We start from the raw sequence: 142,097 nt of genomic DNA on the forward strand, positions 1-142,097 counted from the left end.
GGAATCGGAAGTAATCCAGAGACAACGATACAATAGTTGTTGTCCGTTGTGGAGCAATGCTGATAGCCACAAATTTGTGTTCGTACTAGCTAGATAGATGATCGATCACCATGAATGATTGGAATGAAAATGAGATTTTGCTTAGAAAAAAAGCAGGAAACTTAAAAAAAAGATGTTCTGGAAAACGATATTGGACGTAAGTTGAACGGATTCAAATTTAAGAAACTAAAAATAAAGTCATCAACGTCAGTCAAAAAAAAAAAGAAAAAAAAATACACAACATCTCAACGTCAAATATGTCTTAATTAATTAGTAGGAGTTCAGGCCAATTATTACATCTAATCTTTTAACTCCCGGTTAATACATCTATATCAATATAAATTGTGGGAGGATCGGACCTAGTATACACTGTTCCAAGCGTCTTTTAATTTTAAGAAAATTATTTAAGTATTCATGAGATACATATACGTAGTACTTGTACGTGGTTCTCTTATTTTATCACAATATAATCGAAATTTAATTAATTATTTATAAATAAAATAATAATATCATGTCGTAGCTAATAATCACACTTTCTTCCGAGAGATGTGGATCCAAAAAAGAGAAAAAAATTAAAGGAGATCGTTGATGATCGGCCGGTGGAGAAAGCGAGAGAGGACAAAAGGGTGTCAAATCAGAGTGGCTAAAGCTTGAAATTTGGTGGGTACATGTTACGTATCCTACAGTACTGTTTGAAATTTTAATAGCAAGAGATATTGATTGAAAGACAGGGCATTAACCAAAGCGTGGCCCTCTCCTCCGACCAAATATTATCCTCCAATTCGTACCACAGCAACTCCTCCATCATTACAGATCATCGAGCATGCAATATTGCTGCAGCATGCATCATGTGAAATGTGAGGCTCTCTCTGATCTGTTTGGTGAACCCTGCAGATTTTTACTAACATGCTTTTGCAGTTGTTCATGATCATGTTATTGGGGGTGCCAGGGTGGTGTGTGTATATATATATATATATATATAATTAGTGGAATGGCTTTGTAGTTCTTTGCTTTCGTGTTTTTGATGAAGAGGTACTGGGTCTGACGTGAAGAAAATAATGGGTATGTACGTAGCTAGGGGGATCCTATATATATATGTCTCCTTTAACGATATATTGATGAAAAAATAATAATTTCCTTTTCGATCGATCTTAATTCGTTTTTCAAGTGTATATATGAGCAAGCTGGACGTACGACGTTTGCTTTGAATAGAACGAAAGGAAAGAGATCATTCAATGTGTTTAAAATTGGTCATGTTGGGCCAATTATATATTACTGATTCAAAAAATAATAAAAAAAAAAAGCTTCTTTAATATATATTGGAGTACTTTTTCTATATATATATATATATTTCACTTCATTTGTCCGATTCAATTCAACTGATCATGACCATCAGGAGTACTACAAGCAGAAGAAGCTGCAGTTCCAAAACTAATTAATTTTTCTATCTTTGACGCGACTAAGTTCATGCATATGTAGGTACTTGTCAACCTTTTAATTTGAACCAAGGTGTCTGTATATATTAATAGCCACATTACGCACGAATCTCGATCGGGAGAGAACAAAGCGAAGGACAAACTACTACACCAAACAAATATATATATTATCAAGTTTTAAAAAGGAACCTGTTGTCATATTTGATACTGATCTGTTTTCATTTCTTTAACCATTAGAAAGCTTGTGCCCGGGGAAGACCTCTTGCATGCATACATGCCCTAGCTCTAGCTATAGTTTTGGTAATCATAATAATGGGAAAATCGTGAGGACATGAATCTCTTATGGGTCCAAGAATGGGGATATTGTCGTACGGTCCAATGCTCAATTATATTCCTCTCTCTCTCTCTCTCTCTCTCTATATATATATATATATATATATATATATGTTCAATCCTTTTACACGACGATATTGGAGTACTCCTATTAGAGCTAACTAGCAGCTAGGGTACGTTTAACATGCACATGATATATTTGGCCTACTGATCAACGTGTTCATTTAAATATTAACTCGATCTCTTGATGAATTTCTTTTAGATGAGGGAATTGTACGTGTACTATTATAGAATGTAATTATCTCTTTGGATCTTTAAGTACTGATCAATGGTCAAGCTTAGGATTAGTATTTATAAGATATAGATCAAATTAGCATGTTGGGCGCGGACGAATGTGTCAATTCACACATTGCACGTTTGGTTTGTGAGTTGACAAGCATTAATAGACCTAATTATATATATATATATATATATATATATATTTCTTGCAGCTAGTGGGGCATATATATATATAAGCCTTTGGAGTTTCTCATTGTTTTGATCCCTATTAAGGCGATGCGATCTTTTTGTTTCTTTCCCATAGTCATGCACATAAATAACACTACAAAAAAAAAATATATATTTGTGACAGATTATTTGTGATTATAACAACTATTTGCAATAAAAATAAACTCATTTTGATAAGAAATAATCATTTTCACTGAAAATAACTGCTCATAAACAATTAGTTTTCTTATAATGTAAGCTGGTAATAATTCTTCAAGAAATATGTTAGAAGTACATATATACATAGATTAATACTTTAGACACAAATGAATTACAAAAAAATAAATTTATAAAGTGATGTGTTAATTTAATCTGCTACATTAGATTGTATTGTTATTTTTATTATAAAGTAGATCTAACGGATCACATAAAGTTACATCAATTTATAAATTTATTTTTATGTAATCTCTTTATGTTTATATATAGCCGCACTTCTCATACACAGATCTCAATTCCAAACGCGCGCATGCATATATATAATTCCTTAAAAATTCATAAATTGTATGCTTTCATATACATACATACATACATATAGAACAACTAATTGTAAACTGCCATATATATATATATATATATAACTAAGTTTGTTTACTTTTTGTTTTAATGATTTTCATTAATGGGTAATATTTATCATGATTTGTTGGCAGGCTGCATGCATGTTTAATTAATTGGAATTGAGTTGGGGAACCCACACAAACATAACGAACATGGCATGCCAGAATAGTCTGTACTCATGATCATGCATGCATGATCATGCATATATGTATCATGATCATGCATGCATGCCTTTTGCGGGGCAAACGACAATGAACATAATAATCTCGACCCACGTGCATCATGTTTCCCGCCTGGCCTGATGCATTATATTCTAACGTACAAAACTCAATGAAACATGATCCTTTTGATTTGAATCCAAAACCCCAGCCTTTCCCATTTTTCCGTTATATATCTTGCATGAATCTATCTATATATATATATGATGTTTGGGGTCAGAATTATATATAAATGGAAAGGAAAGACGACGATCATCATGATAGATCTTGATCTTCTTGTGCTACTATCGTTCAGACAGCTTAATTTGGTCTACACATATTAAAGGGAAAGAGACATGGACCCTCTCAAAGGGTGGTGGTTGGCCGCTTCATCCAAACAGAATATCCCACGTGCCTTTCGTTGCCATTTTGAGCTCATGAGTTCCAGGTTTCTGCAAATGGTTTTGAACCAACGGGCAGGATCGCTGAAAACCACCTGAACTTTTATTAAAGAAACTCATGTACCCCTCCCTATCACATCAATTTCTAATTTTTTTATTTTTTATTTTTTTTATAATTCTCCTCATTATATATAACTTAATATATATTTCTAGCTCTATTGTATTAAGTGAACCCTCATTGCTCTTTTAAAGAAACAAACGTCCAGGATTCCCAAATTTCACATGTGAACTGTATCTCTTTATATTAATCAGATTGTTGCCGACTTGATTTCTTAGAATTCTAATTAGGATACTTCAAAGAGCGACCATTGTTAATTTTCAGATTCAATGGTATATATGGATTGTATTTCCATATCAAGATTTGTCACTTTTAGATACAAATATTTGATTACCATCTTAGGGTTTCCCATCTTTTGCACATTTAGTTTTTTAATTTAAAAGTGATATTGTAATACTATGAAAATTTGCAAAAATTAGGTGATCAATTGTTATAAACCAACCTAAATATTTTCAAAAGATAAATGTTTGGTCTACATAAGGATGTTTACAAACTGACGTAGATTAATATGCTCTATCAGATTGTAAAACTCTTTTTATTGTAAAGCATATAGATGGATTAATGGCTTGTTTTGATAGTGAGATGAGATGAGATGCGATAGTTTTAGATGAGTTGAATAAAATATTGTTAGAATATTATTTTTTTAATATTATTATTATTTTAAGATTTGAAAAGGTTGAATTATTTATTATATTTTGTGTGGGAATTTGAGAAAGTTGTAATGATGAGATGAAATTGTTTCTCTATCCAAACAAGCCCTAAATTAAACCATACCAATTTGTAAGTTTTTTTTGTATAAAATTTCATTGTAGACCTAACACTTCTATCTTTATAAAAAGTAATATTACTCATCATCTCTTTTATCATAATCTTTTTATCATTCTATGATGTGCTATTAAATGATTGAAGATTATTTATTTTATTTTACTTATGGGTCTATCATTTAATATCATAGTAAAAAATGTTGAGAGAATGATAATAAAAATGATGATAAATAAGTTTTTTTTTTTTTTTTTTAAAAAGGACTCGTTTTGTGCCAAGATAATGGAAGCTTACAATTTTGGTGGAATGGGCTTGCTGCCAATCAAGACGCTAGGCTCCTATTTTAGATGAGTAGCAAAAAGGAGTGGTCAATTTTTCCTCGTGCCCGAGATATCCCCAAATAGAGTTTGGGCCTGAGTAAACTGTGTTGACAAGTGAACGGGGCTTATTGGGCTAAAACCCTATAACTAGACAGGAGGCTTGGAAGGGCTCTAAAACCCTCTGCGTCTTGTTCTTCCAGTAAATCTTTAGATCGGTTCATGCTGGACTGCTTCATTTAGTTGTTAAATCAATCTCAACTCATCTTAAATTATTATTATAATTTTTTTAAATTTCATCACAAAATATAATAAATAATTTAATTTTTTTAATTTTAAAATAATAATAATATTAAAAAATAATATTCTAACAATATTTTATCATCTCAACTCAATTCAGTTCAATATCCAAACGCAACCTTAAAATCTCTAATGAAAAATGCTACATATACTTATAAAAAATTTACAAAAAATCTATTTCTGTACATATCAGTTATTGATATGATGAAAATCATAAAATTTAAAATTAACAAAATAATTAATAAAATAAGTCTTATAAATAAAATTAAAAATAAAAATATAAGTACATGTAATACTACTCATCTCTAAAACCACTTGTGAATGTTTTTAACTGTATACCATGCAAGCGTAAAATTCAAATTTTAAAATTTATGTCAAGTAAATGGTTTGTGGTATAAATGGTTCAAATAAAATTATTTTAAAAAATAAATAGCATTGTACAAAAAAAAAAGGAAAAAGAAGATCGTTATGTTTACGCAAATTATCTTTTATAAAAGATAAGGTATTTAGTAATAACAACGTCAGTTTTATCTTCGTAAAAAGTAAACCAAAAATATAAAATAAAGTTGATCGACACATTAACATTAAAATCACTTTTGTAGAATTCTTCTTATTTAGAACAAATAATACTATTAGTTAACTTAAAATCGAATAAATTTATTAGAAAGTCTGTTTATTGAAATAAATGAAAATTTTCGATTTTAGTTTATATAAGAAAACTAAAATTTAAATTTATTTTATAAAAAGTAATGAATTTTAGGATAAGAAGTGTGTCAGTTATCTAAGGAAAATTCTATTTGCTGGGGTTACGGATGGATTTTTTATTTATTTAATGATTAAATAAGTATTTTTTAATAATATTATGATTTTTTTTAAAAATATATTTAAAAGTATTAAAAAAATATAAGTAAAAAAGAAAAAAAAAAAAACTGGCGGGAGCCTCGTGGGAGCTGTAGAGCCACGACTAGCAAATAGCTTGAGTTTTTGAAACCAGGCCTTTTTTCTTTTGTTTTTTGGCTAAAATGAAACCAGGCTTCTTGCTCACGAAAGCAGGACCCCAATCCCAATCGGATTCGGTTAGATCGTCCAACAATCGGATTCCAATCGTCCAACAAAAGCAGGAACCCGATCGGATTCGGTTGCTAGAAGTTCAAGAAAAGCTCGGGAGTTTCATGTTTTGCGACATAAGCAAGGAACAAATTCTATCGAGTCTGAGACGATGTCGACTGCGACGACTGCCAAAATCCAACCCACACCGTGTTCGTTCTCATCGACCGTTAGACACGTCGGCTTCTTCAATCTCCGGCTTTCCCGAAGCGCCCATGTATCATCCAACAGCTCCAACAACCAAGTTGGACGCCACGGTATCAGAAGAGCCCTCACGGTCTCCATGTCTTCTGCTCCGTCTTCCAACCCTCTTGAAATCTGCGTTAAAGCTTCCGTCACTACCCCCAACAAGCTCGGTGACTGTAAGATCTCTCTACCCCCTTACTCGGTTTGGTTACTGAGAAAATGCTGAAAAACGAAGAAAAGAAAAGAAGAATGAGCTTCTTAGAAGCCTTGTTGTATGTTTGCTTGCCGTATTTAATAAGATGTTGTATTACGTTGGAAATATTTATCTGTTTAACTTTTTTCAGTACAATCTGTACTACTTTAGTTAACTTAATAAATAAATAAATAAATAATTCACTTTTAATTTCTGATAAATTTTAATGGATGCGTGTGTTAGGTATTTTATACTTTGATAATGCATTACTGTTTTTATTTTTTTATTTATTTTTCTTTGGTTTTGTTACGTTTATGGACCTTCTGTAAAATCTATGAAGCGTGAATTCTTTTTTATTTATTACTGAAGCCCATTGGTGATAATTTTTAGATGGGGGAAATTTGATATATTTTTTTTCTCTCGCGTTTATGGTGGCTGTACTTTTCCTTTATAATTTAGAAAGAGAAAAAATTCTAGTTCAGGGAACCTATCTGGCTATAATTACACTAGGCTGCTTTTCAGATCGATTTATGAAGATCAAGTTGATTAGCATTCATTTTTCATCCACTCATTAAAATTTATCTTTTAGATTCCTTTAATTTTGCATGTTAATTTGAGCGTTCAATGTGAAGTATCTTGCCAGGATAAACATTGATTTTAAAAACAAGCAATAGTATCATGAATTTTAAATAACATCTTATACTTGATGATTCAAATCTACATGGTAATAAGGGTTAAATACAGCCACGAATTTCACAGCAGAAAAATATTGTTTTTTCTCATCCATTACTCAAGCCATTTCAACTGAAATTGAGATCGATCCAGCAGAAAAATGAGAAGACAAAGTGCATAAATGGGCCAAATTACACCAAAAGGTGAGCTTAGACTTAGAGAATTTTCCTGTTAGGTTATGTAGGGATCCAAAATGCAAGCCTGTTTTGGCTGCCTACAACCAAAACAGTCCCGCATATCTATCTACCATAATCCCAGGCCACTTAGTTAAAACATGGTGCATGGGATGATATTCCTTACTTTTCTTCCCAGGTCCATTTTGCCAAAGGGTATTGCTGACTTTGGAGGAAAAGCATCTCCCTTATGATCTCAAGTTTGTAGATTTGGCTCACAAGCCGGCATGGTAATGACCTGATTTTATCTCTTTGCATTATATCAACCTTTTTTTTCCAAAAAAAAAAATGTTCATATAGAGGATGGACCATCTCTTTGGTAAAAAAACCGGTCGTATAAATTACATATACACATGCACCCATAAGCCCATAATCTAGTAGCGCTTTGATATAACATCAAATGCTTTTGTCTTGTGATTTTTCTTTACCTTTAATAACTTGTCAATTTGTTTTTCTCTTATCTAGGTTCTTAAAAATTAATCCAGGAGGTAAAGTTCCTGTAATTAAACTTGATGAGAAGTGGATGCCAGATTCAGATGTGATCACACAAGCACTAGAAGAAAAGTACCCTAATCCACCACTGGGAACCCCTCCCGAGAAGGCTTCAGTGTATGCTTTTATATTCAGTGGTTTATGCTTTAAGCTTATGATCAGACATGCTCATCATTAGAAACTACTTCAAACCTTCAGTGCTTTTCACCCATCAAAGTGCATAATGGCAATTTTTTATATATATTTATATATATATATATATATATCGTGTAAGTGCATCATAGCAATTTTATGAAACCTGCGTTTGACTTCCTGGCTCCAAAAAGTTAACGAGTAAAAGTCTCCAAATTGATCACCAATACCTTTTTGGTTCAGACTATAGGGGTTGTTGTAGTAGCAAAACGGGCATGCTCTCTCTCTCTCTCTTGCTCTCTCCAAAGGGGTATTATAAATAATGGTTGCAGTACGTGGCCTAGAGAAACATTGGACACCTACAGGGATGCTTTATTACCAAATTCATCTTACTCTTTATCATCCATGAGCATGTGATTGAAGGTGAGGATGAACTACCCCAACTACAGTTTGCATAGTTTTTTTTTCCAATAAAAAAAAAAAAGTTTCGATGCGATGCTAGATCTTACCGCTAAGGTGCTGAAAATGGAATTTTGAAATAATTCAAAATGACTCTTTATCTTTACCTATAAAAAAATGTAATTTTGAAATAAAACATAGCTAAGCTTTTTATTTATATTTTTTTTTTTATACTGGATTTATGGAAATGTAATTGGAGGTCAGCATCATTGAAGCATTTCTTAAGGTCGTAGGGTACAGTTTCCACGATCCTTTTGAAACCTTGTGGGTGATAACTCTAAGACTCTTTACTCAATGATGTTTCTTTGTTATTCATCTCCCAGCAACCCTGGTGTCGAGTTGCCATCGATAATTCAATGAAAACATGTGATCTGCTCCTTTAATCGTCATATTTTTCCTTTAACATTTGTGATCTTCAGTAAAACTGTTGGTACTTTAATAGAGATTTATTACTAATTCGAATTGGAAGCCATTGTGGAGTATATTAATTCTAAATTTCGCCAATTAGCTTATATAGAGGCATTATTTTTTAAGTAAAGATGTTCAGCTGTATCCTAGTACAACTCCGAAGATGTTTCTATTATAACTATGTGATGCTGAACACTGTATTAGTTCGCCTTTTATTATATTATTTTATTGTGACATTTGAAAATATGATCACCATTTCCACATGCTGTTCAGTGAGAGCTCCAGTTTCTTTCAGTTTGTAACATTACACTTTTATATGTGTGTGAGCAATGCATGTGTAGGTGCGATTGCGATATTTACAAAATGTAACTTGATTAAATCAGTCCATTCTTGTTAGGTGTTAGATGTCTTTAAGATGGTTTAATTTTAAGTGTTATGTCTTGTCATGTTTCTAAATTGTTTGGAGTTACGAAGTGAGGGGGATAAAGAAGAGTTACTTTAAATGCTGTCTTGTAGTGGGTCGAAGATCTTCTCCACATTTATTGGTTTTCTCAAAAGCAAAGACCCCAGTGACGGAACGGAGAAAGCGTTGCTCAACGAACTCACTTCTTTTAACAACTATATTAAAGAAAATGTGAGTGCTCTAAACTCATTTTCAATTTTTTCTCTGTCTAGCTAGTCATATTTCTTTCTTTTAGGACAACATTTTCAATGAATTTTTATGAAAATAAATGTTGCATTACGTTTGGATCAGCTTCCATTTACAGAACTTTGTTGTCCATTATATATGATGTCTTGTGATTTTTAAAATATATGTTTGTACAGCCCTTGGGGCTATGGAACATGCGGAATGCTTGTCAAACGCTGATAACGGTCTATTCAGTTGTGTCAGTGTGGTATCTTCAATTTTGATTTTGTGAGAAGGAAAAGTCCTCTTGCAAGTGAGTTCACGCACCAAACTGAGCACCGATACTGATATGTAAGACATCCGTTTAATAATACGGTGTGAATTGAGACGGAAATGATTTTTGTGGGACATAAGACATTCTTCTTCTCTTAAAATTTTAATTCTTTTATTTTTCTTTTCAATAAAAAAAGTCATGTCTGCATTGGTACGCAGTTTGGAGCGCCAAACTGCTTGTACCTAGCAAGGCTCGAGTGAGAAACATGTTATCTGGCCATCAAGATTCGCATATGAAAATGCAATGAGAGGGGTATATTTATAAGGAAATTAAGTTATTTATAAACAGTAATTTTCTAGTCACTACAATAATTTTTTTCTCAAGACATAATGGCCAGAAGATATCACGAGAACTTTTTTTCATCATCCAGGCTCTGTCTGCTAGAGTGCAAACTTCAAAGACCGAGTATTTGCAAGGGAAAATTCTACTCATAACACCCTAGGTGCAACACTAACGTAATACCATTGATGTGGTAGCCAGTGAAGCCAATCAATTAAAGTTTAAACCAAAGTAAATCGTAAGCGGCTGATGATTTGGGGGTTGATGATTCTAATCATCTAGAGTTTTTTCTTTTTCTTTTTTTATTATCTATACCCCACCACCCGCTATCTCTGCTACTGAATTTATGTCTATTATGAAACTTGATCTTGATTTAGGGGCATGTGTACATAAACCAAATTTTTAACTGATAAATGTTATCTCCTTACACTTCAATGTAATTGGTTGTTACCCCTGAAGGGTCCTTTTGTCAATGGGAAAGAAGTTTCTGCTGTAGACTTGTCACTTGGACCCAAGCTGCATCATCTAGAGATTGCTTTGGGGCATTACAAGAACTGGTCAGTTCCAGATTCTCTTCCCTATGCGAAGTCTTACATGAAGGTATGCTCAATATGAGCAAAATTGCAGATGCTATCTATCTCTCTCTAGCAGTGTTGTTTCATAGTATCTATTAGTTCACATATAAATTCTCTAATCCTAATAATGCTGAGTTCGTGCCATGCAGGCTATCTTCTCAAGGGATTCATTTATTAAAACACGTGCACTGCCAGACGATGTAATTGCGGTTGGCGTCCCAAAGCATTGGGTTAAATTGTCTGTAGCTTGTGTATTAGACTGCGCAGCTCTAAACCCATAACCCTCTTTACATGTATGAATATGTGCGTATATATTGGGTTAAATTGTCTGTAGCTTGTGTGTTGGACCGCGCAGGTATAAACCCGTAAACTTCTTTACATGTATCATGGAAATGTTGAAAAATAATCATATATTACTTGTGGATAAAGTCTTGAATATATTCATAAAAAATAATAATTTTATCTTGTAGAATTGATTTTATGAGATGAGTTAAGTCATGAATTTTTTCAGAAAACACTTCTTTATTATTATTTTTTTTATAAGTAAATGCCTTTATTACCTATTGATCATGCGTATAAAAGTTGAGGAGTATTATTTTCTATTAAAAAAAGGTAGTGATAGAGTTGCTATTTATTTATTATCTATTTACTACTTATAGTGTATTTAAAATTTTTTATTATTTTCTTTGAAGTATTTTTTTTACTCTTCTTAATCATTAAGAAAAAATTAAAAAAATATATAATTTTACTAATAATCACTTCTTTAATTATTAAATAAAATTAAAATTAAAAAAATTAAATATAAAAATAATAGTAAATAGATAGTAAGAAAGTAGTAACTTAAAAAAATAAAAAATAAAATAAAGAGAGACGTGGAAGAGTACTTCAGAGTTCAGGTTCAAGCCTTGTAAATTCTGAGACTGCGCATTCCCTAGTCATTGGTGCAAAGAATTGTGATGGAATTTGGAAAGAGAGAGGTCCGCATCCACGTGGGTTTCCAAAATCCTATTCTTTTTAGATACACATTTGGGGAGCCACCGAAAGCCATTATCGGGTCAGAGCTGACCCACATCTTCTCTCGATCATTGATTACTGTTTGGGTGGCTGATCTGGTTCGTACAGCAATGGAGTTAGGTATTTTCTACCTTGAAGGAAGAGAGAGAGAGAAGGCAAATAGGAGTATAACTTCGATTATATCCAACATAAAGAAAAAATTTATTTATCTAACATAGATTTGAAGTACCATATGGGCTTTAACCAATATATACATTACATCCCAAGACTTATGCACAATAAGTGCTAAAAAATCTCAAGGCTCGAGCAACCTGCAATTTTGTGACATAAAAATCTAAAGCAGCCATGAAAGTAGGCCACCTAATTCTTCCGATTGGCAATGTAGTCAGCTAAATAGCACAAGGGGGCAGCTTTTGTGGGTTCGAAGTAGGCAAGCTCTTGCATTGCTTGATCCGCCAGTATGCGGGCAAACTTGTTGGCCTTGTCGATGCCCATTAGCTTAGGATATGTAGCCTTGTCGCTTGCCAAATCCTTCCCGGCTGTCTTTCCCAGCTCCTCCGACGACTTTGTCACATCCAAAATATCATCCACCACCTGAAATAACAGCCCTACACACCTCGCATAATTCCTCACCCTCTCTATCTCAATCACGTTCCCACCTGCCATTATCACCCCACACACAGCTGAAGCCTCCAGGAGCTTCGCTGTTTTATGGACATGAATGTACTCCAACTCACTCAAATTCACCTCTGTTCCCTCGCTACAAAGGTCCATTACTTGGCCCGCCACAAGCCCTTCTGAGCCGACGGCTGAACCAAGCTCTGCAATGGCTTGGATGACGCGGTCGGGAGAAACTTTTGTGGTCTGGGCTGCTACGTGTTCGAAGGCAAGGGAGAGGAGTGCATCACCGGCTAAGACAGCAGTTTCTTCGCCGAAAACCTTGTGGTTTGTGGCCTTGCCGCGCCGAAGATCATCGTTGTCCATGCAAGGAAGATCATCGTGGATTAGTGACATGGTGTGGATCATCTCGGCAGCACAAGCAACCGGCATCGCTAAGGACTCATCCCCTCCCACCAATTCACACGAAGCAATGCATAAAATCGGACGGACACGCTTTCCACCGGCAAGAAGCGAGTATCTCATAGCCTCATGGATTTTCAAGGGATGTTGCAGAGGCACGGCCTCACCCAATGCTTTGTTCACCTTTTTTGCCTTCGTGGCCATGTATTCTTCGAATTGGGATGTGCGTAAAGGGGTTTGTTGCAGGGACATGGTCATTACTTCTTCAGTAAGTAGTGGTTGGAACAGAGATGATTTTACAATATGGGTGGCTCTAGTTTTCATGGGAACACGTTTGAGGTGCACAAATGGGATTCTAGTGGGGTTTTCTAGGACATTGCTGGGGTTGTTGAGAAAGGGTGAAGTCTGGCAACTTGAGATGGTTGCAGAGAAGGCCATTGGAACGAGGTTTGGGGAAGAATTATTTAGGCTGATGCTGGTAGCTAGACCTTGTTTCTGGTAGTGATAAAGGTGACGGGAGATGCTATGTTGGGTGTCCAAACCTGTAGCTTATGGTGATTCCTTTCCCTGCTACTTGGACACTAGTGCTTCATTTGGCATTTTCATGCGTATTTATCCCTCATGCCAACCTTCCTCCGATTTGAGTACCTATGTCTTTGACAGGTCTGTATAATTAAATGTGGATGATTTTATTCCTGTGTGGACAGCTCACTGCCACCTCAAAAATTTAAGGAGGATTTGAGAGTTTTAGATTACTGTACTACATAAAAAAGGATTGAAATCACTATTCTATCCTGTTATTGGACCAAGGCAACCATAAAAAAATCTCTCTTGATTTTTTAAATTATGGGTAAATGACTTTCTTATTTTGTTAGTTGATATTTGAAATCTTGGATGATATTTGTTTGAGTTTAAGATTTCTAAATTGTGCTTTGAGATAAGTTGAGTTGAATTGTAAATAGTAATATTTTGTAAACTCCATTATGATAGATTTTACCTTTTTAGATTGAGATGAGTTTAACTTTTTCGATTGAAATGTATAAAGTGAGTTGAGATAAGTTTAATTTTTTTTATGAGAAGTTAAAAAGATAATAGATTCTATCAATAATTAGTTTGAGATGAGTTAGATTTGATTCAAGAAGCAAACACAACCTTAGGTTCAAAATTGGAAATCTATGCCATCTTTGGGAATTGATCTTGGACCTTCAAGGTTAGTCCCTTTAATTAGGATAGGCATCAATATGTCTCTTTAAAAGGTAGACGTTTGTAGCATACTAATTGATAATGGGTTATGCTAATTACCATCTCATTTTACAATATTTTTTTTATCACCATCAACAAAAGTTATTTTTTCCATTTTTTTCAATTATATTTAAAAAAAATATCATTTAAAAGTCATTTTATTTTTTTTAAAAATAGACATATAACAATTGATGTAATATATTAAATATATTTTACATGCAATGTTCCAAATGGCAGCACAAACAGTCTCAGGGTTGAGCCTTTTGGCATCGCAAAGGCACAGACCAACACCTTACAGGTCGGAGCCATGGACTCCACCCCGAGTACTCCCCAACCCCATGATCCTTCCCCCATCTCCATCAAATCCTCTCCCCACAAGCTCCCTATCAAACGCAAAACCCCCGATTCCTTTTCTAACCCTAATCTTAATCTTCATTTCGCGTCCACTAAACTCGAATCCACCCTCGATGAAAACCACGTCGACGCGAAGCCACCGCCATTCAAGTTCCACCGGTTATGGACCGAGCCCGACGAGATTCGGTTCCTCCGAGGCCTCCTAGACTGCGCTCCTCAGGGCCTCTCCTTCCCCAGAGACCTCCACATCTTCTACGACCGCTTCTCCAATACCATGTCGCAGCCCTACACCAAGTCCCAACTCTCCGAGAAGCTCCGCAGGCTGCGGAAGAAGTTTCGGATCCTATCGTCCCGCCTCGCCCGCGGGCTCAATCCCTCGATGCTCTCGCCGCACGATCGGGCGCTCTACGACCTCACCGAGAAGCTTTGGAGCCCCGAATTCTCGTCCACATCACCGTTCGGTAACAATTCGAGCGGTTTTGGTAGCAAGGAGAAAGAGGAGAAGAATAAGAGCGAGAACAATTTAATTGGAGTTAAGGCTAGCTTCTTGCCGACCCTGCCTACTTTTTGTTCTCACTCTAATCAAAACGTTCATGTCAACGAATTCGCTAATGTGGATTATGAGAATCATAATCTCGACGATGATGGTCACGGCCATCATGGCCAGGCGAATGTTGGGTATTGCGAGGAAGTGATATTTGGTCATCAGAGTAGTAGTTTGGGCAGTGGTGGGATCGGTAGGGTGGCGGCCGAGACCGTGTTGGATGTGTTTGATCAGTGTTTGAAGGAAATTCGGACGGTTCTTGTTCGGCAGGGGTTTCTTTATCTTGATGGTAATAAATCTTCCAAGGTGCCGGATTTCGACAAGCGGTGGCAGCTGCAACGTGTTGCGGAGTTGGACATCTTGGCTCGGCGCTTGAGGTTGGTTCTCGAAAACTCTCTTCGTGGGCAACGAGTATGATTTACGCCTAAAGCAAAATGCTACACTAAATTCAACTTATTTTCTTTTCTTTTTCCCTTTTGTCGTTTGGTTTTGCTAAATTGTACATCCCGCTAGGCGTTATAGATATTGTTTAGGTTGGAACAAACTTTTTTATGATGTGAATATACTGTTTATTGATTTTATCGAAGTGCTTATTTACAGTACCTATGTTTGCTTAATGAATTATCTGCTCCTGCTGATGAAGGCAAATCTTGAGAAGTTTGTGTCGGGGCTGGTTTTAGTAGTAGCAGTAGGAGTAGTATGTAACCCTGAGGAGTAGTATGCTCCCCAATGGTCACCAGCTCGAGTCCCCATTAGGGCCACTGGAGGTTTACCTGGTCGTTAACTTCAGGGCCCTGTGGGATTAGTCGAGGTGCGCGCAAGCTGGCCCGGACACCCTCGATTATAAAAAAAAGAAAAAAAGCAGTAGGAGTAGTATGTAAATTTTATAGATTGAAAATGAAAATGAACGAAGTCCAGACCGATGATTGTCCATCGTTCGTGATTTCTTCTTCATTTTCAATCTTACAAATTATGGTGCAATGCATAAATTAGTTGTGTTTGTTATCGAGCTTGCAATTGACTGGTTTTCTCTCAAATGTTGCTGTCTCTGTTGGTTCACTTCTCAAATGGTTCTGTAGGAAAGTACTAACCCACTGAACTATTTTCTTCGTCGAAGTGCTCCATAGTCTGAGGTTCCTTAGGAGGTGCGCCTGGTTGGTCTGGGAAATTTTAAGTGAATTCTAATGGAAATGCCATGAATGTTTTAGATGCTGAGATAAGTTCTAGAAAAAGGAAGAAAAGAATCAAGCCTATAATATAGGGAATAGAATTACTCGATTTAATTTGCTTCCAATTTTTTAGGTTTGACTGCAATGTGAGAAGTGGCAATAGATACTCGGGCTATCCTTTGGCAAAATAGAAGGGCTACCGAAGTAAGCCGTTGAGTAAAGAATCTGGGATAGTTCTAGTTTTTTTATAAGGGTGACAAGGCATCTCTGATGCAGTTGGACCTTCGGGCTTTGGCTAAATATTGGTTTTCCTTGTTTCCTTCAAATTTGAGCTGATGGGGGGGACAAGTATTGGCTTATTCCAAGAGAAATGGGGAAAACGAAGGCTGACATGATTTTTGTTTTTGCTAGTGGTAGAAGTATTTGGGTGAGAGGCAGCGAAACCCAGTTCTGTTGTTTTTTCCCCCTATGATATTATTTTTTTTGATAAGTAAAAATAAGACTTTATTAAATCATCAAAGTAACACGATACAAAGAAAATGCCCTGTTTATGTAGGCATGTTGGAAACTAGGAATTCGTGAAAGTCCATGCCATTTAAGTCTACAACTATGGCCCAAGTACAACTAAGTCCCCCTATGATATTATTGAGACAAGTGAATCGCTTTTGGGCACAGGTAGCCCTCTGCCATCCATCCCATTGCATTCCATCTTCTCGCATTGTGTACTGTACTGTATCAGACTAGATACACCTATTGAGTGAGAGAAAGGGAGAATATATTTTCTCAATTTTTTATTGATAGGGATCCCCATTCATTCCTAGATTCCAGTCACTACAGATTAATTGTCCCTATGTAACTACATGGTAGTGGTCTAGGGAGTGCAATTGCTAGAGCCCGGGAGAATGAAGAGTAACGATTTTAGCTGAAGCAGCGGATTGCTGTTATTGTCATCTTAGTTATCAAAATGGCAGAATGCCATAGCGTGGAGAAACACCAGGGTTAGCACTTGGATGCTTGGACAGGAAAGTAGGCACAATTTATCTGGCTTTCACACGAGAGATATGATTGTCCTAATAACAAATAATGATGCGGTTAGGCCCCTCCCTTTCCTTCCCAGTTCCTACCCATTCTACCAACCTAACAGTAATTTGCTCAAAACAAAAAAGGTTATCACCAACCTAACACTTGAAAAAAGGTGATGCTCGAATGTAGAATGGATTCATCCCGACCTACTTTGTTAAGACACTTTGCTTCTAAAAGAAAACTAAAGAACTTTGATACTCTTTTTTTAGAGGGAAAGGGTTAGCACTTAATGAAAAAGGGGTTTGAGAGTAGAGTTTTTAAGAGTAGGGGTCATTCTCTTATACCCGAATTGTTGGGCTAACTGAAATTGGAGTATGTTTAGACTTTAATTTAGTATCGTTGTGCACTTTGTCAAGGAAAAAAAAAAATGTTAATATAATTTTGTTATTTGAGAGGTAGGAGCTATTATTTTCTAGGGAGGGAACCAGAAGCTCCGAGCACTCATGGCGCCTACATACAACAGTGAATGTCGACCCTTCTTCCATATTGCGCGTTTCCGACCATATCAATATCTTTCTATTGGAAAGCAAGTTTCATGAAAATCCTACTGATTGTATTTTCCTCTAAATCTTCATGAAAAACATTGAAAATAATATATCTCTAATGGTATAATCTCACCCTCACTTTAGGATGCATAACATTTACATAAGAAAAATTCTATACACCATACTACCATCCCAGTTTCATCCCACTATGTATGATGTGGCACATTTATTACCATTAAATAATCATTTATTGCATGCTTCTTTATCGTTTAATGGTGATGAATGTACGACATACCACTTACTATGATCAAAATAGAATGAAAGTGTGGTGTATAGCATTATGGGTATTTTTTTGGGACCATGTATTCTAGATATTGTTAGATATTCTTAAATATTTCATTTCTAAATATCACTCAAATACAAAATATTTTTTAATTTTCAATTTTCAATCTTTTCATTTAATCATTATCTAATTATTATAATTTTTCCAAACTTTCTAACAAAACACAAAAAATAATAAATTTTAAAATAAAAATTATATTTTAATTTTATAATATTTTTATTCAATTTTTTTTCTCTGCTTTACTAAAATTCAATAAACATGTTAAGTAAAATAATTTCATTACTATTCATAAAAGATCTTATTATTATTCACAGATATACTAAAATATTTTAAATATTCAAACGGAGTCTAATGTTCACATAAACAATAAAAAATTTCGTTGTTGGAAAATGCTGGCATACTAATGCTTTTTTTTCCATCATATATTCGATTTCCCACCAAGGTGATCTTGATGGGACTACAAATTATACAAATTCAAAATTCAAAATATATATTTTTCTAGAATGACTTACTTGGGATTAATTGAGGAAATTTGTTTGATTTTCATCAATAACTAACTCAACAATGGATATTCTTATTCAACCAATCTCCCTTCGTATTTTTATTTCCTTTTGTTTGCGTCTAATGGATTTTGGGATGTCTGGAGAATAATATGAAATAAAGTTTTTATAAATATTAATAAGATAGTTTATGAATAGTAGTGATATAGTTTGAGTTAAGTATTTATTTAGTTTTGGAAGAAGAGAGATTAAAAAATTGGATAAAAAAAATTATAAAATTAAAATATTATTAGAATATAATTTTCTTAATAAAATTTTTATTTTAAAATTTTAAAAAGTTAAATTATTATTTTTTTTTATTTATTTAAAAATTTTAAAAATTATAATGATTAGTTTAAAATTATTTTTATTTGAAAAATATTTAGAAAAAAAATGAGATGGAATGATATGAAAAAAAAAAAAAATCCAAACATTCCATCTCCGCCGTAAGAAACATCTCCGCCGCAAAAGACAAAATGAATACAAACACGAAAGCACAAAAAACAATTCTTGCAACTGTTTGACTTTTAAAAAGGTCTTCCTTAAGTTTACATTATGATTACGTGTCTTTGAGTGTACGGGAAATTGAAATCCTCCCCCTACCCCATCCACCCCCTCTTTTCCTTTTATATTTATATATTTAAAAAAATTATGTACATCACCTTTATATACTACACATAATTTTTTATTTTTTATTTTTTTCTCTTATCAAATATATCATATATAAATGATGAATAGAAGACTTTAATTAATTTAAGAAGGATAAAACAACAAAAAGTTATAAATTAAAGATAAATTAAAAAAATTAAAATAATATAATGTGTAGTGTGTAGAGATGATAAATAACAAAATCCATGTATTTATGATATTGTATTTCAAAAATTAGGACTCATTCTCGAATTTTATCAAGTCCGACTTATGTTATATTCAATTCTAATACGATGCATTTAATTAAATAGATTAGAGAATTTCCAATGAGTTATGTAAAACTCATATTTTTGTAAAATTTAAAAGAAATAGCTCAATATAACCCATCCAATAGATCATGTATTTTATAACTAATATCCGTTTGCTACAGTACCATCTCTACATCTATTGAACACTATTCACAATTGTATAAATATTTAATTCATTTCTCTCTCTATTTTTTACACTTTATTCATTTCTTTATCTATTTTCTACATTTTATTTTATTTGAAATGAATAAAATATATTAAAAATTATAATATTTAAATGATATAAAGAAAAAATAGATAGACTAATGTATAGTATATTATAAAAGTCAGTATATAAAATAGAAAAACTAAATTTTAGTGATATATTTTAAAAGATAAGAGATGAAGAATCTATTGAGAGTGCTATAAAATCTCTTAAATTTAATTGGTTTACTTTGTATTTTTTGAGAAAAACTATCAACTTTGAATAACGCGTGTTAGATTGAATCAAGTTTAGATCATATAGAAGTCCATACCCATTGATTTGTTTGATTAAATAAGTCAAACTACTAGATTTTCATTCATTAATTTAGTATTAAGATAATGTCAGTTTCAAGGGTAATGTTAATTGGCATTAGTCCTAACAGAAAAGTAGCTAAATTCAAACCACAAGATTTTTTTCCTAGATGGCAAACTTATCCTCCTCTGGATTTATTTTTATACATTTATTTATTTTTGTATATGCACTCTCATCAACCACTTGTCTCCATATTTCTTCCTTAATTTCATAAATTGACATCATCTCATATCTTAATGAGAAATGCTTGAATCATAACAAAATTTTATAAAAATAAATTTATAAATTAATGCGATTTAATATGATATATTAAATTATAAAATTATTTTTATTATAAAATAAATCTAACATATTATAAATTTATATGAAACCTCTCTAACTAAATTTATAGGTTTATCTAAAAAAAAAATGGTATTCTTATCTAACTCAATATTATATTGTAATAAACCATTGATTCAATGATTGATGATATCACATGACGTCTTGATTCGGAGATTGAAGAAGTGGTTGTGGGTCCCAAGTGGTTTTTGTGGAAGTAATCAAGAGGGCAGAGTCTGATCTCTGAGAGATAGTGAGTGACCACTCATTGGGGAAATCATCTTAACTGAAACTATAGATAGGAATAGGATTCCGATTCAATTCATTTGTTCATATTGTATTTGTTTTTATTCCAATTTTACCCTCCCAGCTGCTTCAATATTACAATGCAGAACTTACTGATTTTTATACATCTTATAAAAAAAAATTCAGTCAGATACTGTCATTTTTACATATTTCTTACACATTCTATTGATATGATTGATCAAAATAATTATTTACCGATCGTATTAATAAAATACATAAAAAAAATTACACAAAAATAATTACACATTGAGTTTTTATCTTAAAAAAAGCTTTCTTGGATCTCCACAAATTTGTTTTTTTTTTTTTTTTTTTTTTTTTATATCAATACGTTTTATAGAATAAAATATGCAATCATCGTGGAAAAGAAAAAAGAGGGTGTCCACGATTGCACTCAAAAGTTAGAGAAAGTTATTAGTGCTCTCAAAAGTATGGAATAGAAAGCCATTAAAATTATTTATATAAATACTTGCTTCTTAAATATATGACATCATGTAATGGAATGAAAAACACTATACATATTTATATTTTGACGCTATTAAATAATTATTAAAAATCAGAATAGGTTTAGATTACGATGGTTAGCAAAATAAGTGACCAAACTTTTTTTGCTATACATATTATAGATTGATTACTTGTGGGAAATAATAATGTAATATGTAATCCAAAAACAGGGTACCATATTTATATATATTCACAACATTTCTAAAAAAAAAAAAAATTAGAAGCAATAAGTGAACTTATTATTATTTTTGGGAAAAGCGACTACTAAAATAGGAGCTTTGTAGATTATGTTATGGTAATTCTTATCAAACATATTATAAAACACATTGAAATTGATATGAAAGGAAAATTCTTAATTTATGCTTCTTAGATATGTTTATAGATTTTTCTATTACCTCCTTCTTTGAAGATTTTACTCAAAAATTGAGGATTATTAAGAGGGATTTTTTTTTTAAAAATGTTTTATTTAAAAGCCCTTATTTTAAAAGAAAAGAGGTTAAAAAATAATTCCAAAACCTATAAATAATTTGCTTACCATACAATTTTCGTTCGTGGCTATGCCTATTTCATTCCTATTAATAAATTTACTCTTACTTACTCAAAAAAAAAAAAAAAAACAATTTTCGTTTGGTAAACATTAACCAAAGAAAAAATAATCCAATAATGGCATTTGTGTTATTTGTCTAAGACAATAAGGAGTGAAAAAACCGAGAAATAACACGTTCCCTTTCAGGGAAGTCCTTTTCCGTGTCCTATTCTTCAATACCCCCGACTCGCACCCAATAGACATTTCTCTCCGTGATCCCTCTCCCTCTCACTCCGTCGACGCAAGAACGAGAATCCCCCACCAAACTAAACAGGCTGTTTCGGAGCTTTCGCTCTTGTGTGTTTCGTTCGCCTTTGAAGCTATGGACGAGAATACAGCTGTCATTGAAGCGATTCTAAGAGAGCAAGAGGAGGAAGATCAAGCAGAGAGGAATAAGAACAACAACAATATCAAGGAGAGCCAAAACGACGACAAATTCGCCTGGCAAACGGTGTCCTATCATAAGCGCAATAGGAAGGCGTCCAAGTCTCGACTGGGGGAGAATTCGACCGATCTCCAGAGTCGCCGGCCCAACGTCCCCGCCTCCTCCGTCAATGTCTTCCGCTCCATCGAGCAGCACTCCGAGGATCGCCTCCGCCGCACGTTTGAGACCCAGATCGCAGACGAAGCTGTAGAGGGATCGAAGCGACATTCCGACGACGGTGAAGACAGCGACCCTGAGGTCTCCGCCGCAGTAGAGAATGGTGACGTGAAGCCTAAGAAGCCAAAAAAGCCGAAGAAACCCAAGGTGACAGTGGCTGAAGCTGCGTCTAAGATCGATGCCGCTGAGCTCAGCGCTTTCCTCATTGATATCACCGTAAGCGCTATCGTATCTTCAAATTTAACTTCTCAGCACCCTGATTGGTTCCTTTCTTCATAAGTTCCGGATTAAATTCTTGTGCATGATGCGGTAAAGAGTTTTTATTTAGCGTTTTTATTCCTTTGTTCGATATTCTGCTTAGGCATCGTACGAATCGCAACAAGATATACAGCTGATGCGATTCGCGGATTATTTCGGCAGCGCATTCGCGTTGGTGAGTGCGGCTCAATTTCCGTGGTTGAAGACATTGAAAGAGTCTAGTGTTGCAAAGACGGTTGATGTGAGTTTTCGCTTCAATTCTTAATTTATCTAATTCGCTCTGAATTTCTGAGTTAGGAGAAACGTTGAATATATGGATCTTTTGGCATGAAATTGATAGAGATATGTAGGTGGAAAAGAGAAAATAGAGGCAAAAGGACCCTGGAGAATGTGGCTTTTTGATGTGAGGTGTATAATGTGTGAAAAGTAAATCTACCTCGTTGTGAAAAGCATGACTTTTTTCGTGTACATGTTATGATGTATTTTGTGAATGCATGTGGTTATTAGGGTAGTCTGTGAAATTTACAATGCACTTCTGCTGAGTTTTCCATCAAAATCTTAAGCCTTCTCTTCAAATTGAGTTTTGAGTGCATGATGGCTGCTCCTTGAAATGTTTTGATATTTGGTAAGGTAATTTTACAATGATTGTAGTCTGTTTCTTGATCTCAAGTATGCAGTATGTTGTCTAATCATTGATTAGCCATTTGCTATGATTCTGTTTCCATAATCTCAAGTTTACTGATTGCTTATACTTTTGGACTGTAATGATATTATTTATATATATATTAATCTTTTGTTTAATTTGTAACTCAATTGTTATTTTTAGAGATTTTATTTTTCATTTTTAATCATTATTTGATACTCTTTACAGATTCCTCTTTCCAGTATACCTGAAGATGTTTATAAAACATCTGCTGACTGGATTGGAAAGCGGTCTTCTGACGCACTTGGGTCCTTTATGTTGTGGTCATTGGACAGCATTTTCACTGACCTTGCAAATCATCAAGCAGCTGCCAAGGGATCCAAAAAGGTGGTTCAGCAATTATCTTCAAAGTCTCAGGTAGCTTTCCAATCAGATCTTCCTTATGATTCCATTATGTTGGTTGTAGTATATGAGAACTTGGTGCTCTGTAGTTCATATCAGCTCTTGCATATTCAATGCTCTGTTCAAACAAAATTGTAGAAATAACGTTGTAGAGGTTAGAGTACAGTAGAAGATGGTTCAGCAATCCTCTTCAAATGCTCTGCTCTGTAGTGTCTGGTTTTTTTGCAGTTACCACTAAATCCTAAGTTAACTTTAATAACCATAGTCTCAAAATGCTACAATACAAGGGCATTCAAATGCTCTGCTCTGTAGTTTCTGGTCTTTTTGCAGTTAGCACTAAATCCTAAGTTAACTTTAATAACCACAGTCTCAAAATGCTACAATACAAGGGCACATCTCCCAAAGGAAAATTTTAACATGCTACTTGTTCAGCCACTCTGATGGTTTCCACCACTTGACTACTACTAAAAATTTAGAAAACAAGCACTATTCATTTCATAAGAGCACCCAATAGAACAGTAACATAAGGCCTCACAAATTGAAGTCCAACTGAGGCCCTGGGAAACATGTTATCAATGGTGCATCTAGTGGAACTGTCCCCAAGCTGGGGGATTTTCAGGTTCATTTGAATTCTATATTGACAGTGCTGTATTTTCATTTAAGTCTATAATGTCAACTTCTTGTGTGGCCACTAACAATTTGCATATCTTCTGTTCAGCTTAGTGAGTAGTGAAGTTGAAAATAATGTGTTGTTGGAACTGCAGGTTGCTATATTTGTTGTTTTAGCAATGGCACTACGAAGAAAACCTGATGTGTTGATCAGTTTATTGCCTATAATTAAGGAAAATCCCAAATATCAAGGACAGGATAAGCTTCCAGTCACTATTTGGGTGATTTCTCAGGTGAATGTCATTGATAGTATACTAATAATCTGATGTTCCCTGTATAGATCGTTGTTGTGATTGATAATATTTTTTAATTGGATCGGATTGTATAGGCAATGCAAGGAGATTTAGTAGTTGGGTTATACGCGTGGGTTTATTTACTCCTGCCTATACTGGGTAGCAAGTCAGGCTGTAATCCGCTTTCAAGAGACTTAATTTTACAGTTGGTGGAGAGGTTAGACATATTTTTAGATTGATCTAAACTTTTAATTTGTTATCTTTTACTTGTGCTCCTTTATTTATAGACCAAAACCATCTTCATTCCTAATTGCAGCTATCTTCTCCTCTTCCTCACTTTTGTTTATTTATTTATTTTTAAATTTATTTTCATCCCTTGAAACCAGAATTTTATCTACCCCAAAAGCTCGCACTATTCTGTTACATGGTGCTGTCAGAAAGGGAGAGCGCGTGGTGCCACCATCAGCTCTTGAGCTTTTGTTGTGGATTACTTATCCAGCATCATCAGATCGGCTAAAGGTGGGCATCACTGGGAGTATGCTTGCTGTATACTTATGATATTTACTCTTTTTGATGTATTTTTAATCTCTCTCTCTCTCTCTCCCCCCGCCCTCCCTTCTCTTAGGCAACTGAAAAGTTTGAAGCCATATATCCTATTTTAAAGGAGGTTGCCCTTGCTGGTTCCCCAGGAAGCAAAGCAATGAAGCAAGTTGCACAACAGATTTTAAACTTTGCAATCAAAGCTGCTGGAGAAGGTAGTCCCTCTATCCCCCCCCCCCCCCCCCCAAAAAAAAAAGAGACTATTTTGAAGTGCTGGAGTTTAGGTTTATGACTGTCAAAGCTTGACTTAAAAATGCATCTGCAGGCATCTCTGGCCTGGCAAAGGAAGCAAGTGACATTTTTATTTGGTGCTTGAGTCAAAACCCTGAATGTTACAAGCGATGGGTGAGCATTTTGAACTCAATATATTTATGGTTTTGCCTTGTTACTTGTCTCAATAAAATTTTTATTCATCAAAAAAAAAAAAAACAATATTTTATGGTTTTCTTTTCTAATTTAAGACCATTATCCCCACTTATTTGTCCGTCATTGAATTTTGTCTTCACTTTGGAAATAGGACATGCTTTATCTGGATAATCTTGAAGCAAGTGTTGTTATTCTGAGAAAGCTGTCTGATGAATGGAAGGAGCACTCTGTGAAACATCGTACTCTGGACACTTTGAGGGAAACTCTTCAGAGTTTCAAGCTAAAGGTAACTGTTTTTCAGATATTGTAAGCAAGATAATATGTCAGTTTGAGGACATCGAACTCTTTCAAATTGTCCCAGTTTTTTCTGCTCATAGAAAAAGTTGCAAACTGTTCAGAAGTATGGCCCTAGCACCGCTCTCCCACCCCTCTGGGATCTCTCTCCCCCCTCTTTATCCAAAGGGAGTGGGGGAAGTGAAAAGGCACACTCTAAGCTTTTGTCGACCCCTCTTGTGATTCTTATCTTAAGGATTGACATTTCCACGTCCAAAAGATTTCGTTATTGTACAATTTGTGACCTAAAAATCCACTGACTTTATGATGTATCTGATTTGAATTTTGAAAGTATAACTGCCGATCATTTTTGAGTCAAAAGCATACGATATTGTTGCTCACTTGTTTCATTTTCTGGTCATTTAGAATGACAAAGCATTGGCAAAGGGAGATGATGGTGCTAACCATTCATCATTGAAGGATGCAGACAAGTACTGCAAGTTGATTTTGAGGCAATTATCACGAGGCCGTGGATGCATGAAGAACATGGTCTTTGTGTCTGTTGCACTTGCTGTTGGTGCTGCAGTCATGTCCCAAAACGTGCAATCTTGGGATTATAGGAAGAAACTCTCAGAGATATTGAACTTTCCCTGAAACTTTCTCAGCTCAGACGCGTGCAGAGGTCCGCCAGCAGTAAACGGTGCACCCCATCGCCATATAGGATTAATTATGTCCGGCATAGGTCCAGAATGGCCTGTTAAAAACAAAATGGGCCATTGATGAGTAAAATTATTTCAGTATTATGACCAAACTATTGTTTTAGTGAAATGGAATAGGAGGAGCAGCAGCAGCAGCCCGTATCTGGTTTTCAGTAGTGGGTCAGATCAATGACTTGTTTTCATAACGACGACTTTATAGTCGTTTGTTTTTCTGTTAAGTTTTGGTCGTGCAAAATGGGTATACGATGGAAATGAATGATGAAATCAATATATGCCTTGAAAGGAGTTTCAGATGATTTCGCTCGCTCTTATTGTTGTTTGTTAAAACTTGATGTTCTAAAGCATATTTATTTCAGCTAATTTTGTTTAAATGTGAGTGTTAGTGTCATGTTTCGTACGTCTTTGGTCAAGTTTTTGATACTTAGGTCTTTAGAATTGAGCTTGCGAAAATAGGGAAGAAAGAAACTGGGAGAGTGTGACCTTGAGGTCAGAGAGTTTTCGATGCCAAAGTTAGTAGAATATTTTAGAAGTTTTTAAATAATGAAAGAGTTTAAGAATCAGAGAGTGTTTCTCGTATCTGGAAGTTGCTATTTATACCGGGAGTATGGGAGGGACAGATCGTGTTTGTCTCATGGAGTCTATGTCCTTTTACTGTTCCTTCTGTCAAAATCCTTTAATACGGTATCTCTGCGACGACGTCATTGATGTGACGTGTAGCTCGGGTAGTGATGTCATTAATATGGCGTGATTTCCCGATTTGCCTTACCCTACTGGTATCTTTAATGGTCCGTCAATGTCTCATTATTAGAGGATCGAGGGTCTCTCTTACTTTCTTTTCTGTTATGCAGATAGGTACTCAATGGTTGGACTCTGTTCGAGGGATCTCCAGGATGGCAAGTCTCATTCTCCTGCAATATGCTCTCTTATGAAGGTTGCATCCAAGGGAGCCTACTTATGTGTCGAGCTGAAGAGTCTATTCATTATAAAATGGGCCTTTATTTGTTATTCGCTTAGTTGTTCTTCTCATCCCCACTAAGAGAGAGGGGGGACTTCTTTAGTATAACGATAGTATTAGAAGCCTAGATGGTAGTGGGTCCCTAATCCAATCAGCACCACACTTTCCTCGAGTTTTGTCTCTCTCGATGAACAATTCTCATTTAGAGTAAGTGGACAAGTAGGCAATAATATATGGAAAAATCTTATTGTAAATAAGTTTGTGCACCAATTCGTGCACTAATATTGATATGTAATATATATGTTTAACGAAATAATGTGAATTAAAGATGAAAATAATTTTTATGATATAAGAGATTTTTTTCTTTTCTCAAATAATTTTTTTTCATTTTTTTAAATAAAAAAAATCATTGATACGCGATATGATGCACGAACGCGCTTGTATCTAGCAAAACACATAATATATTGTTGCATTTTTATTTCATTTTATCTTATTGACATTATTCATAGATCTTTGAATTTGTTATTTTTTAAAAAATAATGGTTGTTGAACAATATTAGTATTCTATACCTAAGTGGAATATTTGTTTTGGTATTTAATATTTTGATAAATGATATTTGCAGTCAAAAAATATCTAAGTGTGCGAATAACTTTTAAATAAAATAAGTAAATTTTAGATTATTTGAATAAAATATTATTTTTTAATATTATTATTGTTTTGAGATTTAAACAAATTTAATTATTTATTATATTTTATATAAAAATTTTAAAAAAATTATAATAATAAAATGATATAAAATGAGAGACTTTCTGTATTAAAATAAAATAAAATATTCCATGTTGCAGGTGATAGATGATGACACTCAGTAGCAAAAAGCACGAGGGTTGCACGTAATAAGACGTCTTTGTAGTTCCTTGATTTCCGGCCAAAGTGCCTCGAGGCCGCGAATGCCAACAAGCAAGAAATCTTCCAACAGCATTCTTTGAAAATTGCTGCCTCCTCACATGGCCTCTACCAACCAATATATTGCAACCTCAAAGTTGTTTTTTCAGGGCAAGAATTTCAACGACAACTTATTCATGGATCTTGTCTCGAGGGTTACGTCTAGTCGCCATTAAAAACATTTTGTTCCATCGAAAATCTTTTACCTCGAGATATTTGTATCCTTCCAGATACTTACTTTGCTTTTATCAGTTCTGAAGTTCTGGGTAATCAAAGTTTAATATAGTTTTAATGGATGTATAATTATAGGGGCTGATTTGGTTATACAAAATCAAAGTTCTGAAGTTGTTTGATTTGATTTTGTTTCTTGAATTTGAATTAGAGGCAAACCAAGAGATGGCCAATTGTTTTTTTCCTTGCAAGCGTTTTTTGTGACTTTTGGAAAAGCTGAATATTTTAGTTAGTAGCAAAAGTCAAAATTGAATCAGTCCACAGTCACCTAACTAATTCGCTTTTTTCTGCATCAATTCAAGCTTGTTTTAATACTGTGAATCTCTGATCTTGCTCATACGGGGAATGAAACTATGCATATTTGGGTTATAATCCTGCTATTATGTAAAATATTTTCGGTCCTTGTGAAACATTACATTAGATGTATCTAGATTTGGATTTTCTAGTGTTTCTGTCCGAATTTTAGGACCTACACTGAGAGAAAAATAAACACAAAGAGTATCCTTATAACGGGTGACATAAATGAAATCTTAAGGTTCTTGGGTTGCCATATATGATAGCCATTCTATTTGCCCCATTTTGCTCATAATTCATAGGATGCTTGCTCGCTTGCCATTTTAGCCCCCAGAGAATGACTCTAGTACGTGTGGATGAGAGGTGCTTACCTACTAATATATATATATATATATATATATATATATATATGCTAATCACGAGTTAACTTCTTTACATAAAGAAAAAAGAGAGAAAAAACTAATTAGTATGCTGCTGCAGCAATACTAGTTGCTAGTTGCTGCCTATCTAAAATAATGACCCGTGATTAGCATATGATTAACTTAAAAGTGTCTATCGTCCGATGAACAGTGAGATGAACAGTAATAAACAGTAATCTTATTTTATGCTTTCATTCTTCGTCCCTCTCTACCTCCTCACGGTACTACTCTTCACGATATCACTATAGATCACCACAATAAAATACCACAAAATCACAGCAAAATCACCATAAGATCATCACAAAAATCACACAAGATCATCACAAAAATACCACAAAATAAAAAAATCACCACACAAATCACGGTGGTGGAGGGGAAACTGGCTGTGTGTGAGAGGGAGAGATGCCGTGAGAGAGTGAGGGAAGGTGAGCATGCATGGTGGCTCGGCTGGACGTGGGGATGGCTACGAGAGGTGGTTGATGGCCAAAGGAGGTCCTGGTGGTGGTGCGGTGGCCAGAGGAGGTGGAGCTCCGTTGTGGGTGTGGAGAACCCGTGCAAGAGAGATGTGGACTTCGTGGGGGCAAACGGCAGGGAGATGGAGGCCGAGTTCGTTGGAGGAGGATGGCCGGTGGGAGGGGAGGCTACCGTGGAGGTGGTGGCACCGGAGGATGGCGCACAGCGGTGCAGCAACATCAAGCCCATTTGGGATGTGCACTGTCGAGAGAGAGGAAGAGAGAGTATGAGAGAGGGAGACCGGTGTGGGGAGACTCGCTGGAGTGAGGTGGTGCTGGTGGAAGGGGCGATGATGCTCACCGACGCATGGCGGTGTCGGGCTGGGTAGTGGAGGAATTGGGCATGGGGAGTACGCAGTACGCTGAAGGAGAGAGAGAGAGAGAGAGAGAGAGAGAGAGAGAGAGAGAGAGAGAGAGAGAGAGAGAGAAGTGAGGGAGAAAGAGAGAGGGGCAAGGGTTTTATTGTAAAATCTAATGTCTGGGATCTAAAATTTGTTTAAAGATATTGTGCAGATTTATACATTTTAAAATTATATAAATAATTTCTATTAAAATTTAGAGATACAATTATAAGACTGTAATATTTATCACTATAACAAATAATTTCTCTTGCTAAAATTTATATATAAATAATTTATCTTATTAAAACACTGATTTAAACTAATTTAAATATTTAATATATAAATAACATGTCATACATAAACTATCAAATTTAATTTATAAAATACTAATATTTCATCATTAAATAAATGATGAAATTTTATTAAATATTTTTAAGAAATTAATCTCAACCATTCATTTTAAGTTCTTAGATAAATATTTTAAGTCCTTATTAAATATTTTTTAGAAATTAAAACCATATAAATAATTAGAGTTTTAACATAATTTAAGTATGATAATATCCTTAATTAACTAAATAAATAGCATATGATACATAAACTATCAAATTTAATTTATAAAATACTAATCTTCCATCATTAAATAAATGATGAAATTTTAATAAATATTTTTAAGAAATTAAAACCATATAAATAATTAGAGTTTTAACATAATTTAAATATGATAATATTCTTAATTAACTAAATTAGGCAAATGTGTGTGGGGAAGGAGAGAGAGGGAGAAAGGAAAAGTGCGGGAAAATGTTGGTTTTTGGATTTTAAATCCCAACCCTTCATCTTGAATCTTCAGATTTAATCGAACAGTAGAAGTTTAAATATTGATTTAAACTAATATAAAATAGATAATTAAAATATAAATATTATATCATACACTTAAAATTAACTTAATTTATAAAATACAAATTTTTCATCATTAAATAAAAGATAAAGTTTTACTTGAATTAGGCAGACGTCCATTGGACGTCATTCTACTGCTAGTATACTTAAAAGCCGCTATACGTAAATGAATAGGGATGAACAATTTTTTTTTTTTGACACTTCGTTGTTCCACTTTCGTCCTTTTGTCTAGCCGAGTGTGTATATTTTTGTCTCATGAGTTCCTTATATTTTGTTCATCTGATTGAGGGCGTTTTGATCTTTTTAGTGAATGTGCATCAGAGGGTAGCCAGCTAATTTCCAATGCATCTTCTGTTTCCTCCTCTCTCTCAACTCAGACCCCTTTCTCTTTTGTTTCCTCTTTTGTTTAACGTGTTTAACGTCGAACAATAGTTCTTCTGCAAGGAGTAGGGGCTCTTCGTCCTTTCTTTTCCCTCCTGCTGAATACAGATAGCAAAACACGGACTGGTTGTTTAACGGACTTCATTTCTTCATTTTTTCCATGACAGCTCCGATGGTGAAGTTTATGAGGGAACATTTGGAGAAAGTTGGGTGTGTGGTTGGGGAAAACTTTATCGAGGTTGTCCATTGCGACAAGCAGATGAGTGGCGGCTACGTTCGTGGTGAAGGGGTATTTGTGGTATAGTAGAAGTTTTTGGGAACCGTTTACCAAGATTTAATTTTGTTTGAGAAAGTTGTTTGCTTTTGTTGGGAGGGTATAGTAGAGATTTGCTTTTAATATAACAAACAAAGCTTGCTGGGATTATTTCTGTGGAGGAAGTGGCGGGAAGGAAGGAGATGACTGCTATTTCGGACATGAGTTCATGGGGAGCAGTGAATGATGGTCGACCCCAATTTGGACCAAGTGATTTGCTTCTCCTGAGCCTTATTGACGACGTCGCATTAAATTGCCTTGCTCTAGCAAGTAGATCAGACTACACATTCTTATCTTGTATTAATACAAAGTTTAATGGTATAATTAAAAGTGTTTATATGGGTTGAGATAGCAGTTGGGGATTGTGGAGCATTGAGTATATTTAGTTTGGAATCCAAAAGGGTGGGAAGTGTTTGATCCTGTGAGAACAAAATGGATGGCGTTGCCTAGAATGCCTTACGAATCGCGATGAGTGTTTCAACCATGTCGATAAGGAGTCCTTGGCTGTGGGTAGTGAATTGTTGGCGTTTGGTCATGAGTTGTTGGATTTTCTCAGCTCTACCTCTTAGCTTTCTCTGTCTCAGTTTTTCTGCATGTCTCAATTTCTTTATTTTTCTCTCTTTTTTTTTCTACATCAATCATTGAAGAGCTAGGAAAATGCCAAGATTGATGGCATTTGGGTTAGATCCTAGAGGATTGAATATTGCGTTTTTGCCTGGTGGATGACTGATAAGCTTAAACCCAGTAAAGCATTATCTTCAATTTTTTAAGTATAGGAAAAGAACTTTACTTTATGGCTACTCGACGCTGGCTCCATACCCAAAGGTCCTAGGTATGAAAGGGGCTTTGAAAATCAATGTGTTCTTGAAACTTTGACGGGGGAATTTGTAGCTGCATAAAATCAATCGGATCGGAATAGGAAAGTCTAAGATGGTGAATGAGATAGATTTCTACGATGTGCTTCGAGTGAACCCCACAGCCACAGAGGCCAAAATCAAGAAAGCTTATTACATAAAGGTGAATCTAATATTCTAGGTTTCAGGTTTGATTATTTGTAACAAATTTGAGAAATGGAGATATCTTCAATGAATTCTTTTAGGTTTGATTATTTGCGATAAGTTTTAGAAATTTACGATGATTGTTAGTTTTCTTAATTTTTAGGGCATGCCTCAAATTTTATTGTCCTTTTCTTATGTTGTTCTAGCTAAAACTTCCTTGGTCGAACAGTGGATCTATTAACATTTGACTTCCAATAAATATTTGAGGAACATAAGAAGTTATTATGGACAATGATAAACTAGCTAATATTATGATTATTAAAAAAAATGAAATGTAAGGGATGTAACATGATTAAAAAAATGAATTTTAGGTACATGATGTTCAAATTAATATGTACTTGAGACGCGTTGTCTGATCACGATATATATGTATCTTTCACGACTTAATTTACACGATGAACATAAAGAGGTGTCATGCATTGCACGGTCTGTCACAAATCAGCCAACCAACATTTTGAACTAATATTTTTGTTAGACTTGTATTATACAAATTTAGCAAAATGATCAATTTGTAAAATTTGTATTAAACTATGACATATTTTGAATTAATCCTTTTGTTTTCTAATATATCTAAACATATAATTATTATACTTTACTCATATCATCATCCAAATATATTTATTAAATTTTGTTAAATAATTTATTAATTATTTTTCTTTTCTAAAAAATCATATAATTTTTGTAAAAAATCTAAGTCAGGGAAACGTCCCTTGGACGTTGCTCATTTACTAGTATATATATATATATATATATATATATATATATATCTATCAGTCTGTGAGGAGCCTAAGCAATCATGAGAAAGTGTGTTTTGTTCTCACCTATCAAAAAAAAGAAAAAGAAAAAAGTGTGTTCTGTTCACACTCACTTATCCAATAAAACGAAGACCATGTTCACTCACGTGTCACGGCAACCGTACCCATATCAGGACAGAAGAGATCACCTCACGTTCTATTAACATCTCGAGAAGAAACAATCTTGCAGACTTTTAAAAGAATATTTACTTTTTCTTACAAAATAAAGGGCACATGGAGATCAGAGACGCAATTTTCAAGCGTGTAAAAACTGGAAAGGACGTAAGTAAAAGTGTGGAAGTCGACAAGCAAACCAAACAAACGAAACGTCAGACACGCCTGTAACGCACACTTTTTTCACGACGCCCCACATAGATTTTTTTTTGCACAAACCATCCCCCAATTTAACGCCTCAAATGACGCATTCCATTTCTTTCCCTGATTGCAATTGATCGTCCCCATTAATCAATCCCATTATAAATAACACCTTGGATTCCTCCATAGCTGTAAACTCCATTGCTTGAAGAACTACTTGACCATCCCTTCCGTGCTTAATTCGCGAGAGACAGTTTTCACAGACATGGAAGGACGTGCGCATGCACACAGATCACTCTTGTTGGTGTTTTCCCTGCTTCTTTTAATCACTTTCTCTGGTGTAGCCGAGGTATAAGCTGTACTCACTAGTACTCATCAGTACTATGTAATTTCTCGTAGTATTTGCTCTGACTTAATTCGTTTCTCTTTGTATATGATTCTTGAACAGGCTTATGGTAACGCAAAGCTGCGTCCTTCAGGTACATATCTGTATAGTTCTCGTGCTCGTAACTTGTGAGGAATTGAAGGGATTTCAAGTTTTATTTTCATGTTAGCTAGGTTTCTATGTATGTGTACGTAATTTGTGGTGTACGCCTACGTGCAGATTGCAAACCCAAGTGCACGTATCGTTGCTCGGCGACATCACACAAGAAGCCGTGCATGTTCTTCTGCCTCAAGTGCTGCTCCAAGTGCCTGTGTGTTCCTCCCGGCACTTATGGCAACAAGCAAGTGTGCCCTTGCTACAATAGCTGGAAGACCAAGGAAGGAGGACCCAAATGCCCTTAATTTAATTACTTAATATTCTTTCCTAGCTCGTTAAATTGTACTAATAAGCCTGCCATACATGCTATGCTTCTGTAGCATTTCTGGCAGCAATTATATATCCCTTAATTAGGACTAGATCATAATATATACTATATATATATATGTGTGTGGGTGCCTGTACGCTAGCTGGTGCTGGTGCTGGTGCTGGTGCCATGTCTTTTGTATCCAGAAATTATGGTTAGTTATAAATAGAAATATTGCATCAATTATATTATGTTCATCTCCCTTGTTTGGATCCAGAAAATATATAGTAAATTTCTGATCTAAAATTCTGTGAACTTTTTTAATTTAGAATGTTTAAGAACTCAAATTTAAGTTTTAATATTTGTAAAGGAGAGCATTATCGTCCAAATTCTGCCAGTATTATTGATCTGTTGTTATCAATATCAAGGCAACTAATAACATAGCCACCAGTTTTTTATGTTCTATGCGATCATGACTCATATATGCAAGAGATCAATGATGATAAAAAAATTGCTAAATAGAATTAGAAATTTTCTTTTCAACCATTTGAAAAGGCATATACTACAAAAAAAATTGTTTATTTACGACCAGTTAATTCTAATAAAATGACTATTTGCAGCTAAAAATAGTTACAAATAGTCTTTTACTCACAAAAATTCATTTTCTTGTAGATATATATATATATGTATGAAAAATTATATTCTTAAGCCTCATACACTACACACCATCCTTTTTATGATTTTTTTAATTTTTTTCTCTTACCAAATATATGTTATATGGATGATGAGTAAAAGAATTCAATTGTTTTAAGAAGAATAAAATAAAAAAGAATTTAAAAAAAAACTTTTAAAATAAATAAATAAATTATGGTGTATAGTGTGTGGGGCTATAAATAGCAATGATCTATATGTACATATGAGGTTTGTTTGAAGAGCCATTTTACTCACCATCCTTACACCACACACCATACACCACACATAATTTTTTTTTTAAAATTAAATGAATTATTTTACTTATAATCCATATACTGCACATTTAATAAAGAAAAAAAATCATATATGGTATGCATAGTATAAAAATGATGAGTATAATTTTTTTTATTTTAAACTACCTAATGAATCCTACTCACGTCAAAGAACAAATAGTTTTCAAATTAGAAGTACGATCTAAACCGGAGCAAGCATGAACTTACATAGAAGCTGGTGATTTAGGGTAATCCACTTGCCAAATAGAATATTTATATAATGATAGACTTATTACTTTTTATTATTTATTTATTATTATTATTATTATTAATTAATAATTAAAAAAGTGACTGTAAGTAAATAACGGAGGACAGTAATGGATAGGCTTTTGTGGAAAACTTAGTTTAAAGACGCGTGGCAACTGTAATGCAGCGCAAATCTATAAACGCAGAGGAGCTGATTTATTTAAATATAATTTTTTATATCTCGGGATGGGTTGAGAAATCTCTGTTTTTAGTTTGGTAGCGTTGGCCTTCAAGGGGCCACAAGCTTAGCTTGTGGTTCAAAATCTCTTCCCAATTTTCTTGGCCTTGCGCCTCTGCTCTCAGTCCCGCTCTCTACAATTTTACCAGTTTCTTCCTACTACTTTTCCTCCTACCTCTCGCGCTCTCTCTGTCCTTCTGGAGACGGAGTGCTTCTTCACAGGTTAGTACCTCAGTCTCATTGCTTTTCTCGCCTCCCGGACTGAATTTTCCATTGCCTAATGGCATTATTATGCACTTTTACTTAAATAGGTATTCTTTATTTTCTTTTTTCAAGCTGTCGCTCGTGAGATTGAGTTGCGAAACTTTTCTTCTATGTGAGAACTCTGATGCGTCGAGGTTTTCTTTGCAGCAACTTTCTTTTTTCTATGCGAGTTTATTATCTTCATAGGTACATGGTTGTCTATTAGTTGTCACTTTAGAATTGTCAAAGGTTTTATTTTTGGACGAATGTGTCACCCAAAAGTGTAATCGCAACCGCTTAAAGCTCTTGATTACAAACACTTGTGCTTTTAACCTTGCCCTAAATGCGTTGAACAATATTACCTTCGGTTTTCTTCTTGTAAAACTGTAGAAACCATCTGTATCAGGCGTTAAACTTGGGTAAATACGATAACCTTTATCATCACTTCTGGTTATGAGGGTGAGGAGAGGTAATATTGCTCGAGGCTTCCAATGAAGTAATTTTGCTGTTTGGATTTGATGTATATTTTGGCCTTGTTGCTCCTTTGTAAACATAAAAGAGGCCTTCGATTTGGTGCTAAAGATTTTGCATTTACTAACAGCACCCAAATACAGATATAAGTTACGGGGTACCAATCTATACCTATGAACACTCATAAGAAAGAAAAAGAAAAAATTACAGGATACCGTCCTGTTTCTTCTAATAAAATAAAATATGAACAGCACCTTAAGACTTGCCGTAATAGGGGGGGTAAAACAAGAACTCGTGTGAGATATCGACAAGGTCGTATAGAATACTAGATTTGTAGGCTCTTTCCTATAGTTGCATTACTGAATTACTTTATCAATCTGTAGTCCTTTCACTGTGTCAGTAATAATTATCTCCTTTTTAAAAAACAAAAAAAAAAAAAATGTTTTATGTTCAATGCAAACACAACTGCGGTGTGAAAATGATATGGTAGCTAGGTATACATTTTCTTCCATACTCTTTACCTGAAAGCTCACAGAGAATATGTGACACTTACTGACGATTCCTTTTTGTTTTACTGTAGCTCTGAGCTTCTGTAAGGGAGATGCTGCTTGAGATCATTTCATCCTTGTCTTGATCCTTCCCATGGCATTTACTGCAAGCAAGGTTTCAAGTGATCCTGTAGCGAGTGATAGGAAAAATATCCTTAGATCACAGGGAGCTGCATATTCTTTTGCCCAGTCACCACAACATGATAAAATACATTTTCCTAGTCCCATAATCAAACGGCAACTGAGCCATGGACATCTCTTGACAGCAAAATCGAGTTTTTCAAATGGGGGTTTGTGGCATAGATGTCAAAAACCTCTTAGTTTCATTGTCTCTCGGGGTGCTTCTATAATATGCAGGTCCAAAGGAACACACAAAACCAAAGAAAAAGAATTTGTTAGGAGTTATGGTGATTGTGAAGATGTATTGAGGTAAAAATAAGGAAGTGCTGATTACCAATTCTAATTTACCTGATATTAAGAACTTAACATCGAGATTCTTACATATCTTATCAATATAGTTTTACGTTGTTTTATTCGACCTTTTCAGTCTTCTTTTCTTTTTAATTTCACCATGTGCATGCTTTGTTAAGTTGCCTGAAAAAGCTGTACCATTTACCATGATACATAAACACAGAAGAGGTCATTGTATTGGGCATTAATGCTTTCATTAGAGTTTTTGCTCTGGTTTGTATTCTAGCATTTACTGGAAGAAGCATGCTTCTCCGTCAAATGATTTTGCAATTCTATGTTTCTGACATTGACTTATGTTGAGTTTTAAAGTTAGTAGATGTTGCTTTTATTTATTTAAATTTCTAAAATTTTATGGTAAACCAGTGCACAAATTGGTGATGAAGAAGATAAGCATCGAGTCATGCCTGAGAGTTGTCGCTCCAGTCTGGGCTTAACTGAAGCTTGTAAATTTGTCCACAATGATGCCAAGTTCGTAAATGAAAGGGCTCGTAATGACATTGTCTTGCTTTCTCGGTAATTATTCAGTAATCTAATGTGGGCCTTATGATTTGTTTGAAAGATCTTGCAGTGATCATGATCCCATGCATTGTCAATTTAACAAGTAAGAAAGTTTGTGAATAACTTGAAAAACATAGCAAAGATATCCATTATCTATTGAATTAGATGCAAGGAGTTCAGATTGAGTAAGCTTTTATAGAAATTGTATTTATGTATAGAACTTATTTTTTTAAATCAGAGAAACAAGCCACAGTAGATCGTTTGGGTGGCATTAATCATTAGATATGGTTTTAGATATAGGCTTGCTTCCTTTGTTGGAAAAGAAAAATATATTGGCTTAGCTAGAAGTATTTATATATATCGTTCAGACACATGCCTTTCAACTGCTCATCGTGTGCCACTTTTTCTCAGTGGAATAATGAGGTTGGATGCCCGGGTTCGACAAGACGTAGCTATTCTTGGGTCAAAATTTCTTAAGCTTGATGGTAAATCATTATGTCTCTTTCCAGTGTCATGAGCTCTTTCTGTTTTGAGTGTTACATATCTACTTATATGTGTGTGTGTGTGTGTGTGTGTGTGTTATTTTCTAATGATATCATCTAACCTTGTGGAGTGAATCCAATTTGTTGTATCACATAAATGTCATTTTCTTGCATGTGTAGATGCTTAAATGTTCTGCTTTTGTTGTTGTAATGACATTTTCATCTTACATGATGCCTAAACATGCTATTTTTATTTATTTTTTGCATGTCAGATTTTTTGGTATCCTTATGCTGACCTTATATTGTGCAGCTCGGGCCAGAGAAGATACTGAGAAAATTGATCGCAGTGTGAAAGAAAAAGCTGAGCGCCTTCATCATATTGCTACTGTATGTTATGGCTAGATTTTTTAGTCTTGTTTTACTTGGGAATGAAGACATGAATTGCTTGATAGTTTCTTTGTGGTGAATTTTTGGTGATCTTTGTATCTTGCAGAGCTTGACATACAAAGCACAGTCTAGATTGAAAAAAGCTGCTGATAAGCATTGGAGTGATGGAGCCCTAGAGGTGCATCTACTATATAATCATTTCATGATCATTTGTTCACTTGGTACATGCCATGTAGTGTGGAAGTTGCACAAGTTTTAACCCTATTTGTGCTTGGTAAAGCTAGGTTATGCTAGCAGTTGCCTAGAAAAGGTGAAGTCAAACAGTATTACATGTAGAATTGTTCATGCATCTGATGAATATATAAATCATAACTCTTATCCTACTCTGGATTGTCTAAAATTGAGAGAGAACTTTTGATAATGTCAAGAAGGGGGTGTGTGAAAGTCTTACAAGTCACTAATGTTGTTACAAGGTGTCTTTAGAAGCATCCATGCGACGTAGGAAAAAGAAAAATGGGTCATAATAGGAAATGTACTCTGAAGTCAAAAGTTGGCAATGGAAGTTAGAGTTTTACAATGTGCAACATATAGAGAGAAGCTGCAATAAAAGGAAGACTTGTTTTGAATGAAAGGGAAAAGGTGAATGTGATACAGAGAAATAACTATGTCATGGCCAGAAAGGTAATGAAGGGTTGTACATATTATAAAATAATTTTTTTTATGTTCCACGCAGGCTTATTTTTTTAAGCATGCAGAATACTTGTATATCTGGGGGTTTCTTGCTCTCAAAATGCAACTGTTGTAGTCGATGCAGCTACATTCTGATCCAGCATTGAATTTGGAGTCATGTTGCAAGTGCCAAGTAATATGTGGTATATGATTTATACTCATGCTGGTTTATGAATGATTTTCAGGCTGATTTGCGCCTAGCTGACTTCCGTGCAAAACAACGTGCAATGGAAGATGCCCTAATGGCTTTGGAGGTCAAATTGATCTATCTCTGACACTTGTATCTACTCTTTATAATATTTATTTATTTATTTATCTATTTTAATGTATTATGCCTACTCTTATTTATTCTTCTTAGAATTTATTTTCTTTTCAATCTGTATGTATGCAGTTTGTGAGAAATATCCATGACATGATGGTTAGCAAGCTGTACAAATTGTAAGTTTATTCTTTCTTTAGCTAACCATCTGCCACCTGCCCCCAATGGAGGGGAAAAGTATACATCATTGAAACCCTCACTCTGATACATTGCAATTCAGTCCGCTCCGTACAGAAAATGGTTCTCTCACTACCAATGATGTGATGGGGCGCATAATGCTTGAAAAAAATGGGAAAACTCTTGATTTCTTCGCCAGTGAAGTGTCTACTGATCGCATAGCTGCTATTCAGGTCCTCTTTAGGTTGTTTAAAACCACTTACTCCATCAGGTGCTTCAGGAATCATAAGATTCATTCTGCTCCCCTTTGATTTTGCACAGGAAGCTTACTGGAGTATGGCATCTGCTCTTTCTGAAGCTGATGGGATTGACTATACTGATCCTGAAGAGGTTGGAATTTTTGTGGTTATTCATGCTCTGTATCATAGGGAGCCATCAATGTTATAATAGTTTTAATTTCTATTTATTCACCATTCATTACTTTCTGGAGCAGCTGGAGCTGTTGATTGCAACTCTTATAGATCTTGATGCAATGGATGGTAAAAGTAGTGTATCGTTATTGGCAGAATGTTCAAGTTCTCCCGACGTCAGTACCAGGCAAGCTATTTAAATTAGGTGCTTTAGCCTGTAAGAGCTTCATGTAAGACTGAGTACACGATCCTGCACCTAGATCAGCAACAGTGCCACAGGCGATCCCTTTTTGTGATTTTTGAACTTATGTTTGTTATCAATTTTGTCACAATGGATTATACCAATGCCCACAAAGTATTGCTAACATAGGCGCATGTGTAATCCATATTAATGATTGATATTGCGTTTATACAAATTCTGAAGGGAGAGGTTTTATTATATAGCAAGCAGTACTAACATTACTAACATTTACCTTGGTTGATATACAGTTTTGTATAATTTCTTTCATTGATGGATGACATATTCCTGTAATCATCTGTGGTATAGGCAAGCAGTAGCCAATGCATTGGCAGCAGCCCCATCCATGTGGACTCTTGGGAATGCGGGCATGGGGGCATTACAGGTAGCGGATTCTTAATTTGAAAGAAACACGTTTAAAACAGTCATAATTTATTGTCCTGAACGGCAGAAAATGATGCTTCTGCATGGTTTTCTTTTCAGAGACTAGCGGAAGATAGTAATCCGGCAATTTCTATTGCGGCATCCAAAGCTATTTTTGAACTGAAGAAACAGTGGGAGATAGAGGAAGGAGACAGCTGGAGGTTTACGATGAACCAACAGACTAATAAGGAAGATAGCCAATAAGCTGAAGATGATGCAGTTACAAGTTAAAATGCTTAGATAGTTGTAGATATTCACAGAAGGTCTCGAGTTTTTAGGATAAACCCTCTGATCACTAGAAAGTGATGTAAAGGAGAAGGCTGCCATATTATACATGAATTCTTTTTCTGTTTCCAACTTATTTTCCAAGATTTTCCCTTATCTAATTAGGACTGTTCATCCGGGCGAGTTTTTTCCCGGCCCGGTCCGGTCCAAAATCTAGGAAACTGGATTTCGGTTTCAGGTTTAAAATCCGGAATCCGGGTTTACAACCCGGTTTTTATTTATTTATTATTTTTTTTTGCCCGCTTGCTATCTTTAATATATTTTTTATCTTCAATACTAATGCTTCCAATTCTAAATAATCTTGTATTTAAATAATTAATTTATAAAACTATTTAATCAACTCTGGCCTTCAAGTTCAACCACAGACACTGGTCAGGTTACGGGAGTGATTGCCACGCTCATTCAGCTCAAACTTAGCCGATAGGCATGAAAGGACCAACCTGTCAGTTGAATGAATTGAAAAGAAGAAAGAACTCTGAACCGTAAAGATAGAAACGTTGAAAAGTGGCATACGTTCACACCTTAACTTTATTATTATTAGTTGTTCCAGGAACAAACTTGGCAACGAGTCAAGTGCCTGAAGCGGCTTTACATTTTCCCAAGGAAAAAGAAAACTCAACACTTAAAAGGAAGCAAAAAAACAAAAAACAAAAAAAAAAGGTTCCGGATTGTAAACCCGGATTCTGAATTTAAAATTTGGATTCATTCGGGTCTGATTAGCCCATTTGGGCTAATCTGGCCCAAATTTGAAACCTGAGTTCTCGGGCCGAAATCTGGATGAACAGTTTATATTAAAAAAAGGTGGAGATGTTGCATTCTAGGATTAGGATGGTTATGATCACTTGAATGACTCTTTTTTTTTATCAATTTAATCTCTTTCAAAATATAGTTTTCCTTGTTTATTTATTAGCGGAGTGACCGATTTATAAATTGAAGAACGCCCTTTAGACATTCTACTAGAAAAGTTCTACTCCAAATGAAGAATATTTCAGGGACCCAATCATCATACAGGGAACGGTATCAACTATCAAGAGTTCATAAGTTGCAGGTCTCATTCCAAAAATCCATCCGGCTCGGCATTTGCAATGCTTAGGCAGCACAAGTCCACATATAGCATGGGGGGATTTTGTCTAATATCTTTACAGCTGCCGCTGCATATTTTTCTGTCTGCTAAAATAGCCCTATTCTTTCTTTAAATGTATTATTATAACAGGCTTTGCAGTCCAAATTATTTTTGTCAATCGGCAGCGGATCTGAGGCAAGAATACATTAGCTTTGCTTTGGAACTTCTATATAGGCTGCACAAAGATCCAGCATGGGAATTAAGTCACCCCACCATCGTGGATGGTGGGCTCCATGTCATGTGGCAGGTGCTAATCACGTTTGGGTCGACAAAATTATGTGTTCCATGTCGCATGGTCAGGTTTAGGATGCCATTGCCACAAGGATGGAGGTCTCTACTGCACATAAGACCCCATAAAAGACTGCAACTCAAATTCTTGTAAAGATATAATCATATAAGGGTCCATTCTGGATAGGGAGCCAATAGAGCCAACCCGATCATAGTAGCAGATTTGAATGAGCCGTAGGCGTGTATGCGGTATTCCTTCGTCAAGAGTGAGGATTGATTAATAGAATTTAGGATATCAACCTCGAAAAAAAAAAGAACTGTAGGTGCATGTGGGACTACTAACTACTTCTCTGTCTGTGTCTAAAATCATCTACTCATAGTGATAGCCAACCTTCCGTGATTGTTTTCACTATCTCTTTCTTTCTTTCTTTAATTAAGGTTTAGTTTGGTAAGCTTTAGATAGATTCTTTGATTAATATTCAGTGTGTTTTCGTAAATCCGGGAATGTAACTTTTCAAAAGCCAAAGCTGAGCCTTGAAAAGCAAAAGCAAGAAGGGAGACCTTCATCCCCACAAAACATTATTATTAGCTTTATTCATGCAAAGGGGTCTCAAATCTCTCTCACAGGGCCCCAGTTTGATCCACTCCACTCTCCTTTTTCTGTTCACTTTTCCTTTCCTCTTAGCCTTTCCATCATGCCTTCCACTGTTTGCTGTTTGACAACCTTGTTTCATCATTCCCTGCAGCCACTTTTAATCTTTGATTAGTATTGTAAGTTTATATATAATTGATGTAGCTATACATTTATTAAACTAATCAAAACCATTGCAATTGTTCTGCAGACAATCAAGTATGAAAGGTCTGAGGACAGCAATTCAAAGTAGAAAATAAACTACATGAATCAATGGGTTAGAGCGTCTGTCTAATTCTGCAATTACAGGTGGGCCACAAATCGTTTATATAGAGAGGGTCGTGGGTCACTTGTTGCGCGTGGTGTAGCCCAAATCAAGTTGGGAGGACCACTGTGGCAATAGGGTATTTTTTGTTGCAAAAAGAACCTATTTTCATTTTTAGAGTTTTACTATTTTTTATTTTTTTTAAAAAATGACGATATCCCAATTTTATTGATAGCCCTCACTTTTAATAGAGAAAAATTATAGTTACAACCAGACATCTGGAAGTTACAAATAAACATAAAGACCAAAATCCAGATATTAAATATTTTCTTAGCAGGAAATCTCTCTCTCATAATTTTTGAGTTATTTTCTTTCCTACTCATATAATAATGGAAGTGCGGTATAACTACAGTCACAACCACGACTAACATATGAAATTAAAACATGCAAGTAGAGTAAGTAACACAGCATTCTGAGAGGCATCTCTGCTTCTCTTGCAACATCTCAGTTTTGTTCTGTCAAAACTTCAAAAACATTCTTCCATTCACCTCTCTCTCTCTCTCTCTCTCTCTCTCTCTCTCTCTCTCTCTCTCTCATATGTATTTGCTAGTGTGAAAATAACAAGAAAACCCAGCAAATTCATGGCTAGCAACAAGTTTGCAACTATGTTGCATAGAAACACTAACAAGATCATCGTCACTCTAGTCTATGCGATCCTTGAATGGGTCTTGATAATCCTCCTCCTCCTCAACTCTTTGTTCAGTTATTTGATCACAAAATTCTCCAATTGTTTTGGCCTTAAAGCACCATGCCTATGGTGTTCTAGGGTTGATCACATCTTGGAGCCTGGCAAGAACACAAACTCTTATAGAGACCTTATCTGTGACACCCATGCCACTGAAATTTCCAAATTGAGCTACTGTTCAACTCATCAAAAATTGGCTGAACCACAGAGTATGTGTGGTGACTGCTTGGCATCTCGACCAAGCTACGATGGAAGCTTCCTTGGAAGCACGCAGAGGATTGCTTTTGTTTCATGGGTGAGTGAGAACCATGGTGAAAATGGTACAAATATCTTCATGTGTTCATGCTGCAACAAGAACTTGAGCTGCAAACTGTGTCCTCCTTCTTGGCCTTCTTTGGGTGCTTTGAATCACAACCAGAAGGAGGTTTTGGTCATAGAAGAAGTGGATGATGACAACAATGAAGGAGAGTACAAAGAGCCAAGCAGATCTTATTCTTCTCCAAGTCACAGAGAAAAGGACAATGAGATCCATAAAAACAACTGGGAAGAAAATCAATGTGATGAAGGGATAGCAGATGAGCATCAGATACATTCTGATTTTGGAGGTTCAAGCTTCATAGAAGTGGCACAGGATGATGGTTCGATGGTATTGAAGGACTCCACCGAGCAGGACTCCGATGATACCAGTTTTGTTCATCAAGCTTGTGATAATTCTACCATACAATGTTTCCCTGAACAAGATAACTCTCTCGAAGTCATCAGTATGCATTGCGAGAACTATTTTGCTTATGAGTTAAATCGTTTAATACCAGTGGAGTTGATTGATTCTTCGACTACTGCAAACCTAGGATCATGCAACTTGAGAGAGGAAGATCTGAGAAAGCATGATCGACAGAATAAAGCTTCTGATTCTGAGGCACGAATTGAAACACAGTTCAATGTCACAACGGAGGCAGCATTTCTCATTATAAATGAGTGTCCAGATAGGGCAACTAAAGAAGAACTCGAAAGCTTGGAGATGGCTGAGGTTGATACCGACAATTATTTTACTGAAGAGGTGGTTGAAGGAAAACAAGATATGGTCTCTGAGGCATGTAGACAAGTTGATACTACTCAAGAACCTCTAACTTTATCCCTCGCTGAAGAAGTAGCTAGGAAAGAACCAGATGATCCACCAGGTACACAGAAATTCTTGTTATTTATAAATTATTCCATTATAATCTTTACTTTTCCTCGTCAAGGACATTCATGTCATGCGTTTCCGTTGATTGAAATAAAAAAGGAGCATGTGGAGCAGAGATAAACAGCATAAATCTCTTGTCGGACTATGCAGCTGAGCCTCAAGTTGAAGAGCCAGTTTCTTCACTGACATGCCAACCAGTAGATCAGGCTTTCACTAATGACGATGTTGCTGAAGTTTCCACTACCCCTGATGCATTCATGGCTCAGGATGACTTTGGTAAGCCTCACATCTTATGCCCAATTATCAGTTAATCAATTGTAAGAAATACATAAGTTAGTACAACATAGGTTCTAACGCGAGATTTGTTTTACAAGGTCTAAGTTCTATGGAGAAAACTACCCAGCACGAAAAAATAATTTTGGTTGAAAATGCTCAAGAAGGGACAAACAATCATGGATCCTTGCCTTCAGAGCCTAACGAAGCAGAGGATGAGAAATGTCCCGATACACCAAATTCCGTTGACAGCCTCCATTACTCGCAAAAGAAACTATTGCTGTTTGAAAAGAGAGAGTCAGGAGCTGAAGAGTCTTTAGATGGAAGTGTGATAAGTGAGATGGAAGGTGGTGATGCAGTTACCACCATTGACCGGCTGAAAGCAGCTCTAAAAGCTGAGCGAAGAAATTTAAGTGCTTTATATGCAGAACTAGAAGAAGAGAGGAGTGCATCTGCAATAGCTGCTAACCAGACTATGGCTATGATCACCAGGCTTCAAGAAGAGAAAGCAGCAATGCAGATGGAAGCGTTACAATACCAGAGGATGATGGAAGAACAAGCTGAATATGACCAGGAAGCGTTGCAACTTTTGAATGAGCTCATGATCAAGAGAGAGAAGGAGAAGCAAGAACTTGAGAAAGAATTGGAATTACATCGTAAGAAGGTCTTAGATTATGAGGCGAAAGAGAAGATAAGAAGGACAAGAACAATCAAACATGGAAGTTTAAGAAGCAGAAACTCTTCTGCTTCTTGCAGCAATGCAGACGAAAGTGATGAATTATCAATTGATCTAAATCTTGAAGCAAGGGATGAAGACAGTAGCTATTCCAGCCATCAAGCTACCAGTCGAAACAATAGTCCTGATAATGCAGTTTTGAATTTGGAGGAAATGGCCCTCGACTGTGTGAAGCATATGAGTGCTCTTGATGAATCATTGGTAGAATTTGAGGAAGAGAGGTTGTCCATTCTAGATCAGCTCAAAGCACTGGAGGAGAAGCTTATCACATTGGGTGATGAAGAAGGATATTTTGAAGATGGGAAATCAATCGAGCGGTCCTCGACATATGGTGCCAAGGAGTTTGACGATCATGTCTTAACTAGTCCAGAAGAAAATGGGGTTCCAGGGAAGCATTCCTCACTATATGTTGTCAAAGAGGTTGACAATCATGACTTTACTAGTCCTGAAGAAAATGGGATTTCATTTGGATATTCGAAGGATAAATTTTATCCAGAGAGAAAAACAATGGATTCAATGGCAAAGAGTCTCCTTCCTCTCCTAGATGCCACTAATAACAAAAATGAAGAAGGGTTGTTATATGAAGCAAAGGGTGAATCCGAATATGTTGAAATGCAAAACTCCTTTGAATCCAATTTCGAACTTGATGTAAAAAAACTAGCCATTGAAGATGAGGTGGATCATGTTTATGAGAGGCTGCAAGCACTTGAAGCAGACAGGGAGTTTCTAAAGCATTGTATGAGCTCCATAAAGAAGGGAGACAAGGGAGTGGATCTTCTTCAAGAAATCTTACAACATCTTCGCGATCTGAGGGCCGTTGAGATTCGTGTGAAGAACATGAATGATGATACTCTAGGGTGAAAGTGCATGCAGTAGCCTGCCAAAAATGAGAAGACAACAGGTACTATCTAATTTCTGCTTGCATCCACTAATTCTATCTTGACTTTTGTCTGCAATGAAATTATACTCCATATTACATCAGAACCTGAATTTGTATGTGGTAACTCCTAATTTTTTGAAAAATGCAGATACTTTTCTCAGAGATGATCAGTAGGCTGAGTCTGCAGATGTAAGTGGTTTGACACAACACTTCATACTGAGCACGAAAAAAAGCTCATCGAAATATATGCTTTCTAGTGCCAGGAAATCTCTTGATGGAGAAGGAGAGTCCTGGTATGGTTTGTTTGAATTGGTGCACGAGACTCAGATACCGAATTAAAGTCTGCCTCAAATTTCAAATTTCTTCTTTTGCTACAAGTTTGGTGCAAAGCGTAGAATTTTGTGGTACCTCCTCACTACGAGTTCTTCCCAAGCAACCGTGAAAGATGTACATTAAAAGGAGTGCATCTTCTTCTCTGCCTGACCTCATGATCGTGTAGGTCAGGGTATATGCACTTCAATTGTTTTTGAATAGTTTTATTCCTGTTTCTTTCTTACAGGATGTGAGAGAGGAGATCTTCTTCAAGGAGAAGGCTTGAATTTTCTTGGTCCTGATCTTTTGGTCTGTTAAATTTTGCATGGGTTTTCAGCATCCAGGGGCTGTAATTTATTTGTATAAACAAGCATCAGCTGTGTCTATATTTGTTAGTGAGGGTTGTCATTAATGTTCTAGCTCTTTTATCTTTCCATGGCATTAACTCCTTTGCATGGTGTGCAGTGAAAATCTTGTACTGCACGAAGTTTAATTGAGGAATGATACGTTCTTGAATATTTCATGTCATTTGACGGACTTTAATTAGTGTGGTATTTTTTTTTTTTTATTTTTTTTTTATTTTTTTTCATGATTTCCTCTAGACACCAGGAGGCCATAAACTGGATCCCAAGGACCCAAACCCAACAATCAGCACCTATGTGGAGGTTCATGCTCGGGTCAGACTTACTAAGGCCCAGTTTCGAACCGGTTTTACTAATAGGACTACCTGCGACCCACAGATGTTTTAAGATTTTTTGTTAAAAGAAATCTTTTGAAATCTTAACTGAAAGAAAAAATGCTACTCTTACGGACGACTGGGTCTCAATAATTATTTATTTATTTATTAATTAAGAAAGTATTTTTTAATAATGTTGTATTTTTTTTTTAATATTTAAGAGTATAAAAAAATCCCCTTATCGGACCGTCTCGTGCTACTTCTCTATCCGAAACGGGATGAGTGCATCCTGGTAAGTTTCTCAACTAATGAAAAGTGCCCCCCCGTCATCGATCATCGTGTGCCTCTCAGATCTACACTTATCCGTCTGATTATCATCCACTTCAGGATTTCAAGCCGTCCATTTAAATAAAAAAACGATTTTCTCATATATATATATATATATATATATATATATATATACTAGTTAAGGGCAACGTGCGCTGCACGTATGCCCAGTTGTCTACTATTAAATATTATAAAATATATAATAGGCAGTAAAATATGACCAATTTCAGATAGAATCATCGTGTAAAGCAAATCATCATATTATCACAAGCAGCATATGAATAAGGATTTTTAACTAAATCATTTCCCTTTTTATCTCATATTATAAACCCTAATATCAATGCTTATATCCAATAGTATTTTTACGAGTTCCAGATAAAATAATATATAATAAGAATCTTGGATCTTGTTAGGCAGCAAACTCAAGAATTGAATGCATTTAAATGAAATGTAACATCCATAAGCAAATTAAGATTATTTCTTTTACTAAAAATAAAATATTGTTTGGTTAACCTTACCAAAATCACTTGTTTAAATGACTAATGTTTCTATAATATTAAAAAATTACATTCTAACAATATTTTATTTAACTTTTAATTTTCATTTCAACTAATCTCATCTCAATTAGGATATAAGCTATAAAAAAAAAAACCTCAGTATCCAAACTCACCTAATCGGCAAAAGAGTAAAAACATAAGAGAACCGGATTTGATGAGAAAAAAGGAAAAAAGAGAGAGAGAAATTGATAAGAACACTGTTCATCCCTTACTTATTTTCAAATAAAAGTCTATTTGAAAATAGATTTTATTCCAAAATTTTCATATCATATCATATCTCCTTTTTAAACATAACTGAAATACAAAATTTTAAAAATAATCATTACAACTTTATCAAAATTTCAAATTTCAAATAAAATATAATTTATCTTTTTAAATTTTAAAATAAAAATAATATTATAAAATTATAATCTAAGTGTCTGATAATATTTTAATTTTATAATATTTTTTATTTAACTCTTTCTCTCTTTCAATTATTTTTTATAAAATTTCATCTCATCTAACTCTCTCCAACATTATATAAATTTTCAAAGAAGGAAAAAATTAAAAATGTTCTAATATATATTAACATATTCTAGACCATATTATTTAACACTACAAATAATGTTAAATTATTGTGTTAGTTCAAAGGTAATTTAGCTTTTAATTTAAAAATGCAAACCAGATCATCTTAATTTACTTCAAAAGTTTTCATAACTCTTTTTAATATTATTAAAACAGAAACACTATAAAAAATAATAACAATAAAAAGCATTAATTTATTTAACATTTTCACATTTGGGTAAATAAAATAGTAATAATGACATATTATATTTTTAAATTATTAAGAAATTATAATTTATTTCCTTATGAAAATTTGTAATTATACTAACCAATCTACTATTATTACTCTTAATAATTATAGTTGGATGCGCATGTTTTATATTTGTTATTTTCAAAATAAATATATAATGTGTCAGTTTTAAAATTCAAAACTACAGTGGTAAGTATTAAATAATTTAATCATATATTTTATAAAGTCTCATCCTTTACATTTAAAAAAATGTAATGATAGGGTTACTACCCTATTACTACCCAATTACTACTCATAGTTAATTTCAAGTTTTTTATTTTTTTATCATTTTCTTTGAAATATTTTTTTAACATCCTTAATCGAAAAAATTAAAAAAAAATATAATTTTATTAATAATCACTTCCTTAACCATTAAGTAAAATAAAATATTTTTAAAAAAATCAAATATAAAATGAGTAGTAAATGAGTAGTAGGAGAGTAATAATCCTATCATTTTCCTTTAAAAAAAATTTAACAAACTATAGTACATTAAAAATTATAGATCTACCTCAAATAGTGTAATTAATTTCAAGTTAATTAATAAACTATTCAATTTATCCAAAAATGAAAAAAAAAATTATTTAAGTTTATTTCTTAATAAATCATTAAACAAAAACCATTAATAAAATAAAAAAATTAGATTTATACTGTAACAATTCAATTCAATATTTACATAATTCAAAATTAAAGGAAATAAAACACAATAAAGACACAACGCTCCTATCAATAAAATTAAATTAAATTAAAAAAAAAAAAAAAACAGAGCCTCGGCGGCTTGGATTCGTCGTGGCGGTTAACGGCGGCACGATAGGAGCTGATATTGGAAGGGGAGGAACGCCGAACGGAGGGGAAGAGAATGGGTGGGGCAGTGTTGGCCACGCCGGCGTGCGGCGGAGCAATGGAGGCGACGAAGAATCGGACGGGCCGCGGCTTCGATTCGCTCGTGGCGGTCAACGGCAGCACAAGAGGGGCTGAGATTGGAAGGGAATGGACGCCGGTCGGAGGGGAAGAGAATGAGAGCGGCGGTATCGAGCACGACAGCGTGCGGCGGCGCACCGTAGCAGATGAAGAAACGAACGGGGGAGAGGGGAGGAGGGGCTCGCGCGCTGGAGAGACAGGGGCAAAATGGGAAAATTATCAGAGACAAAACCGTAATTTTGAAATAAAAGTAGGGATAAAATTAAAAAAAAAAAATATTAGACGAAAATACTGTTACAGACCTCTTCGCGCTTTATATATAAGTAGATAAATACATATATATATATATATATTAGACTAGCTTTAAATTCCGCTTTCAAATCAGTGCAAATGCTTTCAACCGCTGTTGGGGAGCTCTCTCTCTCTAGCTTCCTGCTTGCTTTTCCTTCAACAAAAGCGAAAACAAAACAAAAAGGAAAATGCTAGAGCTCCCGCTGGGGGCTCCCGCTGGGAGCTCCCGCTGGAGCTCTAGTGTATTTTTTTATGTGTATTTTTTATTTTTTTTTTTATGTAGATGTTTTTAATGATTTTAAATATTTTTAAAAAATAAAAAAATTTATAATATTATTAAATAATACTTACTTAATCACGAAGTAAAATATAAAATATTTTTATATGATTTTTTATTTTACTTCGTGATTAAGGAAGTATTTTTTAATAATTTTTTTTTTACTTCTTGATTAAAAAAGTGTTTTTAATAATGTTCTAAATTTATTTTATTTTTTAAAAAATATTAAAAAATATTTAAAAAAATTATATAAAAAATAACTTAAAAAAAAATACATACAAAAATACACTACAGCCCCAGCGGGAGCCCGCAGCGGGGGCTGTAGCACGATCCAAACAAAAAACCTCTCTCTCTCTCTCTCTCTCTCTCAGAGTCTATGGCGACTGAAGACGTTACTAGTAAACCGAAATCACTCCCTCCTTACCCAGAGGTACACCACTCTGTCCCTACAAATCTCCAAAAATGAAAAAAACTGGCCTTTTTTTTATCTAACTCTTATCTCTTCTTTCCCTCAGCGAGGTTCAACTCTGGTGGATCCTTTTTTTTTCGGTTTCCAATCATTTGGTTTTCGCTAATTTCCTGTGTTTTAATTAAGGAAAAGAAAGAGTTTCTGATGAAGTATATAACAATATAATAACTTTCCCTTTTGATCCTCATTTTTCACCTTCTTTGTTAAGTGTGAGCTCTAATTGATCTAAATTTCTTCCTTTTTTTTCATTGATTTGGATTTTGCTACTCGTGCTTGATATTTGAATTTTTTGTAATTAAGAAATGGGTTTCCGGAAGAATTAAAAAGGAATATTTTTTTTCAATTTCCTTTTAACTCTCATTTTCTGCTTCTTCTCATCACAATGTCCTCCCGTTGATCTGTATTTCTTGGTCTTTTATTTCTTTGGTTTGTGCCACTTCAAACTATTTTTGGGCATTGTTGAAAAAACGATAGAAAATTTAGAAAGAAGAAACCGTCCACTTTTCCTTCAGACCCTCACTCTACATTTTCCTACCCACAGTTGAGCCATAATTCTACAAAATTCTTTATCTTGAACTGCTTTTGTTCTTGATATTGCAGTTGATTTTTTCATTATTTAGAGCAGAATTTACCAATCCAATAAAACTTCACACTTTTTTCTTGTAACCGATCTGAGTTTTTATCGGTTTTTTAACCCTCAAATTAAAAGCACTACCTTTCTCAATTTCCCATCCTAAAGAATAAGAGAGAATAGCCATTTCTTTATGAAGTATGGGCTGTGGAATTTCAGATGATTTTGAAAATAATTGAACCAGTGAACGTTTTACTTTATTTTTTACACTAATCCAGAAGCTAACGGCTCTAAATTTTTCTTTCAACAGACGGACAAAAGATAAATAAAAGGAGTAAATAATAACCAGTTGTGATAATGCTTGAGCTTTGGAATTCCAGATGATTTTGAAAGCAATTGAAGCATTGAACGACAAGAATGGCTCGAACAAATCATCTATATCAAAGTACATTGAATCGATACATGGGGAGTTGCCTGCTGGGTACTCAGTACTCCTCACACACCACCTCAACAAAATGACAGAGAGTGGAGAGCTGGTCTTCTGGAAAAACAACTACACGAAGCGGGACCCCAATGCCCCTCCCAGGCGGGGCCGTGGCAGGCCGCCAAAGCCGAAGGTCCTACTGCCAACTGGCATGGATTTGGCTCCAGCGAGGCCTAGGGGCCGACCACCTAAGAACCCAAATGCACCTCCAAAGCCGCCCAAGATGAGGGTCTCAACGGGTAGTGGGAAGCCAAGAGGGCGGCCGAGGAAGATGGCAAGGCCCAGTGGAGGATTGGGAGGATCGGTAACAACAGTGCCGGCATCTACGGCTACTGGAAAGCCGAGAGGTCGGCCCCCAAAGGTGAAGGGTCCGGTGACGGAAGTGAGTGTTCGACAATAGACACTCTTTAATGGTGGCTGTGGTAATCAACGTCCTTGGCGTCTTCATTTGCAGGATTGGGTTGACCGTTGACGTTAGTTCTAGTTTATAGTTTCCCATGTAACTTCATGTACAATGTAATGTAGCTGTTATCGAGGCTTGCTTAGTTTCTAATTCTAATAGAGGATATGGCTAGTTCTAATGATGCTTTTAGGATTTGTTTATTTATTTGTTGTGTTTTTATAATTCTATTGCATGCATTTTCTTCATTTTATTGGGCTAGAATTTTGAGTATACTTGAAGGTGGGTTTCGTTGCTTGCTAATTGATATTTTGCTTGGTGCTTGTTTTGTTTTGGATGTAAGTTTTGCGGCACTCGATATGATTGGAGATTAGTTTGAAAATGGGTATTTACTATTTAGTGAGCTGATGGTGCTGTAAGAGTTTTCTTCTCTCTCTAAATAGGAGCAACATTTTCTTTCATAGGATCTTATCCACAGCCATAGGTGTGTCTTTGTCTTTGTAAAAGGCCCTTTGGCCCACACCGGCTTGACGTGCGGATAGGAGCTGGTTGACGGTGGCTTTTGTGGAGAGTGATGCACAAATTGTTTGTGTGCGCGCGATTGAAGAGATGGGCTAATGATATCATAGATAGAGAAATCGATGGTTCTGTTTAAAAAAAAAAAATCAAATTACAAATTGATTGATTCAAACTATCGGTAGCGGGACTCATCATAGATAAGAAAGATACCAAAAGCTTTCTTATGGTGCTTTTAATGGTGTTATGGACCCTGGTTTCAGCCATGAATTAACTCTGAATCAGCGGTGAGGTGACCCCCAACGTTATATGCACGGCTGTCTCGTCTACGTGACCCCATTGCTCTACACCCGATGGGCCATTGTCTGAAAGCTGATGGCATCGTTTGTTTGGACATAAATCTTGACTTGTTTACTGAAGTATTTGAGAGTATAGAAAATGAGAAATGCATGTCTCTTTTCACATCATGCTTTAAACTAAGAATATTAAAAAAGATTATAGTTTAGATGGTGCAATTCGTTCAGGCTGTTATGCACATCTTAAACCAAAAAAAAAAAAACTTTTTTTTGAGCCAAGACTATTAACATTTTTCGGGAGACATTTGTGCAATAGAGTACTGGTTTGTACAAATTCTAAATAAACAAGTAATATGCACTCTCTTTAATAAAAATGTAATAGAATCTAATTTTTATAAGAATAATTTTACATATAATTGTGAAGTGAATAAATATTAAATATTAATAACCGATTACTTAGAATGATTGCATGTTTTCTTTTAATGTGATTTGGAGCCAAGAGTGTCTGACCGTTTTGTCTTATGCCGTGTACACCGCAAATTTTGACGGTTCTGTACTAAACTTCTGTACACTTGCAGGAAGTTCCCAGTTGGGCCTTGGCCATTGAATCAGTATTAAATGGATGTACATAGATTTAATGCAATTCTTTTTAAGGCGCTGATGTAAAATCTACTTTGCATGTATAAAAAATTTCTACAGATGGGTGGGTCATGGGTGGCCCCAGGAAATTCAAGATAGATGCTACAATTCTTCCACTTGGACTGAAAATCCACAATGGCATCGCTTTATCAGCACCAAACTATCGTCATCAAAACTCTGGTTCTCTGTCAAGAATACATGTTCGTGGTCTTCAGACAGGGCAGCTGATGAAGCATCCAACTTAGCACGATGTGTACCTTCTTGTTGGCATACAAGAGATTGCCTATCCCCATCACATCCGCCAGCCTGTGCACATAATCTGCTATTGCGTTGGATGTCAGTGGAGGTTTGTGCCAATGAACTGTCACCATAACGGTTGTTCAACCTTTGCCGAGTTATGATTGAACAGAGAAGCTGATACCACCTAGAAATAGCTTGCATTTCGTTCCTTTTCTTCTCTTCGGCCTCTCTTCTCTCTTCTTCCTCTACATATGCCTAGAGAACAGGTAACCGAGAAATTCAGGGTTTGAAACTTGGAATTCAGGGACCATTTGAAAGGACCTCATGACAAGTTTTCAGACAATCCAGGAAGCAATCGGAGCAAAGAAAAAAAAAAAGGGAGAATATTAACAAGCCTTTTTTAGGTTTCCTTGTAAAATAATTTGTTTCAAGTCCAAAAAAGAAGAGGTTACTATCAAGCAGGATTCATAAATATTCAGCAATTGAATGCCAACAAATATGCAAACAAATCTGGATTGGTTTAGTTTATGAGAAAAGCTCATGCATGCTCAGTAATTCTATAAGAAGAAACAGAAAAGGAAAATAATATTAATCACAACATACCAAAAATCCTAAAGTTTAGTTTTAGGCCCTCTCAACGGCAGTAACCTGTACATAAAAGTGTGATATGTTTACCTCTAATATTGCATCCTTGAACTCAGCACACACCACAATACCATCAAAGATGGGATGTGAACGTCCATTTCTGAATTCAAAACCAACCATGGCAGGTGCATAATCAATCTCCAGTCTCTTGGCAACATAGAACACCCTCGGTAACCTCAAGTGCACTGTCCCAGGTGGGAGGCATTTCTGAGACCAAACTTCCACTTGACCACGTTCATTCTAGGTTCCCAATACAGAAATCAGATGTAAGTGATACAGAAAAAGCTGGAGAACCAAACAGAAATGGACCGGATTTATGAAACTAGTCCATGCACAAATAGCCGTTTTGCAAGTCAAAAACTTAGCTAACCGGATAAAGATAGTAGGGAAGATATCCTACTGCTAAATTCTCCATTCTATGAAACATAGCTTTAGTTTTGCCACATGCGAACTAGTTGATGGCAATACAACATAAAGTCGTTAGAACAAATCTACAGGTTTAGATATTGTTATTGCACCAAGAACATAGACAACATATAATTTTAATAAAAAATCAGATTTAAAACCGGTGCCTGGAAGGTAGGAAGAACATCTATCCTTGCCCAATAATGCCAAAATGCCAAGAGAGAAATACATGGCCAAAATAAGGCCTTGTTTGTTTTTGCATATGAGTTGAGATTAAAGTTAAAAATTGAATGGAATATTGTTAGAATATTTTTTTTTAATATTAATTTTGTTTCGGGATTTTAAAAAGTTGAATTGTTTATTTTATTTTGTATGAGAATTTGAAAAAGTTGTAATAATTAGATGAGTTGAGAAGAGTTGTGAAAACAAACGAGGCCTAAGAGGAGATTTGGCACTTTGCAGTAAGGATTCTAATACGAGAAAGCATCACCATCATATTTTCCCTAGATACTGATGGCAGTTAAACCTTACTCAAGGATTCTTATAAAGCTTTACTCCGAGAAAACCACAATTACAAAACAGAGACTGATCAATTCCCCAAAAGGCCATACTTCTGACATTAAAGTATTCTCTTCTTTCAAAACTAAAAGCCACCACCAGAGGTTCATACTCCAGTGCAGATGGTAGATAACTAAACAATAAACATTTAAAAAAAAAAAAAAAAGCCTAATAAAAGTAACATTTCTAAATACATCAACATTTATTGTCTTTGAGTAAATAGTTAATAGGTTTGAGTTCATGTTAAGAAAATGCACATCATCCAATCAGCTATTATAAAGGCATCGAATAACATTTTAACTCTGCTTTGATCAAATTATGCATGGCATGTCAAAACTTGCCTGCATGCAATTGTCACCCAATTCAAACTAAAGGCGAAAATAAACAGTAATGTTAAGAATTAGCGACTACCAATAAAACAACAAATTTTACTTCAATATTAACTAGAGGCCTTTTCCAGACCATCTAGACAATTCCATATGAACCAAGGTGGTAATAATTCACCTTTGGCACGATGCCATTAACAGCACGCGGCAGATGCAATGCTTCCAGCTGCCACTTCCCATAAAGTTGAATTGTTCCTTCGTAATTACCACCACCACATTCATCATCCTCAGGATCAGATACTCTGGGAAGCCTTACAGAACGTTTCAACTCCTAGCCAAAGAGAATAAATAACAAATATTTTAACCGAACAAAATAAAAAACCTGACAGAGTAACAATGGTAGAATCCTTTAAGCCAGAATCAACCTTCACAGGAAGTTCATGGGCTTTAACTTGCAGCCCTTCCCGTAGCCATCTTTCTTTTGTCTTTAGTGTTTGCACGCAACTACGTGGGTAAACCGGATGGCCAGAACAGAAGCCAAGAACAGGTGCCTTTGGATAAAGTAACTGATATTTAGTAAGCCATCTTTCAATGGCATAAAGTTGATGATTTCTGTATGCCTGCATATGTTAGAACAAGTTTGACTATAAATAAATAATAATAAAAAAAAAATAAAAAAAAAAGAACACGGTTAAGAAATGTAACTACCGTGTCAATCAAACCCTAGCAATGCACTTTACCTGCTGATTAGTTGGAAGAGGCTCAGTTAACGCCCTAGTTTCCAACTCCATATCCTCAAGAGAGCTTCTGGTAGCAACAAAAGAATTGTTCACAGAAGATTCTATGTCAATCTTCTTGCCATATTCTTTCACGACTTCTAGGGTTGACTTTCCATGCAAGATGGCATCACCTGGAACAACATCCTGATTTGGATTACCCAACTCTCTAGATGTTTTTGCTTTCTCATGTTCAGTTGAGCTCTCAATTTGTTGCTTATCCATATGGACCATGCCTCCAGTGGCACCAGCCTCTAACTCTTTCAGCGGAGCCAATACTGCATCCCACCAAATTGAATTAACTCGCCGTGATGCTATCCTGTACCACTTCATACAATACCTGTAGTATGCCCATAATATTACCACCTCCAGGTAATGAGATGATTACAACCCCTTTAAGCAATCTAAACTGAATAGAAAATAATTACAGCAACTTAAGTAAATAGATTAAAAAAGAGTCTGATAATGCTGTTTGCATTCATTAGGTGAAACACATGCCAAACATAAACATCACTCCACATAAATTGTCATGTATTGCTTTTCAAAATCATCGTAACAACAGCAGTGAAGAATAATCCTTTATGGATCTCCACATTCTACTGAAGGATCTCTAAACTTGAGCGTGGAGATCATTTGGTAGAATGTGTAGATTTACTTGTACCTATAATTAGAATATATCTATACCCATTCTGCAATATTTAAGAGAATTTGAAATTAAAAGGTAAATTTTACTTTAATTTGTTATTTACTTCTATGTTTCACTTTATCTTTATTTCTATTATATATATATATATATATTATAACTTATCAAAAAATATATATATTATATACTTTTCTGGCATGAGGCCTCACAATTATGAATCAAATAAATTGCTTATCTAACATAACACTGAAAGGAGGCAAAACCTGCGTGTCACGTCTTTAGCCCCTCGTCCAGCAAAAGCTACTACATATCTCAAAGATGTTTTGCATGCAGCAGCCATAGCTTCAACCTTCTGCTCCCCATCAACAACTGCATTGACAACATCAACATGCACCCACTTTCCTGTCAAGTTTTCTCCACTGCAGTACACTTCTGCCCAATATAAAGGAGACCCTACTTTTCTTGAGCCAACTGCAGTAGAGATCCCCTGGGAAGAAGGAGATTCTTCACTTACAATTCTTTTCACTCTTTTCAGAGGAGAAGAAAAATCCATAGAATTACCATCTAAGTCGCTCGCATTTGACTGTATTTTGTTCTCCAGAGTCACACTAGCTGTTGCAGAAAGAGCGATTTCCAACTGCCTCTCAAACTCAAGATCCCCTTTCCTCTTTGTTCCCTGGACTTTCTTGGTAAGGCATCCTTCAGAGGTATCATGTCCTGCCTCACAAGCTAATGAATCTGACATCTTATTATCCAAGTCACCAGCAACAGAAGATCCTTCAGATTGAGTGATGTCACATGCAGAATAGCTGTCCCAGCTTTTGCATGAACCCCTCTGAGAAGTTTCACAGATATTGTCTATTGCATTGCTTGAAAATGATTTAACGGGAGAGACAGAAGCCTTGTTTGGTCTAGCCACCATTAGAGTTGAACTTTTAAATATCCCCTTACTCAATCTGCTTGCATCTTGACTGAAAATTTCATACTCACCAGCATCTGGTTTTAATGAGGCAACATCCAAAATGGACAAAAACCTGAAAATAAATGTGTACCTTTTGCATGAAATATACCCTTCATATATCAAACTCAGCACAATAGATGAAGCTTTCTGGGAATCTATCCAGATAATAACGGTAAAGATAGAAAAGAAGTTAATCTAACAAGAACTTTTTTGTTTTTACTATATTGTTGAAAAGTGACCATCACTTGTAAAGAGATACAAATAATGTCATCCTTAGCTTTGAAAGGACTTGCAACATAATAGAATCTCTATTATGTCCTAAACAACATTGGCTGTTTAACGAAGTTGAAGAACTAGTTGTAGTTTTGCAATAAACCTTGTGTATATATAATCCCGTGGCAGCAATGAAGAATTGAAAAGGAATATATAAGCCAGCGGGTAATAAGTCAACATATCTAGATCAAGAAAATCAGGAGCACATATTCCCTGCAGATTTTTTTTTTTTTTTTTATCAATAAAAGATAGATATTATATATATGAATGAAATAGGCATAGCCTTTGTACACAGGAAATATACATAAAAACTCCTAATTACATTCTAAGAACGATAAATTAAAGACAAGAAATCTTGAACACTATCCCCATGTAAAACAATAGTGGAAAACCAACACATTAGAGTGTGGAAAAAAAAATTCTTCAGCTCGGGCAGTTGAAATACAATGACACATCCACGCAATCCACTGATACCCAAAACCACATCTCTCAAGCAAGTATAGAAGAAATTCTCAATTCACATGATCATATGCCTTCTTCATGTCAAGCTTGCACAGAACACCTAAACCTCCCTCCCATATTCTGTAATCCAAACACTCATTTGCAATGAGTACTGAATCCAGAATTTGTCTCCCACGAATAAAAGCATTCTGGGACTTGGAGATAATATGTTCCAACACCGGCCGAAGCCAGTTAGCAAGAATTTTCAAGATACTCTTATATATGCTACTCACCAGACTTATAGGCCGAAAGTCTTCAATAGTCATAGCCCCATGTTTCTTGGGAATGAGAGCAAATTAAGGGAATTTTCAAACTTTTGAAAAGAGTGAAATTCACTGAAAACCTGCATAACATCCCCTTTCACAATGTCCCAACAAGTTTGAAAAAAACCCATGGAAAAACCGTCCTGCCCCAGCACTTTATCCTTAGCCATGCCTGATATGACCTTGTAAATCTCTTCTTTGTCAAAAGGTCTCTCCAGAACACTCACACTCTGCGAACCAATTGCCTCAAAGTGCAAAGCGTCAAGCTTCGGCCTCCAAGGAACTGATTTTGTGAGAAGGGTCTCATAATACTGTACTATATGGTTTTCTAGCTAGGGAGGAGAAGATATCACCTGAGAACCAAATTGAAGTGATTCGATAGCATTGTTGCGCCGATGTGAGTTAGCAACTTTGTAAAAGAACTTCATGCACCTATCACCTTCTTTCAACCAAAGAGCCCTAGATTTTTTAAGCCATGAAATCTCTTCTAACAACAAAACTCTCTCCAAATTTGTCATAACCATGCCCTTCCTCCACAACACCTTCTCCGAATTATCTCCCAGTAACTCTTTATCGTCTAAATCTTGCAATTCCTCCAATAATGTAGTCTTTTGATTGTCAATGTGACCAAAAACCTCCAAATTTCACTTCTTCAAGTCTTGTTTCAGTGCCTTCAACTTGCCTGCTAGAATATAACTTGGAGTACCAATAAACTGATATGAAGACCACCAAGCACGCACCCTCTCTACAAACTCATCTGCTAAAAGCCACATGTTTTCAAACTTGATATACCGGCGTCCCCTGTGCATACCCCCACAATCCAAAATGATAGGAAAATGATCAGAACTGACTCGAGCTAGTCGTTTCTGACTTACTTCCAAATATTTAGCTTCCCACGAAGGAGATACAAGGAATCTATCCAATCTCGACCAAACCCACCCATTTGACCAAGTGTACTCGCCCCCTACTAGAGAGAGATCCATGAGGTTCAGATCAAAGATGAACTCGATGAATTCTTCCATAGCCATAGAATATCGACAATGCCTTGATCGCTCACTAGGAAAGCGAATAGTATTAAAATTACCCCCCATGCACCACGGCACATCCCATAAGGAGTATAGACCCACCAACTCCTCCCACAACCTTCTCCTATCCCTATCCACGTTAGGACCCTAGGATCCTGCAAAAGCTCATTCCCATCCATCAACCACATTTTTAAATCGGGTCGCAACCGAGAACTCTCCAATACACTCCTCAATCATTTCAACCACTCTTTTATCCCACATAAGTAGCACTCCACCTGAGGCTCCCAAGGAGGCCAAATGGGTCCAACCCACATAAGAGCACCCCCATAAACTTTGCACATTTCTCCTATCAATGAATTGCAGCTTTGTTTCTTGAACACACACCACATCCCCCTTCCACATCCGCAGTAATTGTTGGATACGAAGACGTTTATTGCAATCATTGAGCCCCCGTACATTCCAAGATAAAATCTTAGGATTCATTTGAGCAGTAGATTGCCCCTCTCTTTCGATCTATCACTTCCGCCACTCCCTTCCTTTACATCGTAATTGATGGAACAAGTTAACTTTTTAAGTTCCCTATCACTCTTAGTGGCTGACTTAGAATGGCTATCTTCAAGTGCCACAAGAAGAGCCTTGAATTGTTCTTCATAACCTCCAAAAGAGATCCCAATAACAGCTTGCACTCCTCTACTTTCCTAAAAACCCAATTTGACAGACTACTCCCATATTTAGAACTAGGAGGAAGTGTACACAGAGGGGTTACAACAACCCCCTCCCCAACAGCACTATTATTATCAAACAGTGCCAATTGCAAATTTGGCTCTGAACTTGAAACACAAGTTGCACTAGATTCACTACTAGGTGCCACAAAGGTTTCAGAAAGCCTCATCCCAATTTCAAAATCACCTCCACCGCAATCTCCCAACTTGTTTCCATCGAAACCCCCCATCTCCAAAGTTAAAGAGTTTCTCGGAGACCCCAAAACCCTCGCTGGGATCAAAAGCCCACACTCTGGCGTGACATACAGCACAAAAAGGTCAGTGGGACCTCCGACCACCATGCACAACTGCTTCTGTGCAGACTCCGACGGTAGCAAGTTATTCTCGGCACTATACCTCCGTTTCTCATAAATCTTTCGACTCGAAGCTGTTTCTCTGGAAGCTGCCAATTCACTCTCCAACAACTCAAACCTCACCGGCAAGCCTACCACCATCAACGTCGACCCCTGCTCACAAACCGGCTTCTGTGCACACTCCAACAAAGAAATGGGTCTCTCAGTGTCATTAAAGGCTGATTCCCGCAACACTACCGGCACGATCTCCGGCACCCCAGACCTTGCCGGCGAACCCACTACCACCAACATCAACCTCTGAGCCACCACCGATGGTGAGGGTCGTGGCCCATTCGACGACGACGGATTAACCTCATTGAACTCTCTACGATTCCGAGCGGGAAACATCACCTGGGCCTGTTGCCCCATACAACCACTCGTATAGGCCTGGAACCTAACCCGTTGAATTGCTTTATAGGCCCTTGGTTGAGGCCCACCTAAGACCACACCCTTCCCTTTATACCCATGTAGCCCATCAGCAGCATATGGCCCCTCCTCCAGGCCTTTTTCCTGGCCCAACTCCAACTCCCACTTCAGCCCCTCCTCCACGCACCGTTTCACATGAACCAGGCTAAGTTGCAAAGTACCCACTTGTTTCTCCATTTCAACCAAAGTGTGCAGCAGAGTTTCCATTTCCAGCCCCGACATGCGTTTGCCATGTCCATTACAGTGTTGCGCCTTCACCACTACTGTCTTCTCTACAGTTTTCGGCGCTTGAGACAAGGCCTCCCTGTACGAAACGAGGTGCCCCTGCCCCTGCCCCTGCCCCTGCCCCTGCCCCTGCCCTTGCCCCTGCCCCTGCCCCTGCCTTTGCAATGAAGGAGAAGGCATCCATGGATAACTTCCTCTGTTACTCCCCCCCAAAACAGAGGATGTATCAAACAAGTTCCTTCAACATACCACCAAAATTCCTCCACCCTACTCCCTTTTGGAATCACTACTAACCCACGCCTCTTTTCCTGACTAAACTCCACTAAGGAGAAAAAATTCCCATACGAGTTACGCTGTCTCTGCACCACCAGGACCTGAGACCTACATCTTCTCGACCTAAGGAAGACAGAGGAGCCCACAGAGGTTATACCTTCCTTCACCATGACAGCCAACCATCCCAAGGACTCTTGATCAATGATAATGTATTTCACAATGCGACAACTACTCTCCATGATTCTCCACCATCTTTCATTAACCTTCTTGAACTCAAAGCACTTTTGATCAATGATAACATTCCTACTCAACCCCATCATAGCACAACAAATCAAAAAGAACAGCAAAGGAAGAAACTAAACACCAATGATTATTTCCACCATTAGTAGACAAATACCAACGGCAAACAGAAACTAAACACCACTGAATATTTCCACCATTAGCAGAAAGTTACCAACGGCAAGCAGAAACAAACATTTTTTCTCAGAAGTACGGAGAGAAAAAATTAGAGAGAGAAACTAGAGAGAGATTCCTTTTTCTTTGGATCCCATTCCCCTGAGGAATTTAATAGAAGGTTTAGCGTCATTGAGAGTCAAGAATGAGTAACTCAACTATTGGCTGTTGATAACTACTATAGGAATTGAAAACATAAAAAGGTTAAATTCATGAACTTTTTGTTACCTGCATCTTAACTTTTCTGAGTGGTAACCACAAACACAGCCATTGCAGAATTAAACAACACTGTACCCTCTACCTATTTTTTTTAGAGGTAAAAATAACTTTATTAATGAGAATGAAATAGGCATTCCCCAAGTACACAGGGCTGTACCCTCTACCTATTTTTATAGGAGAATAGGTGTATTTGAGCTATAGTTCACTGGCTATCAACATCTTAACTTCAAGATTCCAATACCCAACAATATTCCTCCCTGAATCTCAAACTCAGCTCTTCTGCATCTATAGTTTTTAAGAAATAATATATATATAAATTAATTAGGTCTGAAAACCATCTCAATAATGAAACTGAACTGCCAATTCTCAACCTTCTTAATTCCATATACATTGAGGTTAAAACAAAAAGGTGTATTATCCCACTGTGACAGTGCCTATAGCGAAAAATGATAAACCTACAATTAGTTTACAACTATTTTACAACTCTACTTAAAATAAAGGGTAGCTATGTAAAATTAAAATTATTATTTAATGAAGTGGCAAGCCGCACAATTACATTGGTTGATTTAAAATGACTTCTAAATGAGTTGTAGGCGTATCATTACCCTTGCTAAATATAGAGAAGCACAAATGCCGTCCAGATAAATGTATGCCAAGTAGAAGTGACTATAATATTACTTATAAAAAAAACGATGTGACTATAATATTACGTCCTTAATAGGCCTGTGAGAATTCTTAAGAAGCTGAAGCAAAAAGGGCATATGTCTTAACATCCAAGGTGTATACGAGGAGAAAACTTCCTGTTCTAAGTCTTACCTCTTAATTCTTATATCAGAGAAATATATCTCAATCAACAACTGAGAATGAGATAACCTAAACTTAATTAAATCACTTTGGTTCATGTCTTGGTTGGTACTTTACCAAACTATTTCTTCAAAACGGAAGAAGCATCATTACTAAGAGTATCTGTATGAAGCTCTTCTAAACATTTAAGAAATCTGGAGTTTATACTACACCATTACTAACTTAACTATGATAGCTTCTTCAAATCAATACCAAGACAGTCCATCACAAAACTAATCAACAACAAGTAACAAAATCTTCTAAATGCATCTTCTCTTCAATAATATGCAAATATTAAGAAAACGTTTTGAATCAAAACAAACTTAGATTATTCACTAGTGTTATCGGGCAAACAGTGATCACCTCTCTGGTTACCATAAATCCTATTTGAATTGTAGATTTGACCCCAACATTGTTTAATGCTGGCTACAAAGACCTTCATGCCTTGATGAGCTGCTCTTATTTCGGGGAGCAAGTGATGATGAAATTAAGGTAGGTCAGCACAGAGGAGATTGTCCTATACATATATGTTATGAATGTATGCATATATGTATGTATCTATGTATATATATCTATGTGTAAAAATCTGTGTATGAATCCATGTGTATAAATATACGTATATAAACATGTATGTATGTATCCATAGTATGCGTGCATGTATGCAATAGGAAAAAACTAACAATCAAAACAAAAATAGGAGAAACTCTCCAGGTGAAAGCCTGCATGCAGCAAGAGAGGAGGAAAATAATATATATTCATTCTTCAAACAAGAAAACAATCAAAACAAGACCAACAAAAAGCATTTATATTAGAAAACAAAGAAATATTATTTATAGAAATTCCATACCGGGTTGTAAGATTCAAAGCTCTAAATAGTGCCACAGACAATGCAACAATCTGCAAGAGAAAAAATGAACCAATAACTTTTCCCTAGAGCACTAAGAAATATGTATATCAACTGAAATTCGCTTCTTCTTTTTTTGATAAGTAAAAATATTATATATATCAAAAGGAGTAACCAAGTACACTGAATGTATACTAGAAAACACCTTGCCCATAATAGAAAGCCCCTAATGACCCACAAAACCCGTGAAAAACAACCCAAAACACACCAAGCCCGACCCCAACCCCCTGTTTCCCGTAAAACTAAAACTCTACCCGAAAACCCCACCCCAACCCCTTGTAACTGAAATTCACTTCTTCCAACATCACAGTTAACCAAATCTGAATGACGTCACCAATTCTGTAAAAGGTAGACTTCGTCATATGTAAACATATCTCCCACTATCCAAGAGCACAGAAAAACAGATGAATCATTCAAGCAAAACACAGTTGAAAATAGTTCATAAAGACTATGCAAATAATTAATGATGCATCAGACCAAGTATCACATACATTTACAAAGGATGAACCAAGAAATCAGGAAGGTTCTTTTGAGATTTAGCTGAACTTTCTAGCCAACTTTCTATATTCGTGTAACTTCTCCTTTAGGCACACTTTTGATTTCAAGATTGTTATGTACATTGAAATTGTTCGTTTGTTTCTTCTTCCTTATGTACTTCTCTTCAAGTAAGGCCATCGCAAGAATTTGAATTGGACAACTCACTAATTCATACTTCACTAGGACTTGCATTGATGGGATAAGTTGATGTGATCTAGCTCTCAGTTCGTGTGTGTGTGTGTGTGTATTTTTTATCGGATATATATATATAAGGCATTACAATCTTATATCCCTAAAATGGGGATACCGTCCTCTTCTACACAAAAATCTCAGAACATCTTGGTCCGTTCTTCACCACTTATATATAAGACTATAAGTATGTATTAACACTTTTTAGTTAGACAACATGAAAATATATATTACAGGGGAATTACACTTTTTACCTACAAACTACCATCTATTTTTCACTTTGCACCCTAAACTACAAAAGCTTCAATTTGCACTTTATATTACAGATATTTTTCACTTTGCAACCTCAGTTAAGATTTAGGTATGCTTGGCAAGTGGGATGAGACACAAAATTCTCATCTTGTCTCATCTCATGTCATCATTACAACTTTTTCAAATTCCCACACAAAATATAATAAACAATTCAATTTTTTCAAATCTCAATTCAACTTTTTCAAATCCCAAAACAATAATAATAATAATAAATAATATTTTAAACTTTCATCTAAAACAAAAAATTCTCATCTCACTATCCAAACCTACTGTTAAGATGAACAGAAAATTGGCCGCATGGCACAATCTTAATGGTCAATGTTGAATAGTGGGTGCAAAATAAAACCTTTTTTTCCTAAGTAAACAAAAAGCTTCTTGATGGAAAGAATAGGTATAACTAGTGTACACAAGACATATACAAGAAAGGCACCTAAGCAGGCAAAGTAAAACCTATTGGTAGTTTAGGGTGCAAATTTAAACTTAAAAACCATTTAGGGTGCAAATTTAAGTTTTTTGTAGTTTAGCATGCAAAATGACAAACTAATGGTATTTGTGAGTCAAAAGTGTAATTTCCCTTATATTAACTAAGCATGGTTCCACGACATTATTTACAACCATCTAAGTTTGGTACTTTGTTGAGAAATGCGGCCAATAAAAAGAAACAAACAACCATAAAAATAATAAAAAATAGTCCTGTATAGCTACTTGATCAAACTATATATAGTGAAGATTATAAATTAGAAAAAAAAAAAAGTCAACAAACTTTTCAAAAATATTCTAGCCATCAGAAATTAAGAAACTACCTCCTCTGGAGTCCCTTCACGAGTTTCGAGAGCAAAGGCCAAACCCAATCGAAATGACCTCTCTGCACTGGTTGAGCTTCTAACATGGAAGTTATTTTGAAACTGCAAGTTTTATCCAAAGCATCAAACAAGATAGAACAAGTGACATGTCATGAAACTACAACCAAAAACAGCTTCCACTATGCAAGAAAAACATATGTATAATCATCGAATAGAGGCATACCCAGTGGACAAGGGGATACAATGCAGTTGCCGTGAGCTGTGTGACCTTTGATGCGTTCAACAAGTGTTTTGGGAGAAGTGAAAGTAAAGAAGCCTGCCACAATGGTCAGATTTGTTCATAAATAACAAACAGTTTCCCATTTCTTCCATTTCCTTATATACAAAATGAAAAAGTATAAGAGATGACTAATATATATATATATATATATATATAGAAAGAGAGAGAAAGGAAAGAAACTAAACTTTTCTTTGATTTATTGATAAGAAAAAGAGAAGAGTTCTTAAGTACACCGACTGTGTACAAAGGTTCTCCTAATATAACACACAGAATACAACTGCTTGACTAAGGAGCAGTACTTCCAGGGCACCCTTGAGGGGTAAAAAAGAATAGGAATAAACCCTTGAGCAATACTTCCTTACAACTCGTAATATATGATGCAACATGTTGTGACCTCTGGTACAAAATTCTAATGCAAAAACAACAATAATAAGAATAACGGTAACAATAATACTGATAACAATTAGCAAGGTCCGCATCAGATTGTAACAGTAACATACTTACGGTAAAATGAGAACAATAACATATCAGATGGAAATGGAGTTCTAAGTGAACCTTCATGACGGCTATAACAATGATAATGACGTGTCAATCATTACAATCAAGGAGAACCAACCTGAATAAGGGGATCATCACAAGCGCTGTCAATTAATCTGCCCCGTGCAAGCAAACAAAGCAAATGAACCTTATGCACAAGCTCTGCCAGTTCCTGCATGCCGGGGGGCGGAAAACTTAACCTTTAGTGTCAGAGTTTTCATGAGACAAATTCCATGTCTCCAATGTCATTTAAGATGAGTGGTTCACCTTATCCTCAGCAGAAGATCGACGAGCAGGTTTCCTTCTATTGGAATTTGGTGTCTCGCCAATTTCAATAGTAACAGGAAGATTGGTTGTAGAGTCCAAAATGGGAATTGATCCATCTTCCCAATCCAAGTCATTCAATTCGTTCACATTTTCAGGGGAAGCATTCTGTATACTTCCCCCGTCAAGTCTCTCTTCTCCTGCAGTCTTTTGTAGTGCATCTCTATTACAACCTTCAACCTCTGAAATATTCCATTTGTCCCTTGGATCCACATCTAGCTTGTCATTTCTATTTGGTCCAATCTCTGGCTGATATTAAATTAAAACAAAAAGAGCACAAACGGGTGTTAGTAGACCCTGAGAGAACATTCAATTTAGGTCATGTCTCTAAACTGCACAAAAGGCAAACCAAACTCCTAAGAATGAAGATGTACCACCACACCCATTAGGCCAAAAATTCCATATGGGAATGGGATAGTATCAAATCAAATTGTTACTACCAAAATTTAAGAAACAAAAAGAGTTCATGGGACCAACCGTGTCTATTGAATCATGTCGGCTGGAGATATTATCATGTTTCTTTTTCCCAGAACAGCTGCGCTTATTCGCACGCTTTAGAAGTCTGCCTACAGCTTCCTCTGATATGTCAGCAAGAGTTCCTGAGATCAATACAAATGTTAATTACACTTCAATTACGAAGTATGTCTTCACAACCCTTGCCTGACATGCATTAGACGTAGACTAATAAAAGCTTTAAGGGGATAAATATACCACCATCATTAGGAAACTCTAAATGGCTTCTGCTTTCTGAATGATGCTGAGCTTTTTTATCATTGACCATTCCAGCCAAAATTTACCCCAAAAAAAAGTAGCTAACAAAGTTACCGTATAAAGAGGCGAAAGAAATCCATGAAAATGTACACAAGTATCAATGCACATGCAGTTATCATTCCTTAAAACCTTTATTTCCTAATCAAAAAAATCATTTGTTAAAACCTTTATGTTTAACTGTCTAGTTGCCGAGATAGAAGAAGAAAATAAACTTATACTTTCCAACTCAAAAGCCCGACTAAATCTTTTGCTTTGTCTTGTTTCGGAGTCTCAATAGTGCAAATGTAAAACTTCAGTTTCACTTCATTCCCCACAATTTTTTTTCTTAGCCACCATCGATAGCATTAAAAACTCAATAATGCCATAAAGAAATCTCAACCAAACCCGAAATTTTTATCTCTCGCACGAATCCAGCAATTCTTTTACTCCCAAATCACTCCAGAATACAAGCATTATACATGGTTGGGATGCACAATAGTATAGGAAAATTAAAAAAATTAAAAAAGTAACGTCTTTTTTGTTTTTAATCTCGAACTCATTCCTGGGGGAAGCCAATCGACCCTCGTTCAAGAAAACATAAGACAACAAATTGGTTCAGGTGAATTCGGCTTTCTTCACTTTCCGGAAACCAAACCAACAATAAGCATAAGTAAATATAAATTTCTCTGCAATTTCTTCTATTGTCCTTTATTTTAGCAGATCCCAGAGACGAAAACACGAAGATATATTACATGGGGAAATAGGTACCTGGAGATTGTTTCTGTCGCTTCGACTCGGCCCTGGTTCGCATTTTTTCTGCGTTGTTCACAGAGAAGAGAGCTGTGGCGAAACATAGAAGCGCGCCTTAACAACTGTTATGTTATTCACAGAGAGTCCCGTGCGAGTTAGCCGCACGTGCAACCGACGCAGATACTAAAGATGTGTTGGTGTCTGCATAAGCATGGATTATCTTTGTGAATCCTTCCACGAACGAAGTCAGAAGCCAAAATAAATCAAGAGGGAGAGGTTCTCAACGTTAGAAGAGGAGGGTAGATAGATATATCTTTGTGATCAGCATGGACTCATGGAGATAGATTAAAAAATAATAATAATGATAATTTTTTTCATCTTTTTTAAATAAAGGACGATTTTACTAAATAATTTAAATTATAACAACATTTTTTATTTAAAAAAAAAAATTCAACTTATCAATTACTATTCATTACTTTACATTTTACACTCTATAAAAAATATCTACACATCTTATAAAAAATAATTATAAATATAAAATGTGAGAGTGAATAGTAACTAATACATTAAATTCTTCTCATCAGTGACTAATAATTATAAATATAAAATGTGAGAGTGAATAGTTTGCATGATGTGCAATAAAAAAAAAGATTAAGAGAAGAACATGTTTTATTTCCCAATAATCCAGAATTAAACAAAGTATGTTGTACATTAGAGTTTGGGTGGCTTAGGCGTCTATGCCACATCTTATTTCCAGAACCAACAACATTACATACAAATGAAAGTAAAGGAAAAATAAGAATAGTAGTGGAAGGAGAAACGTGAAGAGGAAATAGTCGTTCCACTTTAGGCCTATTCGCGATCATCTTCTCTAACACTTGATCTTGCACAACACAATCAGAACGGAGAAATGAACATTACAATTATTATCAACCAATTGACCAACATAAATAAGATATGTGGAGAGGTCGGGAGACACAAAAACATCAGTTAAGGAATATGAAAGATCACCAACAGCACTGATAGGCAGGGAACTGCCATCAGCGGTGTTAATTTTCAGACTTCCATCATAATTTTTTACATTGGAAAGAGGAACAACAATATTGGTCATATGGTTAGAGGCTCCGGAATCAAAATACCATGACTTAGAATAAACTTCATGATTACCTGAGTGCCCACAAGCAGAAATGATCATCTATTATACCATTTCAATAGTGAGTGTGTTCGGGTTTGCTAAGGCTATAGGAGCATGAATATGAACAACCGACAAGGCAACAGGCAATGCAGTAGAACTAGAGGCACCAGTGGAGGCATGATAAGCAGTGCCTTGCTTCTGTTCAGTTCGAATGGGACAAGCAGAGATGATATGACCTGTTTTTTGCAGTAGTTACAGAATTTCTTTGGACAATCCTGAGCAATATGACCAAAAGCTTTATAACTAAAGTACTGGACAACACGCATGTCTCTACCCTTATTCCTCCATTGTGCTGCATAAGCCACAGAAACAGGTGCACTAACATTAGCCTGATGTTCCATGGCAGCCTGAGTTACAATATACTGCTCCTTACGAAGAAGTTCACTCAAACAGGCATTCAGAGATGGTACAAGATGACGATTTATCAGTTAAAACGTGTAGTTTCAAAATCAGAACGGAACTTCATCAAGAATGGATCTCTCTTGCTTGTTTCATGCACTGCTTGAACAACAGAGAGAGCTGCAACGGGAACATTAGCATAAACAATATTTGAATAATCAGCCCAAAGATTTTGAAAATCAGAAAAATATTCTTCAATTGAGAGATTTTCCTGTGTGAAATTAGCCATCTCATACTCCAATTGAAAATGCTGAGCCGTGTTGTCTTGATTGTAAACCTTATTCAGATAATTCTACATGGTAGCGGCAGTTGTAAAAGGCCTCAGATTGAGAACAAGGTGAGGCTCAACTGAGCTAAGGATCCAGGTCATAACCCGAGCATCCTTGATTTCCCATTTAGACAAAGCCTCGACCTCTTGAGGTGCGGGAGTACTCCCATCAATATGACTCCATAATTATTTTCCTTTAACAAATAATTTAAATTCAAAACTTCCAAGTAGAATAATTTTTACTAGTAAACCGAATACGAAATGAGTCTACTTTATCATATGACATGATGCAGTGGAAAAAAATAATAACACGAAAAAAAAAATGACTGCGAGAAGCACTGAAATCAGGGAGTGCTGATAACACTCCAAACCCGAGAATAACAACAAAGGTGCCGAAAGGAAGTAACTCACCAAAATGCTGAGTAGATGGCGCCGAAAAGTGATACCTAACCCAGAAAAATGTGCCGAAACAACACAACTGAACCAAATGAAAAGTGCCGAAATCCAAAGGCCACCGAAACAAGAATAGAACGCATAAAACACAACAGAAGTTGCCGAAATCCTAATTGCTAAACCGAAAAGCAAGAACTCCAAAAACCGACTGAGACAATGCCAAAAAATTGCAAGAGGCACTCAGATGGCGCTGAAAATTCACAAGGAGGACTTAGAGGGTGCCGAAAGTCACCAAGAGCCCGAAAGTTCGACTCAGATGGCCCCGCCCCGCTTCCGCTCTGCCCCTGCATGGCGAGGAGGACAAACCCAGCTCCGCCCATGCAGGGCGGGCCCCCCCGCCTCGCATCTAGGACCCCTAGCGGGGGTGGGTGGCGGAGAGGGCCCAACCCCATCCCGCATTATATATTTATATTTTACACATTCTGTATATATAAATATATATTACAATTTGTTAGACTTGTTCACAAAATATGCATTAATAAATTTAAAAACTACATAGTTTAAAAACTAATACACTACAATTTACACAAAATATGTATTAGCAATTTTAAAAATTATATAATTTTTAAATTATAGTCATATTTATAAAATTTAAATTTATAATTTAGGTCTAAAAATATATTTTTAATTACTTTTGCATTTAAAAATAATTTTTAAATTTATTAAAATGTAATATTTTTTTTAAGTAGAAGGAGGCGTGGCGGGATCCACATCCCTGGGGTTCGGGGAAGGGTGCCCCCAACAAGGGTGAATATGGATTGTAAAATAGAGCTCGTTTGTTTTCAGAGATGAGATGAGATGATATTAAAGTTAAAAAGTTGAATAAAGTATTGTTAAAATATATTTTTTAATATTATTTTTATTTTATAATTTGAAAAAGTTGAATTATTTATTTTATTTTATATTAAAAATTAAAAAAATTATAATGATATGATGAGATAAAATGAAATATTTTTTAAAAACAAACGAGGCCTTAGAGTATTAGCATTGGATTAGCCAAATGCATTTTCATCTTCAAATTTAGCAAACATCATCCATATTTGCTCCACATTGAATTACCTAAATTGTTTTCATCCAAACTATAAGTTACAGTAAATCCATTATTCTTTTCAAATATGAAAAGAACTATAGCAAGTCTAAAAGTATTTTTTAAGATTATTATATTATAGATATGATATTTTTATTCATATGAGATTTTACTATCTTTATATATATGAGATTATTATATTATAGATTGTTAGATTGTAAAAATAAAAATGAATATGATTTGTTGGAGTTTATTAAAGATTATAAAAATAAAATAAAAATTAATAAAAAAATATAAATAATAAAAAATAATAATATTTTATTATTATTGAGAGTATGATGATTAATCCAATATAGACTTCAAGTTTTGAATGATTAGTTAAAGGTAAAAAAATTACATATTAATTAAAATTTAAAGAATATGATAGTCAATCCAATGCTAATGCTCTTAGGACTAAGATAAGATTTCTCTAAACTAAATAAACAAATAAATAAAAACCAAAGAAGAATATTGCCATTGGCCGACTGCCACGTGACGACATTTGGTAACGGCACTCCACACGAGCAAATAAAAGCTCTTCCATGCTTTTCCCCGAAAGAAGCCCTAACCCCTTTCCTCTTCCTTCTGATTTTCTTCGTGGATCTCTCCATCTTTGCCCCCCTTCATAACCCTACAAATCTCACAGGTGTTTGGCTCTTTGCCCCCTCACACCGTATATCTTTCTATCTCTCTCCCTCTGTCTATTTATCCGAAACCCTAATTGTTCCGTGATCGTTTTCTTCTTATTCGTCCACCTGGTTTTCGTGATAATCTCTAGGTATCTTTCTCCCTATCTTTTTACCTGTTACTGTGAGTTTTTAGGACTATTGATTTGTATTCTGGCTTTGATCTGTCGGATAGAGCGGTGTTCTGTGTTATTGAGCGCTAGATTTAAGTATGAGATCGGAAATTCAATGTCAAGGTGTCCCTGTTCTCTTTCTTTACTGTTGGAACTTTAGAAAAAGCTCCAGATTTAGTTTTTTAATGGAAGATAACTTTTTCCTTGGTGGTTAATGCTTGATCTGATTATCTTTCTTAAATATATGCACTCGTCTGTGTATATGCATATGCATGAGTACACACACGAATACATACGTCTATGTGTTTGTCGCCTTCTGGTTTCAATTACAAGATAATGATGAAATACCCGTGTTCGATCTTTCAATGGCTTTTTCTATCCATTTATATTTGTTTAACGTTTGCTTTATTGTTGGATGCTGATAAAAGAGGGGAAAAAGAAAATAAGGGAAAATTTTCTATCAATTCTTTTGTGTTGGTTTGATTTTCTGAACTTTAGAGTCGGGGTCGACTGAGCCAAAGTTGTATCTGGATTTTTTATATTCCACTTTCTGTTTGGAACCGACCAGTGAATTGTGGTTGCATCGAAATATTTTGGGCTATGATTATGGTTTGGTTTTAGAATTATTTCTTCACACTATTTGGTTGGCAATAGTTTACGGCTTTGTTTGGTTTGCACAACATGACTTCAGGATGAGATCACTTCCAAAACGAACAGTCCGTATAGACTAGGAAGTGATTTCTGGCTTGCATTACTGTACATGGGATGGATCCAATGAATGACTTGTTTGACCAATTCTGCTCCGGTCTAACTTCTGTACTTGTCATTAACTTCTCCTTGTCAAAATTTTTTACTATTATTTTTTTTTTCTGATGAGTTTATTTTTACATGGCACACACTTGTAATAGTAAGTGGTTAATTAAGTTTTAACAAATCTAAAATAGCTTTCAGGAGGCAAATTAATTGTTAAGAAAATTGTTATGTTGCATAATGATCTTTTCAACAAAATCTAACAGGCATATTGAACTTTAGTCTTCAGCAAGAATGTGCCAAATTTTACAGTAACATTTTATATTGATGCTATTTGTTTCTTCCTTTATTGGTCCTGAAATTGCAGGTTCAAATTTCTCTCTATAAGAATATATAATTCCACAGATATTATGGCTACTGCTTTGGATATGTCACTTGATGATCTTATAAAGAACAGAGGTTCCCGTGAGAGAGGTAGAGGACGAGGTAGGGCTCGCCGTGGCCGTGGACCAGGCAGGGCATCTAATGGAAGAATGCCTGGTCCAGTTCGTAGAGGTCCTCTCGGAGTGAATGCTCGGCCATCATCTAATACAATTGCCAAGGCAAGCTCAAAACTGTGGATGTCTATACATATGCTTGAGAATCTGACATGCTTAAACAACCCAAATACAAGAGGTTCTCTAGTTCAGAATTAGAGACTCAAAAACAAGAGGATCTATACTGTTATATTTATTCATGGAGAAGTTCATTATGACTCAGCCACTAAAGTACTCGCGCTCTGTTGCATCTGAACCATTATCTCTGCAATTTATATGTACTTGTGGGTTGTTGGGTTATGCATTGGGGGCTTTGCTACAGATCACGATGATTATGTGTGGAATCTCTATGATGGTGTCCATAAGTTACAATGCTACGTCCTAGCATTGTATGCAAAGGAGCTTCATTAGGTGAACTTTTGAAATGGATCTCGCACCGGTAGCATAAAATAACTTAACACTTACAGGGGTTGAGTTCACTAGAACCATCAATGACTCATATTATATGCTTTCAGTCACTTTTGTGTTTGATGAATGGTTCTTTTGACCGGGAGTTTGTGATGGACCTCTTGCTATGCGGGGAATGTCTTCAGTGAAAGATTCAGATATATCCTAGTTCATGGTTTTTTGCAAAGGAGCTTCCTTCGCTTAACTTCAGAACTGGAGCTCTCAATCTTATCATAGCACCGGTTTATATGCAGTGGGTTAAATCCTTTACTCCCATTTACCATCCACTAGTTAAATTTACTGAATTCTGATTATGGGGTTGTTGAGTATGTTAACTGTAACTCAATTCTACTCTATTAGCAGTTTCTTTTATGTTTACTGGGAATTTTCTGATCTTGAAGAATGGTGAGTCGTATATTCTGGTAATCAGCTGACGTGTCCTTTTTCCCATCTGGATTCTTTTTCTGTGTGCTTTCAATCAGTCTATCCGCAGAACCAGGACTTTTCCATGGCAGCATGATCTGTTTGAAGAGAGCCTTAGAGCTGCAGGAATACCAGGGATAGAAATTGGTACAAAATTGTATGTTTCCAACTTGGATTACGGAGTAACTAATGAAGATATAAGGGTACAGATCAAGCCATACACTTTCATCTTAAGGGCTATCTGTAGAGAAATTTTCTTGAAGTTCACTTGAAACTTGATGTACAACTCAGGAACTGTTCTGCGAGATTGGAGACCTGAAACGATATGCGGTTCATTATGACAAAAGTGGTCGCCCAAGTGTGAGTATTTATGCAAAGTACATGTCATTTTTTTGTGTGCTAAATTTGGAATGTGTATGGGATATCTTTAATATATAGTGGAACAAGAATCTTAGTCCTACTACTTGTCTATTGGCTGAGGGATGTTCTTTTTGCATTTAGGTTTCCTGGCTTTTTGCAGACTGTTAGACTTCAATTCATAAGTTGGACCCATATTACATGACCAAGTTACCAACTCCTTTGAAATCAATATTTTCTGTAGGTTGGTGCAGAAAATTATATAATGATGAGACACAATCAATGCAATATCATGCTCAGAGTGCGTATTACAAATATATATTTTTTTTACCTGCTATTATCTCTTGGTTCAGTCCAGTCCTTGGAATGCTTTATGCTTCCCATCTGATTCTTGCCGGTTTGCAACCCATAGCCTTTTCCATGTTATAAAATAAAATATATGAAACAAACTCATAGCTTTTTCAGGCTGCTTAGTGTTGCCTTGGCTGTGTTTTGTAATTTTTTCATGGTTCCATTACTTTAAGTCTTATGAGGTAATAGACTTTCATAGCATGAACGTACATGATTTCCTTGTTTCTTTAGACCCTCATGCATAAGTGTTGCTCTTGTATATGTCCCGTATTCTTGGCTATGCCTATTTTAATAAAATTCTTATTTATTGATAAAAAAAAGTCTTATGAGTCTATGCCTTCCAGTAAAATAATCATGATGAACCATAAGGCATTCCTCGGTGTTTGCTGAAAAGCACATTAGTTTCATTCTGTGCTGCAATAAATGCATAATGTATCGCTAAGTATCATATATATGGTTTGTGTGATATACTCTGGTTATATGGTTAACTTTGTTTATGGTATTTTATCAGACTTTTGTGATCATATATATTTAATTGGATAAAGTGTAATTTTTTTTTTTTTTTGCTTGGTTACAGGGCTCGGCTGAAGTTGTGTATACCAGAAGAAGTGACGCATTTGCAGCTCTTAAGCGGTATAATAATGTTCTCTTGGATGGTAAACCCATGAGGATTGAAATTGTAGGCGCAAATCCAGAAATGCCTGTTTCAGCTCGTGTGAATGTGACTGGAGTAAATGGAAGGAGGAAGAGAACAGTTGTTATGACGTATGTCATTTATATGCCCTCTCTCAAGCTATCCTCATTCATTTGCAAGTGTCTTTTGCATTTATTTTTTTCCCCCTCTCCATCTCAACAACCTATCATTCGATGTCTATCACTATCAGTTTTGAATTTGTTTGCAGAAGTGACTGAAATATTACTAAGTTTCGAAGTTGTCTTCTTTTTTTTTTTTCCTTGTTTAAGGGTTTCTGAGTGGTTATCCAAGGATCAAGGATGGTTGTTTCAAATATATTTTTTTAATGATCTCAGAGTTGGATATTTTCTTTTTATCCCCTGTTAGTGTTAATTGTGTTGTGTTATTGGAAATTGAGTAGAATTATCAAACATTCAATGATTTCTTAAAGATATTCTTTGTCCAGATATTGCGGAGTTTGCTCACTGAATATCATATCACGTCTCTGAACTTGTTGATACTGTGTTGTAATTTTGTCTTGTACCATGTATATTTTGCACTCGAGGTGCTATTTTTTTTTAAGTGGGCCATGATGAATAAAATTTTCCCTGGCTCTATAGTTGCATCTTTCCATTTAGTGATTATGTTTTAACGCAGTTATAAGTACCATACTGATGCTTTGAGTTATGCAGGCCTGGAGGTGGTCCGATTGGAGGCTCTGCTGCTGTTAACCGTGGCTCTGGGTAAATCTTTTGTGTGCTGCTACATTTTTCTCTCTTACATAGCCCTTTTTGTTTGCTAATATAACTGTGTTTCATAAATATCAAGATCCTTTCATATTCTTTCATCTTATTTGACCATCTAATTTACTTTTTATATGTCAGACATCTTTGCATACATTATTCTTGTATTCATTGCTCAAATTGGAAGGAATTATCATGTGTTAATGTTGCTTCTTGTTTAAGTACTATCTTTAGAAATTTGTCTAGCTCAGCCAGGCCAATGTTCTCTGAAAAGAAAATAAGCCCTAGCCGAGCTGAGTGCCGGTATGTTAGCTAGTTTAAGTCGGATCAGTTGCGGCTAAACTTGAGTTTTGACCCTAACTCAGATGTCAGTCTACATGATCTTGTGCATATTCGAAGAATATATCATGGGGGTATGTTGTTTGTGTTTGAAACTTCTCTTGACTAAAATGTGTGAAGAAGATTAGCTTAGCTGAAGTCGAGTGTGGAATTTTTGAGCTTTGCTTTGTGAAGTTGGGTCAAGTGTGACCTGGGCCTAAGCTTGATTGACTCCAACCAAGTTATTGTTTTCCACATGTGGCTGAGCTCAAATTGGGTCTTGAATTTGATTGAAGCCTTTTAATGGAGCCAGCTGGTTTTAGGACTGGACTTTATTCAGCAGTGTATTGCGATTGCAATCGAACCTGATTTATGTTGTGCATGGTGGATGCTTTGCTGGAATGGTTTTTAGTTTATACTTTGTGATTGTGCTTTTTGGGTATATGTAGCAAAATGTCTGTGAGGAGAGGAATCTATTCAAGATTAGAAATTTGAATGTCGTAAAGATTCGGGACTTAGTAAAGAGTCATGATCTCCTCTGTTCACCCCTCATATTTTGTCTTTGCACGGTAAGAGTTGTTGATATGGATGATTGGAACTCAGGTATGCTAAGATACTCTGTGTGCTGAAGATGGAAGTTTGTCATGCATAACAGCATAATGGGTGTGAAGGAATTATTCCAATTGTTGAGCTTCTTTTCTTGGAATAATAGCTGAGATGGGTCTCATTTTGATGTCAGTTATTTTCTTGCTGGCATAAAGTGTTTGGCTATTGCCATTCAGCATGTAGTATAGATATTTGCAACTAATTTACAGGTTTCTGTTTGTTCTTGTAGTCGAAACCGTCGTGGGGGTATGAGTGCTCGTGGTCGTGCTTGGGGTCAAGGTCAGGGTCCAGCTCGGGGTCGGAGTGGGGGCCGTGGCAGAGGCCGAGGCCGAGGCCGGGGCCGTGGTCGTGAAAATAATCAAGCTGTTGAGATGTCTGTCGATGATCTTAACGATGACCTGGATAGTTACCATGCTGAAGCCAAGCACACTTGAATCTTCAAGCTGTGAACTGCTCAGGAATTAAACTTATGAGTAGGAAAGTCAATATTAGCTTAATGTGAGCTGTACAAATTGGTTTATTTCTTTTGCGACTTACGTCCGTTTTGTTGCTTAATGCTTTAGATTTGCATGCCCTGGCGTTAATGAAGCTGTATGACGATTCTCCTTAGTTAGTTTAATTTTGATGCTTCCTCTCGTTATTAATTACTTATAAATTTTCAAGTTTTGGGTAATGAATGAATTTGAGTTTATTATTTACCGTTCCTAACGTGTGAGGTAGTTCCGAATTCTGTAACTGGGAAAAACTGAACAAGAATTGAAAGGGATATGGTATTTCCTCAGGTGGATCTAGCATTTGCTAGATGTGTGATTTCATACTATTTGTGAGTAGTTGTGAAAAAATAATAAATAATGAATAATAGTTAGATGGTCTAAATATGACTCACTAACCAAACAGTTTTAATGTTGGGGTCTTCATGAATATGAGAGAAGCTGGGCAGCAGTCGGGCTATTAAAGGTAGAAGAGCAGCCCTCCAATGGTTGTAAGCCATGTAAGTAGTTTATATAGTGTTTAGTCTGCACTTGCATACACCTGATCAGAGATCCATACAGCCCCTTCTTCACTCCATCTTCAAGGAGATTCCAACTCAAACGAAATCCCACCCTACACTCATCCCAGCGCTTGACCCAGACGGTGATAAAGCTCGACCTAGACGGTAATCTCTTGGTATTTCTCTTGATAATCTCTCTCTCCGTCTTTGAAATTCCTTTTCTTTTCGGTGCTTTGATTCGTTGTATTTTTTTTTATCTTCTTCCTATATGATGATTCGAGATACTTTTTTTTTTTTATATTTTATTCGAGATACTTGAACTAGTGCTCAAGCAGACCAAAAATACAAGCTACGGGATGGGTTTCGCATTGCGGGGGAAGGGGTTTCGTGTTTTGCCTGGTTATTCCAAATGGAACGCTAGGAATTGCTCTCATAGAAAAGCTTGAGGACTGAGAACAAAGGACTGAGAAGAGTGTGGAAGATTAAACATACAGTTGTTTAATTCTTGTTTAAATCTGGAATGCTCTGGTAAGAGGAAAAAAAAAATTGGGGTCGAGCAAACTTTAGTGACTTTTACATATGTTTAATTCTGCATTTTTCTTGTCCGTCTAGGAGTCTCATGGATAATTCGGACAAATGAGCAAGAGTTTGGTCTTCATGTGGTGATTCTATGTGGTGTAAGTCTAACTAGTATATTGTATATTTTCCTATGTTCTCAATAGAGGGCTGCTCTTTTACCTTTAATAGCCCGACCGTCCCAAAGCGCTTCTCCATGAATAGGGTTGGTTTGGTTACTTAATTCTTTTCAATTCATTTTAATTTATCATTATAATTTTTTTAAATTTTAAAATAATAATAATATTAAAAAATAATATTCTAATAATATTTTATTATTTCAATTCAACTCAATTCAATTCAACGTCCAATAGAATTACAATTTCTCGATTTAGCTAGGGACGTGACGTTGCACGTGAAATCAAAATGCTCGTTTGGATTGGCATGTAGGAGAGATTGCAAAAGTAGAAAAAAGACATGTAGGTTATTATTTGATTTTATGAGTAATAAAGAAATAAAACATTACAGAATCAAAACTCTCCTGCATACCAATTTAAATAAAACCATATACAATAATATTAAAGCAATTCACGAGAATTCCAAGTTGGTAATTATTTTCCCCTTATGGCCGGTGAAACCGGGGTTATATATATAAATATATATATATAAATCATCGCGAAAATTCTCTTCTGCAAGAGAGACGTACAAATGTGTACGAGAACCCAAAACAAATACGGACGCCTAATCTCTAACTTACAACAAAGACAAAAAATGAGCGGAGAACAAATAATTGCTGTTATTGTGGCGCATGTGCTTCTCTTTTTGGATGCAGTTCTCCCGATTCATTCTTCTTGAAAAGCTTTTCAACCACTTCATCCCATTTGGTCCCTTCACCAGTGGACTTTGACTTGGTTTTTAAGGCATCTTCATTCTGACTCCCCGAAGACTCTGCTTCTTCGTTGTCCTGAGATGGTACCTCCTCCTCCTCAGTGGCGGTCACAGCGTGAGGCACATTCAAACTGACAGCTCTTTCCAGCGCATCTTTGTGTTCTTTTTCAATGGTCTGCAACCTCTCGAGTTTCTGTATTTTTGGAGCAGTTGTTACCGTCTGGGGAATGCTTTCCCTCATTCTCTATAGGAAGAATGCTATATATAGTTAGTAACTTGTTCAAAAGACAACTGAAACACTAGTAGTCTAATGGTTAGCTTGACATTCTTGAGTAAAAGAGCAATAGAGGCACTAGCTTATCATCTCAGAGATACTCAACAGGTCCTGCGGAGTTTTATTAAGACTAAACTGTTAATGGTTGTCTATTGGATGCACAAGACAGCCATCAACAGCATGGTCAACTAATTCTATCTGATGCAAAGTCCTTGGCTACTTCTATGATCAATAGTAAGGCAGAACATTTAAGGAAAACTTAATCTTGAGTACTTCCAATCATATAAGCGGTGATAACTTGTTTGATCTGTCATATGTGCTACTTTGTTAACAGAATTAGATGAAGATTTCAAGACTGCTTTTTCTTCTCCCTAAAAAAGGTGGTAGAAGGATATTTTGGTGCTGTACATGACAAGGACACAAGTCAGTAAGATGTGTCTCAGACGTGCTAATCATTGAAACAGAGCTCAAGTTCATCAACCATCTTCATGCTAATAAACTAACATCTGATCATTAACTAGGAAAAAATTAATGGATCCATATCAACGAAATGAATTTGAATGGATCCATAGATAAATAAGAATATGATCCTTCCTGGACTTGATTCTGCACTAGGAATTTTCCTGGATTACATTATGCACAGTTTTGATCGAGTACCCAAGGTTTACTCCCCAGGGTTGGGTTCGAAGAGTCTTGATTTGGTGAGGTTCCACATCATCCAATAAAAAAGCACTCTCAAACTGCTTCCCAAAGCACACTGTTGTATATTTTATTGTTTTTGTTGTTTTCTTTTACTCTGCTGCTTATCGAAATTTCATGATCACGAAGGAATAGGGAACATGAATTTCAACAGTTTTTAAATAAAGCATTTAGCACGAATGACAAAAATATGAGCAAAGAGTAAGAGAATGTCAATGGCTGCTTCTTACATACTTGTAGAGCCTTTTCTGCTTCTCTTTCTATCCAAACAATTCCATGATCAGATGTTGCATTACAGGACAAGACAATATGTTCAAATCTCCCTTCAACAGGAATGGCTGTTCTGACCTCTGGAGGAAACCTCCCGCATCTGCAATTTACCAAGTGATCGGGAACTCAAAACAAGAGCAACAATATTGCCCGAAATATGGTGCTACAGTCCCCAAAGAGGAGAAGAGTTGACAATGGTTAATACATATATTTGGAAAACATAAATTTGTGAAAATTAACTGAACTCTAAACAGAATAATAGGAGGCCTTCCTCATTCAACTTTTTCAAGGTTTACAAACTAGCAGGGTAAGCTCACTTTTAAAATTGGATTTGCATAAGACCACATAGTAAATTTCATAGCCCAGATGATTTACTTCTTTCATCAGACGCCAACCACATATAACCAGACATATCAATAGCATATTGTAAAACGGGCTCTAGAAGTAGAGGGGAGATACATAGGTTTAAAGTGGCATGAGAACAATATGCATTGATACCTGAACAATAGTCCAAGAGTTAAAGCTGCCAACCGCCTTCCCCATTATCTTGTAAGAGGGGAAATCCCACCTTAAGGGACAAAATATAGATATCTAAATGTTAGGACTGGCTTCCTTCCTAGTATGACATGAGCTGATTATGTGAAGATGAGGTTTTCATTTTCATAGAAATCATGATCTTAAATGAAAATTATGAAAAACGTCATAGTATGAATTTATTGATTGCTGTCATGGGTAAAGACGCATGCAAGACAGGTTGAGCACATTCGCCAAGAACATTGCTCAATCATAACCCTTATGACTACCATTATTCTCCTCAGCTGATTCTATGGAAAGCAAAAATCAGCGCTTTGCATAAAAAGGGTAAAATATCTACAATCCCTAATTAAAACATAAGATTAAAACTCCACTGTAGTTGAAGCCAATGGTACCTGCAAAATTTTCTCTCTACGATATGGTACATTCTTCCAGGTGCATATAGCCTTCTTGGATCCTGAAGCTTTCTACCTTCTGGGATGAAGGTATCCCTCAAGCAAACCAAAAATAACAAGCAGGGCAAGCTGTCCAAAGCATCAAGGCCTGGATTAAGAGATTATCACTCCACTAACTTGACAACTCAGAATGGTTTATCTTTCGAAATATTGGGAGACGAATACTAACCAGAAGATAGACTTGAATATATCTTCCAAGGGTGTGGCTGTTCTTGGTAAGAAATCATCCTGGACAAGAATAATTTAAAGAGGTGGCACTCTCAGTCCAGTTGAATATGGCGATCTAAACTAAACCAAGTTATAGAGAAGCAGGCAGCTTCAGGAGCAATAATTAAAGATATTTATAAAATTCTCAAACCAATTGTAATCAGAAGTTTTCAGAACCGAAATTAGTAGGAGATGCCAGTGAGCATTACAATATAACGGACAAATATAGAAGCAATTTAACGAAAAAAAAAGGGCATCGAAAATACTTGACCTGCAAGACGATGGAGTATATCACATCCGCATACTTGACAGCCAGATTGAGCGACATACACCTGGCGGGTGCAACCGCGTAGCAGCGGATCTTACTCCTCGGGATGCCGGCGAGGCGGTCCCTGTGGTTCACCACGATCACGGTCAAAAGAGCGGCCACTCCAGAGCCGAGCGAATGCCCGGTGAATATCATATCGTAGTCGCAGTCAGTCTCTTTCCAGAGCCGGCTGAGGGTGTCGGACTCCTCGTTGAGAATCCAGATCGCCGAATTCAAGAGGCCGTGGTGGACGAAGCCGCCGTCGAACATCTGCATACCCAAGCGGTTGTCCAAAAGAAGTTTGTAGTCACTCTCTTTGGAGAGATTAAGGCCACGGATGGCGAGGACGATCTCGCGGCGGTCGCGGTCGCAGTAAATGAGGTAAGGGGGCGCATTACCAAGGGTTTGCTCGTAGGTGACGCGCTTGACTACCCAGTCAGGGTTGAGTCGGTAGCCGCCGGAGGGGGGGAACTGGGGGTTGCGGAGATCAGGCTCGTAGACGGCGAGGATGAGGCGGCAGATGCGGGGCACACGCTCGAACTCCTCAGGTGTAGCTAAAGTCCAGGTGGCGCTATCGTCGGAACCGACGTAGGTGCAGCGCTTCCAGGCCCAACGGGTGCAGCCGAGTAAAAGCACGCATTCGAGACCGCATGAGAAGGACATTTCTTTCTGGATTGTTCGGTTCAATTTAGAAGACTATGCGAGAAGAGAACGAAGGAAGGAAAGAAAGATGGGGATTGTACGAATGGTATGTATATATAGAGACAGAGAAGTTGGCGTGGGAGAGGGAAAGAGGCTGTGGAGCTAAGCCAGGCCGTGATAGTTATGTGGGCGTTGTTGAAGTGACTGACACTCAAGTCTGTGCCTTGTTCTTTTGATTGATGGATTGAGGATAGCAATGAACTCAGTTTCTGAGCACATCTCCGTTATTTGTTTTTCTTTTTAATATTTTATTCTTTACCTACTTTATTACGCCTTAAGATTGCTTTAGATGTTGCGAAAACGGTGGGGGGATTCTCAATGTCTCAGGCCTTGCCTGCGCTGCGTATCTTCTGGCAACTATTAACAAAAAATAAAGTAAATTATTAAGAAATGCAAAGGCAAGTTTGATAAGGAATGTGGCACCTGTCTAAATTTTATAATATTTTTTATAATAATATATTAAAAAAAGTTATTTTTGTAAACTAATTTATAAAAATAATATTATTTTATCAAAATACCCTTATTTTACAATATGTGCAAACTAAGAGGGTTTCAACAAAGTTGGGCAGAACATTCTATTCACAGAACATTCCCCATAGAATTTTTAAGTGGAATTTTTGTAAAACCGCGTAGTACATAGCGCGGACAAGTCAGGTTTCATTTGCGATGGGAAGAAAGATGAAGAGTACGTGACTGATTTGGCAACCAATGTTAATTCTAGAGATTTGAGAATCTTCTCCGCCTTGTTTCTAAACAAAAGAAATTAGAAATCAATCCCACAAATAGCCAGCTACCTAGAGTTGCTCTGTGGCTTGTTGATGTTTCCGTCTCTTGCTGCTCCTTGTTAATATAAAGACAAAGCACTTCTGACAATACTCCCCTTATTTAATTCCAACCGTCCAGTTCTCTGAGTTTGTTCTTTCCTCTTAACGTTTTCGAGAAAATTATAAATAATCTAAAACTTGACAGATTTAAAGTTTGGTACATAAGATAATTCCAATCTTCTGATTGATATTGTAAGTTTATTTTTGTCCAACCTTACCATAGTCAACGACTGATCGGAATATTGTTGCTTTTTTATTGCATTGCAAGGGATATACAAGGATATATATATATATATATATATATATGTATGTATGTATGTAGAACAACAACCCAACTCGGTATTCTAAAAATAGAACCAGAGAAATTAGAAACCAAGTCAAAGATTATACGGATCAATGCAATCTTCTTGCGCCTAAGATATTACCATTGTGTCAGTAGCTAGAGTTTAAAAAGTAACGATACTTTGAAGTTTTGATAGCTAGGACTTGTACAGCTTAACATATTGATGTTATCGTCTAAGTTAGTCATATCTGTGCCGGGTGACACCCACTTTTTAGCCATTGGCCATTTGTGAATGACAACTGATAACAGAAGGGCATTTTGTCCCAAGTGATCAATGGCATGAACACACTACAAACAATAATTGATTTGATCTTGTGACAAGGAACTAATGCTAAAGATCTGTTAAAAAGTTTATAGCATGGGTTAGTATAGTAGTATAATCATGCTCCATATTGATTATCACAACTTGGTGGAACAAAAGAAACATCCAGTCGGCCAGTATACCAAGAAGAACTAAAGAAAAGAAGGTGAACTCCACCAGCAATATGTTGCTTTACAAGCAATCAGTACTAGACAATTAGTAAACACATTCTCAAAATATATTTGATAGAAGAACATGATGATCGTGACAGACCGATTACAAACCCCACAGGATAATATGTATAAATCCTTCATCTACGAATCTTATATTTATAGTTCTCTATTCCAAAATCTGTAATGCAAGCAAATACCTTAGATGATACAAGAACATGGCATTATTCAAATAGTAAACAGTGGACTATTTCTTAGTGCCCAGAAAGACAGCTAAATGGCTAGACCAGCTCAGGAGGCTGAATCCAAATTCTCTCAGTCCCCCATCGAGTTGGAGTAGTCTCACATCGATAACTCAGTTTCGTCTCCATTGAATAATAGTAACTGAAAGAATTAGAATGATAATAAATCTTATCTGCAAAACTGGAAGTTTCGCCTTCCGCTGAAACCAAGAATGAGGTACAGCCAAGAAATAAAGCTTGACATCCCAATGTACGTGTCTTCACCCAAATCTGTGATAACCAGTTGAATTTAAAAACTTCAAAGCAGTTAGAAGGACACACCAACCAGAGCTGCCCATGAGACTCAATCATATGCGCCCTAAACCAAAACGAGGCCTCCGGAATCGATAATATATTCAGAAAACTCCATTCACAGCCTGCAAGATCAAAGGCCCCCAACACTCCTCCACTAAAGACACAATAAAAAGCTCCATTACTGTAAACCACGTCCTCAACTGCCTTCCCAATACCATTCGACTCAAATGTTTTCCATTTATGGTCGCTAGGCTGACACACGTGTATGTAGATTTTTATACTGTCTTTGGAACTTTGTATTGCAAAGCAAAAACAATCTGGAGAAGATGGAACAGAGGAGAATGTTGTTCGATTGAAGCTGATGTTAAGATCGGGTAGTTTGATTATACTGTTGGTAGAAGGATTGTAGAAGAACGACAAGTTAGATTTCTGTAGAAGCAACCAGCCATGTTTTGAAGCACATATGGCTGCACCATATAAATCCCTAAACCCTTCTCTCTCAAATTTGTTACGGGTAACATGACTCCATTTGGCAGTTAGGAGGGAGAAGCTGCATAAACTGTAGACATTTTCGTCCATAGCCCAACAGTGTCCCATTATCCATGGTGATTTGACAAGTGGAAGCACCTGAATTTCTCGCCAATTCTTACAGGCAGCACGAAAAGATACATGGTCAACAATATCAAGTTGTCTGGCAATTATATCTAAAATATCAATGGGAAGATCAGACCATGGCCTAAACTCTATTCCATTGTCCTCAAAACCATTTTTGTGCCTCTGTCCATCAGTTATCATTGCCATATCTCTTGAATTATCCTTCAAAAGACTCGCTCAATCCAATTAGCCCGATTAATCAGTACCCAAAATATTACAACGCACCTTCCCCCTCAATCGAATTCAAGTGCTTGTACGTCAATCAAAAGTGCAGTGTAAGGAATAAAAACTGCAAAAGACAACAAAAGAAAAAAAAAATTAACACATTATCATAACAGCTACGGTTACAATTAGCACTGCACACTGCCACACCATTGCTATTGCTTTGAACAATATTGTCACGGGTGCTTGGGCAAGGCCTTGAAGAGGAGGAGAGGGTTGCTGAGTGAGAAGGTTGTTGGGTTGCCGTTAAGGGAAGGAAGTAACGAGAATAACTGTCATGGAGGGGGTTAGTGAAACGGTGAGTTTTGTAGAAAAGGGTGCGAGTGTTTTGTGTGTTGCTTCATGCATTTTGGGGTGAAGGGGTTTAATGAAACGGTTCATTTTGTAATAGATTGTGTTGAGTTGATTGTTTTAGTTTGCGTTTTGGTTGTTTTAGCTAGCGTTTTGCATTAAACAGTGTGTTTTTATGTTCTGGGATTCATTTCTGCGAGTTTATAAGTAGAGGTGGCGATCCTTGAGGAAATCAATCTGTGAAGTCAGTTCTTGGAGTTTCTTGGAGGTTGAAAATTCCTTGAAAATTCTCTACAAGATTTCCAATGAAATCTTGGTCATTTGGTATCTTCTTTGTGTCAATAGTTCTCTAAATTCTTGTTACTTTCGGGGCTCTGTGTCTGGTTTGAGTTGCAGGGAAGTATCAAGAACCTTACAAGTGGTATCTGCAGTGGTCGATTCTACGATGGCAGAAGGTACGAGAGGTTGCTATGATCCTAAGGGTTAAACGTTTAGCCAAATCAATATCCAACAGCCCTAGGACTTTTGGATCAATGGTTGAGTCTTTAACAATTGGTGTCAGAGTGAGGACCAAGTCACGGGTTCAAGTCACGGAGGGGGCGACCTATAGGCTGGATTAAAATACTTTGGTACTATGTATGGGCATAGTGTTAAGTCACTGAATACTGATAAATGAGTGAAGCCGCCAAAAGGGAAATGGCTACCACCAGGTCAGTGTCAATAGAGTGGGTCGCCGTGGAAGTCGGATTCGGAAGTATAGTGGAATGTTATGATCCTAAGGGTTAAATGTTTAACTAAATTAATATCCAACAGTCCTAAGGCTTTTGGATCAATGATTGGTCTTTAACAAAGTTGCTTTGAAGGGTCAGCAAGATGGGTCACAAAAGTAGCAAGAAGTAGTTCAGAGGCAACTGGAGAATCACCAACAAGCGATTACTGGTATATCAGAAAGGTTAGATCAACTTACTGATATGCTACGTTCTTTAGTTGAATCTTCGCATGTTAATACTAATGAACCTAGGCCTGGGATGGGTCATGATGATAGAAGTCTTGTTCAGAGGGGTTTTCATTTGGAATTTCCACGTTTTGGGGGTAGTTACCCTGCTGGGTGGATCTTTAAAGCCACTCAGTACTTTGACCATAATCAAACACCTTTTCATCAAAAACTGTTGGTGGCTTCTTATCACATGGAAGGGGAGGCATTGGTGTGGTACCAAGATGCCTTAGATTCTGAATTCTGGGTATCCTCTTTGTGTCGTTAGTTCTCTGAATTCTTGTTACTTCTGGGCTCTGTGTCTGGTTTGAGTTGCAGGGAAGTATCAAGAACCTTACACGTTGAAATTAAGAATCCAAAACTATCACATCATCTTATATAGAAAACCTTAGTTAGGATGGAAAAGACTATTACCGCCCCCAAAAACCAAGAGAACCCTTATTCACTGCTAAAATCGAGTATTATCAAAAGCAACGACGATTACACAACATATCACTATATAACAATTATGGACACAAAATCGTAGAGAAATCGAATCAGAATACTAACCAGTTATCGAAAAGAACGTTAAACTCAGCACCAGAGTTTGCGAATGCAGAAAACTCGCGGACCGTCGAGAAGAGGGTTTTTCTTATAAATCTCTGATAGATTACTAAACTTAACTCATCATAAAAAGATTACTAAACTTAGGCCCCAAGTCTCCCTCTCTCTCTCTCTCTTTCTCAAATAATCACTCGTCACTCTGCAGGCAGTAGTTGCAAGGAATAAGGTTTTGAGCACTGCTAATTTGACAGCACAATTTTGATCTGCACCATCACAGATTCATACGCGTAGTTGTTATAAAAACAATCAAAGGTAGATATAAAAGCTTGTCAGACGAGTCCTGTGAGAATAGTGTACCCAAGCCCGGCTTGGAAAAGTTAAGGAGTCCTCTTAAGTCTCTACTTCTTTTTTAAGTTTTTTTGGGTAATTTTATTTTACTTGTAAATTGTCACGCGCACACTGAAAGCTAATCTTAACAAATATTTTAGAAAGAAGAAAAGAGATTTATAAATATTTTAGAAAATATAATATATTTTTACCCTTCAAAAATCTTTTTTTAAACATTTTTACCCTTCAAATTAATTACTCTTTTTGGCATACAATAAATATCAAAATTTTCATTTTAGTATCAAACTAGTATTTTCTTTATAATTTATAACCACTTTGAGATTTTTGTGACAAATTCATAATTCATTTTCTAGTCTTTATGACTGAGAATGGAAAGTATTGTTGGTGAAAACCCTAGTTACCTCCTCCTCTCTCTCTCTAAAAAAATTTAAGTGTTTCAGATCTTATTTTTGCCATAAGAAAAGGAGCCATCGGCTTCCTCGTCCTCATCTCTCTCATTCCTACCTTGTTCCATTCATCCATCTTGTCTATCAATATTTTTTTTTCTTAGTTTTATTTTACTTTCTTCAAAATTGAAAAAGACAGATTTACAAATTTTTGATAATTCGAGAAACACATACAGCACAAGCAGATTCACAGGTCGAAAATTATTCAGAGTAAAATGGTGGTTTTGCAAAAATCACTGTGCGTGGTTCTCACGCTATGCCCACATATGCGCGTGGTCCTCACACGCCACCCTTTTCGACAGCTCTTCTCGAAACACACGTCAGATCATCGAACTCGCCCCCACCAGACTTTTCAAATCTGACCTTTGTATTTGAAAAGAGACAAGTGTGTTGCCTTTAAGAGCTGTCACATATTTCAAAGTCTATCGGAGTTGATCCAAACTGTAATCCGTTATTTTTCGCATCTATCTTACTGTTCTTTTAGGTTTTCTTATTGTTAATTAAAAAAAAAAGTTTGTCTCTTGGATGTTTATCTGTATGAGTTGAGTCATCTCTTTCTATAAAGAGTGAGGTTGAGTCTCTCTTTATTCAAAGAGTGTTGTCTCTTGGACGTTTCTCTATAGAGAGTCTCAGCAATATTGAAGACCAGACCAATCACAAAAGGAAATAGTGTACTGATAAAGCTCTAAATGTATTATTTTGGTTTATGATATCATGTTTGACATGAGAACATCATAAAATGTATTCAGTCATGAATATAAGTTTATCTGATGAATGGATGATGACAGTTTTCCTAAAAAAAAATCACTGAAATATTCTCCATTATATTCAAATAGAGTAATGATATTTACAGTCACAGAGTCCGCAAGCCTCACGCACTCCTTTTAATATGGAACTCACATGAAAAATGTTAATTTTTTAATTGTGGACCTCACTCTTTTTTAAAAAGAGTGTTTTGCAATACATGACTGACTGTATCTAACATTATTCTTTTTTAATGGTAGATCTCACTCTTTTTCAAAAGGAGAGTTTTACAACACATGATTGTATCTAGCATTATTATTCAAATATAATAGGATTTTTAGGAATATTATATTAAAAATGTTAGAATGCACAGCAGAAAAGTACCTCAAGCTTAGCTTAAAGAATTGCTCCACAAGTTTTTCCAGATTGATAAACTCCAAACGTTTCCTCTTAGTGGCAAAAGTGTACTACGTAGTATGGAACTAGAGTAACACTTAACAAATTCACAGCCTAAGTATTTTATCAAGAGAAAACAAAAAGAGAAAGAGTCTTTTTCTATTTTTCAGATGGTGTCAAAAACACAATTGAGGAGGACTATATATAGTCCTCATATGCACGGCTTTCAATTGCATTGTGAAACGGTAGTAACGTTAAAGCCATGCGTTACAAGCAGTCATTTGGAGTGGGTTAGCCCCACGTGGGCGCCTCTCCATCTAATAAAAAAGATTTACTTTAATCATAAATAAATTTTATAAAAATAAATTTACAAATTAAATTGACTTAATGTGATATATTAAATTATAAAATTATTTTTATTGCAAGATGATGTAATTAAAATGCATTATTTATCTATGATGATGTAAATTTTGTTTTATGTATAGAGCGCCACAACATCTTCTTGTCTTGCTTTTAGGGTAGGTTTGGATGGTGGGATGAGATACAAAATTATCATCTCATCTCATCTCATCATTACACATTTTTTAAATTTTCATACAAAATATAATAAAGAATTTAACTTTTTCAAATCTCAATTCAACTTTTTCAAATTTCAATACAATAATAATATTAAAACATAATATTTTAAACACTAAAACAAAACATAAAATTCTTATCTCACTCCAAACTTGCGCATCATTTAGGCCTTGTTTGTTTTCCAAAAACATCTCATCTCACCTCATCATTACAACTTTCCCAAATCCCCACACAAAATAAAATAAACAATTCAACTTTTTCAAATCTCAAAACAACAATAATATTAAAAAATATATTTTAACAATATTTTATTCAACTTTTTAACTTTAATCTCAACTCATCTCATCTCATTTCTGAAAATAAACGGGCCCTTAGTTATAAAAATAGAAAAAGAAAAAGCACGTGCTTCTGTTTTGCCAGTTGAGTGGCTTGAAGTCATTATCATTGCCATTTTCACGCCGCAAAACCTAACAAAGCTAACCATGCTGACCTAACCAGGTGAGTTGGCCAACACCTAGAAAGAGAGACTACTTAGATCCTGAAATTTCCAAGAAGCTGTACTGAACGAAGTGGAAAAAAAGGCTCACAACACTTTGCATCACCTAATATGTGCAAACTTGCAGAATTGGGCATGACCTACAACAGTGATCCTGTACTGTTTCTAAACCATACTATAAATTCTGTGTCACTGCCTAGAATTGGAAAACATATGAAATCTTCCTCACAAAAGGGCCTCTCCTTTTAGAACCCACAAGTAAGAGGAAAAAAATGGCCATAGCATCATTACCAGGGCTGGCTTTTGCCGCACTGGTCTTGGCAGCTGCATCGTCCGCCGCATCAGCAGCGGCACCAGTGACATTTATCTTTGGTGACTCCTTAACAGAAGTTGGAAACAACAATTATCTGCAATATTCTCTTGCAAAATCAAATTACCCTTGGTATGGTGTTGATTACGTTGGTGGGCAGGCCTCCGGGAGGTTCACAAATGGGAGGACAATTGGTGACATTATATGTACTTCATTTATCTTAAACTTTTATTATTATCTTTGTTGTGTTTGATGAATTGTTTTCATGGTTCAAGCAAAACTCTTTTTGTCATAAATTTGCAGCGGAAAAGCTTGGGATTTCATCACCACCACCTTATCTGTCTCTGTCACAAAACGATGATGCTCTCCTTAAAGGGGTGAATTATGCATCCGGTGGAGCCGGAATTCTCAATGACACTGGACTTTATTTTGTAATAACCCATCCAATTTAATTTGCTTTTTAGTTGATTCAAGCACTAGTACATGCATACATTACTGATAATCTTTCTCAACTTTCCCTCTTCTCGATTTATTACGGGTGTTGTAGATACAGAGATTGTCCTTCGATGATCAAATAAATAACTTCGCAAAGACCAAGCAGAGAATCCAGTCTAAAATAGGAGAAGTGGCTGCCGACAAGCTTTGCAATGAAGCCACGTACTTCATTGGAATTGGTACTTGAAGTCTCCCCATGTTGGAATTTTCAAATTCATTCTCATAAAAAAGCAACCAATACCCGACCGTTGGCCCATTAAGGAAATCCTCTACTTTTTTCCAAATTTTTTGGAAGAAAAAACATCATCTTCCATGCTTACTTGTTTCTTTGTTTTTATTTTTGTAGGAAGCAATGATTATGTGAACAATTTCTTGCAACCCTTTTTACCAGACGGTCAGCAGTACACACATGACGAATTTATAGATCTATTGATCTCCACCTTATACCAACAATTATCTGTAAGAAAGTTAACACTCTCTGACTCTTTATTTGTTCCAAAAATGTGATGATTCGAATTTTATAAATGCCAGAGGCTGTATCAACTCGGTGCGCGAAAGATGGTCATGCATGGTCTTGGCCCACTCGGCTGCATTCCCTCTCAGAGGGTAAAATCAAAGAACGGCCAATGCTTAAAGAGAGTAAATCAATGGATTCAGGAATTCAACTCCGAAACACAAAAGCTAGTAGCCTCTCTAAATGGGCGCCTCCCAAATGCAAAACTAATATTTGCAGATACATATCCAGCAGTTCTGGACTTGATCGATAATCCCACCACATATGGTAAAATCCAAAAGCCTCAATTCAGAATAATCAACAAGGTAAACAAAACAATGTCTTGAACGTGATTCTCTTTCTAATGCAGGATTTAAGATTTCCAATACATCGTGTTGCAATGTTGACTCGAACATCGGAGGACTATGCTTGCCTAACTCCAAGTTGTGCAGCAATCGCAGTGAATATGTATTCTGGGATGCATTCCATCCCTCGGACGCAGCAAACGCAGTGCTTGCTGAAAAACTTTTTTCCAGCCTATTCTCTGCTACTCTTTCCCCTGCACCGGCTCCGTCGCCCTGATTCGTATCTCAATATAAATGAAATAGTACTAAATTAATTATAGAATTCCTGAATGCCTCGATGGAATTTGACATAAAATGCCTAGATGGTATTTGACATATCTTTGCACTCTGTTGACACTGCAAAATCTCTTTCGTGAGTTAATTACATCACTGTAATTGCATTATCATGCCGATACAAAAAGTAACTTGACCAGATACAGCACGACTAATGGCCTTCAATATAAAATTTTTAGCTCTTTACTCAAAATGTAGAGGTGTAAAAAACCTAGATTCAAATACATGGTCAAGGAATCAATAGTATTCATGACCATTCTTGTGAATTGAAAAATGACTTAAAGGAAGAAGAAACATATGGTTCTTAAAGTAAAATCATGGTTTCCTTCTCATGTAAAGCCAATAAAACATAAAATTGAAAGCTAAAAACAAAAAACAAAAACAAATTGAAGTCTCATTTTGAGACAGAACTCTACCCAACATTTAACTAGAGATTGATTCGCGCATAATCAACCCAAAAAATTCAAGATGCACACGATCTATTGAAGTAAAAACAATTGTGGTTGCTCTCAGATAAAGGCCATGGTTTTCCACATGAGAGAACTTGGAGCAGGTAACCCTCTTCGATCTAAGCCAAAGATTACTTCAAATGCTTGACAAAGCCTTCCTCTTTTCTCTATAAGAAGGGGCATTATTAACCTCCTAGTCATAGAAAAGAGAGTCATTAGGCACCCACCAAGCACAAAAAGTTCTTCCGTTGGCTTATACCCAAGAGAATCGAAACCAGACTCGGCCTCTCTTCGGTGTGGTTAAAGCAAAATCAATCATCATTGAGCACTCAGGCACAAACCCAGAAAAGACAAATTTGAGAAAATAATTGGCGATTTCCGAGACGGATCGGTGTTTAGAAGATAGAGGGTGTGAAACCTACGAGAAATAGTCAGAATCCACATATAATAAAGAATCTGCCAGTCCATAGGTACCCGGAAACTTTGATTTCGCATCTCTTCGTATCCCCTGTTGCCATCGATTAAGCACAGGGAATCATAGTATAGATGCCTCTCTCGGAATGAATATTGGAAACCGCAAGGTAAACAAAATTTTGCAGGAATTCAAGGAAAAACAGTGTTGTGTGAGAGTAGAGGCTGCGATCTGAGAAGATAGGAATTTGGAATCAAATGGAAGAGCCATTGGTAACGGGAGGATCGCAGTTTATTTATATAGATGGGAAACTAGGGTTTGTTAAATAAGCTAACTGTCTGACCACAATGTTACCCAAAATTACACGATCAGTGCACCAGTTGCAACTTGAAAGTAAACAGTAACGTGATTTTATATCTGAATAAAATATTATTTTTTAATATTATTATTATTTTAAAATTTAAAAAAAATTAAATTATTTATTATATTTTATATAAAAATTAAAAAATATATATAATAATAAATGAGATGAAATAAAATTATTTCTATATTTAAATGAAACCTAGTCACGGGAAGAAAATAAAATGATAATCATGATTTTTACTGTTCATCTATATTTTTTATTTAATAATTAAAAAATAACTATTAATGTATTGATATATTTTTTAAAAATATATTAAAAATATTTAATATGTTAAACAAAATACCAACGGCACAATAGCAACGTCTAAAAGAAAATCTTCTAAGAGCATATTCATTGGCTTGGCCAAAGTCCAATAATAGCTAAACTTTAGTCAATATGTACCAAAAAATCACCACATTGGATTGGGCATCTCTATAAAATTTTAGACTTCTGCTACAGTGATTCTTCAAATTTATAGGTGAACAGTAGGTTAGCCAAATATTAAAATATTCAATTCTCACTCCTCTCACAAAATATGTAAGTATTTTTTATAATTAACAATTTGGTTCGATTTATTTTATTAAATATAAAATGTGATAAAAATAAAATAATTAGTTAATATTAATTAGAATATTAATTATTAAGTTAATTATAATATAATTAATATTAATATTAATATTAATATTAATTTAATATTTAATAAATGTGATACATATTAATATTAATTTAATTAGAATATAATTATTATTAATATTAATATTTAATGTTAATTTAATATTTAATAAATGTAATAAATATTAATTGAATTTAATTAGAATATAATTATTATTAATATTAAATTAGTAGAATTATAAAACGTGATACAAATAAATTAAATAAAAAAATTATTAAATTAATAATATTTTATTATTATATAGAGAGTAAATGGTTAATCTAATGTGGAGATTAAATTTAAATAGAATAAGTAAATGTAAAAAAATGTGATATTAACTAAATTTTGAAGATGAATTTAATCAAACCGATGAGAATGCTTTAACCAGATGTAGTGGCCTTTTCCATTTTACACCCACCAATGAAGTGGTGACACCGTGACACATAAGCAACTAACACAATTCAAAGTATTCCTATGCCACATTTTGAGAATTTTGAAAATTTTGAAAATCTTTTGTCTCATTATTATAAATTTTTAAATTTTTATATAAAATAAAATAAAAAATTTAATTTTTTAAAATTTTAAAATAAAAATAATATTAAAAATATATTTTAATAATATTTTATTCAAATTTTTAATTTTAATCTTAATTCATCTAATCTAAAATAAGAGGCCTAATTGTCCGAATTTAATATAAAGTTCTCTGTTCTTCTCAGTTTTCACCCTCTCGTTCCCTCTCTATTCCCTTTCTTCTAACCAGTTCGGAATCATCGAGAACCTTATGGGAACTCACAGTCCCAACCCTCCAGTCCCCGACGAGTCGGCAGCACCAAACATCGCGAATAATGCTCGCTAGTTGGTTCATTGACAGTCCAATACTCTCTCATTTTCTCTATATCTGTCCAATTTTACTTTTTAAAAAAATGAAAAAGGAGATGATGAAAGGGACATGACAGCCATTGCTAGTAATATTTATATATATATATATATATAAATAAATAGATTAATGTTAAGTATAAGTTTTAAGAGAAATGATATTTATAATCGTAAGTGTGCAGTATCGTACAGTCGTTTTAAAAAAAATGAATAAATATAAGATTCACATGAAAATAAATTAAATTTTTAATAGAAGATCTCACTTTTTTTCAAATCGACTGTACGATATTTGCGCATTTCACGATTGTATATAATATTACTCTTTATTTAAATAAAATTTATTTTTTTATAATGACATGTATACTTATTTATTTAAAATTTATACAAATCATATCTCATGAAAGTAAAGGATAGTATTGATGATAGGCATAATTCTAAATGATTAGACGTATCTAGTCCTAGTAACGTTCTTTCTAGTGTGTTGTTTAGAGCTAGAGTATGTGGGGGGGGGGGTTTCTCTGATTGACTACCGTGGCCTTAGGCCAGAAGACAAAATACAAACTGCTTCGATGAGGCCGAGGTCGAGTTGGTTCATGTCTACTCTGGGTTAGCGCTCATCGCTCATAAGTTTTTCACAAATCTATCTATTAAGCTTGAAAAATCGCAGATCAAAAGTACAAATTCATTTATCTCTTCCATTGAAGTCACAGACTCATCATCGCTCTCTGTCTCTCTGGAACAAAACCAAATATCCACAAACAAACTTGGTCGTGTATATGGCTGACAATGGAGAACATCTGGTTCGATCTTGGTGAAAGACATGTGACTACTTAAATTTTGATTCTAATCTTTGTGTGCGGTTTATTTTTAAGAGTTATTATATTCATCATCCTTATCTCACATGCTTGTTAAAATAAAATAAAAATTATGTGCATGATACAGGAATTATGAGTAAAATTTTTCTAGCACAAGGAATATAACGTGTGTAAACCCTTCCTTGGCACCGCAGCCGTTTCAAAGGGACACCGAGTCCTAATAAAATATTTATCTCTATCTAAGCTATCATGAGGAAAAATAGGCTAAAAATTCTAAATTGATATTGTGAAATTTTATATGGATACTCAACGAATTAAATACGAATATTTGAATTGGTTATGGTTTCAATTTTGAAACAGATAGTCAGATATTCATTTTATAAGATAGTTCTTCTATTTAAAAGATAAGTGTTATCCACATCACTTACAAGATTTAATTTATAAGATTCAAATTTTAATATTTATCTTTCATATCAAATCATGTTGCATAAATATTTTATTGGATGTGTTATCCGAGCCAACTTGTAAATAAAATTTTCCTTTAAAACAATTGTGAAAAACACAATTTTTATTTTATTTTTTTATTTTATTGGATGATACAGTTCTATCTTTGGAATTGACTGAGAGTGCAGTTCTCTTCGAAATAGATTAGAACGCTCTGGAATTTTAGAAATAAAGACTGAGAGAGCTAGACAATTGAGATCATTCACAGGAGTCAGCAGTTCATAAGATAAACTAAGAAAAGACAGAAGCAGTTGAAGCAATGTTTTAGGAGGAACATGTATGCTGGCCATATAAGAAGGATAATGGTGGTCATATCACGAAGATTGAGAGCGAGGGGAGATGAAGCACATTACATTCCAGGCCATACAGCTTATTTTGTACAAGATTGAATTGTTCATCATCCACTCCCTGAACGATCTCCACGGGCAAAAAGCTCCTCCAAGCACCATCTACCTCGAAACTTTTAAGTGACAGACTGCATCCTATACCACCATTTACAAGAATATAACACTCCATATTAAAACTCTGATAACGATGAAGATACTTGGTAAACCAGCACCGTAACTATTGCAGCCTGAAGAGTCCGAACTTGTGGAATTCATGGATGGAGCTGTGATATTTACCAGGGAGCCATCCTTGCCAACACTGCATGCACATATGTAACAAACAAAACATATTAATTAATCATCTAGCACATTGCTCTACAAAAATTTCTTTATTGTTGTCTCAAATCTCGTTACTATAATCAACTTAAAAAGATGTAAAGGGTTGGTCATCAAGAAATTAGAATTTTACCTTCCGGGAAACATACAAGAACCATGACCTGCATCATTGAACCAATAACACTGTTAAAACTTGCAAATGCATTATTGGTCACACAAACTGAGACTAAATACCAAAAAGAGAATCAAATGAAAGAAAGACATGTTGCCTTCTTTACAGGTGCAAAAGCGATCTTACTTGGATTTGTGGTGGTGATTGCAGCCACCCCATTGAAGTCACATGACCCAGAATCCTTCCCCATCTTATGATAGTAAGTGTCAAAAGCATAAGTTGCATGTGCAAGCACATTGTCTGGTTCGTAGCATGGTTTTCCCTGCAACAAAGGTGAGCAATCCACCTTGCCTGCTCCACAAGCCCAATCTAATGCAGCCTGAAGCATCTTCGGATCAGCACCATTCCTTGCAGTACAGTAAGTTTGGTTTGTAGTGTCATTTGCTAACACCATTCCCGATCCTGTCAAGTGTAAGATGTAAATGGGCGACCCATTTGCATCAAACAATCCCCAGTTCTTCTCTGAGACTGGTCCACTTTTCATATCCTCATTATAGAGCTCATATAGATAGGTACTAACAGCAATTCCAGGGTGCTTGGGAGTTCCAGTTTTGTTCAGCACATGCCTTATCAAATTGCTGTTATAAGAGTTGGCATTTTCTAATGTTGCATCAGGTTCATTAGAATCGCCTTTTGAGGGCCAGCCTGATTCTGTCACTATGACAGGAATGTTAGTAAAATTTAGAAAAGCCATGGCAAAGTATGCTGCATCAACCATTGCATCAAAGACATTAGAGTAATGGAGAAGAGTATTAGCATCAACAGCTTCTTTAGTTGGAGGGAGAGGCTTGAAGAGTGCATAATCTAGGGATATTACGCCATTGGATTGCATATAGTCATAATAAGGGTAAATGTTGAGCATGAAAAACGAGCCAGTAGACTGCAAGAAACTCAACATGGGAACCAAAACAGGATTCCATGTGCGATTAAAGAAGGCTTGGAAAGGAGGGAATGAATCAAGGATAATTGAGGAAGAGAGAGGTGTCGAAACTTTAATTTGATGGTCTAGGTTGGATGCCACGAGAGCGGAATGAATGAACTTGAGGGCACTGACAAGGACTGTCGCGGCATTTGGAATGGTTGTTAGCACCTCAGAACCAACAGATATTGCTGTGATATTGGTGGCTGGGTAATGTGCTACGACATTGTGGGAGACCCAGTTAGCTGCAGTGGAGTTTGATTGGCCAATTCCAAGAAGCTGTTCATTGGGGACGGATACCATGACTTGGATGCCTGTGTTTGCAAGTGCAATGAGCATGGCACGGTCGGCATTGTATAGGCGGACATGTCGGATTTGTTGGGCTTTGAGGAGGGCTACTACTTGAGTTGGGTGTGGCATGTCTGATAGGTCTGTTCCTATGTTCACACCAATAAACGCATCTGCAAAAAATGAAACAAAATCGAAGGTTGTAGCAAGTAACATGCATAGAAACAAATACATAGAACATTTGGGAGGAAAATTTGATTTTTTTTTTTTTTTTTTTGTAACAATTTAACTACTATTTATCCAAAAAATAAAGTTAACTAGTATTTATCCATAGTACTAATAAGTTATGATGTCCCCATATTTAAGTTCGTGCACTAGTATGGATCAATTGAAACTTAAGTATCCTCATGCTCAACAAATGTGTGGATTTTCTGGTACTGAGAACTGACCACACCCACAATTAGCACCAAACAACCTGTTAAATTAATGTTTGCTCTTTTTTTCCTAGATGGTGAGAGAACTAAGGCTTCTAAATGTTGAAGTATCTGCATTAGAAAGAACATTTAAAGAAATCAAAATGTTTTGGCAAAGCACATGCAACTTGGTTCAGAACAAAGATTGGTAAGAACAAAATCTTACAGAACATGCAACTCCTGTGGCTATGGGTTAAAAACCTAGAGAAGATCATAGCAGTATTAAATACCACAACTCCAGCCCATACTATTGTATACATCCTGTGTACATGGGCTATGCATATTGTTTCCATAAAAAGTAAAAAATAAAAACCATTCATTATTTATAATGAAAAAAGGAAAACATCTCATTTCAGAATAGAATGTCATTCGCCTTGTTAGTATTGAGTAGTACCTAAGCAGCTAACTTTCCAAAGGTGAACAATCCCAGTCCTTTATAGTTGTTAAGGGCTTCTCAGACTGGTGTCATTGCTTCAATTTGAATAGAGAGTAGATAACAATGAAAAAAAATGTAATCATTCACTCATTCACAGCAAGACTTATAAGTACATCTGTTTTTATATATGCATAAACATAGAGAATGCTTTAGTCACAAAGAGATTTCACAAAAATAAACATACAAAATGACGCGGTTCCATCCAATAGGTAAGATCTAATTTAAACCATATTAAACTACCTCACTTTGTGAGTTTATTTTTGTGAAATACTTTTGTGGCCAAAGCATTTCTCTAAACATATTTAGTCGGACTGTTATTGCTAAAAAATAACATATAAAAGAAAATAACAGCAGCCCGTTGCTTCATAATAGAAGTATAAAATAATTCAACAATATGGCTCCAGGTAACATTTCATACTCCGCAACCCCCTTATGTCCTCCTTTATTTCAAAGACTGTTCATCCGGGCCGGAAAAAAAATCCGGCCCGGTCCGGAACCCGGTTATCCGGAACCACCGGGTTCCGGTTACGGTTTTCGGCCCGGATTTGATCCGGGCCGAAAACCGCATTCTAATAACCGGTTTCATCCGGTCCGGACCCGGGTATGAAACCCAGGTTCCATAAAACACCCGGTACCATCCCGGGTTTATATAAATGATGAGCTACTAAACCTCATATGCAAGAAGACTTATTTTGGAACCAAAAAAAATAGATAAATAAACAAACTACCTACAAACATACACTTACTCGGTAAACAGAGAGTGAGAGGGACCATTTTCTTTCCTTATTTTGGCCCATAACTTCAATTTATATGCCCTTAATATGAAATCCTCCTAAGTCTTAACGCAAGGTGGGGTGACTAAGACATCATAGAGAACACATGCAGACAATGTCAAATTCATTACAACCTCTAAGAAGCGACTGAGATACCAAAATTTTAAGTGAAATCTAAGATCGGAACTAATCAAAAGAGAAAATACCAAAATCAATTACTACCAACAGAGAAAGATTATTCAAGAAAAAAAAAAACACGCATGCGTCAGAGAAAAGAAAGCCACCTTCCTCAGCAGCAACTGCAGAAGCTGCTAGCAAAAGAAGAAGAATAAGCACTGCCATTGATTCTATAGTGGGAACCCTCAAAACAAGAGAAGCTAGCGTTCAGAGAATCTGAAGAAATCCAACAATAAAACGAGAGAGAGAGAGTGAGAGACAGAGAGAGTGGAAGTCAGAGTATGAGAGTGGAAAACGCTTAAACGAAGAAAGAAATAAGTGAGGGTAAAGGTAGGGGAGATGAAAGGAAGAAAGACAAGTGTGGTGCCCACAAATCACGTGGAAAGTTTTTCTGCTCCATCTGATGACGATTAAGGAATCAATTATCTGTGGGGTTTTTCAGGGAATCAAGCAAGAGCAGTGCCCAGAAGAGTGAAGGGAATAGATATACTAGAAGGAAAATGCTATAGAAGGAGGTACCCAACCCAAGGGGAAAGGGAAGGCCCCGGACAATCTGTGGTTGGATTGGATAGCCGTTTGCAAGCTTTTTCTTTTCAGTTTTGTTGGTACATTACAGTAGTCATTTTGTGCATTGAATATCTGCCTTTTTTTACGAGGATAGACTCAGAAAGTGGCTCACACAGTGTACAGACAGGCCGATAAGGAACAGGCATCACTGAGGACAACGAAATGACCCAGGTTGCCTCAAACGGTCATATTTACCGTCCTTTTATTTTGTTGTTATTATTACGTTCGGTACTTAATAGTGTAAACTGATGTATGGTATTTATAAGCATAATAATTTCCTTTGGCGAACAAGAAATTATTGATTCGTAAAGAAATAAGTCAAATTGATAGACCGTTGTTATGCTCCATAATTGTAAAATTTAATTAAGGTATCATATTTAACAAATATTTTTTTATTTTATTTTTTACTTTTAAAAAATTTATTAAATTTTTCTATTTTTATTTATAGTTTTTTCTTTTTTTAAATTTTATACTATTCATGCTCATGCGTCGTCTTCTATTTTGTTGATATGGCAGATAACTCCCACGTGAGTATTTTCCAGATGGAAAATGCTACTTGCCCTGCTGGGAGCTCTCGCTGGGCCTGTAGTATTTTTTTATTTAGTTTATTTAATTTTTTTTATACAGATATTTTTAATAATTTAAAATATTTTAAAAAATAAAATAAAAAATATAATATTATTAAAAAAATATTTTTTTAATCATAAAATAGAATAAAAAATAATATTTATTCTACTTCGTGATTAAGGAAGTATTTTTTAATGATTTTTTTTTACTTTCTGATTAAGGAAGTATTTTTTAATGATATTTTAAATTTATTTTATTTTTTAAAAATATTTAAAAGTGTAAAAAAATTAATATAAAAAATAAATTAAAAAAATACACATAGAAAAGTACATGTTAAACCCAACCGGAGCCTCCAATGAGACTGTAGCATGTCCATTTTGAATAATTAAAAAAATTATAATATTATTAAAAAATACTTTCTTAATCATAAAGTAAAATAAAAAATTTAAAAAATATGTCCATGCTACAATATGTCCATTACAATATTTTTATATTTTAAAAATATTTAAAATGGACATGCTGCAGTCTCATTGGAGGCTCCGGTTGGGCTTAACATGTACTTTTCTATGTGTATTTTTTTAATTTATTTTTTATATTAATTTTTTTACACTTTTAAATATTTTTAAAAAATAAAATAAATTTAAAATATCATTAAAAAACATTTCATTAATCAGAAAATAAAAAAAAAATTAAAAAATACTTTCTTAATCACAAAATAGAATAAATATTATTTTTTATTCTATTTTATAATTAAAAAAATATTTTTTAATAATATTATAATTTTTATTTTATTTTTTAAAATATTTTAAATTATTAAAAATATTTATATAAAAAAAAATTAAATAAATTAAATAAAAAAATACTACAGACCCAGCAGACTGCAGATCCCCAGCGGGGCAAGTAGCATTGTCCTTTCCAGATTGATGGAGGTATTAATTTTTCGAAGTTCCGCCATAATTACAGTACTACTTAAATTGTTTTCAAATTTCAGATGCCACTTTTTGAAAAAGTCAAACCAGAACGTAATTTTCCCTTTCTTCTGTCGGATGACCAATATAGTCTCTTTAGGAAAAACTATACTTTTCACTACTTTAAGAAAAGAAAAAAACTAAAAAAAAAGGTATATCAAATTTATTGATTACTCTCATTTGTGAGAAAAACTATATTTTTCACTATTAAAAAAAAAAAAAAAACGGTATATCAAATTTATTGATTACTCTCATTTGTAATAGAGAAAAACCGTGATTACAAAATCCGATACCTGGAGATTACAAATATAAAAAATATTGAGTACAACGCCTCATGTAAGCGGTGCGTAAACTCTGGTTGATGTGAAAAAATGCAAAAACACCGTTTCGAAAAACTGGAGTGCACCGTATTGAGGCTTTCCTCAGTTTCCCTCTCCTCAGTTTCTCTCCTCAATTCCCTCATGCTCTTTGCATTTCTGTTTACGCACCTTCCACGCACTAAGCGCAGCCTCTTCAAAACCATTGCAAGGCTTGGTACACCAGCTGCACTGTATTAGAAGATAATTAATGAACAATAACACATCGTTGCAAAAACTTCTAATCTATATTGAAGAATATAAATCTTGAAATTGGGAAAAAGAAAATGACTCAATTGCCCAATGCATCACAGCAGAGAGAATAGTAAAATGCAAAATTAAAACAATTTAAAATTTCTAGAGAGAAACCCAGTTATGTGATTGATTTACTTGCTAGGGAAAGACGGTTCGCTTCCTTCTCACCCAGAACAACATGGTCTATTCTTAGTTACGTACCCAGAAGAGGCTTGGCCTTGTTGCTTTACAAATTCCCAATGAAATGCCACTCAATATCGCCTGGAAGCTGCAAATGACGAAAAACTACCAGAGTTAAATAACTCTTATTATAAAGGGACCTAAAGAAAAAAGAAAATTTTACAATTTTCATAATTTGGGACCTTTAAATAAACCAAAATAATAATTCGTTCAGAGACATATACATTGATACTCATACTCTATTTGGTTGCGGGCCAATTGCATATAATAAAAAAAAGAAAATTAATAATCCCAGAGAGAAGAGAAAGAAATAAAAGAAACGAACTTGAGGAGCTTTCTCAATGAGCTCTTGAACATAATTTTCCCCGAAACACTGATGTCCGGCATCATAGACTTGGCGGATAAGAGAGGCCGATTAGGTCTTGCTCACAATCACCACTCGGACACGGTCAAACCCACGACCAGAGCGCTCAGTTGCTAGATGGGCATGTCAAAGCACAGACGAAAAGCTGCTGCGACGCCTTCTGTGGCGGCTGCGGAGGGGGCCATGTCAGAGTCGCACTGCACAAGTACGGCTGCCCCTCTCTTTGCTCCAGATTGTTCACCAATACTATTTAGAGCATTGATTGTTATACCACGTCCACCGATTATATGCCGCTTGCGCAGTGGCGTTTGTATGTAGCATAATTGAACAAATATATATATAATATCCCAACCCATGCATCAAAACATGGAAACTACACTAAAAAACAAGTCCATGGACAACTCCAGAAAATACACTGCAAAGACATAAAAACCTCTGCAAAACAAAGTTAGTACACACAAACATTCAAATGAAATAGGCTAGAGACGAATACGTGGAAGACCGATGGAAGACCCAATTTGTCAAGCCGAATGATACCTTTCAAAAGGCGTGGTAACTCCCAATCATCCTCATAAAAAATATTACGCCCCTCTTCACCTTGACAGGCTAGAAGATATGCAGCTTGATTACCCTCACGAAATTGATGTAAAACTAAAACATTAGCCCTTCAAGATCTTTTAGCATTTCCTCCCAAAAATCTCATAAATACCAAACAGTGCATTTTCCGCTATAGAGCCAGTCCACGACCAACTTGGAGTCACTCTCAATAATAATGTTTACTAAGTTAAGTTTTTTACAAAGAGCAATACCTTCTCTAATTGCTATAACTTCTGCTTCATTATTGGTGTCAATCCCAAAATAAGCTGAAAAAGCTCTCTTAACTCTCCTCGTCTCATCCCAGATCACACCACCTCCACCATTATTCTCCGGGTTACCACGACAACTACCATCACATTTTAACTTAAACCACCCCTCAGATGGTTTTTACTAGGCCACCAACTTATGGCTCCTAATCGAAACTGGCACAACCTTCAGGTCAAGAGATGATAGAAAATGCTCCTCAGCTAGAGACAAGGTCCCTATCTTGCTTATATCTCTCGCTAGCCTATGAAGCCAGAACTTAACTGCAACCCAAACACTCTAGGCACTTTGAGGTTTTCCTTCCATCCTAGCCTTACACCTACTATGCCAGAGTTTCCGAGTAATCAGACATGACACTAAACCAACCAAAAACCCTTTAATTGACGATTTTTTAGCACATGCAAACCAAGACGAAACACGAGCCCATCAAGTGATAGTCTGCATACAAGAAACTCCGAAAGCTATACTAGCAATCTCCCAAACTTGTCAGGCCAGACCCCTAGAGTAAAGCACATGATCTAAAGTTTCACACTGTTTTCTTTTGCAGCAGTCACAACTAGAAGCTAACGCAATCCCCCTGTTTTGCACTCGTGCAACAACGACAAGACATTTAAATCTCGCTTTCCAACTACAAACTGAAATCTTCTTAGGAATACTATTATTTCATATCCAATCCATCCAAGTAACTGACTCACCGTTAACCCGAATGATCTTCCAAGCACTAGAGGAAGAAAATTTACCTTCAGTATTAGGCTTCTAAATAAAGATATCCTCCCCCTCCTTATGGGCCACAATATTGGAAGTAATGTTATCTGCCCTGTTTTCCTCAACCAAATCGATCAGCAAGTCAAAATCTCAATTATTATTTAGCCAACAATCTTGAATTTTGAGATATTGATTATGGACAATATCCACCATATCCGAGAGAGCCCCGAAAGCTAGCCAGCGATCATACCAGAAAGAAGAATTTCTGCCTCGAACCAACACTTTAGCATTATCACAAACCTCAGGTAAGACAGAAATCATAGCCCTCCATAAATTTGATCCATTCGGACTAGCGGTAGACACATGTTTCCTCTTAATATACTTCACATGAAAAAAGGACGACCATAGATTGTCCACCAAAAAGAATCTCCAAGCCATTTTCATATGAAGCACACGTTGGACTTCTTTTAAATCTCTAATGCCCAGGCCTCCCTCACTAGTGGGTTTGCAAATCTTACGCCAAGCTTTCCATTTAGATTTAGGTGAACCATCAACATTACCCCAAAAGAAAGTCGACAAAATGGAATTAATTTTTTGAATAGTCACCAACGAGACATTCATCACAGCGAGAATATGGATCGCCATAGAAGACAAAACATGACGCAATAAAATAAGACGCCCCCCTGCGAAAGTAAATTGAACTTCCAACCAACCATTTTCTTCTGAATTTTTTCCGCAAGAGGTTCAAGAATGCGAGCCGTAACTCTACCAGAAACCAAAGGAACCCCCAAATAAGATAAAGGAAACTAACCAATCTTAAAACTTGTAGCTCTCACCAGGCTACGCATCCTCGAAACATTAATCAACTTAGAAGGAAAGAAAGCTGATTTTTCTTTGCTCATAGCTTGACTAGACCAATGCTCATAAGTCCCCAAAGTGTCCATAAGCCTTTTCACCGATCTCTTACTGCCATTGACAAAGACCAGAAGGTCATCAGCATATAATAAGTGCGAAATAAGAGGAGCACCCGTATGATGCTAAAAACTTTTAATACGACCCTCGTCGAAATTTTTAATAAAAGCCTAGTCAACACTTCATCCATTAAAATAAAAAAATAAGGAGACAAATGATCTCCTTGACGCAAACCATGATAAGGTTTGAAAAAACCTTTATAAGTCCCATGCATCATCACCGAAAATCAAGGTGATTGGATACAATCCCCCACCAATCTGCAAAAATTAGCTGAGAAACCAAAACACTCCAAAACCCTAAAAAGGAACACCTAATCCACCCGATCATAGGCCTTAGCCATATTAATTTTCACCATAACATTCCCCCAAGTCTTCCTGTTAAGATAATTAACTATTTTTTGGGCGAGGATAATATTTTAAAAAATGCTTCGCCCAGGTACAAACGCACATTGTTCCATAAAAATCAAATTAGGAAGAAGCCACGTCAGACGGTTGACTATGATCTTTGAAAAAATTTTATAAGCCACCGAACAAAGACTGATCAGGAGGAATTTATCAAATTATATTTTTCACTACTTATCTTTTAAATTATCAAAACTTCATTAAGGCCGGTTGGATGGTGAAATTGTTCATCTCATACCATTTCGTTATTATAATTTTTTCAAATTTTCATATAAAATATAATAAACAATTCAACTTTTTCAAATCTCAAAACAATAATAATATTAAAAAATAATATTTTAACAATATTTTATTCAAATTTTAACTCTCATCTCAACTCACTAATGGCATCTAAAGGCTCGTTTGGATACATAAATAATATCATCTCATCTCATCTCATCATTACAACTTTTATAAATTCTCACACAAAATATAATAAATAATTTAGCTTTTTCAAATCTCAAAACAATAATAATATTAAAAAATAATATTCTAATAATATTTTATTCAATTCATCTAAAACTATATATTGTCATCTCATCTCAGTATCCAAACGAGCCCTAAGAGTTTTTATTTGGACCAGATAATATATTATTTAATAAAAAAAGTATTAGATGTTTTTAACTCGTATCATTTTCTATCCTCGTGTATTGTCGCGTGGTAAAATATAATTATCATATTTTTAACATTTCATGACATTAAATAACTTATTCATAAATAAAACATACTAAATAATCTTAAATAATTTAATAATATATTTTGGGAGAACGTCTTTTTTTTTTTTTTTAAAGAATCAAATAATGCTTCATTCACCATAAAAAAACATGTACATCAAAATACATAAATAAAATACACTCTTTAGTCATTGCATTACACCCTTGAAAAGCCCTCAGCATCCACTTCTAAACTAGTTTGAATAAAGTCAGGAGGATGAAACCACCATTGAAGAGTATCTGCCACAACCCATGCATGACGGGCCAGTCTACGTGCCGTCTCATTTCCCTCACTTCGCCAAAAGAGACAAAGACCTCCACTTTGACCATCGCTAGCCACAACAAGAAAGCAAGAAAACCCTAGGTTAAACTTGAGCCTTTCCATGCGACGAACATCACAGTGAGTCTCCATAACGAAGACGACTTTGGGATCTTCCCTCCAAATTAAATCTCAGAGTACACGAACTCCCTAAGGGTTCCCAAGCCCTCTGGAGTTCCAACTCATTATCCTCATGACATCCGGAGGGCTGAGCCTCGACCTCCGCCAATATAATCGAAATCTCCACCATAGCTTCCTCATCAATAGACTTCAGTTTCTTACTATGACCCAAACTAACAGAAGCTTGTGAAAAGAACTCACCGTGACTGTGGTGCCGTTTGGATGGAACCACCGTTGTTCACTGAGATACACCACGCTGAACCCAATGGCCAAGCTGCAGAGCCTTTCCTTTCCCCTTCGCGATTTAGGTGTAACAGATGATTGTGTTTTTGCTAGGGCTTCAACAGATAGTGATGGGCCAAGCCATAAACAAGGCCCACTTGAACTTGGAATAAGCTCAAAAGGCCTCTCAGCAGTTTCAGAAATTTTCAGCAACGATTTTGGGTCATCCTGTAATTGCTTCCCCCACCAGAAACCATTTATGACAGAGGACCTGAAGAGTTCATTGCCGCCAAAGACTTCATCGGAAATGGAGTACCATGATTTTTCAGCATGCATTGTCTCACCAGAAAAAGGTCCTTCATTCGTTTTATTTTTAGTTTCCACTCTAGGTCTATTATGCATTGATGCACCTTCAACCCGTAACCAAGGACCGTAAGGAAATCCTTCATTCTCAAACTTCTCTTTATTTTTTATCCACAGCAAGCAATCTTGATCACCATGCCCGAGTAAACCACAACAATAACATAACTGTGGTAACCTCTCGTATTTGAAATGAATCCAGAAATAATCTTGGCTTCCTATCGATACCCTTTTACCACGCGGCAATGGCTTATTAATATCCAATGAGATCCTTACCCTTACAAATTCTCCTCACCCTGACTGAGACTCCTTTAAGTCAATATTATCAACAAAACCCAAAGTTTCTGCAATCTTCCATACTGCCCTAACATTCATCCCATCCATTGGGAGATCATAAAATCGAACCAAGAAAGAAGCCATAGAAAGAGGAAACTTTGAGAGCTGTACCGAGCCATCATATTCTACCAAAACCACCAAGCTATTGCTGAACAATGTGAACATCCATGAACCATTATTCATAATACGCTTTTTTTCACCCTGTTTTGTAAATGCATCCAAGAATAAATTATCCCCCATATCGTAAATTATGAACCCAATAAAAGGACGCCATAAATTCTGCATTATTGTCTTGAAGGCCTCTTTGTTGTAGAACTTCCCAATTAGAAGTTTGAAGAGGAAGCATTGATTCGTGGCAAAAGTATTATTTGAGTCCCAATGATCAGATAGATTAACCGTTGTTTTCTCATATTCAGATAAGGACAATACCTTCCATTTCTCATAAATATCTTCCACCATTTTGTTATCGAATAGATAAACAAACATCAAATAATTGTGATTCACCAGCGAAAATCCGTACCCAATCGCTCAAAAAATAATAAATAGACTCTCATTAAGAGAGAATGACACTCTCATGCAAAGAGAAGAAACCACACGATCCATAGTTAAAATGCAGTTAATAGCGATGACACGAAATCGCCTTGAATCACCGGAGCACTTCTAGCGGTTTCACAAGTTACCATATACTTCCTCTATTCAATTTTTTTGGATAAAAAATCATTTCATTTTTTCTAAACCGGGAGAACCTTTTTTTCAGAGCAGGAGAACTAATTAAAATCAAGAGAGGTCCTCCAGACCATATGCGGTGTGTTTATAGGATTTATACCATCCAATAGGAGGGTGACATGTATTCAACATAGCATAATTACTGTAGGAGTGATTACATCAAAATAGTCTCCAATTCAACTATATTTTCTTCAGTTTGGTCTCTCTCTCTCGATGACAGGCTGAAATCCATGCCCTTTGTGCCGCTAAGGCTTTCATATTTTCTCCTCCCCCCTCACTTTGGTTGTGTTTGGATGTTGAAGTGAGTTTAGTTGAGATAATAAAATATTGTTAGAATATTATTTATTATTATTATTATTATTTTGAGATTTGAAAAAGTTGTAATAATGAGTTGAGATGAATTGAGAGAAGTTGTGATTCCAAACGAAGCCAATCTCTCTCCTTAAGCCATCATTGAGATATCTCTCCCCTCAAGCCCATCGACAGATGCAATGCAACAAATATGAGATATCTCTCTCTCTCCTTAATCTGAATTGGAGATCCCTGTCAGTAAGTTGCCCATCGACAGCTCTATTGTTATCAAATAGAAAAAATATTTTAAGATTTATGGTAGCATCTATCTGTACCTGTTATTTGTTGCTTAAACTATATGTAGATGTTTCAATCTTGAAATAGTCGTTGAGACGTATTATTTGGATTTCATATTATTTCAAGTTTTCAACATTGAAGTATTCATTGTGACATAGATATATGTTGTTGTTTAGTTTCATAAATTGGCCGTGGTGAGAGAAATGGACTCATAGCGAGTGCTTTAGAGTTAAGAGAAAGGGAAGAGAGAGAAACAGACTCATGAGAAGGAAAAATAGAATTTATAACTTGTACGTAGACTCACAATAAGTATAATAGACTAATGATGTGTCACCCTCCTATTGGGAGTATAAAATGCACAAAAACACCTGGTCCGGTCTGACGATACTCTTTTAAATCAACTATAAATAGCCCTGGGATTGTTCCTCCAAACCGGATTACCTACCTGGTCCAACCGAGTATGAAACACAAGTTCTAGATTTAAAACCCTATACATGAGTTTTATATATATATATAAAAAAAAGGTTTTAAGCCCTAAGTAAAAAAAAATATTGGATTTCTTTTTTTTTGTTTGACATGCATTTAATAGAAAAAAGGTAATTAGATGTTTCTAGCTTCATTTATTTTGACATAAATTTAGTTTTCTATTTTAATATATTTGTATTATTATAGACAATGTTCTAGTATTATGGTTTTCAACATGACTTTTTGAAAAAAACTTTAATAAAATACAAGCTTTTATATATATAAAAAAATATGATTTTGTATTAAAATATAGACTTTTAGGCTGGGTTTGGTTCCCAAAGCTGATCAGCTGAGTTCAGTCTAATTTTAAACTAAATCTAACATCAAAACACACAGCTTTCAAATTATTAAACTCATCTCAACTCAAAATCTTTTTACACATGGGACCCACAATATTTTTCAATTTAAAATATATTTATACGTGGGACCCACGACCTTTTTCAATTTCCTATAAAAAGTCTAAACTCATCTTAACATCTAAACATATTTTAAACTCAGTTTAGATAGACCCCACAGAACTCCTTTCACTACTCAACTTACTACTATTAATAAATAACTCAACTCAGCTGAGCTCAACTCAACATTCAAATGCAGCCTTAGACGAATTTTTGGATTTCAAAAACTCGTTTCACTTGGGTTCCAGTTAATTTTAAGGCTGCATTTGGTTGCAAGACTCAATTAAGTTCAATCTAATTTTAAGCTGACTCTAACATCTAAACACTCAATTCTTAAATTATTAAACTCATCTCAACTCAAAACCTCCTTACATGTGGGATTTATAACTTTTTTCAACTTAACACATTTTTATACGTAAGACCTACAATATTTTTCAACTTTCCATAAAAGTACTAAACTCATATTAACATCTAAATATATTTTTTAACTCAGTTTAGATAAATCCTACATAATTTCATCTACTACTCAATTCACTGTTATTTATAAAAAATTAAGCTCAATTAAGTTCAGCTCAACAACATCCAAACGCAACCTTAAACTTGGGATAAACCTGGATGGCGGTCCGGATAATCCGGGACGGATCCGGGGCAGTCCTCTGCCTCACTTGTAACATGATCATCGAGCTGTAATACATTTCCAAGTCCAACCCATCTAAATGGACTGACTAGCTAGCCCAAGTTGCACGGGCTCATACGCTCAGGTTTCATCTCTCGCGGCTGCCTTCGGCTTTTCAAACGCATCCTCCCTCCCCTTTCTCCGATTGTTTAAACCAATTCTGCAATTTTTCGTAACCCTAAATTCAGAAACTTCTTTAATTGGACAAATTTTATTTATTCTATACACTGCTTTAGGGGGAGAATTATGGCCGTTAACTCGTGAAATTGAGAGCTCCGGAATGGCTGAATTGTCGGGCTCGAATGTACAATCAACTAATTCCGAGAGTGGAATCGATGAGCTCGACCATGTTCCCTTGACGCAACGGCGGAAATTGTTACGGGAAAACAGACAGCTTTTGGGTTCGGCCGATCCTAGTCCCCCTGTTCTTGAAAAGGGAGGTGAAAACAAATCTATGTAAGCTCCGACATTTATCTTATCTTTATCCCATTACTATTATTTAAAATTTACTATTACCTGTAAGCGTTTAATTCTTGGTCTGAGTGATAAAGGCTTCAATTTTTAATGCCATGCAGGCCCCATGTTGGTGTCGTCTTTAAAGAAGAAGAAGATGGGCACTGTAATTCGTCACAGGTGATTCAGCATCTTGGAAATTCTGTTTTCCATTTATTTGGTGCGCTTCATAATATTAATTGAAAAAAATGACCTACTCATTGATTATCGATGCCAATTAGGACATGAAGCGTGGGAGTGGTTATGGTCACTTTGGCTGGAAAAGTTTGTAATTAAAATTAGCGTATATTATGCAAGTGATGTATTGATATGAAGAAAATTATATTGGTGTCTGTATGTCAGATAACAGTGGTTACTCAAAATTTCTCATCTGAATTTGTTTAAAGGGGAGAAAATCGGGGGTGGTAGTTTAATCCATTGATAGATAGGAACCTTTTTGCTTGGAAATAAATTGACCACTGATGAATCGAGGAAAGAAGAGAGATTATAGATTACTACTCACAGAGAAGTTTGAGTTTTGTATCCATTGTTCCCTTCATGTGGTTCCTGTCTTTTTTTCAATTCTTGTTTTTTTTTTCTCTTTAGTTAGTAGAGTATACTTATTTTGTAAGGTGTTCTCTCTTTCCCTTCTGCTTGCTCTGCCAGATTAGGAGATACACTATTGTCAAAGGTACAAATTTGTGATGGTAAAGATCTCAGGGGGAGCGACTCCTGAAGATCCGTGCTGTAGCATTCTGGTAGTGTCTGGGATTGATTAGTGTTTAGAAAGTGACAGTGATATGGGTATTCCTGGAGACTGCAAGTGCCCAGTGACTCAAGTAAATACACATGATTGTTCTTAGCAGATTAGATGTACCGGAGTTGAGGCTGATGTTGCTGGGCAAGATAAACTCAATGTCAAGGCTTGCACTTTGCCCAAAAGTCAGACACTGCCGGTGGCTCCTGCCAAAGTTAAGGTTGAGTATTTTGACAACTTGCTGATTTCATCGGGTAATGGAATAAATGGTCTTGCTGCTGCTGATGTGTCAGTATCCATTGCGCAAAATGAGATCCCCGGTGACTTTGTTGACGATGATCTTGATCACATTGCTCTGAAAGAGCGGCTGAGGATGCTGCTATCAAGGTGCCATTTTTATTTTTAATCATAATAGTGTTGTTATGGCTCTTTCTTAGGATAAGTTATAATGGGTCCTTGTCATCAATATGTCTGCTTTTCTTATCTCTCTCATCACTTTCATGTCACAAAAACATTGGCATATTATGTATGTCTGTATGTGATATTTGCATACATGTATATGTGATAACATATTGAACATTGTCCTTTGTTATTCTATAGGAAACGGTTGGAGTCGACAAAACCAGTTCAAAAGGTAATCTATTTTCATGGTATTTGATTGGTAGATAATATTGCTGTCATTCTTGAGTAGCACAAGGGTGTTCTTATAGGATAACTGATAACATGTATGTCCTTAATACCGCAATTTGATGGTGAACTGTGTTGATGTGCCATGTCAACTTTCCAAAGATTAGAACAAAGAAGTGTATATATTATATAATAAATATTTTTCAATCCCTAAGGGTTGGCTCAAGTGAGGTATGGATCTTGGTGGTATGCTTCCTCTAGGTCTAAACCTTGAACCTTTGGGTGCAAACAATTTTTGGGGGCCACGTCCCATCGGTAAAAAGACGATTTACCTACCCTGTGTGATGGGATGCGTTACATGGGTTTGGGGTTAAACCGGGTAAAAGGACATGTTATGCTTTCACGGCCTTCGAGGTTCCTCATTATAAAAAAAAAAAGATAATCAAGATTTCTCATTTCTTTCCTTGCTTTGTCTTCCCTTCTATGATTCTATCACATCTCAACCACAAACTAAAGGTGGACTGTTTGGCAGTCAGATACACTTTGATCCCCTTCTTCCCCCTATTTTTGTTGAGTTTTCTTTCTCTGTGCTTGAAATATGAAAAGGTCAGAATAACTTGGTGAACCTTTGCTTATTAGGCAGCTCTAAGTCCATAGATTTGAGGGAAAGTGTTGCTTATATATGGGATGCATGTATGTTGGGAACTTGTGAGTAATGCCCGGATGCTCACAAATCTTTTCGTATGCCAAAGAAGTATGGATTTTTTCTTTTCCAAAAAAATGAAAGAGGTTTGGGAAAGGAATGTTGAACTTTTTGAAGATTTTAATTTTTTTTTTTTTGATAAGTAAACAAATTTTATTGATCAATGAATAGGCAAAGCCATGTGCAGAACTCTAAAAGAGAAAACAAAGGCAGGCCCTAAGCTAAGTAGGCGTATTGTAGACAAGAAAATCATGTAGGTTTATGCCATTGAAGTTAAAAACAATGGCCCAGGTACATAGTGCTCTAAAAAATAAATCTTTAAGCTCCTCCAACGATCTCTTCTTGTCTTCAAACGTCTGGTCATTGCGCTCCTGCCACAAACACCACATAATGCATATAGGGATCATGTTCCAAACAACTTTAATCTGTTGCACGCCTCTTAGATTTGTCCAGCATTGACACCACTGTCTCCGGCATAACCCAAGCCAAGTCTAATCTACTGAACACCTCATTCCATAATACCCTAGCTGTCTCACAATGTAGTAGAAGATGATTTACAGACTCGCCCCCTTCTCTACCCATGCAACACCAATCTACAATGATTACCCTTCGTTTCCTCAGGTTGTCGGTTGTGAGAATCTTTCCCAACGAGGTTGTTCACACAAAAAAAGCAGCTTTGGGGGGCGCCTTATGTCTCCAAAGCCTTCTCCACGAAAATTGAATTTTGGGTTCTTGTGAGAGTCTTATAAAAAGAGCGAACCGAGAATACCCTTTTACCAGCGGGTATCCACCACAATATATCTTCCTGCTGATTGCTTGGTTTTATGGAGTACAAAAGGTTGTAAAAATCTGCAAAGTTGCTCATTTTCCAGTCTTGTGTCGCCCTACTAAAAATGATGTTCCAACGGATTTGCCCTCCTGATATCTCCATGACTTCCTCTACTGATACATCTTTATCACTAGCAATATGGAAAAGTGAAGGAAATAATACCTCTTGTAGAGTATTATTACCGCACCAAATATCTCTCCAGAATTTAATCCTGGAGCCCTCCCCCAAATGAAGTCTAGTGTGTCGAGTCAAGACCTCCCATCCTCTTCTAATGTGTTTCCACAACTCCACTCCATGCGCCCCTCTTACTTCTTTAGTGCACCATCCCCACCTAAACCTCCATATTTGCTCTCAATCACCAACTTCCACACAGCTTCTAGTTCCTTATGATATCTCCACAACCATTTGCCAAGTAACGTCTGGTTGAAAATCTTCATATTTCTAACGTCCAATCCACAATTAGAAATGGGGCGGCATATCATCTCCCACTTGACTAGGTGAAACTTGAACTCCTCCCCCACTCCACTCCACAAGAAATCACGTTGAAGTTTCTCAATTCGAACCTCCACACTTGCAGGTATAGGGAACAATAATAACAAATAAGTTGATAGGTTAGATAAAGTACTTTTAATCAAAGTAATCCCACCACTTTTTGACAAATACATCATTTTTCATCCTGTCAGTTTCTGCTCTACTTTCTCAATTACTATGTCCCATAAAGAGGATGCTCTCAAAGAAGCCCCCAAAGAAAGGCCCTGGTAAGTCATAGGAAGTGAGGCTATCTTACACCCCAGCGTATTGGTCAGTTATCGTAAATTGAGAACACTTCCAATTGGCACCATCTTTGATTTGTCGAAGTTCACTCTCAACCTGGATACTGCTTCAAAACAAAGGAGCAGGGGCTTCAGTGCCCGAATATGATTTTGATCAACCTCATAAAAGATGAGTGTATCATCTACAAATAACAAATGAGATATGTTAATGATTCCCTTCTTTGGGGTTCCGATTGAAAAGCCATCCATGAAACCACTATTAACCAAAGCCGAGGTCATCTTGCTAAGCCCCTCCATCACAATAACAAACAGCAATGACGAGAACGGATCTCCTTGTCTTAGGCCTCCTGTGCTATGAAAAAAACCAGTTGGACTGCCATTTATCAACACTGAGAATTTCGCCCTTGATATGCACCAACAGATCCACGATCGCCACCTCTCGCCAAAACCACACATCCAACAGAGTTACCTGAACTCGGCGCAAAATAATCTCTCTGAAGAAGTAGGAGTCTGAAATTGATCCTTTTTCTGGGCCTGAAGGGTTCTAAAACTATTTTAACTCTGTGGAAGTAAATTTAGCACATCCAACAGTTGCGTTCTTTGTCTGGAAAGCAGCTAATCAGAATATTCATGATCGACTCTCGAGTCTTGTTGCGAGAAAGCATTCATGGTGATCTGGTATGTTATGTGCAGTTGTGTCAATGACCGTTAATACACTGAATAGCTTGGAAACTTTGATGTCTTCTTCTTGCGCTATTGGGTTATACTGGAATCTATTATGAGCTGCTATCTAGCTGGAGTGGTAATTTTAAATATAAGCACTCGGTCTGTTCTGAATGTTGTAAACATATACAAGTGTGTATATTTGTCAACATCCCTAGTTGAATTGATTCACATTCCCCCTCCCCTCACTCCCATAAAAAGGAAGAGAGTACATAATATAATATATCTTTATTGTTTTGACTGCTTGTAATGGAATGGATGCATCTCTATGTTTATATAGGTAAGTGTGAGTTTTCTTTAGTTCAATGGTTGGCTGCTATTGTACTAAAGGGAGGGAATGTTCACGAGTTCTTATTTTCTTTTCAGCTTTCTAGAATGTGATTAGGAGTCCATTTTGTATACTTCCTGTGTACATGGGCGTTGACTAGGTTCTTTCAATCAATAAATTCTTTACTTATCAAAAAAAAAAAAAAAATATAGGTAAGTGTGAGTTTATTGTCCCCTTGTGCATTTATTTATTTTCTTCCTTTCTGTGCTCCATTTAATGCATACTGGGAAAAATGAGGTCTATGAATCTCTTGTAACTCTTGTTATCGCTGCTAAACTTTATATTATACAGGGTAGTTCTGGAGGTTTGCTAGAAATCTTAATACAGCAGTTTGCTGAGAAGGAAAAGAAAGAGACTCATCTAGTTGAGGAAGAGCCAGTGTCTGAAAATCAACTTTGTGATAATGTTGAAAGTAGTGCTTCTGTTTTCTGCAGTCCTTTAGTAAATGGTTCACCAGATGATATTACTGTGGAATCTTCTGTAACCAACCAATATTCATGGGCATTAACTAAATCCAGTGATGATATGGAAATTCATGCAAGTGACAGCAAATGCTCGTCTGAGAGAATGCTTGCGGAGTCAAATTCATGTGAGTCACAGGATTGTTTGCCTGCCAACAGAAGTAGCGTGCATACTTCTACTTCATCAACTGTTGTTGAGGTCAAGGTTGAACCTAGGGATGACCTTAATTTGCACATAACCGACTGGAATGCTAGGCATAACTTTTACTGTAACAAACTGCGGTTGAAGAATGAATTAGAACTCTCTGATCAACTATGTGGAGGTGAGGTGGACCATAAGCCACTGAGAGATCAGATGAAGATGCCTACTACGCTGGTAGAGGATTCTGAATTGAATATAGCTAGGAACATCGAATGCTTGAAGAAAAGTGTGCCCTCTGCACTTGGATCTAGCTTTATTGCTCCAGAATCTACTGAACCACTTTGCATCAACCGTCCAAGGAAGAGAAGAAAGACAGCCACGTACTTTCTTTTTTTGACATGTTTATGCGTATTGCATTTTCTTTTTTCCATCCTTTTCTTAGGTTTCTCTTGGTTATTATAATTAATTGCAGGGATTCAGTTGAAACAGCCCTGGAGGAAGATGCACCTGGACTCCTGAAGGTATAGTATGAATGATATTGTTGCAGTTTCTATTTGGATCAAGTTTCATGGAAATGCTAAATGGCAGGTGTTGGTTGACAAAGGCATATCAGTTGATGAAATTAAGCTTTATGGGGAAATGGAGAATGATGAAGCTCTTGATGAGTCATTTAGTGAAGACAGCTTTGCTGAGCTTGAAGATGTGATGTCGAAGGTTGGTAACAGTTCTGAGATTTAAAATATTTCACTTGTCTTTGCTTTGCTATGATATTACATGGCTTACTCTTAGTTTTGTGGTTTCTATTTTTTTCAACATATATATCAAGCATTCTGAAAAAAAGATTTGTTGAAATCACTCAAAATTATTATTCAAAGTTGAGAAGATGGAAGACATAAGCGAGCAATCAAAAGCCGAATTTCGTTGAAAGAAAAGAATTGATTAGAACTTGCACAATTTTTTAGAATATATGGATGTTTTTTTTTTTTTTCAGGTTTGTATATGTGGATGGTTGTTAGATAGGTTTTTCTATTGTCTATTTTATTTCATGTTGAACCTCAATTAAGGGAACATGCAAAATTTTCTAAGTAAAGAAGAAGAAAAAATTGGGGTTGGCATTCTCTAAATGTTGGATCATTTTAAGTCTTTCCCTCTTTAAGATTAACAATTTCATAATATTTTGAATAATTGGGTGGACTGCCTCCTTTAGTTATTATGTCAAACATCATACTGACAAAAGTTCCCTTAAGGTAGCTATCATTATGGTTATAATGCTACTGAAAAAACCTGATAGATATCGAGAGTGGTCAATGGATGAGCTTAGACATTTCTTTTTCAATACTTTACTTCATTGGTATGGCATGAACTTTCATGAATTTCTTGTATCACTAAACTAGTTCACGTAGGCGATGCTCTTGTATATGTCCCATATACTTGGGCTCTTGCCTATGCTCATGATCAATAAACTTCTGTTTACCAATAAAAAAACAATTATTTATATTGTAATGCTAATTTATTAGTTGTTGCATTGTTGACTGAATATCTGTAACAGTGACTATCAAGTCTCATAAGCACTTTTCTCAGACAGATTCTGATTGAAGATTTATTTTCCTGTGTCATCCGTGCGATGCTTCACACTTTTCGGTAAATTCATTTTCTAATATTAGTTTCTTAACTGAGGAGACAGATTTTCTCTCAGCGCGAGTCGTGCCTAAAGTTTGCACCTATACGATGCGCAAAGGGTGCAAGATCTAGTTATTGCTTGGCTTGTCTATTTTCACTCGTGGAGCAGGTAATAAGTTCTAGTGACCTGGTGATCTGAAAGTGGTGGACATGATACCTTTTTGTCCATTGGCTGACTTTCTATTTATATATGTTAGTAAGTTATAATTTTTATATTGAGAAGATATGCATAGGCCCTTCAAACTAACGCACTATTTTCAATCACCTCCCAAACTATCTATTTTGACAATGACCCCCAACCTACCAAAAAACTGCAATGTACCTCATTTTCCCTTTAAAAGTCAAAACCAAAGTTTTAAATTTCGTACCGTACCGGCCGGTACGGCCGAAATTTTTCGTTTCGGCCGTCCGGCTGGTACAGGTACTATATGTGTTCTGTACCGGCCAAAATACCGGCCGTACCGGACGGTACCGGCCGTTTTGGCCTAAATTTCGGCCTGTACCGGCCTATATTTCGGCCGGTACCGGCCGATATTTCGGCTTGTGTTTTTTTTTTTTTTTCGTTTTTTCAAATTATAAATTTATTTTTTAACTCCTAATTCAGACTAGACTATTTATAATTTATATATATATGTATTTATATATAATTTATTTATATATAGACTATTATTTTGAAATATAATTTTTATATATATTTATATATATAATTTATTTATATATCGACTATCCCGAAACATTATCCCGAAACGCTATCCCGAAACGGTACCGGTACCGAAATATTTCGTTCCAGTGCCTTGACCGGTACGTCGTCCGGTACGGTATTCAAAACATTGGGACTCAAAACTACCCATGAAAGTTTTCAAAAACACAATAATACCCTATCATATTGCAAAAATGTGACTTTGTCGTATCATTTGGTGTGTGCGCGTTTTTTTTTTTAATTTTTAATGAAGGATATTTATTTAACTTTTTTTTTTTTTTTTGGGGGGGGGGGGGGGGGAACATTGCAATTTTTGGTAGTTTGATTGCCAAAATTGATAGTTTGGAGGGGTTAAGTGCATTTCCACGTTTTATATCATTCTGGTCATTGTTCACCAATCATTAGTTTTTAATTACTAATGATTGGTGAGATTCTTGGGGTACTGGTGGAGATTTTAATGTGACAAGATTTCTCAGCGAAAGATTGGGGGAGGGGCGTCAAAATCATGCTATGCTGAAATTCTTAGATCTAATATTTGAGTTGGAACTCATGGACCTACCTCTCATGGGAGGTGAATATACCAAGTCTGGTCAAGACTGGACAGATTCCTCATATGTTCTTCATGGGAAATGCAATTTCCAGATTTATGTCAAAAAATACTTCCTCAGTTATGCTCTGATCACTTTCCCATAATGTTAGACTGTGGAGGAATTCCAAGGTGTAGAAGATCGTTCAAATTTGAGAATATGCGGTTAAAAATGGGAGGGTTTGTGGAATTGGTTAGGCAATGGTGGAACTCAACTACAGGGCACTCCGAGCAAGGTATTGGTTGGAAAATTGAAATCTTTGAAGATGAATTTGAAGACATGGAATGAACAGGTATTTGATAATGTAGCATTACAGAAAAAGAACTACAGGGCACTCCGAGCAAGGTATTGGTTGGAAAATTGAAATCTTTGAAGATGAATTTGAAGACATGGAATGAACAGGTATTTGATAATGTAGCATTACAGAAAAAGAATCTCCTACAAGAATTAGGAAGCTTGGAGGGTGTAGAAGATGAGAACGGTCGCAAAGGTCAAGTAGTCTCAGAGTTATAAAGGTTGATTTTAATGGAGGAGATTTCTTGGAGGCAAAAGTCAAAACATTGTGGAGGGGGGGGGGGGGGGTGGGGGGGGAGGGGGAGACAAATGTACAAAGTTTTCCATTGAGTTGCAAACTCACATAGGAGGTTTAATGCCATAAAGTCCCATGACCATAGATGACGGTTTATCTTCAGATCAAGTAGTAATAAAAGATCATGTTGGACATTTCGAACAATTGTTGTCGGAACCTTATGCATGGTGGCCAACAGTAGATGGTCTAGCTTTTGAGGCCATTGATCAAAATAGTATGGCTTGGTTGGAGAGACCATTTGAAGAGGAAGAGGTACGACTATTAATAAGAAAAATGAATAAAGATAAAGCTCCGAGCCCGAATGGTTTTACTATGGCATTTTTTCAAAATTGTTGGGAGGTGGTGAGAGAGGATGTTATGCAAGTTTTTCAGGAATTTTTCTCCTTTGGAAAATTTGAGAAAAGTTTAAATGCTACTTTTATTGCACTTGTCCATAGAAAGGTTAGTGCAATAAAGGTGCAAGATTTAAGGCCTATTAGTCTTGTGGGTAGCTGTAACGTCCCAATAGAAGGCTCAAACCACATGGCCTATACTCCAAAAGGACTAGTCAATGATACAATTGGAACCTTATAAAGAGCAATAACTTCTCCTTACCAAGCAATGTGGGATCCCATACACCATCTACCCTTATCCATATCATATGGGGTATTATAGTAGCGTGTACAAGATACTCGCCAAAGTACTTGCCAATAGGATGAGTACAGTCATGGATAAGATTATTTCTAAGTCTCAAAATACCTTTGTGAGAGGTAAACAAATATTGGATTCAGTTCTTATAGCTAATGAGTGCTTAGACAACAGACTTAAGTCGGGAGTACCGGGTATTTTATGTAAACTGGACATGGCGAAGGCCTATGACTACGTCAACTGGAATTTTCTGTTCTATTTGTTACGTAGGTGTGGATTTGGGGAAAGATGGAGAGGGTGGATGAGGCATTGTGTGTCAACGGCTCGCTTCTTGGTTTGGTAAATGGTGATCCTGTGGGTTTCTTTAATAGTTCGCGGGGACTACGACAAAGCGATCTATTATCACCACTCTTATTTGTCCTTGTGATGGAGGCTCTAAGTAGAATGGTGTCGGCTACCATAGAGGGGTTTTTTTTTTTTAGGATTTTCAGCAGGGGCTATCCACCATGTCACTATTTCTCATCTCTTGTTTGCAGATGTTACATTGTTGTTTTGTGAGGATAATGCAAGACATATTCAATCTTTGAAGGCTATCTTACTTTGTTTTGAAACGGTGTTCGGGTTGAAGATAAATCTTGCTAAAACGGAGATGATTGCGATGGGTGATGTAAGAAATATTAGGGCGTTGGCCAACATATTGGGATGTGTGGTCTCTTCGCTGCCGTTGAAGTACCTTGGTCTCCCGTTGGGAGCAACTTTTAAAACTAAGACAATTTAGGAGGAGGTGTTGGAGAAATTAGAGCGTAGACTGGCCGGGGTGGAAAAGGTTATACTTATCAAAATGGGGGCGGACCACACTTATCAAGAGCACTCTATTCAACCTTCCCACATATTTCTTGTCTTTATTTTCCCTTCCTGCGAGCATTGCATCTAGGATTGAGAAACTCCAACGTGATTTCCTGTGGAGTGGACTAGATGATGAGTTTAAATTTCATCTAGTTAGATGGGATAAAGTGTGTAATCCTATTAGAGATGGTGGTTTGGGGGTCCGTAATGTCCGCCTTTAATAAGACTCTATTAGGGAAATGGTTGTGGCGTTATAATCAAGAGAGGGAAGCCTTATGGAAATAGGTGATTGATGCGAAGTATGAGAATGCAGGGGGGGTTGGTGTTCTACTGAGGGTAGGGGGCATATGGTGTGGGATTGTGGAAGTATATACATAAAGGTTGGGGGGCTTTTTTGAGTAATACTAGGCTGTGTTTGGGGAATGGCAGTAGAATCAGCTTTTGACATAATGTGTGGGTGGGAGATACGGCTCTTAAGGTTGCTTATCCCAATATCTTCAGAATTGCACGAGAAAAGGAAGTTATGGTGGCTAATGTGAGGGCAATTAGTCATTATTCACAGGAGTGGAACATCAACCTCACTAGGGAGGCACATGATTGGGATGTGGGTGCTCTGGTGGATTTTTTTAACTTGCTGTATAACACCATTGTTGTTGTTATAGCCAATGTTTTGAATATCGTTCTGGTGACCATTTCGGTTGAGGCATTGAAACAAGATATTTCGGTACCGATACCGTTTCGAAATAGTCTATGTATGAATAAATTATATATATAAATATATATGAATTATATTAAAAAATAATAGTTTATATATGAATAAATTATATATAAATATTTAAATTAGAAATAGTCTGATCTGAATTGGGAGGTCAAAAAATAAGCTTGCAGTTTAAAGAAATGAAAAAAAAAAGGAAGAAAAAATTAAAGGCCGAAATATCGGTCAGTACGGGCCGAAATATAGGCCAGTACAACCAATACGGATTGAAACGGCCAAAATTCTGACTGGTACAAAACTATACCCTTTTTTATACCGGCTACATAGAAACAAAATATTTCGGCCATACCGACCGGTACGGTACAAAATTCAAAACATCGGTTATAGCTGAAGACAAGATGGAATGAAGACCTAGGAAAAATGAAATTCTCGGTACGCTCTTTCTATGACATACTTATACTTCAATATAGGCCCAATTTTCCTTTGAAAAATATATGGAGGAGTAAAGCACCTCCCAAGGCTGCGTTCTTTGTTTGGACAATAGCTTTAGGGAAGATTCTAATCATTGATAATCTAAGAAGGCATGAACTTATAATTACAGACTAGTGTTGTATGTGTAGAAATAGTTGAAACGGTAGATCATTTACTCTTACATTTTGACTTTGCATGGGACATATGGAATTATTTCTTCAGCAGAATGGGATTAGCATGAGTAATGTCGGAAAGGGTGGTTGAACTACTAGCTAGTTGGAGAGGGATCACAGTGACACCACAGATTGCGACTTTGTAGAAGATGGCTCCTATTTGTATTTTTTGGTGTATTTGGAGAGAAAGAAATGATAGACTTTTTGAGGATCATGAACTTTCCTCGGAAGAATTTAAGAGTTTTTTCTAGAAGACTTTATTTATGTGGGCTATTGCTTTAGATTTAAATGGTCTCAACTTCCATGATTTTCTTGTAACAGTTTCTTGTTCTTAATTTGGTGTACTCACATGTATATCTCTGGTGTATCTGGGCTATGCCTATCTTTATATCAATCAAATTTTTTCTTACTTATATAAAAAAAAAAAATAGTTTCTAATTCATCTATTTATTTTTGTCAAAGACACGATATCTACAGTTTCGAAAATGGCCTGTTGAATGGGGCTGGTGCCGAGACCTCCAATCATTTATATTTGTCTTCAAGAGGCATAACAGGTGAATGCTCTTCAACATAAATTATTAGTGACGATAAATTGGTCATTAATTTATTATTTCACAAATTTGTTACAATTATTTTTCTTTATACATGTATTTTTATAAAATACACTACATGATATCATTGATATGAATATACAATACGTAACAAAGTGATTAATTGATTTAAGAGACTATTTGTGTTTTGACAAATATGCTCAAAGGGTCTATGCAGGAAGGGAAGTATGTGTATTAGTATTTGTGAGTCTCATATATTTGTCGCTCCAATTCTTAATAGCTTAAACTTTTGGAGGCAAGGGTTTTAATATACTTTGATGTTTCCATTTTGTCTACTTGTATGATGACACATATCTGTAATGCAGGATTGTGTTAGAACGTCCTGAATATGGCTATGCGACATACTTCTTTGAGATAGTGGATTCGTTACCAACTGACTGGCAGATCAAGCGCTTAGTGACTGCGATGAAGCTTAGTAACTGCGGCAGGCTTTCAGTAATTGAGAACAAAGCGTTAGTGGTAATGGCTTGGATACCATGTACTACGTACGGTTGGCTTGACTAGAATTTTGTAGCATGGATTTGCTGGGTTATGTGGTTTTGTCGAAGCAACTTAAATCATCGTCATGTTAGATTGCTGACCTAGTAGAAAATGCTATGCAGTTTGAGTATCTTGTTGTGTTTAGCTGATAGCGTAGGGGATGAACACAAAAACTAAATGCTAAAACCCGTTAATAAAGGAGACAATTGTTCGAATTGAATGTGCATTATACTGCTCTTATGAATTTTTAGAAATAAAATTTATGCTGTTTGCCCGTGTGTACTTTTGCTGTATCATTCTCTTGTGCCTGACTCTGTGGTTCAGGTTGGAGAAGACTTGACGAAAGCTGAGGCTCAGGTGTTGATGGAATATGGTTGGGTACCGAACAGCGGCTTGGGAACAATGCTCAACTATTGTGACAGAGTTGTGCATGATAGGAAGAATGAGAAGGACAGTTCAGAGTGGAAATCAAAGATAGCAAAGTTGCTGATGGATGGTTACAACGGTGGAAGTTTGGTCGCAACCAACATTCCAAAGAAGGTTGAAGAATACATAGGTTCCCAGAACCCAGAAATTAAGTTGGAGTTTTAGCTAGAGCTTAGCTTGTTTAGAAGGGTGTAAATACATGCATAGATGAAACATTACTATACTTGTTGACAACAATCGGCAGTTACAAACTGAAACAAAGTTTGTTGTACCAATACTGTAGTTTATTTCTCAACTTCTGCAGTAGTCTCATCATTTTTGTCATCCAGAAGAATGTATGTGCATGGGCTTTTAGCCTAAACTCGTATATAACCAAATATGAAGGCCTGATGGTGAACTGCCCAAACTCCAGGGATGTCACCCAGGCCATAGACGGACCAGACCTCCAACTGCCCTTTTTTTCACCAAAAAAAAGCCTCAATAGCACTGCTCATTTTGTTCCACAGTGGCTCCCCAATTATGTAATTCAAAAAAAAAAAAAAAAGGTTTCGTCTCGTTACTTCCGCAATTAACTAAAAGAAGTCTACACAGTAATAAAGCATGTAAAGTTGATTTGATTCAGCAATAATGTTGTTAAACATAGTAAAAAAATGAAAGATTAGTCCAAACTCATTCCCGACCAGCAATGAAAGAAACCAACAAGCTTTCGAGGGAAACCTCCAAATTTAATACAATATTCTCGTCTTTGTTTTTGTTTTTGTTTTTTGTGTTGACGATGTTGGAAAGAGCGGTAGGTATCCAAGAGCATTGACAATGGATTATACAAATCCAAAAAAAAATGTGGAGTTTGGCTAATAGAGTCCAACAATATGCTGCATTGGATTATGCAAATATTGCAAAAGAAGATGACTTATAGCTACCATAAATTGGTATTGTGGGTCATATTTAGTTTTCACTGTAGCTAGATCAAATTGAATAAAAAATATTTTCTTAATTGTGAACACTCTCTCTTCCTCAATTTTTCACTCTACCAAAACAAGGGACATATTGGTATTTTTATTAAGAAAAATGATTCGTACCAGTTCCGAATAAACAAACCTCATACAAGTCATTGAAAAAAAGTAGATTAATAATATTTTGATACTATTTTGATTAATAGATGGATAATCTTAGAATAAGTTTTGAGTGGAATAGTCAAATGCAAAATCATGTGATATTATGTAAATTATGACTTTGCATTTATATAATCCAGTGCTAATGCTCTAAGTAAGCCATATTGCATATCAGATCAAGAAAAATCTCAAGATATCTCAAATTAATTATTGATAGGATCCATTATTTTTTCAACTTTTCATATAAAAGTTAAACTCATTTCATATATTTACACATATCACAATATATTTACATTCAAATACATCTCAAAAAGATCTAGAAAATATTACTATTTATAGATCAACTATCCAAATGCAGCCTAAAAGAAAATGTGTGCACAGACGTATTAAAAATGATTGATACAGGGTTGCCGTCCGACAAATCTAATCTACAACGTCAAAGAAATGGAAAGCCAAATGAATAAAAAAAAAAAAAAAGTTTTTACGAGGAAAGTGTATTACTGATATTCATCCTTAAACGTATTAAATGTAAGCAAATGGTCGACATTGGGTGCCGTCCAAAACAAAATGTCTCCCTTCAATATTCTGCTGACCCCAAGCACCCAAAAAAAAAAAAATGGTACACACCTTGGTATTCTTCAGGAACAATATATATATATATATATATATATAAATATATATATAAATATAGAAGTCTAAGGTAGTTGCAGAAGATAAGGTTTTGTATAAAAATGAATCAAATACAAAACCCATTTTGAATATCCAAATGAGAGAGAGAGAGAGAGAGAGGTGATGTGTGCATATAAAAACTTGGGAAAAAGGATCAGAAAGTTAGAAACATGCTGAAAATGTACCCTAATTAACTATTCTGCGGTCCTTTGGACCCACGAGAGCGCACTAAATGGATTCTAATAGGTCTGTTTATATTCAAAATTCACTTTAACTCATTTATCTCATTATTATAATTTTTATAATTTTTTATATAAAATATAATAAATAATTTAACTTTTTTAAATTTAAAAATAATATTTTATTTAACTCATTTAAAATTATCTCAACTTGACAAACCCACCTTAGGTTCATCCAAAACTGTAGAAAAGCGAGCAATGAGAGATCAGGAGTCATTGGAAGAGCAAGAAATTTAGGTGTGAAACGAAGCCTAAGCAACCTGGGCATCACGTTGGCATCGCGTCACTTTAGTCAAATTCAGTGTAATATATATACCTCAAAAGTCCAAATCCTTTTTTTCCCACTAAGATGAGAGAGGGCATTGCAAACAACCAAATGTCGCGTTATCATTGGTCCATTTGGAGTTCCAAAATCATTGCCCTGAAAGGATACAATATTAGGTTTGGAAATCAAGTGACTATGCACTCATTGGAGCATTGATTCAGTTTATTCATGATGGGAATGCTGCTTGGGGAGAGGGCCCCAAAATCCACTAAAAAAAAGGCCAATGGAATCGATGGGCGTGGGTCGACCAGGGCCTATGATTCGGTGACCGCCCCAACAGAGTAGCCATTGAAGCATGCTCATACAGACAATGAACTGGCAACCTCTCGTATCTCCTGAATAAACAAAACAAATAATGCTATGAAATTATATCCAATATTTTTTTTCTCTTCCACTCTCTGTTTACCCTTTCCATTTGTCTAATTCTGTTTATATATATAATATATGTACGGGGGGGGACATGCTCCTTTTCACACGTGCATGCATTTTCTGCACTTTATACCCACCCAAGCTTCCAACTCGTGCATTTGTTAATTATTTCTTCCTCCCCTTTTCTTCTTCACATATATAAATATATATACACATTTATTTATTTATTTCAGTACACTTTTAAATATTCTATTATTTATTTATATCCGTTATAGCAACCTACATCATATTGTTTTGGATCGGTATTCATGCATCAATGTCAAAAAGCACTAACCTCGTGATATTCTAGCCAACAACCAAATATAATAAAATATTTTGCCTACTCAAATCCCCTCAATACTTTTCATATTTGACACTCATCATCAATGTCATCTCTCGCATCTTAGTATAGTCACTCATACACATCTCATCCAATTTTTCTTTCATCCTACATATTTATTGAGTAAACTCATTGAATGTAAGGTACAAAGAACAAGATATTTTCAATATCATCTAGTAGAAAAGTCTTAAAAAATCTACAAAGATATCAAACACCTCCCAATCATCATTAATAAGTTTTCCTAATCCTCTGAGCTCATCAAAATATCTGACATATTGAATGTTTTCAATACCCAATAATTCGAAAGCTCACTTATATTCTTGGGCTACCTCCAACATTAAGAAGGTTGAGTTCTATCTTGTACGAACATCAGTACAAAGACTCTTCTTGAATGTTATGTATGCATTCCTTACAACAACTTTGAATTTTCCCAATATAGCAAGAGAAGATCTCACAAATCTCACAGTCATTCTGACTCATACAACCGAGTAATCAACATCTTTCAAGCCATCAGACACAATTAAATTCAAAATTTGTGCAGTACATCTAACATGCAAACAATCACTACCCAAGATTGTCTTATTCGCCTCTCTAATATAGGTTTTAAGATATACCAATTTGACATCGTTAGACAAGACATTATCAACTGTAACCATCAAAACCCATGCCACCCACACTCCTTTATTGTGACCTCCAATGCCTTCCTAATTGTCTCATCTTTGTGATAAAAAATTTGACAAAATTTCACAATTTTCTTATGTAGTATCTAATCACAAGCAATAAAATGCACAATCAAAAACATGTAATTAAAATTTTAGACAGATGTCCAAGTATCGGTAGTGAAGCAACCAACTTGACCTGCCAATTGGCCCCTCAACAAATATTTCTTCTTTTGGTAATTTTTTTTAATATCGTTTGCCACAGTGTGGCGAGAAAAAATATTAAACCTAGATTCCCAGCAACTTAAATATTTTTGGGACTTTCTCCCCTCCAAAAATTGAAAATGTAGCTCGTCCATGATAACTATATGAGCTAACTTTCTTCTACACTCATCGGGGTTATACTTAGTATACCATTTCAATGTATAACCTCCACTACTCTCATCTACCATTTTTTTAGTCCAATCTCTAATCTAAATTGACTCTTCTCTTGTAAGGATATCAATATTGGACTCTTCTTGCATTATTCTTTTAAGTGCACCTTTAACTGTAATGTACCATGTTTCCTATAGTGACATCGATAAAGTTTACACAGTGGTTACACTTTGTTTGGAGGTTATTGGGGTCACCACCTTCTAGTTTGGTAAAATGAGACCAAACTATGGAAACAACTTTCTTGCTTTGTGTGAGCTTGGGGGTAGGGAAAGGTTCCGTGGGGTTAGGACTAGAGTCTGTAGGGATAGTGTTGGGTGTAGGGTTAGGTGTGATAGGCCCGATAGGTTTTTAAATTTTTATCTAATCATTACAAATTTTCCAAACTTCTAAACAAAATACAAAAACAACTTTTTCAAATAAAAAAAAAATAAATAGAAAAATATTCTAACAATATTTTAATTTTATAATATTTTATTCAACTTTTTCTTTCTCATTTTTCGAATCTTCATAAAACATTTTAACTCAAACTATTTCACTACTATTAATAAACTATCTCACTACTATTAACATATTTCTAATCTCATTTGTGTAACTAAAGAAGGTCTTAGTTTAATATAGAGATAGATATTCTCTCTTAACAATATTTAGTATTTTTTTTAATCAACAATATTTAGTACTTTAAAATATGAGTTATGCTACTCATCATCTCAATTTTCATCATCTTATGATGTGACGTTAAATAATTAGAGATTATTTATTATATTTTATTTATGAACTTATCATCTAATGTCATGTCATGGAATGATGAGATGATGATAAGAAAATAGATGATGTATATATTTTTAAAAAATATATATATATACACATTATTTGTAGAAAATTTATCAATTATATAGATAAGTTGGTACTCCTATCATATCATATTTTATAACTAAAAGTTCTCAAATAAATATTATTTTTATCGATATGAGATTATTATTCATCCATACTCTAAAATTAGTTCATAAGTATAATTTAACTGTATAATACGCGGATTGTAGAAAAAATATTCCAAATAAAAAAGTTCAGATATTCGATTGTAGAAAAAATATTCCAAATAAAAAAGTTCAGATATTCCTGAGTTCAAGTCCGTCTGCACACTCGCCGTTTGACTCCGTCTCCCGTGTCTTCTCTCCCGCGTTCTTCTTATACGCGTTTCGGCGAGTGGAAATAAAAGGCGCCCACGACGAGTGGTATCCTTTTCAGTTTTCCTCCTTTGGGGACCCCGCGTTTTACTCTTTAGAAGCTCAAAGTCAGCGTCGTATCATGACCGCAAAGCTTCATAACCCCACGCGCCATTTATGTCACATCCGCACGATGTGCCTGTCCCACAAAATGTCGGTGGGGTACCAAAATGAGAACAGTTTAAGATTTAGAAATGATAATTGCAATCAGTAAATTTTATTTAATTATTTTTAAAAAATAATTAAATACAGAATTTATATAAAAAATAATAATTTTTAAGAATAAATCTTACTATTTTTTAAAGCGACTGTATAATATTTATATACTTTTACGATTATATGTAATATTATTCTAAAATAGATCTAATTGATTTTATAAAATTACGTTAATTTATTTATTTACTTTTATATAATCTCTCTATATCTGTAACAATTATCTTTAAAAAAATATTGAGAGAAAAAAAAATCGTTCCATAGAAAAAAAGAAAAGGTTCTCTTCAATTTTGTACTTTATGAAAAAATAAGAAATTTTATGAAAGATTACGTATATTACTCTTAAAATAACTTAACAACCAAAATATCCACTTGATCATTTATATAATTTTACATCATGGGCAATTCAATGATTAATAAGATTACTCAATAAAATATCTATAAAAAAAATTCTTGAAATATAGTTCTGAACATACTAGACTTGAAGGGTTTATGAGGGAAAAAGACTAATTAGATGTATATATAATTTTTAAATTTTTTTTATGAATTATTCTATTTTCAAGTCGGTATTATAGAATATACTATTCACACCACTTAAATGGTAAGCTGACTTGATTGGTAAAATTCAAATTTTAAAATTTATCTTACAAATCAAATTATGTCATGCAAGCATTTTATTAAGCGTGTGATCGATCCACACCGGCTTATAAATAGAATTTCTCTATTTTTATTTTTAAATTTTGATTGTTGTGTGAAATTACCACTTATTTTAAAAGTTTAAACTGATTAAAAGAGATAGATTTCATTATTTATATTAAATCCTTAACATATTGATTATTCATGAAATTAAACACAAAAGTGAATCATTGGTCGAGATCATTATAAGCATTAAGCGTGCCAAATGATATATATGAGTAATATGAAACATATGGGGGGCTGGTGGCCTGAATTTTTTGACCTTTTTGAAGATCGTGTTAACTAGCAACTACTTATAACATTGGGTGTCACACTCTCTTATAAGAAGGCCACTCAATCTCTGACGGGTGTTTCAACATGTGACGGCTTATAATGAGGTCTTTGTGGACGTGGAATCGAATTAATCAACGTACGTTTGACGTGGATTGAGAGTGATCGATGCGCACAATGCTTTGAGGTTACAGGTTCCAACAAGCCAACAAAGTAATGGGACCAGTTCTTTAGGACTTTGCTGAATAACAACAGCTTTGTCTTGCCTCCGACAGCAATGTACGTACGTACAATGCTCATTGAACACATCTTCTGAGATTCCTGGCTGTCGAAAATGTCAATCCACAGTGTCTTGATACCAAGAGACTTCACATTTGTGTTGGACTTTCATCTATCCATCGATCCGGTGGGGAAGAGAGGGCTAGCTAACGTTTCTCTATATATTTATTATGAATAATGTTAGAGAAAAGTTATTATAACAGTATACATTTTATATTCATTACGTGGCTGCTTCTAGTTGATTGTTCTCAATACTCATTTAAAAAAATGTATGATCTAAATAATGTCACATCATGTATATAAAATAGATATTCTTAATAATGACTTTTATTTATATTTATTCATTTATTATATGGCCAAGCATAAGGGTATCATTGTTGTATTGTCCATTTGGAAATAGACATATACTAATGGAAAAAATTATTTTGTCCATCAATTCTTGTCGTTCTATTTGACTGTTTGAAAAAAAATATTTTTTATTTAATAATTAAAGAAGTGATTTTAAATATATTGATATATTTTTTTATATTTAAATATATTAAAAAATATGAATAAAAAAAATTATAAAAATAACTAGCGATTAAAGTGAACGGATTACTTTAAGCGGCCGAATAGCCTGACTCAATACCAACAATATTATCAATATGTATGTATGTATGTATGTAACATTCCTTTTGGCTGATCTCTCCACTAAAAGGGTAATCAATTTTTATGCTACAAGAACACATGAGAAACAATGGTTCCAGTTGTCCGTCGTTCAGCTGATGATAGAGGGATATTCCGCCCACCAATTAATGATGATGTTGCGGTACGCGGTAAACGTGTTTAGCGTGTTAACCTAACTACTCTTTCGGCCTATTACGTACTATATATCTAACCAATAATGTGGAATATATTCGTAATTTTACATTTGTGTAATGAAAATAATCTCTGTTATTGTCTGTGTAATAACTCAAGTCTCTTTAATTTTTATTAATATATAGATATATAATATATTGCAATCGAGGATTCAACTCCGAGGTGATGGGAAATTAGATTCTTTACCCGAAAAACGATAAGGATACATGTACACCTATTTTAGTATTATTTTATTACTTAATTATTTTTTTTCTTTTTACTCTTTTAATCCCAATTAAATATTTTAAAATATGAACTTTTTGTATAATTTAGAAAAAAATAATTTAATAAACTAACGAAATTATGCATTTTAATTAAAAATAAATTTAATTTTATAAAATTTGATATCATTCTACTAAATTATGTAAGAAGATTATATTTTAAAATTTTTAATTTAAATTTAAATAACGAAAAAAAACTGGTCAAGAGGAAAAGGGTATAATTATAAGAAAAAAAATATTTTTTTGCTAATTCCGACGGAAAGAAAGTTGTGAAAATGGTCCAGAAAGATAATGATGGAGGTCGCAAAAAGAGTGTGAACGCAAAACGTACGAGTCAAAAAGATTGGCTACGTTTGTGAACTGATTTGATTTGAATTGAATTGTGATGATAAAATATTATTTTTTAATATTAATATTATTTTAAAATTTAAAAAGATTAAATTATTTATTATATTTTATATTAATATTAAAATTTTAAAAAAATTATAATAATAAATTAAAATGAATGATCCAACGTAATCGCAAAGTGAGTACGTACTAGTGCATTGTCCAAGAATTGGATTTGTTTGGATTCGCAAGTCATCTCAGCTCATCTCAACTCAAGTCAACTCATCTCACTACTATTCATTACTATTCAGTAACTTTAACTCATAAATCTCACTACTATTCACAATTCATCTCATTACTATTCACAATCCATCTCAACTCATCTCAAGTCATCTCAACTCATCTCAAGTCATCTTCAAATCCAAACATCTCTTAATGGCGCAAAAAAAGAGCAGGCGATAGAAGTTGTAGCTTCTATCGTGCTACACCGAGATCCTTTCTCAATTGATTCAGCTTTCATGAGGAAAAAATGGATTTCCTTTTTTTTTTTTTTATCTATTGATTAATGAAGTATTTTTTAATAAATTTATAATTTTTTTAAAAATATTTAAAGAGTTTAAAAAAACCAAAACAAAACAAAAAAAATTTTTTTTTACATTTGCCGTACATTTTTTAATGTGGCTGTAGCAGCACTCTTGTCAATATTCCAACAAAATTAGTCACTATCTTTGAATGGTGGTAGCTCATAAATTAAATTAGGTAACTCACTCTTTCCGGCCTGAAAATACATTTTTGGAATTAGTTAATGCCCAACATGATAATCGTCTCACGCGGTTGAGTAGGTCATGAGTCATGCATCCAAGAAGTGGGAGGCCAAGTTATTCGCAGTAATGCCAGCCAAGTCATGAAAATGAGGTGACAAGCACATGATATAACGAGTTTCAGTCATTATCTTTAGTCCATTGATGATTGATCCACACAAACTGGCGCTAAAATGACAACATATATATATATATATATATATATATATATATGCCTCGCTCCATCCCAAGCTGCCCACTTGTTAACACATTAATTTGTTAGTATAATTAATGCATGAGTTATTGGTTATTATTAAGGTCCGTTTGGATTTATAAATGAAATGAGATGAGATGATATTATAATTTATGAATAATAATAAGATTTTTAGTTAAAATTAAATTAGATGAGATAAGGTCATGATCTCGCCTCTAAATTCAAACGGACTTTAAATCTCATCGATATTAATGTATGATTGATTGTCTTTGACATGAGGCTAGTGATCTTGCATGAGGTATTCTTTCATGCGCACGATATTACTCTACATATTTAATGAGAAAAAAAAATATATAAAAAGTTGATCAAGTTTTAATTATAACAATAATCATTCATCTAATTCAAAGTCTTAATTCAAATGAATATAATATTTTATTCATTCAATTATTGATTTAATGATCCAGCTTACATGGGTTTGAAATCACAGCTCCCTCCTAGTTGTCACTTAATAATAATAAAAAAAAATGAGAAACAAGTAATTATTCAAAAATTAACAAAAATGATGTAAATCCATTTGTTCTTTAATTTTCCTGATCTCATTGAATCTTTCATGGTCAACATGCAAGATGGGATTTGGAGCTTATTTATTTTATTTATTTTTAAAAAAGAAGCATTGTCTTCGTACTTTTGGCCACGATCGGGCTTCAATAAACTACTAAGGTTCACTTTGACTATGTGTACGGTATAACCTTCGTAAATTTACAAGTCAACCTCTTCAAAGAGTACTCGTGTATATATATATATATCTTTCCGAAGTGCATGTGAACATCGAGTTCTAGAATCAATCCAATAAAATAGGGACATTGCAACCTTCAAATTACCGTCATGGAAATATTGGTTCATCATGATCATCAGCTTAATCCAGAGAGAGAGATATATATATATATATATTCAGCCAAACGATCATGTCTTGCATGCGTTGACATATATATTTTCGTGACATCATGATGATCTTAAGATTAATCGATTAATACAGCTAGGCCCACTATATTTGTTCGCATTATAAGTACTACTCATGCACGCATTTGTGAGCCACAAGATCATCTGGTAATATATATATATATATATATATATATATATATATATATATATATATATTACAAGCAGCAGCATGTGGTTCTATTTTAATTGCTAGACGCTTTCATCACTTCATTGTTAATCCAACTAAAATTCAAGACAAAGACTTGAATGGTTCGGAGAAATTGCGTTTCTCATGATCAACAGTTATAATACGTACGTATGTACCAGCTGGCCTCAAAATGAAAGCTAGGCTTTCGAATAAGCATATATATATATATATATATATATATATTATATATATATTATATATATATATTATATATATATATTATATATATAATTTAATTAGACAGGACCGTAAATAATACGAGATCATATATATATATATAATCTCCTTTTTCCTCTCTGATCTTTATTTCTAATCTATTAGCCGGCCTAACTAAAGTGAGCTAGATCATATATATTATTATTATAAATATTATTATTATTATTATTATTAGTATTTTCTATTTATTAATTTACTTTGATTATTGTTGTGCCGTCATGACTTGGTTAATAGACGTACGTAGTACCAAGAGATCAGCCGGAAAGGTTGGAATCTGACGAATTTGCAAATAAAGACGATGACTATAAGAAGACGTTAGATCATCATGAGCTGGATGATCTTTCCTTCGAAGTCCAGCATATGGGTATATATATAGGAAAAATTTTTGCATCTGCCTACACCGGCACACACTCAATGCATTGAGTGTAAAAAAAAAAAAAAAAAAAAAAAATGTGAAGTGTGTGCCGGGTGTAGGCAGATGCATAGCAAACCCCATATATATATACTAGCATTAGGTAGCGTCTAAGGACGTTTGCCTAATTTTCTTTTTTATTTTTTTTATCTAGTGATTGAGATAGTATTTTTTTAATGATGCTATATTTTTTTTTAAATATTTATAATGATTAAAAAAATATATGAAAAAAATAAAAAAAAATAAAAAAATAAAATACACATTCAGAACATATTTTCGAGCTACTTTTCCTTTAATTGTAGCAGTTCTCTTTAATTAATTAAGAATATTATCATATTTAAATTATATTAAAATTCTAATTATTTATATAGTTATACTTTTTTAAAAATATTTAACAAAATTTTATCATTTATTTAATGATAAAATATTAGTATTTTATAAATTAAATTTGATAATTTATTTATGATATGATATTTATATGTTAATTATATATTTTAAATTAATTTAAATCAATATTTAAATTTTTACCATTTGATCAAATTTAGAGAGTTATGATGAAGGGTTAGATTTAAATCCTAAAAAATTTCATTTTCGTCTCGCTTTCTCTTTCTCCTAGTGATTAAGGAATTTTTTTTTTAATGATGTTGTGAATTTTTTATTTTTTTTAAAAATGTTTATGATGATTAAAAAAATACATGAAAAAAAATAAAAAATAAAAAAGTGAAATACACATTCAGGAGATATTTTCGAACTACTTTTTCGGTAGCAGTTCTCTTGTAATAATTTTTGTGATATTTTGTGGTGATTTTGTAAAGAGGATTGTTGTGAGGATGTAGAGATGGACGAAGAAGGGAAGCGTAAAATAAGAATACTGTTTATCATTGTTCATTACTGTTCATCTTACTATTCATCAGACGATACACACTTTTAAATATAAAGAGATATATATACGCACACATATATAAAAGGTTAATTGGCATCCTAGTATAGTAAGGTCGGCAATGACAGAAGAGTCAGATCGACCAGACGACAGTAATTAATTAGTTCATATTTTTTTTATTTTTTTCTGTTTTTGCTATTTATTTGATTCGGTGATTGCGCTGATCTCTAGAATGGGCTTGGTTACTTTGAAATTAGTGGTACTTGTGTAAAATCCTGTATGGCATAAGATTTTCTAATTGATAAAAAAAAAACACGTTTGCCACATCTGTCAAATTGAAGAAAAAAATAAAGTGTAATTTTGAATATTAAAATAGTCTAATGTATAATAATAAAATTATTATTTATTTATGTTCATAATTTATTATGAAATTTAAATTATATTAAAAATTCAAATTAATTAGATAGTTTTTTTCTCTTAAAAATGTACAGTAAAATTTCATCATTTATTTAATGATGAAAAATTAATATTTTATAAATTAAAGTTGATTTTTAGTGTATGATATAATAAACAGTAATAGGATATGCGAAAAAAATATGCGAAGAAAAAAAAAACAGTTTCTTTATTGTTCATTTAAAACTCAAAAATCAATATTTTTTTTCACTTTTTCTTTCTTCCTCTCTCTCATTTCCTACGCACGATTGCAGTATTACATCACACATTAGCATTCACACGAACAAAAAAAAAAAAAAACTCTTTACTGTTCATTACTATTCATCATACTGTTGATAAACAATAATAAAATATACGAAAAAACATGTAAAGAAAAAAAAAGTTACTTTACTGTTTATTACTGTTCAACATTTTGAACAGTATGACGCTTTTAAGTAGTTGGTAGATATCCGTATATATAATAACTAGTGGTGGCTAACGTGCAAAGCACGTTTGCCATGTCTGGTTAATTAAATAAATAAATAAATAATAATTTCTAATATTAAAATAATTTAATATATATGAATAAAATTATTATTTATTTATATTCATCAT

General features: G+C 35.3%; 14 protein-coding genes across 20 annotated transcripts; 9 read left to right on the forward strand and 5 right to left on the reverse strand.

Moving 5' to 3' along the window:
* Positions 1-6,014: 6,014 nt before the first annotated feature.
* Positions 6,015-11,130, forward strand: LOC108988174 (glutathione S-transferase DHAR3, chloroplastic-like). Its single transcript, XM_018961321.2, has 6 exons — positions 6,015-6,473; positions 7,535-7,625; positions 7,861-8,004; positions 9,403-9,520; positions 10,587-10,727; positions 10,852-11,130. Exons 1-6 carry the CDS (start codon positions 6,224-6,226, stop codon positions 10,981-10,983), a joined length of 876 nt encoding a protein of 291 aa, XP_018816866.1. The 5' UTR covers positions 6,015-6,223; the 3' UTR covers positions 10,984-11,130.
* Positions 11,131-11,918: 788 nt separating this feature from the next.
* On the reverse strand, positions 11,919-13,555 carry LOC108988172 (geranylgeranyl pyrophosphate synthase, chloroplastic/chromoplastic-like). Its single transcript, XM_018961320.2, has one exon. The coding sequence runs from the start codon at positions 13,172-13,174 to the stop codon at positions 12,077-12,079; it is 1,098 nt and encodes a 365-aa protein (XP_018816865.1). The 5' UTR covers positions 13,175-13,555; the 3' UTR covers positions 11,919-12,076.
* Positions 13,556-21,870: 8,315 nt separating this feature from the next.
* Positions 21,871-26,782, forward strand: LOC108988207. Its single transcript, XM_018961384.2, has 10 exons — positions 21,871-22,535; positions 22,681-22,818; positions 23,449-23,637; positions 24,387-24,524; positions 24,620-24,741; positions 24,911-25,043; positions 25,150-25,279; positions 25,390-25,469; positions 25,642-25,776; positions 26,190-26,782. Exons 1-10 carry the CDS (start codon positions 22,041-22,043, stop codon positions 26,415-26,417), a joined length of 1,788 nt encoding a protein of 595 aa, XP_018816929.1. The 5' UTR covers positions 21,871-22,040; the 3' UTR covers positions 26,418-26,782.
* Positions 26,783-34,065: 7,283 nt separating this feature from the next.
* Positions 34,066-34,973, forward strand: LOC108988032 (protein RSI-1). Its single transcript, XM_018961127.2, has 3 exons — positions 34,066-34,281; positions 34,381-34,411; positions 34,537-34,973. Exons 1-3 carry the CDS (start codon positions 34,198-34,200, stop codon positions 34,716-34,718), a joined length of 297 nt encoding a protein of 98 aa, XP_018816672.1. The 5' UTR covers positions 34,066-34,197; the 3' UTR covers positions 34,719-34,973.
* A 1,208-nt stretch (positions 34,974-36,181) lies between these two features.
* On the forward strand, positions 36,182-42,030 carry LOC108988201 (senescence-associated protein AAF, chlorolplastic). Of its 2 annotated transcripts, XM_018961365.2 has the most exons (13): positions 36,182-36,391; positions 37,464-37,860; positions 38,266-38,415; positions 38,812-38,885; positions 39,193-39,269; positions 39,376-39,447; positions 40,184-40,252; positions 40,390-40,436; positions 40,538-40,667; positions 40,756-40,824; positions 40,928-41,031; positions 41,392-41,467; positions 41,566-42,030. In XM_018961365.2, the coding sequence occupies exons 2-13, from the start codon at positions 37,526-37,528 to the stop codon at positions 41,707-41,709; spliced, it is 1,347 nt and encodes a 448-aa protein (XP_018816910.1). In that variant the 5' UTR covers positions 36,182-36,391; positions 37,464-37,525; the 3' UTR covers positions 41,710-42,030. The 2 variants fall into 2 exon arrangements, with proteins under 2 accessions (XP_018816910.1, XP_018816913.1); XM_018961368.2 differs by lacking the exon at positions 38,266-38,415 and having other exon boundaries at positions 36,208-36,391; positions 41,566-41,891.
* Positions 42,031-44,475: 2,445 nt separating this feature from the next.
* LOC108988210 (myosin-binding protein 3) lies at positions 44,476-48,709 on the forward strand. The gene is made up of 4 exons (XM_018961390.2): positions 44,476-45,960; positions 46,065-46,241; positions 46,340-47,875; positions 48,003-48,709. The coding sequence occupies exons 1-3, from the start codon at positions 44,679-44,681 to the stop codon at positions 47,833-47,835; spliced, it is 2,955 nt and encodes a 984-aa protein (XP_018816935.1). The 5' UTR covers positions 44,476-44,678; the 3' UTR covers positions 47,836-47,875; positions 48,003-48,709.
* A 3,164-nt stretch (positions 48,710-51,873) lies between these two features.
* Positions 51,874-54,216, forward strand: LOC108987932 (HMG-Y-related protein A-like). Of its 2 annotated transcripts, XM_018961008.2 has the most exons (3): positions 51,874-51,951; positions 52,388-52,474; positions 53,465-54,216. In XM_018961008.2, the coding sequence occupies exons 2-3, from the start codon at positions 52,421-52,423 to the stop codon at positions 53,966-53,968; spliced, it is 558 nt and encodes a 185-aa protein (XP_018816553.1). In that variant the 5' UTR covers positions 51,874-51,951; positions 52,388-52,420; the 3' UTR covers positions 53,969-54,216. The 2 variants fall into 2 exon arrangements, with proteins under 2 accessions (XP_018816553.1, XP_018816554.1); XM_018961009.2 differs by lacking the exon at positions 51,874-51,951 and having other exon boundaries at positions 52,356-52,474; positions 53,395-54,216.
* Positions 54,217-55,256: 1,040 nt separating this feature from the next.
* Positions 55,257-71,235, reverse strand: LOC108988190 (DNA repair protein RAD4). Its single transcript, XM_018961344.2, has 13 exons — positions 70,993-71,235; positions 69,952-70,073; positions 69,418-69,723; positions 69,230-69,322; positions 68,557-68,649; positions 68,334-68,435; positions 66,436-66,485; positions 59,276-60,046; positions 58,334-58,709; positions 58,019-58,213; positions 57,772-57,924; positions 56,335-56,544; positions 55,257-55,914 (listed from the first exon to the last, which is right to left on the reverse strand). The coding sequence occupies exons 1-13, from the start codon at positions 71,033-71,035 to the stop codon at positions 55,522-55,524; spliced, it is 2,907 nt and encodes a 968-aa protein (XP_018816889.1). The 5' UTR covers positions 71,036-71,235; the 3' UTR covers positions 55,257-55,521.
* Positions 71,236-74,897: 3,662 nt separating this feature from the next.
* Positions 74,898-81,052, forward strand: LOC108988140 (THO complex subunit 4D). The gene is made up of 7 exons (XM_018961275.2): positions 74,898-75,133; positions 76,272-76,506; positions 77,370-77,513; positions 77,602-77,670; positions 78,596-78,783; positions 79,384-79,434; positions 80,588-81,052. The coding sequence occupies exons 2-7, from the start codon at positions 76,315-76,317 to the stop codon at positions 80,790-80,792; spliced, it is 849 nt and encodes a 282-aa protein (XP_018816820.1). The 5' UTR covers positions 74,898-75,133; positions 76,272-76,314; the 3' UTR covers positions 80,793-81,052.
* A 1,403-nt stretch (positions 81,053-82,455) lies between these two features.
* Positions 82,456-86,493, reverse strand: LOC108988238. Of its 2 annotated transcripts, none has more exons than XM_018961448.2 (5): positions 85,503-86,484; positions 85,194-85,252; positions 84,965-85,093; positions 84,000-84,135; positions 82,456-83,036 (listed from the first exon to the last, which is right to left on the reverse strand). In XM_018961448.2, exons 1-5 carry the CDS (start codon positions 86,199-86,201, stop codon positions 82,701-82,703), a joined length of 1,359 nt encoding a protein of 452 aa, XP_018816993.1. In that variant the 5' UTR covers positions 86,202-86,484; the 3' UTR covers positions 82,456-82,700. The 2 variants fall into 2 exon arrangements, with proteins under 2 accessions (XP_018816993.1, XP_018816994.1); XM_018961449.2 differs by having other exon boundaries at positions 82,924-83,036; positions 83,996-84,135; positions 85,503-86,493.
* Positions 86,494-87,893: 1,400 nt separating this feature from the next.
* Positions 87,894-91,307, reverse strand: LOC108988253 (F-box/kelch-repeat protein At1g57790-like). The gene is made up of 2 exons (XM_018961467.2): positions 91,125-91,307; positions 87,894-89,357 (listed from the first exon to the last, which is right to left on the reverse strand). Exon 2 carries the CDS (start codon positions 89,213-89,215, stop codon positions 88,160-88,162), a length of 1,056 nt encoding a protein of 351 aa, XP_018817012.1. The 5' UTR covers positions 89,216-89,357; positions 91,125-91,307; the 3' UTR covers positions 87,894-88,159.
* A 3,031-nt stretch (positions 91,308-94,338) lies between these two features.
* On the forward strand, positions 94,339-97,214 carry LOC108988213 (GDSL esterase/lipase At5g37690). Its single transcript, XM_018961394.2, has 6 exons — positions 94,339-94,640; positions 94,738-94,865; positions 94,982-95,108; positions 95,276-95,388; positions 95,461-95,710; positions 95,793-97,214. The coding sequence occupies exons 1-6, from the start codon at positions 94,397-94,399 to the stop codon at positions 96,002-96,004; spliced, it is 1,074 nt and encodes a 357-aa protein (XP_018816939.2). The 5' UTR covers positions 94,339-94,396; the 3' UTR covers positions 96,005-97,214.
* A 3,139-nt stretch (positions 97,215-100,353) lies between these two features.
* LOC108988229 (glucan endo-1,3-beta-glucosidase 2-like) lies at positions 100,354-104,586 on the reverse strand. Its single transcript, XM_018961429.2, has 5 exons — positions 104,443-104,586; positions 104,179-104,287; positions 101,132-102,385; positions 100,967-100,994; positions 100,354-100,816 (listed from the first exon to the last, which is right to left on the reverse strand). The coding sequence occupies exons 2-5, from the start codon at positions 104,234-104,236 to the stop codon at positions 100,666-100,668; spliced, it is 1,491 nt and encodes a 496-aa protein (XP_018816974.1). The 5' UTR covers positions 104,237-104,287; positions 104,443-104,586; the 3' UTR covers positions 100,354-100,665.
* A 10,781-nt stretch (positions 104,587-115,367) lies between these two features.
* On the forward strand, positions 115,368-129,481 carry LOC108988165. 4 transcript variants are annotated; one of them, XM_018961313.2, is made up of 12 exons: positions 115,691-115,742; positions 115,862-115,919; positions 116,445-116,536; positions 116,642-116,922; positions 117,136-117,169; positions 120,810-121,501; positions 121,594-121,642; positions 121,710-121,835; positions 122,806-122,910; positions 127,972-128,063; positions 128,426-128,579; positions 128,925-129,480. In XM_018961313.2, exons 3-12 carry the CDS (start codon positions 116,483-116,485, stop codon positions 129,189-129,191), a joined length of 1,854 nt encoding a protein of 617 aa, XP_018816858.1. In that variant the 5' UTR covers positions 115,691-115,742; positions 115,862-115,919; positions 116,445-116,482; the 3' UTR covers positions 129,192-129,480. The 4 variants fall into 4 exon arrangements, with proteins under 4 accessions (XP_018816856.1, XP_035547910.1, XP_018816857.1 ...); XM_018961311.2 differs by lacking the exon at positions 116,445-116,536 and having other exon boundaries at positions 115,368-115,742; XM_018961312.2 differs by lacking the exon at positions 116,445-116,536 and having other exon boundaries at positions 115,369-115,742; positions 116,645-116,922.
* Positions 129,482-142,097: the final 12,616 nt, after the last annotated feature.

Source organism: Juglans regia, chromosome 1, assembly GCF_001411555.2.
Source record: "Juglans regia cultivar Chandler chromosome 1, Walnut 2.0, whole genome shotgun sequence".
In the NCBI taxonomy this organism is placed as follows: domain Eukaryota; kingdom Viridiplantae; phylum Streptophyta; class Magnoliopsida; order Fagales; family Juglandaceae; genus Juglans; species Juglans regia.

Bases quoted from the DNA above. Each gene is read 5' to 3' on its own strand.
- LOC108988174 (XM_018961321.2), top strand. From the start codon at position 6,224: ATGTCGACTGCGACGACTGCCAAAATCCAACCCACACCGTGTTCGTTC. The intron at 8,005-9,402 runs GTATGCTTTTAT...GCTGTCTTGTAG, and splicing joins CCTCCCGAGAAGGCTTCAGT to TGGGTCGAAGATCTTCTCCA. The intron at 9,521-10,586 runs GTGAGTGCTCTA...TTACCCCTGAAG, and splicing joins ACAACTATATTAAAGAAAAT to GGTCCTTTTGTCAATGGGAA.
- LOC108988172 (XM_018961320.2), bottom strand. From the start codon at position 13,174: ATGGCCTTCTCTGCAACCATCTCAAGTTGCCAGACTTCACCCTTTCTC.
- LOC108988207 (XM_018961384.2), top strand. From the start codon at position 22,041: ATGGACGAGAATACAGCTGTCATTGAAGCGATTCTAAGAGAGCAAGAG. The intron at 22,819-23,448 runs GTGAGTTTTCGC...TACTCTTTACAG, and splicing joins GTGTTGCAAAGACGGTTGAT to ATTCCTCTTTCCAGTATACC. The intron at 24,525-24,619 runs GTGAATGTCATT...CGGATTGTATAG, and splicing joins CTATTTGGGTGATTTCTCAG to GCAATGCAAGGAGATTTAGT.
- LOC108988032 (XM_018961127.2), top strand. From the start codon at position 34,198: ATGGAAGGACGTGCGCATGCACACAGATCACTCTTGTTGGTGTTTTCC. The intron at 34,282-34,380 runs GTATAAGCTGTA...ATTCTTGAACAG, and splicing joins CTTTCTCTGGTGTAGCCGAG to GCTTATGGTAACGCAAAGCT. The intron at 34,412-34,536 runs GTACATATCTGT...GCCTACGTGCAG, and splicing joins CGCAAAGCTGCGTCCTTCAG to ATTGCAAACCCAAGTGCACG.
- LOC108988201 (XM_018961365.2), top strand. From the start codon at position 37,526: ATGGCATTTACTGCAAGCAAGGTTTCAAGTGATCCTGTAGCGAGTGAT. The intron at 37,861-38,265 runs GTAAAAATAAGG...ATGGTAAACCAG, and splicing joins GATTGTGAAGATGTATTGAG to TGCACAAATTGGTGATGAAG. The intron at 40,253-40,389 runs GTCAAATTGATC...GTATGTATGCAG, and splicing joins ATGCCCTAATGGCTTTGGAG to TTTGTGAGAAATATCCATGA.
- LOC108988210 (XM_018961390.2), top strand. From the start codon at position 44,679: ATGGCTAGCAACAAGTTTGCAACTATGTTGCATAGAAACACTAACAAG. The intron at 45,961-46,064 runs GTACACAGAAAT...GAAATAAAAAAG, and splicing joins AGAACCAGATGATCCACCAG to GAGCATGTGGAGCAGAGATA. The intron at 46,242-46,339 runs GTAAGCCTCACA...TTGTTTTACAAG, and splicing joins CATGGCTCAGGATGACTTTG to GTCTAAGTTCTATGGAGAAA.
- LOC108987932 (XM_018961008.2), top strand. From the start codon at position 52,421: ATGGCGACTGAAGACGTTACTAGTAAACCGAAATCACTCCCTCCTTAC. The intron at 52,475-53,464 runs GTACACCACTCT...TTGGAATTCCAG, and splicing joins CACTCCCTCCTTACCCAGAG to ATGATTTTGAAAGCAATTGA.
- LOC108988190 (XM_018961344.2), bottom strand. From the start codon at position 71,035: ATGCGAACCAGGGCCGAGTCGAAGCGACAGAAACAATCTCCAG. The intron at 69,724-69,951 runs GTTGGTCCCATG...ATTTAATATCAG, and splicing joins GACATGATTCAATAGACACG to CCAGAGATTGGACCAAATAG. The intron at 68,650-69,229 runs GTTGGTTCTCCT...CCATTGTGGCAG, and splicing joins GTGATGATCCCCTTATTCAG to GCTTCTTTACTTTCACTTCT.
- LOC108988140 (XM_018961275.2), top strand. From the start codon at position 76,315: ATGGCTACTGCTTTGGATATGTCACTTGATGATCTTATAAAGAACAGA. The intron at 78,784-79,383 runs GTATGTCATTTA...TGAGTTATGCAG, and splicing joins AAGAGAACAGTTGTTATGAC to GCCTGGAGGTGGTCCGATTG. The intron at 79,435-80,587 runs GTAAATCTTTTG...TTGTTCTTGTAG, and splicing joins GCTGTTAACCGTGGCTCTGG to TCGAAACCGTCGTGGGGGTA.
- LOC108988238 (XM_018961448.2), bottom strand. From the start codon at position 86,201: ATGTCCTTCTCATGCGGTCTCGAATGCGTGCTTTTACTCGGCTGCACC. The intron at 85,253-85,502 runs GTCAAGTATTTT...ATTCTTGTCCAG, and splicing joins TATACTCCATCGTCTTGCAG to GATGATTTCTTACCAAGAAC. The intron at 83,037-83,999 runs GTATGTAAGAAG...TTCTTCCTATAG, and splicing joins AAGCAGAAAAGGCTCTACAA to AGAATGAGGGAAAGCATTCC.
- LOC108988253 (XM_018961467.2), bottom strand. From the start codon at position 89,215: ATGGCAATGATAACTGATGGACAGAGGCACAAAAATGGTTTTGAGGAC.
- LOC108988213 (XM_018961394.2), top strand. From the start codon at position 94,397: ATGGCCATAGCATCATTACCAGGGCTGGCTTTTGCCGCACTGGTCTTG. The intron at 94,866-94,981 runs GTAATAACCCAT...CGGGTGTTGTAG, and splicing joins ATGACACTGGACTTTATTTT to ATACAGAGATTGTCCTTCGA. The intron at 95,109-95,275 runs GTACTTGAAGTC...TTATTTTTGTAG, and splicing joins CACGTACTTCATTGGAATTG to GAAGCAATGATTATGTGAAC.
- LOC108988229 (XM_018961429.2), bottom strand. From the start codon at position 104,236: ATGGCAGTGCTTATTCTTCTTCTTTTGCTAGCAGCTTCTGCAGTTGCT. The intron at 102,386-104,178 runs GTGGCTTTCTTT...CATTTTTTGCAG, and splicing joins TGCAGTTGCTGCTGAGGAAG to ATGCGTTTATTGGTGTGAAC. The intron at 100,817-100,966 runs GTAAAATTCTAA...ATGTGCATGCAG, and splicing joins TCTTGTATGTTTCCCGGAAG to TGTTGGCAAGGATGGCTCCC.
- LOC108988165 (XM_018961311.2), top strand. From the start codon at position 115,567: ATGGCTGAATTGTCGGGCTCGAATGTACAATCAACTAATTCCGAGAGT. The intron at 117,170-120,809 runs GTAATCTATTTT...TATATTATACAG, and splicing joins CGACAAAACCAGTTCAAAAG to GGTAGTTCTGGAGGTTTGCT. The intron at 122,911-127,971 runs GTAATAAGTTCT...TTTTTGTCAAAG, and splicing joins TATTTTCACTCGTGGAGCAG to ACACGATATCTACAGTTTCG.